Source organism: Liolophura sinensis, chromosome 12 (genome assembly GCF_032854445.1).
Source record: "Liolophura sinensis isolate JHLJ2023 chromosome 12, CUHK_Ljap_v2, whole genome shotgun sequence".
In the NCBI taxonomy this organism is placed as follows: Eukaryota; Metazoa; Mollusca; class Polyplacophora; order Chitonida; family Chitonidae; genus Liolophura; species Liolophura sinensis.
This window is the reverse complement of record NC_088306.1, coordinates 12,884,308-12,999,969: the sequence shown is the minus strand read 5'-3', so window position 1 is coordinate 12,999,969 and position 115,662 is coordinate 12,884,308. Positions and strand designations below refer to the sequence as shown.

Genomic DNA, 115,662 nt, shown 5'->3' with positions numbered 1-115,662 from the left:
TGTTTTTTGAAGTCCGGTTGGTGGGGATATTTTTTTTTTTTTATTTTTTTTTATTTGTTGAACGTAATTCCCGTCCCACGTAATCAGAATGCAAATTGAATTATCGCGGGTCCAATTGTCGTCACCTGCTTCAGGGCATACATTTCCGATTTTAAACGCTGAGAGGGGCTGGATTAGGCCCAGTATATACAACATATACAGCTGTGTGAATCCACGCAGTTCATGGAGGATGTGCCAATGGTGGAGTGGTTTATTTTGACAGTCAGGGCATTTGCCAGATATCTCTGAACGCCAGGTTCCTGGGATTAGCAATCTATATTACATTTCAGAATTAACCCTTCAGCCAGGTAGATCTGGATCAGGGTGGTGGTGTAAACATTAGCTTTATCCATCCGTGAACTAGACAGTTTTGAACACAGAGCAGAACACGAGAAAAAAAAACCAAATGAATCTAATGCCACAATTAGACAGTGCCGTTAAATTTTGCTAATGCGCATGCCTGGTTGCACGTCATGCAAACATGCATAGGCATGCAGGTACAAACCCTACACATATAAATTTCTTTTTGTCACGAAAATGTGACTCGCTTAAAAAATAAAGAACTTTCTTAAATTCAGCTTACGTAAATTTGCTACATGGTTATGTTCCGCATATTTTGTCTAGATTCATTGACAATACTTATTGACATTATTTCTTCAAATTACTCTTCTATATATTTATTTATTTGATAAATGTTTAACGCCGTAGTCAAGAATATTTCACTAATGCGACGGTGAGTGAGTGCTTGGGGTTTAACGTAGTGCTCAATAATTTTTTAGTCATATGACGACGACTAATTCGACGGTGTCGCACACATTAGGCATTATGTAATGGTAGCCTAATATATGCTGTTTCTGGCGTCATCCACGGTTAATTCTGCCTCTGTGATGGGGATGTTCATAAACTGCTTAGACAGTGATTGACATACAATTTTGCCTATACTCAATAAGTTAATCTTAATTTTAACAGAAATTCAGCTGTCTGTCTGATGCTTGAATGTTTTCTGCTATTGCAGCAGCCTGTGCTGTTAAATATAACACACATATTCTATTAATTCATCATAAAGATTCTATTAGACTGACAGGATATCATGTTGAATATGACGACAGAATACTATGGTATAACAATACATTCTAGCATCACTCAGTCAACAGACTTTCTGTCAAAATTAACATACTAATCTTTTGAGTGTAAGGACATTATTCAACCTTCGATAAGAACTAAAACACAGCACGGCATTGGTAAATCTTTATTGCAATATAAAAACTTCTTTATTGCAATATAAAAATTTATTAATAAAAACTAATCTAAATAAAAACAGCCCTAAGCGTCAGTGGGCCGCAAACCTCACGGCAATGACCGCAGCATACATATGGTTACCTTGGGCACTATGCAATATGTGCAATTAGAAGTCACAAGACAGAATTATATTAAGACGATCATAAAAACCATGAAAGTGCAGATTTGCAAACCAACCCCGAGACCCCCTTCCCTCCCCCATTTTGGAGCATAGAGAAATTATACTATATAGCTGGGTGTGCTAGGCGCGTAAAAAGCAGGTATACGCCTGGCGCAATAGTGGTTGTACAGATGCCAGCCATCAGTTGACCTGGGAATTAGATGTCCATGTAGACCAATTGAATCTGTTTGGTCTACTTTTCCAGCCAATAACAGCGGACTACTTTCAGCCAATAACAAGAGTTGTTGCAAAAGGCCTAACCAATCCCGAGTCATCATTTAAACAGGTTTTATTGAAAGCTTTCCTACTGACTGGGAATATCATGTGCATTCTAAGCCCAACAAGGTATCTTTCCGTGCCACTGAACCGTAACTGAGTATTGTCAATATAAGCTTATCAAAGAAATCACTTATCCGTCATTGAGTAATGTCGGTATAAGCTTATCAAACAGGCACTTGATCCTCAGTTGAGTGTTATCAATATAATCTTATCAAACCAACCTCTGATCCGTAGTTGAGTAATGTCGGTATAAGCTTATCAAACAGACATTTGATCCTCAACTGAGTATTATCAATATAATCCTATCAAACCAGCCTCTGATCCGTAGTTGAGTAATGTCGGTGTAAGCTTATCAAACAGACACTTGATCCTCAACTGAGTATTATCAATATAATCTTATCAAACCAGCCTCTGATCCGTAGTTGAGTAATGTCGGTATAAGCTTATCAAACAGGCACTTGATCCTCAGCTGAGTGTTATCAATATAATCTTATCAAACCAGCCTCTGATCCCTAGTTGAGTTGATGTTCGGTATAAGCTTATCAAACAGACACTTGATCCTCAACTGAGTATTATCAATATAATCTTATCAAACCAGCCTCTGATCCCTAGTTGAGTAATGTCGGTATAAGCTTATCAAACAGACACTTGATCCTCAACTGAGTATTATCAATATAATCTTATCAAACCAGCCTCTGATCCCTAGTTGAGTAATGTCGGTATAAGCTTATCAAACAGACACTTGATCCTCAACTGAGTATTATCAATATAATCTTATCAAACCAGCCTCTGATCCCTAGTTGAGTAATGTCGGTATAAGCTTATCAAACAGACACTTGATCCTCAGCTGAGTATTATCAATATAATCTTATCAAACCAGCCTCTGATCCCTAGTTGAGTAATGTCGATATAAGCTTATCAAGCAGACACTTGATCCTCAATTGAGTATTATCAAATCAACCTCTGATCCGTAGTTGAGTAATGTCGGTATAAGCTTATCAAACAGACACTTGATCCTCAATTGAGTGTTATCAATATAATCTTTATCAAATCAACCTCTGATCCGTAGTTGAGTAATGTCGGTATAAGCGTATCGAACAAACCTCTAATTCCTACTGAGTATTGTGAATACAAGTCTATCAAACAATCAAAATTGTATTTCCTTTGTACACAGTGAAGACATTTGTGTAAGAACTTCTTCGTTAGGCCCCTTTTGGTGTTTGATCAGCAAGAGTAGATTAAGCACAACCAACGATTCTCCCACGGTGAAATTATTCAAAGATGTTTGAACTTATCATCGATTCCAAGATGTCTTCTTGTCGGCAATCTACATTCCTCGCAAGAGACATGAATTGTCTTTATTTACTTATTTGATTGGTGTTTTTACGCCGTGCTCAAGAATATATCATTTATACGACGGCAGTCAGCATTATGAGGGAGGAAACCAGGCAGAGCCCGGGGGAAACCCACGACCATCCGCACGTACACACCAATTTTAGACTTTTCAGAGTTAGCACGTATGCAAATCACATGCGTTTTTTTTTAAGTTTTACCACATGAAAAATGTACCATTTATACCACCCATACTTATACTTCTTCTTATCTCCTGGATAAGTTCTTGTATATGGATTATTACATATCTTGCTGTGAATATCCATTTCAGCTTCCCTTTGTACACACTTAATGAGTGTTAAATGTGGATTTAGGCACTTTTAGAACATGCACGGCCAAAACACCCATTGCCAACACCCTTTATGGGTGTTCAGCTGTTATGAACGCCAATTCTTGATGTACAAGGTAGATCCAACAATCATTTCTAACTGAGAGAAGTAGCAAATCAGAAGTACTGAACGATAATCCGACAAACAGACAGGCACCACAATTTAATCAGTAATTAATGTGTCCCTAATTCGGTTAACTGTCACAATATCGATCAAATATTTTGCAATTCAATTCTGCAATGACAAAAACAGAGAGCCTAGCGATGCAAGTATTACTACAAGTGTCTATGCAGAGCAAAAAAAGTTAGCCATAAATATGTGAATCTGAAACATGTCAATGAAAGATCTGTAAGATGCGACAATTTAATCCAGCTTTGCGTCATCATCGTTATAATATTCGTCTGGAGAAGCGTATTCATTTGAAAAACAGGGAGTAAGGTATGAGAGATCAGCTCTTTGGTTAGCTGGCTGCGTCCGGCATGGTGACCTGTTGAGGACGGACATTGGAGACGACACGCTCACGCTCGGGATATTCGTGCGGATGTCATCAGTGGTGCTTGGATTCGCGGACGATGATGTCACGGTGCTCCGTGATGTATGGGGCGAATACCCTACAGCGACTTCCGGCAGGCTAGCTCTCCTGTGAACAGGCATGGCGTTTTGCGTTATAATAGAGACATACAGCATTGAGAGTAAGATCAGATCACTCACGACAGTGTGATAGCTGGGAAATGGTCCACACGTAATCGGTGAAATACCGACTGTCAATTTACCTTAGTCAGGCTTTTATTCTAACTGTTCATGTAAGTGTATAAATAGTAGCAATTTACAGCCCCTCTAACACCATGGACCGGCCCCGATAGCACATTTGGTGACTGAGTGAGTGAGTGCTTGGGGTTTAACGTCGTACTCAACAATTTTCAGTCATATGACGACGAAGGAATCCTTAGAGTGCATGTAACGTTCCTCCTTGTTGCAGGTCGGATTTCCACCGCTCTTTTATCTAGTCCTGCTTCACTGAGACGCCTTACCGAAGGCAAGTAAGCCGCCCCGCCCGAGCCATTATACTGATACGTGTCAACCAGTCGTTGCACTATCCCCTTCCTGCTGAACGCCAAGCGAGGAAGTTACAACTTCCACTTTTAAGGTCGACTCAAGTGAAGCAGCACCAGAAATAAGAGCGGCAGAAATCCGTCCAGTAACAAGGAGACACATTACATGCACTCTAAGGACTCCTTCGCAGTCATATGACTGAAAAATTGTGAAGTTGGACGTTAAACCCCAAGCACCCACTCATTCTAGCACCATGGCTTGAGCAGAATTAGGTAAAAAAAATGATATATATGTGTGCAGTGATGATAAATGCAATTTATTAATCGTCACTGGTCTAGAAGTACTCGAAATTGTGTGTTTTCATCACATTTAACGCCGCACATACACCCTCAGCGTCTATCGCTGCACTTTAGAAACCACCTGCTGCGTACATCGTGAATTCATGCTGGTTACCAGGTTGATATCTCTACAACAATAGTCAATACATCTGATGAGACAAATTATTTTAGATTATTACAGGGGTTATGTCTCAGGTGAAAACCAAGTACCCATATACACAGGGCATGACCGGATAATACTTGCTTGTGCATGTGCTATTTTGTTATTGAAGGCAGATATTACTTTAATGAGGACTTACCAGCGTCTGAGGGTAACAATGGCAACAACCAGTACGATAGAGACAACAACAACGACAACACCAGCTGATATCGAAGCCGCTATTATCACAATCTTCCCAGTTTTGTCGCTCGAGTCTGAAGGATAATTATCATAGAAAGAATAAGAAATGATAAAATATTCAGCAAAATCACCACTATACTTGCGACCATTACTTCAATCATATTAAAATGGACTACCCTTCAAACTATGAGGTTAGCAATGTCCCTAGCTCCAATGAATATCATTCATCAAATAGGTGAAGTATTAGAAACACAATGTTTGGAGTATATTTTCTTTACAATTGTTTGGGGTAACGCTCCATGCATATGTAGTTGATATGCAATAAGAAAAGTCTAGATATCAATAGGCTTCGTTGTAACATTAAGACCTATTTCTTAAAACTAGACACGGTTCCAATGTAGGCACGGATGTGGTCACACACGAGCCCTGGAAGACTTTCTTGCTGGCGCTCGCTTAGTCATGGCTTAGTCATAGCTCCTACTGACCCTTGAAAGAACCATCCTAAAAAATTTCGGAAAACAATCGATTGCTAGAATTCTCAGCCTGTTTAGTTATTTCTTTACACAGCTTAGCGTCTCAGGGTAACGGAATGTTAAAATCCCGAGCTGTCGATCCCTGCGAAGGTAAATAGTGCAGCAACTTCTCCGCTCGCTTGAACTTCTCAAAGACGGCCGTCCAAATACATACACCATCCGGGTTCGTGGGAAACACATGCCCATCATTTGCAATCGTGAACAGTCGCCATTTTGGCGACTTGGAACCAGCAGACAAGTTGGACTTGCTGAAATATGCATATTTACCTTTGGAATCATCGACAGCTCGGGATTTTAACAGTCAGGTGCCCTACGACGAAAACATTGTAAAGGAATAACTTGACAGGCCAGGGAGGTTAGTAATCAACTGTTTTCCGAAATTTTAGGACAGTTCCTTCAGGGGGTCAGTGGGAGCTATCTTTGACTATGTGACCGCCCGTAAAAATAGTCATCCAGGGTAAGGTACACACTATGAAAACTTTTATATCAGAGGTATGGATTCAGGACAAGATCGATAATATACGTAACCAGTCGAGATATGGCCAACTCTACCTGTTTTGGGTTCAGGAGAACTAGCTGATAACGCAGGAAGTAAATCTGCAATGTAAGTATAGTAAATGAAAACAAATGGGTCTTATTTCTCGTCATGATACGTGTGATGTCCAGTGCGACATCAGACATTCTTGATGACTGACCTTCGACAAAAGTTCTGCACAGACAACCCTATATTTGATGTATTTGACAGCACCCCTTGCCATGCTCCATTCAGTATTTGAAGGCCGTTGACGGTGCATTCTCACAAAATATAATTGTTCTAAATATATTTCATTTGTTTATATATAATTTTTCAGATGATTACTTATTTTACAAATAAAAATGGTGGTTTTCGAGTTATAACGTAGATTTCGTTCTTTTAAATGGTTTTAAATATGTCCGTCAATTTCAGATTTTAAATGTACATGTAGCATCCAAATCCATTCACACCTTCCTGTTTAAAGCATATTCTCACCAGGGCATGGTGAAATATTGCCGATGGGGTGTCAAGCCATAATCATTTATTCATTTTCGTCCTGTCTGTGTTATAGTGGGTGTAGCGGCATAAGCTTACATATTGTAAACTTAGGTTGGTTATCGATAGTAGGAAACAAGCACGAACTTGAAGTTCTCGGTAGTGAATTCATGATTCTCAAACTGGGAAATTACAAGAAAAGAAAATGACTGCTTCCCCTGGTTTTTATCGGCAAAATATGATCAAGCGCACTTTCGTTTACGGAGTAGGCCAACAACGTAGCATGGTGAAGATCGTGAACAATAATAAGCACTTCAGGATCTATACATGCTCTGCCCGCAAATATTTAAGCAAACAGTAACCTGTAGTTTATATTAAAACAATAACTTATACATGTAGGTAGGCATAGTAAGCGTATAAAGTATTTACTGTAAATAAAGCTAAATGCTAGCTTACCCGTGGAGGATTCTTGAGACAATGCTTTGATCGACCGAGGATTGTCTGACGAATAAATACATGACGAACGTTTTATTAATTATGCTCAGTTAAATATCATCGTTTCACAACCAGTGTATTAATCTGAGGTAACGTGTGAGCCTGGGAGACAACATCAATTTTATTAACCTCAGGTTTACAGGATACAAGAAACGCTTGGTTTTTATTTCTTAATACGGAGTATATGATATGGCCAAACACATAATTTTTTACATCATATAATTTTTTTTCCTCCTGTCCCTTTCTCGTATTTGTATGCTATGGTGGTCCTGCTTAGGTGGATAACTGAGTGCAGTATTGACAAACTTCCGCTTTAATATGCTGACCTCCAATACAAGTCCGGTCATCAGTTTGCAACAGAACACGATCCGTGCACGCGCACGTCCTGCCACTAGGAGTTGGAAGACAGAAAGAGCTACATCCTCCGTTATTCTCGGAGCACATGTTGGTCACTGAAAAGTAAACACCATTACTTCGGCAGAATTAGGTAAAAGGAATGCAGATTAGATGTTACTGGTCTACAATTACTAAAATGCTGTGCTCTTACATTTAATAAACAATCGCCTGACACCAATACAAAGGCATCGGAGAAAAGCGACATTTTATTTGATTGTTACTGGATTGTTATTATTAATTTTCTTTGTAATCGTCAAAAATTATGGTTTATGAAGAGAAAAGATTTCCGCATTCCCCATTTCGTTCTTTCCAAGTAATTTTGTGTACCCTATTTCCTCAACCTTTTTGCATATGACAGCAACTTTCAGTCCCATTTGAGCACATCTGTGATTATGGAGGCAAAGCTACACTAGTTGGGCTAGCCAATTTCAAGGCATCATAAAAAGTATAGTTTTATAAGTCTGACAGAATAATGCCCTCGGAATATGCTTAAATAAATATCTTGCAAACATGCGAAAAGGTTAACGAATTACAGTACCTGTATTTATTGTATTCTTTTTTTACGCCATATTCAACTATGTAAGCTAGACTGGCTTGTGTCTTAAACAATGAAAAATCAGAGATCAAAAGTAAAAAGTTAACTGTTCTGATGTGAAGAACAGGTATGAGAAAGAACAATGGCAACCTTCTCAAAGTTCCACATCGTTGTATTCCAACTGCAGCTTCGAACTACAGCTACAGGGACACTGTAACCTTGATGAGAACGAAAATTGGAATACAACGATGCAGTTGGAATACAACGATGTAGACATCTGAGAGGATTTCTTCTGTTCTTTTCTTATATATCAATAGTAATATTATTATTACGGTCATTACATCTTTTTCTCACCTTTCTCCTGCATATTCGACCAAACAACAACAAAGTCGGAGAGTTCAGCAAATATGGCCGACTCCATCAGATAGCGTCTGTTTCCTCCATCGGCTTTGTCCATGACGATTATTCCGCTGAGAAAAAAGATTATTGAGATTATCAGGCTAGGTCTAATGAAAACAAACTCCGCTGTTTGCGTTTTACACAAATAATTCACTTTCTTAAATGTGAGTATATATCTGGATTTCAAACTGGTATCTCCTTTTGGGTAGGCTTCTTATTCAACACATTTACGTCAAAGTGTTAGGATCTTCACGTTTCTCACTCGCTTATAGAATCCACAGTTGTATTTCTAATGTACAGTTCACGAGTTGTGTGACACTCTGCCCTGTCACAAAAATTACATTCCATTTCAGGATATATATGTATACACTGAGTTATAGCCCAAGAGAACCGGGAATGTTGCCGCCATCTGAGTGTCGTCTACAGCATAGAGAGTAAAACCAGAGCAGCGACGACAGTGCAAATGGTTGCACGTAACCGGTGAAATCCATTCTCTTGTCAGTTTACTAGTTTTTTTTCTCCAAGAGGTCGGCATAGTTATATCTCCGTATTGTTTTTTTTATTACCAGTTGATGGCGGTCGATGGACGATGGACCCGAAGTAATGTAAAGGCACTTGGAAGTAACTGCCAAACTTTCTCACATGCGACGCAAACACTGTCACAGCCACAACGATTTCAATGTGTGTCTTAACAGTCCAAGGCAATTTGTCTCCAATGAACTTCATGTAAAGACCACACCAGGGTTGCTTGGAGGCGGAATGGTATGCCCATGGGCTCCGACTGAATCAACACCTCGACAAATTAAACAAATAAAGACGTGTCAGGGCTTCAAGTCCCTGCGTAAAAGGATAGATGTGGCATTGTGACTTGCGCTAATACAAATCCTATATTTACTGAGTCGACTGCTACAAGTATTTGGGACAAAACAATAAATCATACCACCTGGACGTGGTCGGCTACATATGCTTTGGGTGTATATGTAGCCAAACTGTTGCACCAAACTGACAGGCTGGTTAAAGCTGAGCTAACATTATTGGATGTACCTGTATCAAACTGTTGTCTGTACATGTACATTTTGAGGCAGCTAATCTCAGATGTAACACTGTATTCAGATTAATTACCGTTTATTCCATCCAGTGTAATAAAGCTTGTCTCCGTAGAGAACTATTTGCATTGGCTGAGCAAAGGGGTCATGTAGTAACTTCTGTCTGTCCATGCCGTGGAAGGAACATCGTTCTATCGTGTGCCGAACGCCATCTACCCAAAACAACTGGTTCGCTGTAAAAGGCAGAATAAATGCAATGTACCAAGTGATCCTGGCATGTGAACCTTTTCAAGCCTTGTAAAATACTTGGAACAGGCAACAGGCACATGCTGTTCGAGGACACTGGCTCGACATCAGTTGGATAGGTTTTCCCAACAATGCCGCATTCGAAAGTTACGAAATGGTCTTAACGATTATCATATTTTTACTTCATGGTGTTAGAAACTTACTGTTGGGATGTTAATACCATTGTTTACATCGGTAACGTTAAAGGTTGATGGCAGATACAGGTTTTTTAAAAAACACTTCCGATATTTCCTACAGCTTGAGCCAGGTGTGATTTGAGAATATACTTTTCAAGTCGATCGCAATCCCGTTCGGCTGGGTGATGTCGGTGCTGATGATGGGCACACGCTGAGAGCCGTCCATATTAGCACGCTCAATAACAGGCCTTGGTCCATAGTCAGACCAGAAAATGACGCTGAAAGCAATGAGAACCATTCTAAAGTAACACAGTAGCACTCAAACTCTCCATGCACTCACCATACACATAGAGCTTAATTCACTGTCAGTCGTGATTTCCACTCTTCACTATTACCTGACATTATATTTGTTACGGCGTTCGCGAATTTCCACAGTGCGCTGTGGACAATTCAAATCAGCGCCTTTTTCCTCATGTCTTTTGTCAGCCTTTAACGTCGTATGCTAGGGTTTTGGCGTTATTATCACCAGACTAAAGCATAACCAATTACCCATTAATCTTACTACTACATAAAAACACATCAAATAAAAAAATATTCATTTAATGACACTCTTACCCTTGACCAGGGTGTAAAGCCACAGCTCGTGGGGAGTTCAAGCCAAATACTATCATTCTTCTAGACTGGCCATCGGCTGACACTACAGCAATGTAACTCCTGGTGTGATTCCCCTTTGCTCGGTTAAAGGCTGAATAGAAAATGTTACCGGTGACAGAATCAACGGCGAGACGACCAGCGTGCTCTGGACCTTCAACACAAAACAGCAAAATTAAGGAAAAACGGCAAGACGACCAGCATGCTCTGTACCTTCAACACAAAAACAACAAAGCCAGTGCAGAAGGGCGAGACGACCAGCGTGCTCTCTAACTTCAACACCAAAACAGAAAATCAAGGGAAGAACAGCGAGACGACCAGCAAGCTTTGTACCTTCAACACAAAAATAGCGAAGCGAGGGGAAAACGGCAAGACGACCAGCGCGCTCTGTACCTTCAACACAAAAACAGCAAAGACAGGGAAGAACGGCGAGAGGACCAGCGTGCTCTCTACCTTCAACACAAAAGCAGCAAGGCCAGTGTAGAAGGGCGAGACGACCAGCGTGCTCTCTAACTTTAACACAAAAACAGCAAAGCCAGGGAAGAACAGCTAGACGATCAGCAAGCTTTTTACCTTCAACACAAAAATAGCAAAAACAGCGAGACGACCAGCGCGCTCTGTACCTTCAACACAAAAACAGCAAAGACAGGGAAGAACGGCGAGGGGACCAGCGTGCTCTGTACCTTCAACACAAAAGCAGCAAAGCCAGTGTAGAAGGGCGAGACGGTCAGCATGCTCTCTACCTTCAACACAAAAACAGCAAAGCTAATGCAGAAAGGCGAGACGACCAGTAAGCTTTGTACCTTCAACACAAGAACAGCAAAGTCAGGGAAGAACAGCGAGAAGACCAGCGTTCTCTGTAATTTCAACACAAAAACAGCAATGTTAGGAAAAAACGGAGAGACGATCTGCGTTCTCTGTACTTTTCACACAAAAACAGTAAAAATCAGGGAAAAACAGCGGGATGACCAGCGTGCTTTGTACCTTCAACACAAAAACTGCAAAGCCAGGGAAGAACAGCGAGACGATCAGCATGCTCTATACTTTCAACACAAAAACAGCAAAAACTAGGGAGGAATGGCAAATGACCAGCGTGTCCTGTGCCTTCAACACAAAAACAGCTAAATCATGGAAATAAACAGCGAGAAAACCAGCGTGTTCTCTACCTGAAACCCAAAAACAGCAAAATTTTGGAAGAAGCGGCAAAACGACCAGCGTTCTCTGTACCTTCAACTAAAAAACAACAAAGTAAGGATAGAACAGCGAGAAAACCAGTATGTTCTCTATCTTAACACAAAACAGCAATGCCGGGGAAGAAAAGCGAGACGACCAGCGTACCCTTTGCCCTGAAAAAAAGAAGAACGGCGAGGCAAAAAAAAACAAAAAAAAAAACAATAGGTGTCATACTACCTTGCATTTGCAGAATTTTTTTATGTATGTTACGTCATATAAAGTTCAAAGATACAGAACTGAGAAACAAACGTTTTAGATCATAACAATGTCTTAATAATGTATAAGACAGCAAATTCCGCATTGCAATGGAATTTTAAAAGTTTATTTTCGTTGAGAGAGTGATTGTTCGAGTTTAGAGCTTGACGTTCCACTGGTCTGATTTGTCTGTTTGAACTAAAGATGAACTATGCAACAATGTAAGTGACACGGAAAGCACCTTTCAAAACTTTACCCCAAACCACTGTTCTTTAGTATTTCAGAGGCTTTTCAGAGACCATATATAAGTGCTGTGATATGACATCACTGCCTTCGAAATGATTTCCCTTATCTGTTTACGGGACATTTGGAACGTTATCTTCCGTTAATTATCTCTGATGAACTACATGTACCTTCAGATCATTCTCACACGTTTTCATGAACTATTATTGCTCAAAATAATGTAAAAGTAAGCTTTGGGAAGGATGATCGCAAGAACCCAGGAAACAAACTGCTTTTGCGGAATTCATTTGATAAGAAAAATGGGAAAAAAAACGTTGAAGTATTTCTGGACACTGCTCTCTGCCGCCTTTCAGCTGAGGGACACATTATTTAAGACTGTATGTACCCTTAAACTTCATTTACTTGACCTTCAGTACAATACCTGTGGTAATGAGGGTGGTGGCTTGGCTCCCATTCAGGTAACTCGACCTTATTTCTTTCCGCAGATAATCAGACCAGAAGACTTTCTTATTCTCAGGATCCACGGCGAGGGCTGTTGAAAAAGCATTCGGTCGAAAAGTCCCCCATATTTTTCCAGTGTTTATTTCCACTTGGTAAAACCTCTGTCCGACAAAATCGGTTAGTAGGAAATGGTCCTCTGATAAAAACTCTACAAAATAAATGTGAAATTTCATTTTACGTAAATGATGTAATTACAGTTCGTACATGGCTCTTAAAAGTCTGAAAAGGTAGGAACTTTACCCTATGCCTCACTATCATTCATCGAATTTACATTTTCTCCAGATGTTTAGAAAGTTCATGACATCAAGAACATGCCAGTGCCCGAGATTCCAGCTTCTGTAGAGAGTTTTCTTGGCATAACGAAGTCAGCATCACTTCTTCGGAACGTCCTTCTGACCCTGTTGTGTCATATTTGTGCTACATAGTTGGAACAAGCGTCTAGATTTTAACTGGTGGCACTTTAACTCAACCAGTCATATATCTGCAGCACATTATCAGACAGTGAACAGCAATACTCCTTAATGACCGAGAGGCACTTGCCGTTGTCTGAGCCGGTGAAAAATTTGACATCTATATCTTTGACAACCCATTTAACAGTTGTGACAGACCACAAAACACTTGATACCACAAGCCACAGTCTCAACATCCAGATGGCAGTTACGACCATGCAGTATCAGTTATATACCAGCCAGGAGAGGATAATCCTGTTGATTTTCTCTCAAAGCACCGTCATCAATCCAAGCCAGGAAATAATAAAGACATCGCTGGCCAGTATGTGAACTTCACGGCTGATCATACCATTCTAAAATCTCTTTCTCTCCAGACCTCATCCAAAACGAATTCGGAGATGACAAAACTGATGAAAGCCATTGACGCTGGATTTAAAGGAAACTTCAGACACTTCAGATGGTACATCTCATCGTACTGAGGAAGACCAAAATGTTTTCCTGTAACATCGACTTTACAACAAGAGAGATAGTTTCAGTTTTGACGCTGTAAATTATGCTTATCTGGATAGCAATATACGGAAAGGTCGTGCATATGGCATGTATATATCTCCTGTGTTTTATGTGACGATATCAACGTCAAAAGCCATTACTGCCAAACGCCTTCACTCTAAGTTCTTAAGTTTTACAATGAGTATAATTCTCTTGTATGTAAATATGGACAGAGTGTCCAGAAAGTATTATACCACTTCTTCATGACTGTGTGCAATTCTGCTTAACCCGGGGCTAGTGAATGTATGTACATCGTCTTCAATTAGATCGCCACGTTGAATTTATGAACAGTAGCAATAAAAGCGCAACAGGGATACATATTCAGAGTATCGCCAACTATTAAACTAGCATGGCACAGAATTTGAATACTGCTTACACTAATGTTATTCATTCCAAGCATTTGTCTTGAGGATTTCTTGCTTCCTTCCAACATTATTTAAAACTGCTGTCTGCTTCTCTTTCCATGAATCTGTCTTAATTTCGCAATGTTCTTTTGGGATTTGGCCTTGCGCTTATTGACCCGGAACGTTAATTTTGGTTGACAGTTGTCAACACTTCCGTCACAGAGAACACACATCACATCAGAACTGTAGGTTTACCTGTCACACATGTCCGTCACAGAGAGCACACACCACATCAGAACTGTAGGTTTACCTGTCACACATGTCTGTCACAGAGAACACACATCACATCAGAACTGTAGGTTTACCTGTAACACATGTCCGTCACAGAGAACACACATCACATCAGAACTGTAGGTTTACCTGTCACACATGTCCGTCACAGAGAACACACACCACATCAGAACTGTAGGTTTACCTGTCACACATGTCCGTCACAGAGAACACACACCACATCAGAACTGTAGGTTTACCTGTCACACATGTCCGTCACAGAGAACACACATCACATCAGAACTGTAGGTTTACCTGTCACACATGTCCGTCACAGAGAACACACACATCAGAACTGTAGGTTTACCTGTCACACATGTCCGTCACAGAGAACACACACCACATCAGAACTGTAGGTTTACCTGTCACACATGTCCGTCACAGAGAACACACATCACAACACATCAGAACTGTAGGTTTACCTGTCACACATGTCCGTCACAGAGAACACACACATCAGAACTGTAGGTTTACCTGTCACACATGTCCGTCACAGAGAACACACACCACATCAGAACTGTAGGTTTACCTGTCACACATGTCCGCCCGTCCGAATGTAACTCATACCCCAGTTCACAATGACATTCTCTCGTAGCGCCGCCTGTCGGCAAACAGTAGTGGTCACATCCTCCGTTTTGGAAGCAAACACCTAGACAACATTTTAATAATAAAAGAAAATCAGGAAGTAACACTGTTTAATAATCATACCGGACGATTGCGGAAGTAAGGGAGAAGACATGTTAGAGGCTTTAAGTGCAGCCTTCAGTGTGGAATTTTGGGATCTGTTGAGAATATCGGCACTTGATCGTCGACTGCGTAAATAATTGATATGTGTTTAGAGATAAGTTCTTTCAACACTTTGTACGATCTTTTCTTCTACAAATGAAAGCCCGCAATATATTCAGGTGAAAGTCCAAAATGAGGAAGCAAAGGGTAAAACGGGACAGAACATGACAAAATTTAATATTTAATATAGAAATAAATCTACATTTAAAACTATATTCATCAGCTAATTGCGTTACTCTTCTCATGTGTTTTGCATTTTTTTTTAGCAAAAAAGGCTTTCTTCATGTATGAGATATGTACAGACCAATAAGCAAAATGCATTCCATTCTACCACGGAGACAATGAGCCAGCTTTTCCTGCACAAAGGCAAGACCATTGTTATCTTGTAAAACATAATACGTTACGAAAGGAACAAAATACAGTTTAGACCAGAGGTACTTTAGGAAGTTTAGGTACTTTACTTTTTACGAAATGTTTGAAGAACTATAGGACGAATGGGTAGGGGGATATGGTTTATTTCTTTATCGCTGTCAGGTAATTGCTTAGGATGGAGTCTCGTCCGCTCGACATTTGGCCTTCGACATTTGAGTTAAAAGTGAGAGGCAAAAATACGAAAGTGTGACGTTTGCTAGAAACATGCCCTTTCTTAAACTGCCTTGCCCCATTCCTATACATCTAGAAAGTGTATAAAAAGTGGGTATCTCCATGGATCTGTCGGGTTTCCTATACCACGTACCATAATGTTGAAAACCGTCGTATAAGTGAAATATTTCGAGTACGGCAATGAAATAAATAAATAAATAAATAATTCAATAAACTGTAACTATGGGAGAAAATTTATACCTCTTATGTTCTGTTGCGAAAGACTGCTGACGATGTCCACATCAACAAACGGCGTTGGACTGTCGATGAAAATCCGGCTGTTGAAGACCTGACCAATTATGTACTCCACATTGAGATAATTTCCTGATCTAGATGACGCCCAAAATACCATGCTCTGTAACAATGGAAAACATACCGGCATCTACAGAAGGGGCATGTACTATCTGCAGCATAAAGACGGTTTGCTGTTCTATGTCCCTGGTAGCCCTATGACATTATACACAATCAATGCTTGAAGACCAAGTTGAGAAAGTTGAGTCCTGACTACTCAACACGTCTCAACTTGTTCAATTCAATTCAATGACATTATAGGCCTACACAATCAATGCTTGTTGACTAAGCTGAGTAAGTTGAGCCCAGACGACTCAATACGTCTCAGCTTGTTGACTCAACTTCAAGTTGACTCTTGTTGAATCAACAAAAGTTAAGTGATGTTGGGTAGTCGGGTGACTGCGTCAGTCAGTTGACCGTAACTGTTGACTTTAGATCCTTTCTGATGCGACTGCTCTGATTTGATGGTATGCAGTGAGAGAAAGACCTGAATACACTCTGGTGGCCTAGTACGGCCAATACAAATAAAGGGAGATAATGCACACAATAATGTACACAAATCTGTCAGCTTCTGTTCCCTGTGCAACACACTATGTAGTACTTATATACAACACTGACCATATGTAGACTACATGAATTAACCACATAATTCACCAACAGCTGACTGAGCTAGTCAGTGGACTGTGGCTATTTGTTAACATTTTTCACACCGCAAAACGTTCATGCATTGATTCACTCAGTTTACTCAGTTTATTCTGTGGCTCTTCATCAACATATCTATGACACTCAACGTAATTACCATATCTGTACCGCTCAACGTACAAGTACCGATTAGGTCAGTTTACAATGAGAATGTTCAGTAATTAACGGAAACCGGATTCATCATTGAAATTTCCCGTCGTGGATGAAGCCTCCACCTTCCACTATCATATATTTTATTGTATTTATTTATTTATTTATTTATTTATTTATGAATTTGACAGGTGTTTTACGCTGTACTCAAGAATATTTCACTTATACGACGGCGGCCAGCATTATGACGAAAAGAAACCGGGTTAGTGCCCGGGTTCCCACGACCATTCGCAGGTTGCTACAACACCTTCTCTGTACTGTTGTTTATTGTAGGTTATTTGGGCAAGCACTGGCGTGACATTTACACCCAGGGAAATCACCTTGTAGACAACCAATCCGTGGTTTATGTCTCCAACTCGGCGCAACACAGATTTCCGTCCAGTACCGTTTACGAAGATTCTGTGGATTTGATCCTGATCGCTCCAGATTAACCTGAAAAACATCAATGACTTAACATTACAATTTGGGAGCTTCGAAATCGAATTGTTTTTGTCGCTAAGGTAAAAACCGTCATATGTATAAAAAAATGTTAGACAACTTTCGTTGATATTAAATTACCAATCACCCGTCTCAAAACGTCACCTCCTCGACCCCATCCAAAATGTTAAAACCGTTCCGCCTGTATGTGGGTATATAAATATACGCGTAACAGTTGGGAACTTATGACGCTGAACTGAGTGTAAGACAGACCGGAAACTAACAAGTTATACAACTTTGCTGATACGTTCGTGAGTGCAGAACTTTAGGATTACGTACACTGTTTTCTTAATACATGCAATCCATTCACGTTAACTTACGACTGTTTTTCTGCATCAAAATAGATATCCGAGGGTCTACTAATGTAGGCGGATATTAGAGTTGTCTCCCTTTTGGTGTTATCATATGACGTACTTTTTATGGCATACGGTGACCTGGTGATCCAAAATATTTGCCTGTGAAAATGAAAAGCAGTTTCATTAGAGCTTCAACAACTGCACACAGATAATACTTCAGAATTACTTATCATGGACAGATAAGGCAAAACCAATTTCTTCGAAATTCTCCCCAAGTTTGAAGGGCTTTGAAAACTTTTTACTTGAATCTGGCGTTCGTTAAAAACTGTCTGAAACTTTCTCATCATTGAACCGTTGTGTTGTCAACATTATTTATTGAAATATCAGCATAACCTTATATAGTTCACGCGAGATATCAAAGGAAAAAGACGAACTTCTCCCCGAGTTTGAAGGGCTTTGAAAACCGTTTACTTGAATCTGGCGTTCGTTAAAAACTGTCTGAAACTTTCTCATCGTTGAACCGTTGTGTTGTCAACATTATTTATTGAAATATCAGCATAACGTTATATAGTTCACGCGAGATATCAAAGGAAAAAGACGAACTTCTCCCCGAGTTTGAAGGGCTTTGAAAACCTTTTTCTTGAATCTGGCGTTCGTTAAAAACTGTATCAAATTTTCTGTTCGTTGAACTGTTGTGTTGTCAACATTATTTATTGAAATATCAGCATAACGTTATACAGTTCACGTTATACAGTTCAGATATCAAAGGGAAAAGACGTCACCGCGGACAGAAATCCGGTATAGTTTCTGACCGATTTAAACAGCTGACTAACGTAGATTGAGAAATGGAGCTTTACCCAAAGTGCACACCTCTTGCAAAGCTTTTAGGAATCGAGTTATTTCACCCTGTACCCATAGATATATGGTTAAATAAATTCTTTCTCCACAATTAATTGCGAAATCACGTGAAATGCAAATCACTCTTATAATCCCTGTGTACAATTCTGAACTTTCAAGCCTATCCGTGTAACATATGTGTTTGTAGCATCAGGGCAAGAAAAATTGAGGTAACTGAAATTTAAAATTAAGCAAAATGTAACTTCTATAACAGAAGCCAACCTTGTGAATGGATCAACTGTCACGTGACCCAATGAGTCATTTGTATTCTTGACGGTCGCCATCCGGCGGGTTGTGCCTATGTCATACGACTTGATCTGTTTGACGGAGGAATCCGTCCAGAAAATGGTTCGTCTAATCCAGTCAAAACTTAAACCTGTTTGAAAACAAAAGAGTTTGTATGGATGCTAAATGAAGTGGCGACAATCACAAACAGAGACACACAAATAATATAGAAATCCCCAAAACAGATTCACAACCAAAAAGTCAGGAAAGCAAAGAAAGAAAGAGACAGACCTAGGTACGCACATAAGACTAATCAGACAAAAAACAGACAAATTTAGATATATAAGCCTCAGACAGGGAATTTGTAGATTTCCCCGTTCTGGCTCAACGTTAGTTGAAGACCACTTGTGTTTCACTAATACGGTGTGTACATGTTACGTTTCATGTGGGAAAGTTCGTAACAGTAACTTTCAAAGGCCGGTGGCTCAGTCCGGGCAATTTGTATTCATCCAGCCATAAAACTGACCGAAATCGCACAAGTGAAAAATTCTGGAATATGGCGTTAAGAAACAAATAAATATATAAATATATACAGAAAGAAAGACACAATGACATCAGCCAGAGAGAGGGACCAAGATTTGTAAGCAAAAAGTTTGAAAAAAAATTGCGAGATACATATTGAGAAAGTCCATAAAAATTTACCTTCCACTTGCCCAGCATCTTTTATAACAACACGTGACAATCCATCTACCAGAGAAACTCTGGAAATCCGCCCTCGCCCTCTATCAGCGTAATACAGGTGTCGTCTTCCGGCGTCCGGCACTATGGCGGTGATATCCACCCCATCACTAACTGGGCAATACGGGGGTCCAGTTAATCCTGTCAGCGGGGCTGTGATGTTGACGAAGCACACGTGGGTTTTGTTTGCAAACGACAACAGTCTGGGAGAGTAGACGGTTGAGTCTGAAAATTAAATATTTTAGTTCTCTGTTTAAATATTCACGCACTACACTCAAATTAAAAGGAATAGTTAGCGAAACAAACACCTGTCAAAGGTAAAGAGAAATCAGAATGGCCGTGATTCACTTTGTTCTCGGTCATTTAATGAGTAATAACACATTGTCCTCGATATGGTAACATTTATTAGGGTTTTAGGGTGTATAGACAATCATAACAAATTGGGTATGACTTATTCACCAACATTGGCTGTACATGTATGATAAAGATACAACGTACACAATAGTCGTCCAAAATAAATAACTGTTAGTACTAATCGTCAGCAGATGACACAAAACAGCATCATGACATTTGTCAGTGTTTGGTTCCGTTACTGTTTCTTATTATGTTAAACTTGTAGCATGTTTGTTTGTCTTTCAATCGTTTCCCTGCTACCTAAGGAATTATTACCAGACATGTTGGAAAGAACAGAGAATATCCATGGGAATAAGAAACCAGGCTGACTGAGATTTATTAATTTATTTATTTGCTTGGTGTTTTACGCCGTGCTCAAGAATATTTCACTTATACGATGGCGGCCAGCATTGTGGTGCGGGAAACCGGGCAGAGCCAGCGAGAAACCCACGACCATCCGCGGGCTGCTGCCAGACCTTCCCACGTACGGCCGGAGAGGAAGCCAGCCTGAGCAGAACTTGAACACACAGCGACCGCTTTGGTGAGAGGCTCCTGGGTCATTGAGCCGCGCTGGCACGCCAACCACCTCGGTCACGGAGGCTCTCGAGCCAGATTTAGTCTTGTATAGAGAGCCGATCATAAGTAATTAGTTCCTCATCCATACCCACCTGTACAAGAGCGGTTATCTAAGGATAGGGTAAACCCGTCTTGACAGAGACACCTAGCGGCTGATGTGGAACCCGTCACGCAAAAATGATCACAGCCTTGATTTTCACAGTAGTCTGCAATACAAGAAAAGAGAAACGGTCTTTAGACAATTGTTATGTGAACAACTGCCGTTAGTTTCTAAATTTAGCTCGCCACTGTTTACATATGCTGAGTTCAGGGCCTGCTGCCTGCCTCTGCCTTAGAATGTTCCAGAATATGCTCAGTTCGGGACCCGTTTGTTTACAACAATTGTTCAAGAATTTTCTTATTCTAGAAAATTCCACCAGTCTATATAAGACCTATGAAAGCAGGTCAAATTAGGAGAAAGGAGAATTATTGAGAGTTTTGGATGCTTTCGCTGTGTGTTACTTTAGTAGGCCTTTTGTGCTGAATTTTGGTGTCTTTATAGCCTCTGGCTTTGTTATATCCTATCTCCACGAGCACTTGTTTCAGTCTGAACTTGTATGTTTAATTTGTGCTCTTGTGTACACAGTGCTTATCAGTACACGGACCCTGTCTTTTAAATTTTGTGTATATTTCGTCATACACTCAGTTATACTGTGGATTTTCCCTCTTGTGAATATTGCCTCTGTGCATTTATGCCTGTGTGGTTTTCAGTATTGTAGAATATATGCGTCCGTTTGGACTTGATACCGTTGTACATGTAAGTACTTTAGTATCTGTATAGATATTGCTATCCTTTCTTGTTAAACTTAAGTACTTCAGTATTTGTAAAAGTCTTGTTATCTGTTCTTGTTAAACCTAATAAATTGTTGTAAAATAAAATCTGCTGGTTTTGGTTACTTTTTGTGCGGCTAAACTGTCGTGTATTTCGAATAAGCCATCTCTTTATAATACGGACAGTTTGGGTCGTAACACAATGTAAAAAGGAAAGATTGATTGGTTTATAGGTGGAGGAAACCGGAGTGCAAGGAGTAATGTACCGACTTAAATGGCCAAGACTTGATCAGAAGGGTACATGCAGTATGTACTCGGTGTTATCAATTTGCTTTGTTTAATAAAATTGTCTTACTCATGTTAATGTAGATTTGATTTCAAGTATAAAGTTCCGTGCTGGATGGCTCTACAAGATTTATGTATTTCCTGCAGCGACTAGTTTGAATAAATACGACGAACTCCATTTAGCTTACTAGTTTCACCAAATCTTGACAGTTTTTTGAAACCATTTTAATCAATAAGTGTTACGACAATCACATGCATCTGTATAGGCCTACATACAAGGTGAGAAAGATTACTGTTCAATCGAGTGGCATCAGGTTTTGCCACTTAGCACACAAACTGATAGATTTCATCATTTAAACTTATTATTCATATAGATAGATCTATGAACGTCTTGAAATTGGCTGAATTTATCTCAAAGCGAACTATTACAAGCAAAACTACTTCTGGTCACTGATTTAAATCTGGGTCACTACAGACCACCGTAGAATCTGATGTTTTAAAACCATTTTAATAAAAGTTGGTAAACAATACAAAAAATTAAAACAAACTGCTATCCTGGATAGTGTCTTTCACTTGATACATATTTCATTTCAGAGTTTTCTTTGGCTTTAATTTCGATTGTTCATAAAAAAACACGATGTTTAAATGTTGTGGCTTTCTGAAAGGAAACTGGCCAAATCTAAGATATCCTAAAAGTCACTTGCCTGGAAGCTTGGGCTGCTTTTCCTCAGCGTAGACGGTAATACCGTAGGTTTGTCCATAGGTTGGCTTTATAGAAGCCAATGCTCTTCCAGTGCCGTCTCGTAAAACAATGATCTGTTTATTTTTTTGATCCGTTAGGAACACCAATGTCTGCGGACAAGAGACAATAACGGAATTATTTCGCCGAGGACAATATCCCACGTCGAAAATAACATCCACTGATAGCCAGCTGAACCCAAGAGGACATTTTCACATAGTCAAGTTACCGAGTGCTCACAACTTTTCCCGCAGCACGTGGCTTTTAACTGTAGCATATGACGGGTCTACCATTGTATTTAGGGCATTTAGGGCATCTGCAGCTTACTCCACCTAGCGGCTTCAGCCATGGTACCAGGGTGCGTCTAAGTTACTGCTAATTATGTATTTAGTTGGAAAAAACAAGTTTGAAATATTATTCTAAAATTCGACCCAAAATTGACCATGACAATAACACAGACTGACAAAAAGGACATTTTCATGACGGGTTTGACATGTTTACAGGTCGTTCGACTCAGGGAATTGGTGGATAGGAAAAATAAGGCAGGGTTCGACCTGTTTTTTTTTCTAGTGAAATTGTCCTCGTCGAAATATCTACGAGCGAAGCTGGGCGTCAAGGTAGTAACGGTCGGCTTAGCTTGGGCTACGTTCCATACTGAAGATATGAATACAACATCAACACAGCTATTAACAGAACATGCATGTGCATAAAGGTGTGTGTTGAATACAGGGATATGGCATAAGGCGATGCTCATCCTTACCCCCGGGTAAAACAGTGAGATCTCAAAAGTACAATATGTACCTTGAACTACCGAATGGCATCGCACTGTAAAGGAGCCCAATCTACTGTAATTTTTTTACGGACATGACAGTATGTCATTACATGACAGTACATCTCCGTATGTATTCGTTCAGGATCGCGCTCTTTTGATATACTGTATACACGCCATGGCTGCATGAGAAGCTATCTTAGAGTGTATACATGCTAACGCTGAAGTCTGGACGCCTTACTAACTATATCTTATTGGGTCAGCTCCCTGGTCGCTTTCTTTTAATCAAAAATAAAAGCCGAAGGCAAAATTTAGCTTACGTTTTGACTCGTGATGAGGGCATGCGTGAATACATGCATATCTCAAACATGTTAGAAATACAAGTATCAATTATTCCGTATAAAATATACATTTATACATTGGACAGTCTCGACTTGAATCTTCCACATTTGACATTCGGAAGCCTATTTCACGCATAGGACAGATTTCTTTTGTACAAACCTTATAAAGTGCAACCGAATAGAATCCTGAAATATTTATCCTGCGCAGTATGGCCCTGTGCTGACCATCGCTCTCACAATATTCTATCGACTTTTTGAATTTATCTGCCCAGTAAATTCTGCCGGTTTTCACGTCAGTGGTTATCGTTCTTGGCTTGTAAATTCCGCCAACGGCTATAACTTGAGGCGATTCTCCATCCAGGTAGGCGCGTTTTATCATCACATTATTGCCGCTCTCTATCCAGTACAAAATCCTGGAAAGACAAAAGCATTAAATATCTCAGTGGAAATAAAAATAACTTTTAAAGTCGTCGTTTCCTTGGATTTAACTAAGGTGACTTTACTAAAATCTTACAAGATTTGGCTGGTCACCCAACTGTGATGCTATTGAGTCAGTAACTTACTTTCTTATTGGGTCTACAGCAATTCCAAACGGTTTCTCCCATTCGAACTCGATGAGAACTTTAAAGTCGTAAAGATCATCATTCTGCAATAAATTCCAGACAAACAGACTTACAGAACTGACGTGTGAAAACAAAATAGGTTTTTTCTGGGAAATTAGGTATACATGTATATGCACGTAACCTTGGACTCATTTATACATATAATGCAATACATATAATCAGAAGACCATTACCTAGAAGTATGCAACTTCGCTATAGCTAATCTTCACGGCACTTTACACTTTTCTTCCATCTCTAACACATTATGTGACCTATCTGCGCAGCCATGCATTTTTGATGCATGGTGGGATCCAAACGCCGTTGTGTTGAAATAGACTTTAAAAAATTACGACAACGGAGAGTTTTGTAAAAGGAAAAGAATGTCTTTGATAGTAACTGTTTTAAAGTTGCTTGGAAATATAAAAATAGGCATTGGGTTCATAACTGCATACAAGGAATGATTATAGAAATCGTAGTTTTTTAAATACGGCGTTTCCATTTCAAGGTGTGGCCAGTTCTTGTAGCAGCCGTTTGCAATTATATTTCCCATGATTCAGTTCACAATTTTTACACAAGAGGTTGGCATATTTCTCCACCAGCTGGCCCGAGCTTCTACAGATGACGTAACATGTGTAATGTGTTGTGGAGACTAGCTTTAGGGAAGTTGCAAACTTCTAGTTAATGAGCTTCTGATATAACTAAAGACAGTGAACAAGGACTATGTTCTTCAGTAATACAAATGCATAGCAAAATGCTATACGACGAAAACGACCAACACAAATGACCGCTTATTATCAGAGCTTTACAGCTTTACCATCCAAACAACATCAAAGATCGCCTTGCCGAAATTGCTTTCCTTTAGTAATTTTATTACCGATTTTATTCTTTGCATGTCTTAAATGAATGTAATCTGTGAAAACATCGTTGCTATTGAAAAAGTTAATAGCTGGTTTAGCCCGAACGAGATAGGAAGCATGAAAGCTGACTCGAAAACCAAATCAAAATCATGACCTATCCTCACCATAAGCGATTTTACAGCAATCCACTGGAACAAATGGTCAACCCAGTATAGATTCCTATTGGACCAGTCAACGGCCAGCTGGCGGGATCGACCGAACCCTCGATGTATAGGTACAGACGAAGATGTATTGACGTCCAGCTCAAAGATAGACAGGCTGTTTACTTCCATATAGTACAGCTTTCCAGCGTGAAAATCCGAGGTCAGCGATGGTATCAGAGATTTGCCGGAATCAACCGACAACACCTCGGGTGTTCTCGGCGACCTGAGGACATCTACCGGGTCACCCTTCACATAGACGAGCCCCGGCAACCCAAGTGATTGGTTATTGACACTCCAGATAAGGTTCTTCTCCAGAGACACTGTAAACAAATACGAAAAAAACTAATTATCCGTAAGTTAGTAGTAAGTTACGTCCAAAATACGCCATTTTCAGTGAGGTTTATGGTGCTAACGTGCAATGTGGCTACGTGTTCTAAAGGCCCCAATCACTATCATCCACAATGGCTTTTCGAAATCCACACATTCAAGGCAACTTAACTAATGGCTTTTCGGAATCCGCACATTCCAGGCTCAATTTGGAATCCAGACACTCAAGGCAAAAGAACATCAGCTTAACAAATGACTTTTTGGAATCCGAACATTCCAGGCTCAATTTGGAATCCAGACACTCAAGGTAAAAGAACATCAGCTTAACGAATGACTTTTCGGAATCCGCACATTCCAGGCTCAATTTGGAATCCAGACACTCAAGGCAAAAGAACATCAGCTTAACGAATGACTTTTCGGAATCCGCACATTCCAGGCCCAGTTCGTAATAAGTGTACTAACATTCAGGGCGGAAGGACATTAACTTCCAGAACGGCTTTTCGCAGTCTGCACATTCCAGGCTTAATTCAGAATACTAACATTGAAAGGCGGAGGGACATCAACTTTCAGACTTCATGGTTTTTCGAAATGCGCATATTCAGGGCAAAATTAGGGAATACAAATATTCAAGGACACCAAACTTCCTGAATAACAGTTCGGGATTGATAAAAGGTATGCCGTCATTACTTTAAAAGAAATTATTATGTGATGTGTGTATGCACGAGCAGGTTTCATCATTTTATTTATTATGTGTTTCATTTCCAGGGCAGACCGCTGTGGGAATAACCTGTTAAAATATGGTGCTGTTCTTGGCTACAGTCTATTTATTGTAGAGAATCTCAGCTCTCTGAAAAATCAGTCATACTCGCTACCAGCATTGCCTATCCATCTCTAAAACCATTCTGCCGTGAGATTATATACTACAAGACATAAAATAAAATTCACTTATTAAGGTTGCATTATACTAAAACGTGTTAACAAGTGCAAACATGACAGTGTCAGTCAGAAACAGGGTTTATAATGAAGTCAACAGCAGTTAAGGTAACTGGTTGTTACCTTCCATCAAAACGTATCTGATATCTGCGCATTATCCAGCATGCCAGTGTTGTTTGAATAATTATGACGTCACCCGAGGATATTGATTCATGCCGTCGAAACAGAGCATTCGGATTTTAACACTAGGAAAAGAAAAACTGTTCTAACTGCAATTTCTTTGTAATAATATGGACATCCAATGTATCCAACGTATCTAGAGCTTGGATTGTTACGTGTCACTGACTAAAGGCGATTTTGGTAAAGAGTGTGACTAATTTTACAGACAGCTGAATATAGGCGACTCTCGGGGCTTCCGTGGCTCAGTTGGTTAGCGCGCCAGCGCAGCGTAATGACCCAGGGGTCTCTCACCAATGCGGTCGTTGTGAGTTCAAGTCAAGCTCATGCTGGCTTCCTCTCCGGCCGTATGTGGTAAGGTCTGCCAGTAACCTGCGGATGGTCGTGGGTTTCCCCGGGCTCTGCCCGGTTTCCACCCACAATAATGTTGGCCGCCGTCGTATATGTGAAATATTCTTGAGTACTGCGTAAAACACCAATCAAATAAATAAATAAATAAATAAATAGGCGACTCTTTAAAAGAATAGGCTATACACATGTGAATTGTGCAACATAAATAACCATTATATACTGACAAGGCTAAAGAAAACTAATAAAATGTGAGGAAATGTGCATAAAGACACTAAAACAAATTTAAATCAAGTTTCCCTATCAGCAGTTAATTATAGGCGAACACATTTATACATATATCTAGAGAGAGAGAGACAGACACACACAAACAGACGAATAACTCACTGTTACAAAATCGTACACAGAGGATGTGTAATGAGTGACGGAAAATCTCAAATTTATCAAACGAGAGTAGTAGTTTTCATTTGTTCCGAGCCCCCAGCGAGGAACAAATGAAAATTACTACTCTTGTTTAATAAATTTGATATCGAGGGTCACGAATTTCATATCCTTTTTATCCCATAAATGCCTTATTGTAAATTTATAGCGGAAAAAATCATTACGAGTTAAACTTTTCGGGAACTGCGCCGACGTCTAACCGCGCATATATAGGTGAAGTGAAGCGTAATCAGTAAGTGACAAGTACATGGCAGAGTATAATGTAGTACAGACAAAGTTTATTTACATAACGACTTTTTTTATACCCTAGACATGTCAAAAGTTTGCTTTATACAATATACCGTTCAATACGTTAATATTTATATCAAGAATATTACATTTTACAACAGAAATAATTACTATCTAATAACAGACAAATTTCACGTGCGCTGAGTACACGCTGTGAAACTTTCGAAAAACCACTGACAGTTTAACTTAACGAAGGTTCAACAAGCGAAACAGTCTACAGAGTTGTAACGGCTGATTGGAATTTAGGCATCAGCTAGTGTTCTTGTAAAGATTAGGATGACGATTCAATAACACAAATACGTCGTCGTTTGGGTGCTTCATGATTGTAATGAACATGCACGTGAAAGACACCACCCGATATGGGACAGCAAACTATCGGCGCCATTACTTAGCTTTCGTGGCGATAGCTCAATGTCCTAATCAATGCCGAGGATTTCCACACTGATTCGATTATCTCTTGTCACATTTATAATTCTGGTGCGTCCTCTTTTTGTCAATCCTGGTCTCCTGATCTCCTGGTCAAAAGTCGGCCATATTGACATTTGCAGACGACAAGAAAAAGTTGCAAAAAAAGGTAGTGCTTGCACAGCCGAATTGTAAGTTTTGATTGGTCGATTTGATGAATAAAAAGATACACGGGCAAATCAAAATGTCGGAATTTATATTACACGTTGTGCATATCAAAACGATATATCATACCTTTATTACCCGGAAAAATGTACATTTATGGGATAAAAGCAGGTATCCTTTTAAAACTGTCTGTACTTACACCTGCTATCCAAGGGAGAAAGATTCACCAAAAACAGCACTAATCTCCAGTAAAACGGAAGCATCGCGACCCATCCACTCCATGCAGAATCACTCAGCGAGGTTGACGGGTAGGATTTGAAATGGGTAGGATTTGACCACTCTGGAGATTGTTTCTGAAAGAAAGATATTTACAGCATCGGTGCTACGAATTACAGGATTCCATCCATAGATAAAGTATTGGAAAGTTTGGCATTTTTGTTTTCTCTGTTGGTTTATTGACTACAACACAGGCTTCTCAGTTGATTGATGGGTTGTTTGATTTATTGACTAACTATTCTGTCATTCTCGACCATTTTGGTATTACATAGCAAGAATTCGATCAAATTTCATATTAGACTCACTTTTGTGCCAGCAAAACGCACATCCGATGACGTTAATGCAACCGATGAGTTTATATATAAACGGGATGTGGCTTGTATTGGCAAAAATCAATGGTTATATGCCACACACCAGTTGTCCCATAACAACTTCTCCTAACAACGTCACTTTTCATTCTATCCGGCATGAAAGTCATTATGAGACATCAAAGAAAAACTGAAAATATGTACTAGGCATCGTGTGGCAGACAATATATGTACACAACGCCTGTAAGCATTTTTCGCTTCACGATGAGAATGTGCCACAGATCAAAATTCATATTCATTTCCAACAGCCGCATTTGCAATCAGTTTAATATTTGTTCAAAGCATACACGATTGTATATCTGTTCTGTAGAAGGATGGTGTTACCTGGTCGCGGGATAACGAAGAGATCTTAGACTTAGTTATTGTATAACAAATTTCAGCTAATGTAAAGGAGAGGAACATACCAAATTTAATGGTTGATGTGTTGACTTAAGTCCAAAATTGTTTGGTGATATGAGTGTGAAAATGTTGACGTGATTCCCTCTTTTTCTTACGTAATGCTTATTGCTTGCAATAAACGTTTTTAGGATGGGTATACAAGAGAAATAATTTCTTTTTACAGTCAATGGGGTGCATGGACGAGGCTGTCATTATAAGACACGGTTTACCCCTACTAAATAATGTTCTTTATTCTCTGTCATCAACGCTCACTCGTAATTTATGTACCGTGATTCTAACTGTGGCACAGAAATGCGATGTTTCACATAAATTGTTTTAGCCCAGAGCATGAATATTTCTAGCTTTTTGTATGTCATTGCGCGGTCGTGCGCGTCATGAATTAAAACTAATGTGTTATAGCCTGAAGTAAAATTAAGACTTTTAAAACAAAAAGGCTGTAAATGTTGGGAAATTCCGTGTCTTTTTTCTTTGCGTATCGTGCAGTTTCCTTGTAAACACAGCCTTCGGCTATACGTACACTTGCGGATACACTCAACCATCTTACAACAGTTTATTTATTATTTATTTATTTGACTGGTGTTTTACGCCGTACGCAAGAATATTTCACTTATACGACGGCGGCCAGCATTATGATGGGCGGAAACCGGGCACAGACCGGGGGAAACGCACGACCATCCGCAGGTTGCTGGCAGACCGTCCCACGTGCGGCCGGAGAGGAAGCCAGCATGAGCTTGACTTGGACTCACAGCGACCGCGTTTGTGAGAGGCTTCTGGGTCATTACAACATGAAGTTTATATCTGCTTAAACATCTTTAGGGCGTAGTATTTAAGCGAACCATTGTTGTCGATGGTGTTGACCAGTTGTACTAATCACAATGAAAAGAAAGCAATCAAGACACGAAAAGCAATGTTTTATGACTGACATACTAAAACAGCTACTGTATACTAGTATTTCCACATATCGGCACTGCTTTATCAACAAAACTGCAGACTGCAGTAACAGAGTTTTCCCCCAAATTAAAACTGTTGTTCATACTAACATTGATTAGATGTTACTTAGCCGTTATAGGAGGGATTGGTCAGTTATACGTTAAACTTTGTTACTTTAAAAGAGATTGACTTGATGATGAAAGTTATGATCGATGTTATAATCGAACATTTTTTTATTTTCACAGAATTCTGGATGACTGTCATTACAATGCACATACCGCATGGGTTCTTGTCTACAAACGTTTACGTGGCCCTGATTTCCTTTTACCGTCTAATCATTTGACTATCGTTGAAGAGATTTACATTCTCCGTACACCACAACATTAAGTGACTATAAAAATTTATATTACAAATGCCTCATGAGTTATTTTCACAAAGAAAACTTCCACAGTGCTGTGTACAGTAAGAGGAAAACACTGTTGCTGTAGGCCTACATTGAGACCTAGTTGTACTTGTATGCTTTTTTGATAGATCGTGACTGTGCGAAGGAACAGTAGTGGGAAGCATATGAAGACGATCCGAGTTAACTAACGGAACTATCTACACTACTGTAGGCCTACATGGTATGAAAGCATCAGGATTAAGAGCTTAACTCTCTACACTACTGTAGGCTTACATGCTATGAAAGCATCAGGATTAAGAGCTTAACTCGTTTGTACCAGTTTATGAACTAACTATAAAGCGACTGTCAGGCGGAATATAAGAAAGTCCGTTCAACGCTTGCCCCGTTAATTTAACACAACGCCATTGTATACACTCATGCCGTGGCTGCAGCATTGACTTCACTTCTTAACCACCACATATTTTAATGGTAATTAGAAGTATAAATCTTATACCTTTTGCCGAGAGAGAAAAAAGAACGTTTTATCAAAGTAACCTTTCATTATATTTACTCCACCAATAGAACAAGTTACCATCATCTGTATATAGTAATTCTGGGCATGTCTTTTTCAACTCATGAGATAAAAAATTGATTATCATTGCTCCACTTTCCCACTGTACTAGGCTGAAACCACTTTACGAACAAACTGTGCCGTATCTACACGCGTTAGTTTTTTCCAGAACGCGTGTGCCGTCACTGCAAGTATAAATTACATTGTGGAGAATTAAGGTTTGCACTTGTAAAAATCTAAACTCGTGATGTGGTTGATAAATAGTCACTGCTTAAAAATGTTACTTACCTTCATAAATCCAGCCATCAAAGTGAGAGACTTCGGATGACTTTTCTAACTTGTCGTCTTCCGCTCAGCGTTTCCCTGTCATCTACATACACTTACCGCAACCTTCATCGATAATACAATACTATTTATCATATCCAAGTTTTAATGCATTAAATTTCTTTAAAACTCCCCCCTCCCTCCCCATCCCCATGCCGGTCTTCATCGCTTCACTCTCTCCACCAATTGCCACACGCGGGGACGATTCTCCGTCCCCATTAGGTGAACGTTGCACATAACACGTTACTAACACGTCGCCTAGGGCATTTCACAAAAATAACATGCCACTCCAAACTCAAGCATCATGACTGCTTTGCTCACCAGTGAATAGACATGCTAGAGTGTTCCGTCACTACATCATAAAAACGAATTTTCTTCGAGACGGCGTTTTACTAGGTACATGCAAAGCGACAAAATTAGATACTTAGCGGCGTGTTACGTGTTGTCAAAGCGCGAGTCCGTTACTGGATTAACTGTTCACAGGCAATATTGTTTTTCAGGCAGTTGATCTGCTATCAAACGTTTTCTATTGTCCACTGACAGGTTCAAGAGCCAAATTAAATGTACCAATCCGTACTCGTGTAAGTCATCTTTTTGATCTGATTGTTGCAAACATTATACTCTCAACAAACGGTGACAGGAGAGCTCGTGGGGTAAATCATACACCGAGCTGTGACCTGTGGCAAATCGCAGGCGAACTTTCCCCTTCACGTGTGTCATACAAATCTGTACATCTTATTGGTGGAAGAAAAGTGGTCTTAAAACAACGAAGATTCGACTGCGCGAATTATGGTTTATGGTGGGTGGAAACCGGGCAGAACCCGGGGGAAACCCACGACCATCCGCAGGTTGCTGGCAGACCTTCCCACTTACTGTTTTATTTTAAGTTTCAAGACTGGATGTGTGTGGGTTAGACGTCATTTAAATATCACCACGGAATTTGTTACCTGGAATAAGCAATTTATATGAATGGGATGACATGAGAAGCTCATACTTTCCAGCATCAGACTGCTCAAATCGCTCAAACCAGCGTCGAACCCTCACAGTGAACTTCACATCCCACTGTAGCTAAAACAGGTTTTGCTCTTTTAACACAAGCATGTATGACAACATCTATTTTGATTGCACACCATGCAACACCATATCCTGGAGGAAAACACCTCGCTTTGTGATTTTCTAAGGTTCCTCAATGTCAACGTAAATAGCAAGTTACATCATACAGGATTTCAGTGTTGGGAGATGAAGGATCTCAACGCAGTGAATTTATTTATTCCATTGCCGTGCTCAAGTACTTTCCCTTAAACGATGAGTGTCATTATGACGAAGCAAAATGAGGCGTCCTGCATGGGTAAATCACCAACCTTTGATAGAAGTTAATAAATGACTTGTGCGGAGTCCAACAAATAGTATTTAAATTAATGATGAACTTTAGATTTAAGTCTAAGTCAGTCTTCTGCACTAAGTCCCAGCTTTAAACAGTAGTAATTAATCTTTGATTTCAAACTATGGATACGTGACTAAACTCTCAAAACTTCAGTTTTTTTTTGTTATTGGCATTTTTGACACTTTAAAGTGCTGCACGTAACACTTACAACTGCTACATGTAACACTTACACCTGTCACATATAACACTTGTACAACTGTTACATATAACACTTGTACAACTGTCACATATAACTTGTACAACTGTTGCACATAACACTTACAACTGTTGCATATAACACTTATACAACTGTTACATGTAACTCTTATACACCTATTAAGCATATAACGTACATGTGTTGCATAGAACACTTTCAAAGTCGGGTCACTCATCACCCTTTAAGGGTTAAACGCAGAGCACTTCAGTTTTAAAAGTCTGCATCAGGGAAAACGCACAAAGACATGGAGAACGTTTATCAGCTGATCGCTGTTCATATGGCCATAATGGCAGTACTTCACAGCGCCGAGCGGTAGATGAGGAGGTGAAACAAAATCTCATATGTGATCGTTTATACATTTCGCTTTATTACAACATTTCAGTTTTTGTTTCCAATGCACATCATAGCAGCTGTAAGACACATATTATACAGACACTGAAGGAAGTGCATGCAAAATATACAATATATACAGAGTAGATCTGAAACGAGACGCTTACTAAATACAAACATACGTACGTAAATAATATACACTAGATGTTTAATACAATGTAGAATGTGAAATAAGCAGAATACACAGTATATGTAGTGTACAAGACGAACTCATTACACCGCGTGATTCACGGTAATGCGAGATAAACTGATGACAAAGTATATGATACAGTAGTATGCAAGATGCACTCAGTACACAGTATAGTGTGGGATAAGCTTCATAGTAACGACACGATGTACAGAACGTTATGATCCTGTGTGCGAAAAAAACCTGATACACAGTGACTGTGAGATACAAATGCTTGGTATCACAGCATGTTATACGGCCAAGAAAACGTATGAAAAGGATTTCACATTATTTAAATGCATATCACGAAATGGTTTCAGCGTTACTTCAGATAACTCCAAATAATACCACTTGACAGAAATGCAATATTTTGCGAGATACTGCCAATGCAAAAGATGATCAAGACGAATACATACGAATAACACAATGCAGAGCGTCATATTCGGAGTAGACAATGTTTTCTGAAATTATGGGAAACCCTGAAAGCGAGTAAGCAGAGTAATCATCACCGAAAGTCCATATAATGGGTACTTTTCACGACAAGGTAAATTTGGACTGAATGGAACTATGGAGTGCTATGAACACTTCCAAAAGTCTAACAATTCACATGACTAGAAATACAGAACAACTTAATGGCACACACTGAAATGTTCCTACTTCCCTCATGTTATTGTTAATTATGGCTCAAAAGGTGTTTTTGTTTAAATGATTGGTGTTTTACGCCGTAGCTCAGGAGACAGCATGGAGACAATGAAAGCGCCAATCATGCATCTACACATGTACAGCTGGATGTCATGACCACCACGTCTAGAATGGAAAGGAATATGGCGCACGGAAGGAGGACGTATAGCTAGCTACACCAGACAAACTATTGGGAAGTTTCTATCCATAGGGTCTACAATATTAGACACTGTACTGAATATTTATCAGCGTGATAGCTGACATACTCTGTAACTAAAGGGTCAGGTTCACAGGCTAAGAAAACCCCCTTGCTGAGGGGCTAGAGGAGAATTAAAGACGCTCTGAAGTTGCTCGTCTTCCAGTAAGGAATTCACTTTGATGTTTTACGTCGTACTCATATTAATACAGTGCAGTTTGTTGCACCAACGAACATACAATAATTATGGTCCATGGTAAATTTTCATCAGATCCAATAATTTAACAAAACTTCGTTTCCGCAGAGCTATGCCATACTTCACCGGGATGGTCAAAATATGAATATCAATAAACTATAGAGGCAGGCAGAATTAACACACTGTTTCTCAGTTGTATAAACGCCCCTTAAAAGCTTTTCAAATATGATATAACATACAACGCATTTGCCCGCGTGGTTTTGGTAAAAATTCTGAGCACATTGTTTGACCACCAGCAGAAAAATCTACAAGCAGGATTCATAGACAAATTAAAGTTATTTTATTCTGAAGAGGTTTCACTGCTTTTAAGAATATTTCACTAACGGTGTTCGGGTTTGTGAATGGAGGAAACCAGGTGAAGGGAGAAAGCAACGAGAATAACTAACGGTGGGGTCGTACACGCCGAGTAATCGCTTTCTCCTTTTTTACGCCCTTGTCTTAGAGAAGTGAAACATTTACGTCGAGAGACTTCAACAGCACACGCCAGAAAATATGGTACATTTTTACCTGTAAGAGCAAGGATAGATTCATATAATAATTGTCAAATATTGTCAGTGTAAGCTTGTTCACAATGATAAACGCTTTGTAAACAAAAAATCTTCGTTCTGAGTTTGAATGACTTCTCTGCGCCGAGGAGGCGCAGACATACCACACGAGGGGATACATCAGGAGTGTAATGAATACGTTCAGTTATTTGAAATACACTTCTGAAAACCCTAAGAGCGACCTAGACATAATCGACAATTTCACTTCACGTATACAGGAACACTATTTCACAGTATGAACCCTACGGCAATTGCGGTACAAAAGTGACCAATGACGTGAGTACTATGAACAGCTAACCACTGCCATGTCTGCTCATCGGCGTCATAAAGGGTTCTATTGAACATATCAGACCAGCGTTTTTAATTTGAAAAAAAAAAACAAAACAAAAAAAAAAGAACATGATTTTCAGTTTGCTTGTCATGTACATAATTCTAAATATGTTTTACATCATGCGTAATCTCAACACACTGTATTACCTAACCTTTACGCCGGAGTAAACAGTTCTAACCGCTAGTGAATATTTGTGTTCAAGTTGACTGCAGAACAGGTAATTTTCAGTGAACAAAGGGCATTGTCTTTAAATGCATATGTGTCAACATGGCATCCGAGCAGTGTACAGTCAAGCCTAAAACAGAATGTTCCAATGAGCCTACGATTTCTGGACGACGGGGAGGACTACTGATATATGGAGAGTCTCAAGGCGGTGTTTTCACAGGAAGGCTGGGTACTCCTTAGAGCACCACATCAGGCATGCACTGCAGGCATAGCATATAAAGCTCTGCAGTACCACCAAGAACGCGAACTGCTTGCATTTTGTTCCACATGAAAAAAGTGCATCCTGTCTTTGAGAACAATGGGGAGATAACCGCGTTCAGCAGGAGCACCCCCCTTCTGGGTCAGATGGTTCTGATAAGGGTACCTTCGGCTGGAGCTCGATTCCGGTAGCTGGACAGAGTTAAGGAAAAGGCTTACTCGACAAGATCCGCCCCACACCGAGCGACCTTCAGTTATAAGTCAACGAACTACATATAGTTTTTATCCAACAATACAAGAGATACATTGGAAATGTTAAACCTAAACACATGTGTATGTGTGTATATCTAAACCCGGTCCTTATAGCCAATATGGATCTTAAGTTATTTTGTGTTGTAAAGGGGCTTAGTGAAACATGTGCAGGCCACTTGTCTGTGGTCGCTTTGAACAAACGACAGCTGGGCCTGTGAACATGTGACCAAGCCTTATAATCCTTACACAGCATGTGCCGTTCTCTACGCTAGCTTTACATCACTGCCACTACTAGACAAACTTGACCTTTGGAGCCACTGAAATGCACATAGGCTTCTTCAGGCTTAACCTCACCACGTGTGTCCTTGCTCCGAGCTATTTAATCAACATTCATCACTCAGATTGTTTTAGGTTTTGGTTAGGACCATGTACATACTTTCGGTAAAGAGAATGCATGTGTATATAAAGTATTATGAAAAACTAAGCTTGGGACGGACTGTTTGTGTTTTCTGACATAACTTGTCACCTTGATCCCAGAGACCTCGGCGGTCTTCAAGATTCCTGTACAAAAGTTACTAGTAAACCAACCGTAAAGATCGACGTATGCCCTGTAAAGAGTATGTTAGAGGCCCAAGGTTAATGCGCGAAAAAGCCAACAGGTTGGTCATCTGTAAATGATTACTGAATGTAACAACAACACGTCATTTTAAGTAATTTTAGACCCATGACGTTGCATTTAACACCACTACAAGTTTTTCTTTGCCTAATTCTACTTAAGTAACGGTTGTTACTTTTTAAACTTTACATAAACCATAAGAATAAAACCTTAACGAAGTAAATTAACAAGAGGCCGAAATTTTCCGGTCACGTGTGACCATCTACCAATTGTTACACAGTCGTCGCTGTTCTTGTTTTATTCTACATGCTGATGTTTGTAAAGTACTTTGCGAAGGTTAGTTTACGCCGGTTTCCCACAAACTTTTGAAAATAAAGGAAAACAGCGTAACATACAAATGCAGTTGACCATCTGTAACTTGTCATGATAAAACCAAATATATGTACAAACAGTTCAATACCACTACCATTTTTGGAAGAAAGGTTCCAAAAGGACAGGACGAAACATCCATACTTTGCAGAAAAGGGTAAACGTGGGATCGAACTTCATGTGCAAATCGTAATTGTCAAGCGGTTAGCTATGTACAGTATACTAAGTTTCAAGTCAACACGATGAACCGTTTGGAAACGAAGTCTGGAAAACTGGTGAAGGACTGGCAGAGGGGTAAACCTGCCTTACTGACATGGGACTAATAAAAGCTGAGCGTGCAATTACAAACAGGTACAGTAATCTGGAAATCTATGTATATAATTAATACAACCAACTACGGAAGCACACACACACACACACAAAAACGCCAACACAAACATTCCGAACAAAAGTGTAACGTAAGCAATAACACAAAAACACGTAATATTGATGATCTGTGTGTGTGTATGTATATATATATATATATATATACACACACACAAATACACACAGACCTTTCATGTAAATAGATTTATGTACAGATAGTCATATTTTTATATAAAATAGTAGCTCTCAATTTAGCGTTACTAAATGCAGTTTACATCGCCGGCGTTTCTAAAACCTTGGACAGCATGGTACAAGGAGTTCAATGGCGTATTGCTGTGATGTAACAAGGAACTCAGCTTGTTCGTTTGACTGAAACACACTATGAACACCAGACAAGCAAGACTGAAGCAGAGTTCGCTGGTGAGTGGCCGACAGAGAGAGATAGCGAGCTAGTTTTAGGGTGGAAGAATAAATGGCAATCGTAAGCCCAATGGTGGAGGGGAAAATTCCAAGGAGTGTGCAACACGAGATCTTTATAAACACTAGTTACACGTCAGTGATGTTTTAACCAAAAAAAAAAAGTTAATCAGATTGACTGCTCATGGCATGAAATGGCGCCACATCTCTAATCTACTAAAACTTTTGCTGCCACTGATTAAGTCAGCTGCTAGATAATACAGTTGTTGTTACCTACTCACAATACACCCACATACACAGGCTAGATACAGTATAAAATACTGTGACTCTCCGATCATATGCTGATGGAGAGGGCGCTAAGTGAAAGCAACTGGGCGGACCCAGTACATGAACAATTCAAAGCGTGACTGTAGTGGGTTTTAGTTGGAGAAGGGGTGTTTATGCAGACAGGTAGCATTTACGTAATAATGCTAAACTGTGGTTAGAAATTTAATGTTACAATTACGGGTAGGAAAATTTTGCTACTCATAGAGTAATAATTATTACGTCACACAATACTGGCATCTACTGGCATGGAGCATAAATATTAGCACCATATGGAAACGCTAGTGAATAAATATACCTTGAAAGGCATATCACTATATGGAAACTGTAGTGAATAAATATACCCTAAAGGGTATAGCACTATTTGAAACCAATGTTTTTATTCTGTAACGATTTGCCAAGGACCCATGTCTGAACATTAAAGTAAGCCAGCTAGCTTTCACTCCGTAACTCTCCAGCAGCATATGAACCAGGAAAGATATAGGACTGTATATACACAGTTAACTATTGATCCCAGCTGGTTATTTTAGGTTAATATGCTCTTATACAGATAAATAAGTTATCAGTAATTATATAATGGACCATCTACGACACTAATAAATAATAACTGTAATGATTAGAATAGGCTGAAAAATAAATGTGTGCACGAGAAGATATATTACAAAGTGTTGTACCTTTACATATTTATTATCACCATATAATTTTGCGAAAGATTGGACGTCTTGCAGAGTTATCCCTTGTTATACAATACACATTATTCTGTTCCCTCAAGTTACATTATCAGCATGTACAGAAACACTAACACCACAGGATATCACTGATGCCATTCAGCCATGAAATTCTGCTTGCTAACGTCACTGCATAGCTTATATTAACAAAAACTACAAGTACAAAATGAAACTAGGTGACCACTCTAAACGTAACATCATGCGACAGTGTGGTGGTAGTGCACCCCTACCCCCCCCCCCTCCCCCCCACTCTCCAGTCCTGCAGAAGTAATGCTAAAGCTGACCGGAATGGTTACAATTCGGCAAAAAATCTTATTCAGCACAAAGCAAAGTTACACAAAATATTTATCTTTACCATAATCAAAATCATTTCTAAAAAAAAAAAACTATATATATATATATATACACACACAGAATGTATGTATTGAGTTTACTTGTATGAGAGTGTACACCTACCACAAAATTTGCATGTGCAAGGCAGTAAGATACTTAACTTGAAAAGTAAGCATCAAAAATCCCATGCACAGAATCCCAGCTCTGTCAATCATCCTAAATATACATAACTATGTAAATTTTCTCAATAGTTCGTCTCTAGTGCAATTCCACAAAGGCAGTTCAGATTATGGTCACTGTTCAGTTCATGTGGATAACAAGCAAAGACTTTTATAGAGTTCTGTTGTCTTCTCTTTCAAACTAATCACATACACACCTACAATGAATTTAATCTTGCACAAATATTCCCTGATTAGGTATTCATGCAGCAGGTGTACAAGGCTATTATAGCTTACATGTTCTGTCAGTCAAATGGGTATATCATAATGCAGAGATAGCCATTAAAGCTGAGTAGCTTAATGTGCAGTTTTAGATTTTGCTTGTTTTAGCTGAAAACAAAATTTTCCTAATATCACCAGGGATGAAAAGGTACTTTGATTTTGCACGACATATATCTTGCATGATAATTATTTTTTCATAGATGTATTCATTCATCCAGCTAACATCTTCTAATATGAATTCATGATCAACAGCACATATGTGTATGGTTGTGCATATCATATATGGCACATCCTAGATGCCCACAAACTGTTAGCAAGTCATGTTTTACCCCATTCCTGAAGGGTGTCCCCAAGCACTCCTTGTTGATCTTTACACCTCACTGACATCAGTGATTGATGATAGGTGCTTAAAATCCAGCACTCCAGATTTTCAGCCATACATACATTATCCGCATTGGATATCAACAACTGAAATCAGAAGCAATCCCAGAAAGTCATTTGATCATCTTTCGTCCCTGTATTATTTCTCCCACAGAAAGCACACATTCCCACAACGGCCATAAGCTATGCTCATGGCACTGACCACTATAAATCAACGTGACAACACTGTATATAAAACTGTCCAATGGCACACATTGTAACATTTAGCATGCGCATCCGCCTTCTTGTGGCTGAGGCTCTGCTGGGGTTTCCTTTAGCTTCACCTCAGTCACTGAGAAACAAAAGTCAAGGAAAACAAAGCAACCAAACAAATAAAAAAAACAACAAACACATAAGTACAACTAGAAAGAACATCAAAACACAATACAACACTAATGTAACTAGTGCAATAAACAAATAAAGATTTTTTGACATTATTAACTCTTGAGAAAATTCAATCCCTTGATGATGCTGAAATTTGGATGTTTGGAGCAAACTGATTAAAAGTGACCTTGTGCTGAAACCGCTTAAGCGATAGGACATGCATTCAGAACAAGCCTGCATACAGTTCTTTAACATGTCACAAGTATCATTCCCTCTATCTTTTAGTAAATGGTATTTTGCTACATGAACATAATTTTTTTTTTTTTGAAATGACAGAAAGTTCTTGGAACATCCAGTAGCAAGATGTTAGTATCCTCTCCCAGTTTCAGAAGCAGTCTACTGAGGGTTCACAGAGACACCTTTAAAGCAAAACCACCACCGTACTCCTAAGGGGAGGTAATTTACAGCAGTTCCATGAGAGTTTCTCCCCCATGGCTTCTCATTAATTTATTTATTTATTTGATTGGTATTTTATGCCATACTCAAGAATATCTCACTTATATGGCGGCAGCCAGCACAATTGTGGAAGGAAACTGGGCAGAGCCCGGGAAAACCCACGACCATAAGCAGATTGTTGCCAGAGGAAAGGAGGTATTTTTTTACATTTACTACTTCCTGTAATGAATACTTAGCATGACAGGATAAACAGCATGCAAAATCAAAATCAAACTTCACAAATCGGGATGCATCAGTCAATCAAACTCCACATGCAGAGGATGGAACATGCAGAGAATGGAAAGATATGAACTGTTTGTCAAACCTAGTTTGCCTTCCATCTCCACATACTCCGTTTAACATGCAGAGGATGGAAAGATATGAACTGTTTGTCAAACCTAGTTTGCTTTTGTGTGACTTTCTTATACTTTTATGAAGAGGCAATTTCTCAACCACCCGGCATCAGCACACATGGAGATGCACCAGTATCAGATTGGTGGATGTCATTTAGAAGGTGTTTTTTGATAAACTTGTACATGTGATAGTGTTATGAAATATTTCGGATAAGCACAGATTCTAGAGCAGAAATGCAGGTTCACCATAAAATGTCTACCAGTGCACAACCTGCCATGACTTCAGTTGGATGAAGAGTCTAACTGGCATATATTGCTGCTGATTAGGTTCTTGGCTGTGATAGCCACTTCAAAACTCACAGCATCCTCTGCTCTAAAATCAGTGCCATAGCCAAGAAGGGTAGTCACAAATACTAGTGTTATTATCCATTAGATCCACTCAATAACTTCACTTAGTAAAGTATGCAGGTCACTCCGAGAAAGGACGGAATAATCACCACTGTTTGCCAACGATGCATTTTAAGTCCTTTCTCTAATACTGTTATTAGTTAATCAGACTTGACCCACAGTACAGCCAGCCATAATCCTGCTTCCCTTAAAAAAAAACACCCAGGAGACCTGCAGTCTACTGAGAGGTTGGAGCAAGGCTGTACTGTACAGAATTAATAACAGAAAGCAGAACTGCATAAATATAGACAGAGTAGGGGACCACTTTTTCAATTTTCAGCATTATCTACTAACCTAGAATTAAATCTGTTGTACAGTACTACATGTAGCTAAATGGTAATCCAACAGCTTAGAAGTCATGTTTTTTAAACATATTCACATGCTATTAAGTTTTTTATCCTCACATTGTACATCCTTCCTCTGTTTTTCTGTCCCTCATTAACAGTAACCCCTCACTCATTCATAAATCAGTCTGATATGGCTGCTGTCATGACTGTAGTGAATCTGACTATACAGCTACATACACAGCCATTCATCAGTAAACAATACATGACCATAATTAAATATATAATTGTAAATTATCTCTGTCAACCTCTGCACGAGCATGATATGCCACTTCAACGCATCCTCTTGATTTATAAGAATCTACAGAACAACTTTAATCACACTAATTCACCCTGAAGAACATGTAAGCATTAACTTGGATAGTGAGTATGACTGTTGACTACATGTATAACCATGTATATATGCAGAAGCATTCATGAAAGGAGGGGAGGGGGCAGGTTACTGGTTATAACAGCTTGATGATTAGTGTGCTGTCCCACCCTGGGCACTTAGACATGTACCAGGCATATACAAGTAGCAGCAACAATGACACAATGACATTTAGTACTACACGCAAGTTAGATTTTCAGTGGTCATGGGGGAAACCTGCTTACGCTCATGCAGTTTACAGAAAAAAAATGGTAAAGCATCATATCAATTATGCAGTTTTGCATAGAATGGTTATTTGAAAGATTAAAAGTAAGTATTTACACAAGTTTATTGAGAAAATCGCAGAAAAAAAGTAACTAGATTAAGCTGTTCCCTGAAACAAATACATGCATGTTAAGAAAGTTTCATCACTATTACAACAACGCCCACAAGCCAAACAGCATGATGCAAATATACACAGGTTCCACTGCCAGGCTTTTGTGTTCTATGGCTGCTGTATCAGGTTTAAAAAGACTTAAGAATGACCAAATAGATGAGTGAGTGAGTGCTTGGGGTTTAATATCATACTTAACAATTTTGCAGTCATATGATGACAAAGGAATCCTTCGAGTGTATGTAATGTGCCTCCTTGTTACAGGACGGATTTCCACCGCTCTTTTATCTAGTGCTGCTTCACTGATATGCATTACCGAAGGCAAGTAAGCCGCCCCGCCCAAGCCATTATACTGATACTAGTCAACCGGTCTTTGCACTATCCCCTTCATGCTGAACGCCAAGCGAGGACGCTACAACTGCCTCTTTAAGGTCTTAGGTGTGACTCAACCCAGGATTGACCCTGGATCTACTGCTCCCAAAGCAGACGCTCTACCAACTGTGCTATCGGGGCCGGTAAATGAACAGATGGGATGAAAGACAAGATGAAAAGGATACTCTGACCCTGTTTGGGTTCTGGAGATTCCATGCCTGGTAATGCCGCCGCTACTCTCCGGAACAACTGTAACAAAGGTCATACAACTGTAACATAGGTCATACAACTGTAATATAGGTCACACAACTGTAACATAGGTCATACAAAACAACATGTAGCTTCTGGGGATTGCACCAACAAGCAACGGCTACTGTACTTTATACTGTGCTGATATGAGAAGTTCCTGAATATTGTTACGACATTGTGGTGATGTTCACTGTAACTTGACGCTGCTTTACATCAAGACAGGGCAAATCACTGCAGTTTATCATGCATGGCTGTACAAAATACTGACAATTATTCACCAAACATGACTTCAATTTCCTAACTCATCATGCAAATGCTCTAAAATTTTTATTGCACGAAAACAAGTCTGATTTATATGGATAATATTAATTCCTGTATATATGTACTCAAAATGCAAAGAACGTCACCATGTTGTCAAAACTCAAAAGCTCCTTATTACAATGTCTTATTCTAAGTTTCCATATAATTTAACTTATTGGGTTTAGTACATGAGTTTAACTTACTCACTTGTTTAACATTATAACCGGCTTTTGCGCTAGTTTCTATAAACATCACATTGAGTTCTTTAGCTTTCCTCTCTCCCTCTTCTGTTGTGACTTGTCTGAAATACAAGGGAAAAAACTCTGATACAAAGATTTGCAGTAGTCCAATTCGTCAGCACCCACACATGTATGTACCCCAACACCCACACATATATGTACCTCAACACCCACACATATATGTACCTCAACACCCACACACATATGTACCTCAACATCCACGCATATATGTACCTTAACACCCATACATATATGTACCTCAACACCCACTTATATATGTACCTCAACACCCACTTATATATGTACTTCAACATCCGCATATATATGTACCTCAACACCCACACATATATGTACCTCAACACCCACACATGTGTACCTCAACATCCATGCATATATGTACCTCAACATCCATATATATATGTACCTCAACATCCACATATATATGTACCTCAACACCCACACATATGTGTACCTCAACATCCATGCATATATGTACCTCAACATCCATATATATATGTACCTCAACATCCACATATATATGTACCTCAACACCCACACACATATGTACCTCAACACCCACACACGTATGTACCTCAACATCCACGCATATATGTACCTCAACACCCACGCATATATGTACCTCAACATCCACATATATATGTACCTCAACATCCGCATATATATGTACCTCAACACCCAAACATATATGTACCTCAACACCCAAACATATATGTACCTCAACACCCACACATATATGTACCTCAACATCCATGCATATATGTACCTCAACATCCACATATATATGTACTTCAACATCTGCATATATATGTACCTCAACGCCCACACATATATGTACCTCAACACCCACACATATATGTACCTCAACACCCACATATATGCATGTACTTCTGTAAGACTATAAACAGGAAATCACAACCATTTGCTGTAATTTGGACAGTTAATGCTACAATCATCATGACCGTGATCATCAGCATCAATACCTTGAATTTAAATGACAAAAGTTACACTTATGACACCTATATACAAATAAAACCTCATACTGAACTACATGTGGAGAGGAATCAGTCTCTTGACTGATTGACTGACTGACTGGTACAGTGATCAATTAATAGTTGGAGGAAACTGAGCCTCAATATGCCGGGACACCAAAAAGCAACTGACAAACCTTTCCACAGATTTTCAGTCAAAAGCCACAGGAGCTCAACATGTTTTTGTACTCCACAGGGCTCCAGTGAAGTTTTCAGCATGCAGTTTTTTTTACTCATGCCTTTAAGGCAATGATGAGTAAAAAAAGGAAACCTGTATGAGTAAAATCTTTTTCGGTTGAATGTTCCTTGTAGTTCCCCAGGATTGAAATTCACAGAACCGAAATTTTGTTCCACCAAGAGAAAAAGTGCAGATTAGTTCAATCCGTTTAATACTAATTTGAGACAGAACGTTTCCCAAAGGTTCCCATGTCAAACAATACAACAAGCCGAGTAGATATTTTTAGTAACTTATTTTTGCACAGCCCATAGTTGCGCAAATGGGTTACTAAAGTATATTAGATATAATCATGGGCAAGTTTTACACTGGACACTCCCAGCCAGTACAGTAAGCACCAGTCATATTCTATTGTGGTCGACAACTGCCGGACTTATGCAGGCATGAGGATTTCAGAATTGCTGAAAAACATTTTTTCAGTTTCGTGTACTTTTGACCTAGGAAACATCTTGCCGGTTACCAACAATTTCTACTACCGGGAACTGATTTATAATATTATGTTCATCATATAAAGCTTGGTGTTTTGTGAAGATTTAATTACCACTGGCTTTTGTATGGTAAAAATTACCATAATCCCTCATCATTTTCGTTTAAGTGTATTTATTTATTTATTTGATTGGTGTTTTATGCCATACTCAAGAATATTTCACTTATATGACGATGGCCAGCATTATGGTGAGAGGAAACTGGGCAGAGCCCGGGGGAAACCCACAACCATCTGCAGGTTGCTGGCTGACCTTCCCACGTACCGTTTAAGTGTATGGATAGTCACTTACTAATTGAGGTGATTGAACACTATGGAAACAGAATAAACCCTGTTATTTCACAAGAAAAGGAGGGGGAGGGGGCACACACTTTATGTCAGTTTGAGTTATCTCCCTGACACTGCAAAAAGTTCAAATTTCACGAAGCCCTTTGCAGCAACAAAATACAAGCAAATTAGTTACATTTCTCTTTTAAATGTTTTAAATGTTTACACGGGAATTCGTAAAACAAGTGGTTTGGATTTGCCGGTTTAAAGCAATCAAAGTGGCGGACATAAAAAGACAGCTGCGCATTGACGCCCTATGCACATGTTTCCTTCCACGGAGGCTCATACGCATGAATGTGACAAGGGCTGTTCCAGCAAGTTGGCATTTTTATAACATGTGCTTCAAAAGATGATATGTAGGAGAATACAGTTCTTTGTGCAGTTAACAAAGATGTATGCATAAGGTAAAATATAGCCTGAGTTTTAAGGTGACATCAACGCATAGTTTACGTAAATACACTATCTGGTGCCCTTGGGCCACTTTGGAGCCCTGGGGGCCACATTCACAAAAATTTGTAAATCACTTTTTCGTAACTTTTCTCGTAAATGACTTGGCACTGGAACCTAGACGACGTCTTTTACGAAAAAAGTTACCAGAGTTGTGACTTACAAAGTTTAGTGAAAGTGGCCCATGGCTCCATACTAGTGGATGGCAAATGATTGCCAATAAACTTCATGTTAGCAACCTAACATGCCTTATAAATCGACCACTGTCACCAAATTACCGAGGACAGTGGACATGATGGAGGAACAGGGCTTAAAGAACACGTTTAACATATGTATCAAGACAAAAATAAAAAAACATACAGGTAGCATAACTAATCAAAACATTAGTCCATGAAATATTTTAAAGAAAAACCTCACCTTTTATCAGAAAGATCTGTTTTGTTGCCTACTAACATTATAATGACATCACTGCCTCGCTCTGTTCTCACATCATCTATCCATTTTGATGTCTGCTGAAAGGAATTGGCATCTGCAAATGGAAATCAAGAATCATATAGCACTAGTACAAATTTGCTTACCAGAACAGCTTCATTTACATGCTGGGAGTTAAAACAAATACACATCATCATAATATACATGTACAAAATGAACTGAAGCATTTATCTGGATTCCTGAACAGCATTCTACACAGTACCTACATGTAATAATTTCTTCTTCACCAAGTCTTCATTCGTGAGACAATTCTACAGCTACCCCCTAGTAAGTTTTACCTGTCCTCTGTTCAGATTACCACTTTGATTTGGGTTAAACATTGCTTTCAACATCACTTCTGTCATACATCACATAGGTGCGTCCTTGCAGCAGGTCAGGTCCAATACTGTTATTTTTATAGTGCATTAAATTGTATAAGAACCGAAAAAATCTATACTCAAAGTGGGATTGGCTTTACACGTAAAACAAACACAAGATAAGCAGGTCTTAAGAAGTCTTACTCGAAATTAATTTGCTTATCGCAATTGAGAGGATACTCATCTGACTACAAAGTGGGAATGGCTCAGCATGTAAAACAGACAGAAGATAAGCAGGTCTTAAGAAACCTTACTCCAATTAAGCCGCTTATCACAGTTTAGAGAAAATTCTGCGTCTGTGACTGTTCAGTCCGCCATGTTTGCTGAACAGGATATTTCTTTCTGTATGTCTAATGGAGTCGGGAAGTCAGTAAGGCGCCAACCAACAGCAAGGTTTGTCTGTTTACCTACCGAGTCAGGGACTCACGTGCTGGCAGACAACAATGCTGACTGACAATGTACAATTCAACAACTTTCCTTGCTTTCATTTTCAAAAGAGCTCTAATGATTCAGCGGCTAACAACAAGAACACAAGAGCTTCTCGTAACATTTATTGAGACCATTAATTTGGACATGCTTCCCAAATGAATCGAAAATTACTAAGGTCACCTGAGGTAAGTATTTTTCTCTCGGCTCAAGCAAGGTCGCCAGTCAGGCTGTGTGTTCTTCTTCTCATAGTGTGTACCGTGATGTCTGTCTTGGTATGCTGGCAGCAAAGTGTTTGCGCATACACAGCGTGCCTTCGCTGAAGTATCGGTATTAATTGCAAGAAAAATTATCCGATATCCTCTTCACTGTGATAAATTTGATATATCAGTGTGTTGAACGGGCATACACCCTCATATTTTGTCTCGAAGAAGAAACACACACAACACGCTGGTATAACTTATAATATAATATTAATATAACAAGTTTGGGGTGTACAAATAAAATAAATGTAACGATGAGAGGCATGGAAAGTGGCTGTTGCTTACTTGTGATGTCATAGACAACTACAGCCACAGAAGAGTCCCGGATGTAGCTGGGGATAAGACTCCTGAAGCGCTCCTGTCCAGCTGTGTCCCACAATTGGAGTCGTATCTGTACACAATACACAATCACGTCATAATCACACTGCTTATATGATGTATATATGTAAGATATGTATAAAAAAAAAAACTATTACAATGGAGGGCTGAAAAATATCATTAATTTGGGCACCTGATGCAGAGTTTATGGTACAGTTTGGCTGAAAAAGAATAAAATTGTATTATAAAGAACTAAATTTTTATTTCAGGAGAAATCACTGAAGTAAAGCGTATAAATATTGCTTATACAAACTGTCTAAAATTGGTCACAAAAAAGTAGAATTTTGGGCTTTGAAAAGCTACAAGGTAACTTGCAAAGTATTTACTTTTTCTACATATTACTTTAAACTTGCACTGCTGGTCTGTGGCGCAATCAACACAGACAACACAAGTACAACTGTATATTGCACATGTACTCAAACCGTGCTTCAACACAATATCATATCAAGTCTACATGTAATATCAATTGTTGTATGCCAGTTTTCACATATTGTAACTTTGGTCCGGTGAACAGTACCAAATTGACATGTTAAAGATTTGAATACCAGGGATTGAGGTTGTTTAAAATAACTGCATGCATACTGTTACATTCACATACACCATAGTGCTGACCCCCATCATACAAGTGAAATTTTCTTGAGTGCAATGCGAAACACCACTCAAATAAGTAAATAATAATATGTGAAGTTAATATTCATAGCCCCGGTCTCTCCTATCCCCTCTAACGAGTTCACCGCTTTAAGACAACATGATCCTTTCCCCCTTGAGGACTACATGTGGTATTGCAGGTGTCAAGGGGAGCAACTCAATACACATGCATATAAATTTTAACGCACATGGGCCAGACCAAGGTTATTTCCCTTGAATACGAAGCGCAAGCGTTAACAAGCACCGACTGAACTTCCACAAGTTTCGGTTTGATGATGGACAGTGCAGAAATCCCAGTCCCGACACAATATTGAATAAGAAGGAAAATGTCTCTGAAAACCAAGTATTCTTACACAGTAGGATGATACTGCTTTGCCAAGGTGGCGACATTATCAGGAAATAATTTCGCACAACTGAAATTATGTTCGCAAAATGTGCAAATGGCCATCGGTAGAACTAGCACAGATGCAATGACCATTTCCCGTCAACAAGCCAACGGGCGATATGAAAGAACTTTTACTTAAAGTGTTTTACTTTTAATCCAGCTTACTGCGGGACTTCTCTTTGCTATACCACTGAATAACCCAGCACCATGTCAGAGGACAATCCCTGAAGAGCCTGGCTGTACAGGTGTAGTTTTGACAGGATGTGGTTTTGGTGACAAGAAGCTACAGTACATCTGTAAACACTGATATATGCTCTCACAGCACTTACCGTTCTATCCTCCAGATACATTGTCTTTGACAGGAAATCTATGCCTATGGTTGCCTAAAAAATAAAGATGATGGAACATTTTAGACACAAAAAAAAAAAAAAAAACAGCACATGTTATTGACGAACATACACGTACAAACACAGCAGGAGAACGAAAGTGGACCTTGTCTTCACAAATGTTCAACTTTGACAACCTGGTCAATGACAGTTCCGAGTATTTTATTATTCATGAATTTGACATGTCTTAAGTGATTTCATGTAAATATGTATGTATATACAAATATATACACATACTCATACATATCGCCTTCCAACTAGCTACAAGTACAGCGCATGAATTTGTATTTGAGAGGCAGCAGAATACGTGTAAGAGGCTTATCAAAGATTTTATAGAGGACATTAACATTTTTCATTTCTTATATGCTGCTTTCTCTCTCTTATGAAGAAACAAAACTTTCTTCCAAGTAAAAAGTTAAATTCTTTGTCTAGATCTTTTCAGGTTTTACGGTCAATCAAACATCTACAAACCAACAACTGAAGAAAGTTCCATCTGAGGCAAGTTTGGAACTACACTGAATCTGTGCAAAACCCAATGCTTTGAAACATGCCAAAATGAGTTCAAAATATTCTGAACTTGTATTGACACACTAGTGCCTTTCAATGTGGATATGGAAACAGTAGAAAGTTATTTATTTACTGGTTTGTTGTTTGAACGTCACACTCAACAATTTCTTACTTATATGATGGCATTCAGTTTTACGGATGAAGGAAACCCGACTGCCTGAGGTAATGTGTGTCGCATGTCAGATTGTTGCCCACATACCAGGCCCCGTAAACCCAACATCTTTAGCTCTTTAAGCATGACAATCAAAGGTTACCATGTACACATTCATACTGCATGTATTTCAATTTGTGCCTGTGTGGGTCAGTTATACCATGATACAGAAGGTGATATTCAAAAAAGTACTCTAACATGATATATACATGTACACTAATGCAAGGTTTCAGTGACAAACTGTACAATTCTTGTTGAAAAAAAATAACGTAAACAACATACAGTAAGGGAGGGAGAAAAATAAAACAAACATAAAAAGATTATTGAAAACACTGTCTCATAAGAACATAATATGACATTACCGTTCCCCTCCACTGCTTCAGCAGACAACCCTGTTTAATCCAAACTAATACAGACTATGTTACAAAATGTATATTTGACATAAAAATATAATCATGCAAAATATGGCCAAACTAATGAAAAAAAAAAAAATGCTGTCAATATTTAACATTAAAAAGGGGAAGTACTTTACCCATGCATAAAAGATTGTGTGTATAACATCGCAAACATACAGTAGCTGTACAGGTGAAACCTTTTCTTTCTCTATCAGGTATCAGCATAAAAAGAAACTTAGCATGATAACCACACATATACTGATACAGGGTACATTGTTTAGACGGCCCTGCAAATTGACAGGAGCTAATGTACATTTATACTCTCAAGAGACAGGATTGTTACGCATGCTATACTGAAATATGCTGGGGGTTTAATGTCATACTTGCTATTCCAAAATATTCTTCTTTGGCACAATTCTGATTCCAAGCCACAGAAGGCACGAATGATTTCCTATCTTTGTTACCAGAGAACCACGGGGTGAGAAGTGAGTAGACGTTTTTTAAGAAGCCTCAGATGACCTAACTGGTCCTTTGAACAAGATATACATAAGGCTAAATGGTCTAAAATTTCGTCCACGACGAAGCTGCTCATTTGTCCGGATTCTGGGAGTTCAATTGATTTTAGAAAGGTGATTTTAGAGGTGTCTGGAAGGTAGGGTGATATCCTTCTGGGAAAATGTAAATTTCAGCGCCAGAAGTAATATCTCATGACATTTATTTGCCTCCCGAAATGCTCGTGGTCGAATTTTTGGGTCATTTAGTGTATGTGCTCATCCATTCATCTGGGCATGCTGTAACTACATGTAGCAGTTGAATTTCAATCTACACTGTAAGTACACACTAAACTGTCACCTGTCTACAGACAACATGCTCTGACTTCGCACTTAACCAAGATCTTATCTGTTCATACAAACGCCTGTGTATTGATTTACAATAGTCTGCATGTACCAGTATGTGTCGTGTACCCAGTTTCATCACAAAGTCCATCAAAACGCACATAAAGTTAATTTGTTACTGTCCAAGAGATCAGAACTATTTTAAACTATATACAAATTCAGCCCATGCTGGCTTCCTCTCCGACAGTAAGTGGGATGATCTGACAGCAACCTGTAGATTGTCATGGGTTTCCTCCCATCATAATGCTGGCTGCCATTGTATAAGTGAAATATTTTTTAGTACTGCGTATAAATAAATAAATAAATTATTGAACTATAAGACAGTTTGATATTTAGTAGGGCAATGAGTTTACTCTTGCTTTAAATTTCTTGAAACATGCTCTGGATTTGGTGCTGTAATGTGGGTATAATATACAATTTAGCACATCATCTAGCCTGTGATATCCATGTATAACGTCATGTGATAGCCATGCACGTCTTTTAGACAAGATTGTCATAGAAATGTGACTAATGTTTGACGTGTGACATACCAGTAGTTTAGCCAGGTTTATAGTGAACTATACTGTAAAGGCTATCCACTGATATTCTGAATCCATTGTGTATCAACCTTATATATATGGCAACTTAAGCATCCACCCATGCACAAGACAAGCAAATGCACAGGACCAAAAAATAATTGGCAGAAATGATAATTTATTAAGTGCCTTACCTGTGCATTGTACCCATATTCCTTTCGGGGCAAGGCAGGAAAAATTAATATTAAAGTCACGCATGTGGCAAATCATTGCGAAGTCAGCGTCAGCCATCATTCAATCCAGTTTTTAAATGTAAAAGTATGGGTAAAACTTGGCAAAATCAAGCAAAACGTAATGAAGTCTAAGAACCCGCATGTTTGTTGGTAATGTAATAATAAAGGAAAACAGAAGAAAAGAAAGTACTGAATGAAAAAATCATAAGAAAATGACACAACCAAAAAAAGAGCATACATGTACATGAAGTATTTGACAAAATATATATACAGGCCTGCTACTGCAAGCAGTTTGTCACTGAAAAATTACATCAGAGATACATGCATATATACGTATGTACATACACATCAATAGACACTATACAGCTAGATAAATTAGGGGTGAAGTATACACAATTAAGAGAGTAACCCCAAACACTGTAAACACAAATATGTGAATCTGAATCAATACATGACAGTGTTACTGTTTATAGGTGGTTTGATCAATGAATGGATTTTTGCTCTTTCTATTTAACAGTATCTCCTCGTGTCTCATGCCTTGTATACCAGACACACTAACACTACAGTTCCATGTATATAAGTACATAACAATTCCAACATGATGAATGCAGCAGAGTGCATGGAATAGACAAGACCTACATGTACAATGACATGTACTGGGTTACCTCCGGCCATTAAACGTTTATCAGAACTGAAAGTAAATGTATGTAATTTTTTTCATTTCCCGTATACAGTGTATGCATGACAGAATAACTTCAATACACATTCATCCTACCAACTACATGTACAGTAGCTCTGTACATATAGATCAGTCCTACCTGATTCTTCATTAGCCTGTCATGAAAACTGTCATATGACCGTTGACTGACCAGTGTTGTGGAGAAAACACGGATATCTACATATACACGTAATAATTCACCTGGCATCCGGTACATGTATATTTATACATGTACAGCATGCAGGTTGCACAAGAAACAGGACTCTTTCTTCCCAGAAGCTGTGCAGTCTACAAAATCCATAACAGTAACAAATCCTTCAAATCGAACCATCAGTATATTCAAGTAGAAAGTAGAATAAGGAACATTACATACAAAGTGCTGAAATTTGAATACTAACCTGATATGTGTTGTCAAAGCTATCGTACATAAACCTGGTAATTAAGGACGTCTTCCCTACTGAAATGACAAAAACAAGAAAAAACTTATAAATACATGGACATACACCATTTTTCAACTCTTATATGTTGTCATGGAAGTTATTCCAGGTGCAACTTGCAATTTGTAAAATGTGAGTGTTATAAAAAATTCCCTGTTTTAGGCTAAGGCAAAGGCTGAAAAAAACAAAAAAAAAATACATGCACCATCGACATGTATAACATTACAATAATGTATGAGTTTCTACTGTAACATCACTGTGTCTTAAAGGTGACAGGCTTATGATGCGCTGGGCAAGGAAAATTTGACATCAATAAAACCGCTTCCTGTTGTCGCGCGATTGACAGGTCACAGATTCCCCATTAGCACTGTGGAGAAACACAACACTGGAAAGCAAACACATTACAGTAGTTGTTGTATGGACTACATTTATGTGCACTGTGCCTTCCAGTTTCACTTGATAGGCAAATACTGAATTGGGAAGAAATGCACAGGTGAACTTGTGCATGTACAGTTGTTCCTCAGGTTGATATATTTGTTTACATTTTATATGGTTGGGGGTTGGGGGAGGAAGATATGGAGGTTGGGGAGTAAGATTTCGAGCAATGCAAGTTTTTAATTTCTTGCCATCACATCAAGACATTCATGTGTATGTGTCCCTCAGGCAAAATATACTTTTAATGCCACATATTTGGCTGTAACAAATCACACTGGAGGAATCCTGGTCAGAATGGTCTATATACTTGTCTCAGCTCACAGTCTGAACAATGCACTAGCCACTTAACCATTAATACTTTATACATGCAGGTATGTACATGTAACAGCAGTATGTACATGTAACAGCAGTATGTACATGTAACAGACCTGGAGGCCAGAGAAAGGTGTGTACATGTACATATGGTTTTGCAGACTCATATAAACATGTTATGTATTGTTCGGAGGGGGTGGGTCTGTTTGGAGGGGGAGGTGTGTCCAGGTGTAAGTTAAGCTTTTTACCCAGAAATAAATATTGTATAAGTGTAGTGTCTCATTTAGTTCTCATATCTGGCTGACACACATGTACATGTAGATTACAAATCAATAATGAACTCAATGCCTCTGTCCAAACAGTACAGGGTTTATACACATATACATCTGCGACAAAATGGGCATTAAAAAAGATACATGTAATATGGTGCGTTAGCAGTGAGACAGAAGCTCAGGTCACATGATGGAAGTACATTAAAACATGCCAATGAAATGACCCTGCTACCACATCGACGGACTAAACTTTAATGCTGTCTTCCCTCCACTTACATGTAACGTCAGGTTTGTGACTGGGGATGCACTAGAGTAGTGGACAAAGTGAGTTTCTGCAGTACTAGGGTTGATCTGTACATTTAAATTATGTACTTTAAAACATAATTTGATAAGTTACATGTATGCAACCATGATATGATCAATTTCATGCATGGCTTTCAACATTTTAATGTTGAAATCTATTTATGGTTTTCTCTATACATAACATAATGCTGGCTTAATAGGCACACCAAATTTTTTTACCAAGCATCAAAATAATGGTATTAGAAAAAAATTCGTTGGATGGTACACATGCACTGCCAAAGAAAAACCTTTTCAGTTTCCCATGGTCAAATATTGAGAGGATCTTCCTTATAGATTAAGCAAATGACATTCCTTAACCATTACGCTGATCAGTTCCTATTAAAGCACTATGCTGTATGTGCATGTACACGTGCCCTAGCATTGTGCTGACCACAAAACAGTGCCCAAGCAATATGCTGACCATAAAACAGTGCCCTATCATTATGATGACCATAAAACAGTGTCCAAGCAATATGCTGACCATAAAACAGTGCCCTAGCATTATGCTGACCATAAAACAGTGCCCAAGCATCATGCTGACCATAAAACAGTGCCCAAGCATTATGCTGACCGCTCTTCCTGTGTTTGGATATGCTGGCATAGAATAAGTATGTATTTATTTATTTGACTGGAGTTTTACGCCATATTCAAGATATTTCACTTATACAATGGCGGCCAGCATTATAGTGTGAGGAAACCATGCATAACCCTGAGAAAACCCATGACCATCCCCAGGGTGGTGACAGACCTTCTCACGGTAATATGGAAAGTGGTCAGTAAGAGTGAGGCTTTAACACTATAATCCTCTTTCAAAATGTAAAGCCAGCTTATTTTTTACAGACAACAAAGATGAAAATGTTGCTCAGTTTGCATGATTCGATCCTGACACCCAGACATAGGTTACAGATTTAATTTATTTATTTATTTTTCTTGTTTGGCGTTTTACGCCGTACTCAAGAATATTTCACTAATACGACGGCAGCCAGCATTATGGTGAGAGGAAACCAGGCAGAGCCCCTGGGGAAACCCTCGACCATCCGCAAGTTGCTACCACACCTTCCCACTTACGTTCCATATATAAAGCAAGATCTATGCATTACGTAATATATCTGCTGTTTTCTCAGATTTCAGCATTTCAAATCTAGCCCAAAGCTAAGGTGGATGTTTCTACCATAATGCCCAGCTTCGCTCATATGGACTATGGAAAAAGACCCGCTTGAACCCTACCTTATCTTTGCTGTCCATCTATTCCCTGACACGAACAAACCATAAACATGTCAAAGCCGGCATTGATAAACCATCTTTCAACAGTAATCCAGCCGTTTAAACTTTTGAATCGGACAAACCAAACTAACGTCCGCCATGTTTGAAAGTTTTTTCTTCAACTTCGGACAGGGTGACGAGTTGTGAAAATTATATCTCACCCAGCATTCTGTGTACAGGGCATGTAATTTGTTTTAAATGCAGTTTACATACTAACATAGCCAAAATATTTTGTGTACGGAGCATTTAGTCTGCAAATAAAGGCGTTGGCAGTGGTGTTACTTAATTTTTTTTTGGTGTCTACCATCAGGGCAGACTGCACCTTAAGTCAGCCGGCCCTCACTGGAAATGGCTTACCATCAGGGCAGGTAATAGCCTTAATCTACCTACTACAGCCAATGTTCGACAAAGCCAAATATTACCAACTAAAATGCCTTTGGCGGAATGGATGACACAATGAAGCACACGCATAACATGTATTATATAAATTGATCATTCTCCTGTCTTGGTCATACTAGTTCAATTAAAAAGCCCGGTAGGTCCATTCTGCAAGGCACTTTCAAGGCACTGGGCATTTAACTCCACTTTGAAACCACTACACACGCCACTTTGCCCAGTCAGTTGATTCTCAAGGATTGTGGATATCGTGTGCACATCTGCTTCGTTATCCATGTTTTCTGCCTGTGGTATTAGATACAATCCTAACTTTGGATGCACCTAATGCATCGCGCGTGCACAACGCGATATTAAAAAGAAACACTTTGTCAGGTTTTCTGCCTATAACTAGTCTGAAATTGATTGAAACTTACAGGAGTGATCGAAAAGACCCATCTCTTCTCAGTCCACACCAGAAATCCTCATGTGCCGCTGTTTTGGAGTGGATTTAATGGCCAATTTCGTTCCACAAAGTGCTTACATTGCGAATTGAGTATCAGAAATTGTTGAAAACAGACCTCAACCTTTAATTTAACTGAACTATGGCCATACAACAGACTGCAATCAGATGATCAGAGAACTGGTAGCTTTATGTTTGTTTGGATTTTTCGAGGCAATATTCGTTAGAAAACGGTGCATACTACAAAATTGCAGCTTTTCGTTAACAATGGATTAGACGCTAAAAATACAAATTCTCCTGTGCCCGGCTTCTCGATCTGGATGTATGCATCGTGGTTACCGTATCGCAAGGAATCGAATCACAGAGAACACAGAAAACTTCCTCACCCATTGGAAGAACTCTTATGTGGCAGAAGCACGTTTGTCGAGTAAAAGGGAGTAAAACAGAAGAGTAAAACATGACATGTGACGTGGTAACGATCGGACATTACGAGTTGAATTTATTTGTAAAGGAGAAAATGGTATCAAGAAGTAGTGGCTGCCCGAATGGGCTGGCTACGCGAGCCTGTAACATGCCTGCAGCGATTTTTGCCTGCATTTGGCATGCGGGCAGGCGTTAAGTTACACCACTGGTTGGGATTCTCCTGTAGGAATTGCATCATGTAAGATGATGGCCAGTAGACACAGTATTAATATACGGGTTCCTCTCCTAGAAAGTGATATCCTACTGGACGTAGAAGTTGAGTGCAAAAGTGGGCAAGTATCTATGGCTGGTACAGTTTTTGAGGTTTCCCTTGGTAACTTGTGCCACTGGTATGTCAAAACTGGGCTGCTTTGACGATTACAGCAGGCATGGCAGGTAAAAGAGAGGTCTATGATATGAAAATCGCAATATACATTGTTGATACCGTACTGGGAGTGGAAGTTGATTCACTGATGCCCAATGATGGTGAATCAAAAACTGGAGCATGTAGTCTAGAAAAGGATATGGAATGGATTTGTTAGTCATTGCGGTCAGTGTAGTGTTGACATTAGAAGTCAAAGGGGTACAGGCTGGACAGCTCATGGTAAAAAATTGTCTCGATTTGTTTTTTTGTAATCCTGGAATCGGAAGATATACACTCATGTATACATTACATGTACAAATGTACCACTGAAGAGAGCAAATGGTAATGACTGGCCGAGCAGCCCCCGGTTAACTTACCACTCTGTTCTCCTAGAAAAACTAGCTTGAATTTCCGCAACGGGTTGCCAAACTCGCCCGAACTCATGGTGGAGACTTTTTGGTACTCTATATCCCTTAGAGAAGACAGTTTTACTACCTTAGTTGATCAGAAACAGGAAATTAGCATAGAGCGATCGTCGATGACTTGCCTCGCCACGTTAGGAGCCTCGCTGTCATTTGATTACACATGCGCATTGCTACCGGAAAATGATGATGTTTGTGGCATCCGATTGGTCTAGTCAAGGTCACATGTGGTCTAGAAAATGTCGACAGTGTCTGTGGAGGAAAGTCGTCTGCTACAATAACCTTAAGCCGAGACGAACGTGAAGGTTGTTATGGCGATAGTTGCCGTTCTATTATGCATGGAAGTTTTGCCTTTTACGAGATGTTGTTTAGGATGCTGAATTGAACATGAACGTTGCATTATGATGCGCATGTTTTGCTCCTGATTTCTCTTGTCACTGTTATTTTTAGAGCCAACTAAAAATTGAAGATTTGTCATGTGCATGCATGTAAACTAGTGCACTGAAACAGGAAAAGTAACAAACAGGACAGTGTGTCGTACAACGAAATGACGTGGTCCTTCGGGAAGGTTTTGTGTTGACAACGTTTCATGTTTACACGTCATGCGGTTTGGCAGAATTTGTTTTATCCTGAAGTAGGGTCGAGTGATCTTGATGATAAGGCAGCAAGTGAATCTTTACTCCATGATCATTCATTTGGATTACTTGTTATACAGTTTTGGTTACTGTACGGAAGGCCCACAAAGCCACACAATCAAAATTGTTTAACGATCACTCAGCTAGCTGGGACACCACATCGTTGCGCTCAGTGCTGGTCACATAAGATCCACGCAGACAATTTCAAAAATTAAGAAATAACAGCTTAGACACTTCATTACATTTGGTATGCACTGACTCGACCAAAGTGTAGTTATGTCACAGCAAACCGAGCATCGGTAAACCATCTATTAACAGTAACCCAGCTGTTTAAACTTCAAATTGAACAGTTTCCTCCAATGTAACTTTTTGTTATGAATTTATTTCTTTTTGACCATTTTTATTGCATTCAAATTTCAGGGAACTATAGAATTTTGATTTCATTGTCAGCAGTTTATCTCACCAACAGCTAGCCAGCAGGTACATGTATCTTGCTGCGGATTTGCAGAAGTTCAGATTCAAAACATGACGGATGTTGGCTCAACTTGTTCGATTCAAAGGTGTAAACGGCTGGATTACTGTTAAAAGATGGTTTACCGCTACTGATTGTGACATAACTAGTCTACAGTTTGGTCGACCCTGGCATTCAGTGCATACCAAATGTAAGGTAGGGTTCAAGCTGCTATTGTTAATGAAATTGTCAACGAGGACGTCCATGTGACCCTCACTGGGTGCTTAGTAATCGTACTTAGTGTCCTAGCTAGCACAGCTATTGAAAGCACACAATTTAAGTGAACGTGATAGGCCTAGACAATTTTGTAGACATTTTCAGGGCTTCATAAAAAGCATAATTTTATCAGCGTACAAAGAAGAATTCCTTCAGAATATGCTTGAATAAACGCCTTGCAAACAAGTGAAATGGTTGTAGAAATACCGCCCTGTACCCAATCCCTGCCCCCGCCCTCCCCCTGAAAGTCACCCACCCACTCCTGTCCAACTGAAACCTGCCTGCATACTGCTACACAGCCTCATTTGGAATTGGACTGAACTGCATTGAACCCAATGTCTGCAGTTTTAGCTCTGTAACTGTGTGTTCATCTGCATATCAATTAGGAGGACTACAGTACTGCCTAGGATGGCGGCTATAGGGTTAAGAATGTAGTTGTAAAAGACAGTGCTCAGTGTAGCAAAATTAAGAGATACAAAAATAGAGTAAATGAAAATTTGTTGGAATTCTGCATATTGTGACTATGAGTCATGGGAGAGATTCTCAGAAAAACCAGGGTGTTGTAAATAGACTACCTATCATTCAACAAGCTATGACATCAGTGACACCCACATGAATAAATGTCAAAAATGTCAATGCATTGTTTCTTGGACTACATGCATTTGCAGAAACCTCATCCAAGTTTAGACTATGGAGCACAAGTTTATATGTAGCACAGCCCCTGCACTTCAAAGTGGTTCCTTGGCTGTAATTGCAGTAGCTTTAATAGTGGTAATGTTCAGCTTAAATGGACACTAAAATACTGAATACATGACTTGAGTATAGGAGAAAATAAGAGGAAATTCCATTACTTCTTTCAGCTGGCTGTATAGAATAATGAGAAACATACTAAAGACTTTAAAAATAGTGTCTTAGGCATGATACTTCAGTGGCTGTAGCTCTTTGGCACCACAAGAAGATGCAAGCACACCTAATGACTTGTCATCATGGCCCAGTTGTTCAAACATGTATTAGCTAATCCTGGTATTAAGTCATATTTTATATTTAAATTTTTAGAAAAACTCTATCTAGTCACTTATCTAGTCACTCTATCTAGCCAATGCAGTTCTCCAAAGTCAAAGTATAGCAGGAGCAGGTTTAGTTCATATTTAATATTATGTTTTACAGCTTTTTTTTTAGACTCAGTACAAAATTGAACACTCAGCTTAAACTTAAATCTGGTATTAAGTCTTGAACCAATTTTGAACAACTGGGCCCATATGAGTGAAAAGTTAATAGGTACAATGTAAAACCTCAAGCGTACCTACATACATATGTAGTGAAAAGCAAAATTTTCAGTCATTCCAAGTTGTTTCTAATTGCCTTTGGTGTTTGGTGCAAAATGTTATATTTCAGAGGAATGTTGCAATTTAGTTACACATTTAGCAAGAATGAAAGTTGATTGGTTTCAAAAAGCTGACACATTTGTTTAAATGATTTTAAAAATACTCGTGCATCTCAATGTACTTTAAGGTTGATTGTTTCTAATAAAACAAACATCTTGAGCTGTAAAATCAGAAAAAAATAATCTTGTTTTTGTCTTTCTAGGTAATCACATCATGTAAGTTGGCAACATATTTGTCTAAAGTTATTGAACAATATTTGTACATTTGTAAACTTCTGAAGTAAACACCTGGCATCACTTGGATATAATGTAATTTCAATGTCAGTGACTAGATAAATACTAAACGGCCTAGTTTAGCATTGTGCAGTTATAAAGAATAAAAACCACAATCTGAATTGGAGCAAACTTTTCAATTCTATGTTGTTGAGACGTGATAGATGCCTCAAATAACAATGATTGGTTCATGTATGGCTGTGTTGTTTAATCTTATCAAATGGCATGACCACATGTTTCACAGCCATCAGTTCGGAATGAACATATTTTCCCATGATAACACACTGCTTTCGATCGAAACCTAAACTGAAAAATCATGAGTATGGTGCATCATCAATTAAATTAATAGCACATTACAGGTTTATGTGTATGCTCAACATTTGTACGCTCAACTTACAAATTGGGAGATGTACATGTAGATTTATGTAAAGACTTGTCATGCACCAGAAAGATGTTGACTGCATGGGTATGCATGTGCAAAAATCAGTTAATTTCAGGCATGGAAATGCACTGGTCAAAAACTTTTAAAATTTAACTCTACAAAATTTTGTGTGGAAGTGACTACATTTGATCAGTAAAGTCCTGTTGGGAACATTTCACCATTTTTTTCAAAGACTCCACTTCCCATGTCTGTTATTAATCTACACTAATTCATTTATTTATTTTTGTTCTTGTATACATGTACATTTTTGGCTCTAAGCCTACATTATTTACCAATGTCTTGAATGCTCTTAACAGGATTGATTAAACTCATGTAAGGGTGTGACATTGACATAAATGAGACAGGATTTAATTTACATAACTGAAACAAGTTTTATAGTTGATCCATGCTTTTTTGTTTTTAAATTCCTCCAATGAATGACCATTATATCTTCTTTATGGTCAGTGTACTTGTATAGGACTGAGTCACAAACACTTACATTTCCCTTTCCTTTGCAGTTGCCATGCAAAACAATGTAGAATTTGTCACCAAACTATCACATGCTGTTTGCACTTTTGTATACAGCATGTGGGTATCTGAATTTCAGCCTTTTTTTAAATACTGTTGCCAATTGTTATGGCCTATCATTTTGTCACCATGGTAACCTCCAAGTGTAGATTGCTTCAATCCTGTTTATAAATCAGTTGATATATTTTAGGTTATTTCTTTTATTTGATTGTTGTTTAACACCATATTCAAGATGCTAGCGGTCAGTTTTATAGGCAGAGGAAAATAGAGTGTTAACCACTGACATATTGCAAGATACTGACACACTTCCTGACGTGGTACGTACAGATGTGCACATCATGATGGTAGAAGACAATGGTCTGCGAGGAATGTTGGAGTGTGCAAACGGGCACACGAGCAGTGAAAATGTGAGACTACAATTTCATGGGTGTCCCATGCTAGTTCTGAACTCATTAGGCCAAGGTTCGCTGATTCATATGGAAATGAATAATAGTGCACTAATTTATCACCAACCTACGATATGTGTTTGTCAGTATTATTTAATCAGTGCGCCGCATTATTACATTTTTCGAATTGGGTATAAAATTTTGAATTACATATACATGTATCCGTAACCTATGTGTCCAATGGCAAGTAACCCATTTATGTTAGCAATACGTGCTGGATTTAGATTTATCTCCCCTTGGCACAAGTCGGACGTGACGGACGAACAGGGGGTGTACATGAAACGATTCAACTCTAGCCGCTGATCATAAGTCGGCCGTAATAGACCAACCGGGGGAGTGAATGAAACTATTCAAATCTAGCCTCTGATGACTGAAGTGGCCTGCATGTGCCTCAATTTAACACGTGAACGAAGGAGCGTAGCTGAAAACTGCACGTCATTATATAGTGTAATGGTGAAATTAAGTAAACTGCTGTTTTCGCCTTACTTAGGCTTAGCCTAGGACTGCTTGCAAGTTCTCTCGTGTAATTGCTCAAACTTAATTCAATGAGCAGATTTCTACAGCATCAGTGGAAAGACCAGTGGACACTATATCCAAACCTTCGTGTATCGGTACCTTTTTTTTTTTTTTCAAATTGTAAGATTTTCTTCCAAAGGGGAGGTACTAGAACTACTGTTTGACATCAATGACATGCAACTTCATCCACATAGCCCATAAAACCCTTTCAGTCGTTTATCAGCATGTTATTCGGTGCATTTTAACAGTTATTTGCTTTCTTTTACTGTAGACATTGACCGTTTTATTCTCGTGCCTTTAGTGCGCATATATAACGTTTATTTGAACATGCATCATAAAGGTGTGTTTCGATACCAAATTTTATTTGGTTGTTGCATAATGCCGAAAGCCTACTTAACAATTTCTAACTGTTAATTTCTATATGCCTGTTAGTTTTATGAGTGCATGGAGGCCAAAAACACCGACGTTTGGCAAGTAACTGGCGAACTTTCTAGTGCGTAACACACAAATACGTGTGGAAGGAAGACAAGTAATCTTCAACGAGTATTAGACAGCGCAAACGGCCAACGGCCCTACAAACACAGCATGGATGTTTTCGGTTAGTCCATGGTACACGCCAAAAATTATTCTGTCTGCTGCCTGAGTGATTGTAGGATGGATTCTGTTGTTAAAACATGAATTCTGTCATAGTCAACAAAATATCCTATCAGTCTAATAGTCTTTGTGTTGAATTAGTATAAGAGTTATATTTAACAGAGCAATCTTCTGCAATAAGAGAGTGCATTCTAGCATCTAACAGACAACAGACTTTCTGTTAAAATTAATAGATCTAGTTTTTGAGTATAGAGAATATGCATGCACGGTTTGTTTACTATCTAAGAATTTTCGACATATTCAGTCATATATGTTCCACCTTGCTGCAAGCTAATTGTATTCTCTCAGTTTCTCACGCAATAAATTAAGGAAAATGGTATTCTCATGTCCAGATACAAAGATAAGATCCCAATGAAGGACTACATGTAAATAATCCAGTTGCATTGCTTAATATGTGGATACTTGTACGTGTAATTATGTGGGATGCACAATGTAGAACAGTTATGGCTGGCGTGGATGAGGTAGTGGCAGCGGCCGTCAACGGTAGAGATGGTAGTCCTGACCACGAGACGCAAGCTCAGATGGAAGCAGACCTTTTCAAAGCTGTTGTCGACAACGACCCCGCCAAACTGGAAGAGCTCATCAAAAATGGTGCCGACGTCGACGTTATATTTGAGGATTGTACCGGCGTCAGTACGAAGTCCCTTCTCCACGTCTCCTGCGAGAAAGATCGAATAGAATGTGCTCGGGTTTTGTTACATCACGGCGCCTTGGTGAACATGCGAGACAACTGGGGACAATCTCCTCTCATGTGCTGCATGATAACTCAGGTTCATGACATAGCCGAGCTGTTGCTGTCCAGAGATCCAACCATAGTGGATCACCAAGACCGCTTCGGCAAGACGGCTCTGCACTGTGCGGTAGAGTCCGATTCCATCGAGGCTGTGGAACTCCTGCTGAAGTACAACGCTGACGTCTGTCTACACACGTCTGACGGGATCACCGCTGTGATGACGGCGGTGACGCTGACCTCAGAGGCTCAAAACCGACACCGAATGATACAGATGATGATAGATGCAGGCTATGATTTGGAGATGAAGGATTTCAGGGGCAAGAGAACCGCACTTCAGGTAGGTTTGTATGTTGTAGAAATAGACCGACACAGTGGTATAAGCGTTCGCCTTGATGGCTGAAGATCCGGGATTACACTCGGGTCGGCCAAACGAAAGACGTTAACAATGGTACTAGCTCATGTTGTTGGCGTCTCGCTCGGCGCTCAGCACTGAGGTGGTGGAGCAAGGAAACAGGAGTGGTTGGCAGGATGAGTAAACTGTGACTGGGTGGGGTGTCATGTCTAGTGTCTTCGGCATGACTTGACCTGCAAAAAAAATAAAAAATATAAAAAAACCCAGTGTTTGTACACACACCTAATTACTCCTCGTCATATGACTGAAAAATTGCTAATTACGAGGTTAAACGTCAGGCATACATTCATTCATTCATTCATAAAACCGCTCAGACAACATTTATCACGGGCTCTATGCAGACGAGCGATTCGATATTTTTTTTTCCTTTTCTAAACCAGAGGATATTATTTTATTTAAACCTTTAAACAGTTTTTATAACAAATAAAATGTCTTGTACATGTATCTCTGTTAAAAATAAATAAATAAATAATATAGAAAGAAAACAGGCAAGACACGAATTTTTGAGCTGTACTCCCTTCTGAGCTATAAGTAAATAGCGTCAGTTGCTACTTTTTATGCATTTACATGAGTAGTTTGAATAAAACCCTCACTTAAATTGACAAAAGTTCAGATTTCACCGATGGCGTGTGGCCATTTGCCAACTATCACACTGTCTTAGCTGCTCTGTGTGGTTTCTTTTACACTTCATGTTGATTTTCTCTCAGATGGCTGTTTTCGCCAAGGACATCATTGCCGTGGAATTGTTGTTAGCAGCCGGGGCAGATGTGAACACGATGGACTCGGGATGGCGGACACCTCTCACCACGGCTATATTCCGGTTCGCTCGTAAACCACCCGACTGTACCTCGTGTGTCGTCGATCCAGAGGGGGAGGCCATTATAAAGATGCTGACGGAGAGTAAAGCAGATCTTAACCTGACGCTGGTGGAGTTTTGTAACCCTCTGATCGCCTGTGCTATTGTGGATTGTGGCGAACTGGCTCAGTACTTTCTGGAGAAGGGCTCTGATGTGGATGTCCAGTGTAAGGCACATAATTGTTATCCCTTACAATTACAAAGTGTGGTTTAAGGTCTTTAAGGGCATGTGGATCTGATGATCGTAACCTTTAGTCATGCATGATTGGCAAGAATGGGTTGCACACGAGTTGCGGGTTGAAACCCAGGCTTCGACAGTGAATTGGTAAATTCTACACTCTGCCAGTCACATGCTTGAATGTTTGTCGGTAAGTTGGCACGTAAAAGTCAATAGTTTACCCTAAAGTCTCACGAACTGTGTAATCCATCCTTAAAACTGCACGCCATCATTTATAGGTATAAACTTGTCGATTTTGGCGCTAAACAACATTCAGTGTAATTAATTCATTAGTCTAGGCCTTTTTTTTAATGAATAATCTACGCTTTTGTTATAATTGTGGGATTGCAACATATGCTTATAGGTTGGTGATATGACGGCAACACGTTCTGTCAAAGTACAATACCAACAAGGAGATCCCCACACCCTCCACCTCAACCCCCAAAATCTTCTGGCGTCAGAATCCCAGATCGTGTTTTAATTGAATAAAAATGTTTAGTAAATATCCTGAATTTGTATATGTCGGCATGTGAAGCCGGCCCTATAAAGGCTCAAGATCAAACTAAATTTTTCACACATTGATAAAGGTGTGAATAAAATTCCAAAGCTATGTGGATCCAGTTTCGTATAGGTGAGAACACCAGTGGTATAGCTTTCGCAGCTTAAATTTTTAATTACACCAGGGCTATCAAGAAGTTAAAAAAAACACATTACAAAACCATTTAGTTTTTCAGTGTAACATTCAGCTTGCTATTCTTTAGGATGGTTTACAGTTCGAAGTACGTTTGGATTTTTTGATAAATAACATGTACATCTATGTGACATTCAGGTATCGCAACACATTAAAATATGTCGCAGTGAACGACAAAGTTTATTTGTTCACGTACAAACCTTAGTATATGCAGAGATTATTCTTTAAATTTACACTGTATACAAATGACCTTATTTGGACGCTTTCGATGTTTCCGGGTTAAAAACAATCACTGCTCAAAGAATATTTAAGAACGACCAGGTTTGTCTTTCCGATGATGAAAAGAAAAGTGATTTTATCCTCCACATTTCATCTATCCATTTAAGGATAGCACTCTCCATGAGGCCTTATCTTTATCATATTTGGAAGGCCCAGAAAAATGATGTGTTTAACTTACGGCATAAAACATTGTTAGGGAAACTTACAAGTCAGTTATCATCAATGGCCATCATTCACAACTTCTAAACTTTGGGCAAGACTATTTATCACCCATTATTTTGTAATCTACAATCATGATGGATAGTCTTAACGAATTTTAAGATAGTCTTAATCAAATTTTTAAAATAATAAATAACATCAAGGGTGCGTGAAGCAATTCGTGATGTCATTGTTGGTTTGTTAGCAGGTATTGGGTTATAGGATCTAACTTAATAGATTAAGTATTGACTCTGTATGGTCTTGTGGATTGGTCAAAGTATTTTGACGCTCTTAGATGGGTGTTACATGCATTGTATTTCTGACCACTTGAAAACTATTTACTACTGTTTTTGTCAAACTGAATGTCAAACATATTTGGTTTCAGCCACATTGTGGTGTTAGTTATTCTGTTGAAACATCCTTGTCTTGGAAGTTGGACTGTGATTCATGCTGGTTGTCTGTAAGATCTTAAATTGCAAATTAAAATCTACTTCTTAATTAATTTTCATAATCTGTTTTGACATCTGTTTCTCTTGTAAAGCGAAACTTATATTTTCTCTAATTTTTGCAGTTAAATCTACCGGATCAACACCACTGATTCTAGCCACAACCAAAAACAACCTGGACGTTTTTCGGGTATTCCTCAAATGGAATTGTAATCTCTCTCCGAAAGGACGCATCCAAAGGCGGCGGCAAGATTATTGTCTCGACGCCTTCGAGATATCAGTGTTTCTCGGTCACTTAGAAATGACGCGGACTCTGGTAATGACAGGTTATGGACTTCAAAGGATTGGTTATCTGAAAAACGTCTGGTGCACAGAGAACCTACCGGTGTCGTTACAGGAGAATCCAGATCTGTTAGACTGGCTGCGGACAGTGGCAAACAATCCTAGATCTTTGTCTGAGGAATGTGCCTTCTGCATCAGACGAGTTCTTGGGAAGGATGTCGAACAGAGAGTGTCTACATTGCCGCTGCCATCAAAATCCAAAGACTTGATAACCCTGTCGGATGTTTTAAGCCCAAATTCAAACGGTCGTTTGGATAATGCCTAAAGTGTAGCCTGTTAGTCAATCCTTTTTGATGAAATTTCAGTGACGTCAGATGGGAATATTATCTCCAGGGTTTGATATGTCCCCCCCCAAAATACACTACGTCTAGACATAATTTCGTAGCTCACTTGGTCAATGAGCCTTGCAAAGGACACCTGCCCGACAGGTAAAACGTTGTACAATAAGTGTAGATATTTTGGATTTCTCTGCTTTTGGTAGATGCCAATCACTTTCATAGAAAGCAAGAGGTGACTGTTGAGTCTGTTGATATATTACGAAACTGTGGCTATACAGAATTAATTTCGTATTGGGTGCACAACTTTCTTCTCATTGTCTTTACAGACAATAAATTAACAACGGCGATAATCAACCAATTCAATTCAAACCAAAGACACTTTTTGAGATTCAGAACCTAGCATGCACTTAGGCCTAAAGTTGTAAGAAGATTATTAATGATTTTGAGACATTTGAAGCAGCAGATGAAGTAACATTGTCCGTTTACCCCTCGAAAGTCTCTCGAAATCGCTATTATTTTGGAGATATTGTGATTTACAATGCTTTGCTTTCCATTTTGTTTAACTAATATGCGGCGTATGTAGGCATAGGTAAAGACAAAGTCAAACACATAGTGAGACGTTTTGAAAAAGTATTCTTGTGTTTGTAGGACGGATGACTTCAATGACTCTCTCGGTTTCGGAACACCGGATATGTTTCATAGCTCATGTGTATGAAGTCTTAATTTGTCTGCCACATGTTGGTGAAAGGATCTAGCTGTTTGCGGGGAAAATAGATGACCTTCCACAAGAGCAAGTAAACGGGAGTTTGACAATAAATCGGTTATCGCATTTGCTTCAGAACGATATGTGCAATATCAAACATAGTATACCATGAAATATCCTGGTCTCAAGTATTGAAGGTGTGTTTTGAAGGTGTAATCTATTTTTTCACGTAATTAAAACAATGGCTGCGCGTAAGGATGCAGGCGACAGTGAAGGTGATGCTGGAGGCTCCAGGGCCCGTCGCAACCCGAGTGTGGATGATATCGACATTGGAGGAAAGTCCATTGGTGATCGACTACTGAGAGAACGTCTCCGTAATATGATGATCAAAAATGAAGAACTTACAAGTTTTGCTTCTCAGAAAGGCCCAAATGTGGATGATGTTGAGGCAGAAAACAGGAAAGGTTTGAGGGACGGGCGCCTTAAGGAGAGGTTGCGAAGTAGCTTTGGAACGAAGGAGGAATCGGGGGGCAGAGCCGCGAAGGTTGATGGCAAGAGTAGAAGGGAGCAGAGGGCCGCGAAACGTGATCAGATGGACGTCGAGGTGTTCAATGCTGTGAAGAATGGGGATCCTCAAAAGCTGAGAGAACTGATGGATGATGGTGCTAATATGAATACGGTTTACAGAGACTACTCCAACATCAGTACCAAGTCTCTGCTGCACGTGTGCTGTGAAAAGGGACAGTTGTTATGTGCAAAGATCCTTGTTGAGAATGGAGCCTTTCTCAACATTCGAGACAAATGGGGACAGACTCCGCTGATGTACTGTATGATAACACAGTACCATGAAATTGGTGAGATGCTTCTGGATCGGCAGCCAAATCTGGTTGACGATAAGGATCACTTCGGGAAATCCGCTCTCCACTGCGCCGCGGAGTCCGGGTCATTGGAGTCGGTGAGGCTGCTGCTGAAGTATGGAGCTGACGTGTGTGGTCACGACTGTTACGGCGTCACCCCGGTCATGTCCGCCGTGTCTCAGAAGGAAGGCTGCTCAGATTATAGCGGAGTCATACAGATGATGGTCGATGCTGGCTATAAACTTGAACTCAAAGATTTCCGGAGCAAGAGAACAGCACTACAGGTAAGAGGAACCACAGTTGTAGGGAATGGTTTCCCTCCCTAAACAGAGCAAACTGCAATTTCTATACTCACATATATTACGGTTCCAAAGAATAGGCCACAAGGCGCAAAACTCTATGTAGAACGTTGACAACTAAGTAGGCCACAGACGCACAAAGCGCTATGTAGAACGTTGACGACAGAATAGGCCACAGACGGACAAACTCTATGTAGATCATTGACAACAAAATATGCCATAGGTGCGCAAAACATTCTGTAGAAAGTTTACAACAGAATAGGTTAAAGACGGGCAAACCTATCTTCTGTGAATGTTGTATGATACATGGTATTGAACATGTACTGTATCGTGCAATGTTGCTTCCGTGTTACTTTTTTCCGACTGTTCACGTTTTGGTCCTATGGACGTGCTCACTACGACAATTTAATAATAACCCTGATAGGCACAAACTCATGGGCATGTTAAAATGGCAAAGGGACATACATTGAGGTTACATGAAACTAGTGACCAATCATTACACTATCCTCTCTGCCTCGCGTTAATTCATTTTGCTATATGTTTGTGGGTTTTAGTGCATGTTTTTCTCTTCCACGTTTCTTTGGTAGATGGCCGTCTTGGCGGGAAATATCGCGGCAGTGGAAATTCTGCTTACGGCAGGAGCTGATGTCAATACAATAGATGGCGGGTTGAGAACGCCACTGACGAATGCCATCTATCGGTTTGCCCGAAAAACCACGGCGGGTGGACCGTGTGTAGTGGAGCCCGACGGTATGGTGATCATCGTCATGCTGACTCAGTATCAAAGCAACCTCAACATGTCCCAAGATCAATGTAACCCACTGGTTGGCTGTGCCTCTGTGGATAACGCAGAACTGGCCCAATATTTTCTTGATAATGGGGCAAATCCCAACATAAGATGTAAGTATATACGCATACGCCTTAGTTAAACTGTTTCTTCTCTGTACAGTATGTCTAATAACCTGTATGTTGTAACTTGTTTGTATATAAACATATGCAGAAGAAGGGATCTCAAGCAAAAGGACCGTTTGTGCAGAGTTATTTGTCAGATAAAGGGTGAGCACAATGTGCGTGTTCTTTCAGGGTTATTCAAATCTCCGTTACCTGTAATCATGGCTGCTGTGTAAGTAAAATAATCTTAAACTATGCCAAACAAAAATCATGTCATTTTGGTTGAAATGTTCAATTGTCAGCGAATTAGAGCTAACATTTATCCAAAATCCACATAACTGTCAGCTTTTTTCGTCACCTTATGAGCTGTGAGCGTCATCCTAGCACACCAAATTTGTAGCATGGTTTATTTCATTTATCTGTTTATTTATTTCCCGGAACGTGGTGTATTATGGCACAGGTCTACTAATGACTATTTCGCTCATAACAACAGCTGTCAACGGGACGGTTTCGAATATGCCACCTACAGACCTTTATAATCTGCCGCAGTACTAGAGCCTTTACGACCTGCTACTGTACTTGAGCCTTTACGACCTGCTGCTGTACTTGAGCCTTTACGACCTGCTGCTGTACCAGAGCCTTTACGACCTGCGGCTGTACTAGAGCCTTTACGACCTGCAGCTGTACTTAAGCCTTTACGACCCGCGGTTTTACTTGAGCCTTTACGACCTGCTGTTGTACTTGAGCCTTTACGTCCTGCCGCTGTACTTCACTCTTTATGATCTCCTGTCGTATGTGAGCCTTTATGATCTGCAGTTACAGTTGAGCCTTGACGATCTTCTGTTGTAGTTGAGGCTTTATGATATCTGCTGTTGTATTTGAGTCACTATGATCTGCCGTTACAATTGAGCCTTTATGATCTGCTGTTGTAGTTGAACCGTCTGGGGCTACACCTCTGATCATCGCCACAGGCAAGAACAGCGTCTCTGTGGTAAGAGTCTTGCTAGAGTGGCCCTGCCAGACGAATCAGATGAGTATCGTTCATCGCTGTGATGTGGACTATACCATGGACGCTCTACAGTTGGCCTTACTTCTGGGACATATGGAGATTGCAAGGCTTCTTGTCTTGTCTGGATGCAGTCTGCAGTCTGTGAGGTACCTAAAGCGGTTTATTGTTGGAGAGGAAATCCCGTTTTCGTTGCAGCGTAATCCGGAGTTCTTCGAGTGGCTACAAGACTTGGCAAGCAACCCCGTGCCCTTGTTAGAGGCGTGCGTGCGATGTGTCAGAAAGGTTCTTGTCGGTTCCTTACAAAGTAAGGTGGAGTGTCTGCCCGTTCCTAACCAGATAAAGGATATGATAACAGTCGCAAACAGCCTGGATTGCTCTGACACGTTCTCATTTGTTAAGTGATATCTGGATATCGGCTTAGTAATGTTGGAGAGTGATAATGCTTTCCATTAATGTGAATTGGTGGTTGCTCGATGCTCCCTCAAAAACATCAGTATAATACTATATCTCTATGTTAACTTTATTGCATATGTTCTCCGAGCTTGTAATCAGGTAAAACTTGCTGAGACAAACATTTACATATTTGTCTTGATTTGACCGGGACTGAGGAAACTTATTTCGAAAAATGTCAAGCGGGACTGGTCACTTTCTGGAAATGTTCATAACTGTCAAACCGCCCAGTTAACATTTTTGTGCACGCAATCTGTGATGAATTAAAAGAAAATAGTTTTCCACATTTGTTTGGCGATACATTTTATTATTAATCGTTGTGGCATATAGAACCGTGTAAAAATAGACAGTCTTCATTTTTTCTCCTGCTTTGCCTTGTACATTTCAAATATATCATTTTAAATATAGGCTACATTTGTGTATATGGTTAGTCTCACGATCTACACACCTGTGGATTTCCATTGATTTAGATTTTTAAAAAAAGGAACCAGACTCAGGATTTTTCTCTTTCTACTGCAGAAAAATTAAACATTTCTCATTTTCTTTTATTTATTTTGACCTGGTCTTCATTGGCTGTCGTCGGTCTGCAAAAGCTTGTGATCGGCTTCGAAGCAAACGACTGGCCTACACATTCATCCCCTAATTGTCTCCTTATAAACTTAATACTGTCTATGTAAGCTTTCTTGGCCTTTCTTGTTCTCTTGCCGTCTTACTGTCATGCGTTCTTGCTCTCACGCTATCTTGCTCATTAAGGTAAACATCCTCATATACATAGAGCAATAAGACAATAATAATTCAGTAACATTTAAGTGTTGTTGTAGTTAAGGTCTTCGGCAGTTTGGCTGACAAACAAAAGATGTAACAAAAGGCAGACGAGCTCTACCAGACCAAACCAGCAGATTTACTAGATCGGCTCGATTCAAATAAAGCACACTGGGGATATATGCTCCATTTCACCTGGGTGTTAAACGTATACGAGAATTATAGGTTTGGTTAAAATTCCAGAGGCGATTGATTGTTTGAGACTTTATAGGCCGGACTGAAAAATATTTCCCTATACGACGACGATAGCGTACGAGGGATAGGCCTCCTGAGATAATGCGGCAGCCCAGGGGAGGGAAACTGAATTCGACTTCACGACTTCTGCTTCCCGGTGATAGTGATCTTCTGGTAGAACCGATCACACATGAACCGCCTCATCAACGAGAACCCCTGCACGCATCCCATCACAGAGGTATTTAATACTTACGTCACTTAATGCGGTCGCTTTGAGTTCAAATTTAGCTCATGATAGCCGAAAGGTGTGCGTTATCTTCGGGCTCTGACCGATTTCTTCTAACCATAATGCTGGCCGCCGTCGTGTAAGTGAAATACTCCTAAGGACAGCGTAAAACACCAATCAAATAAATAGATCCCCCTTAATCTTATTCTAAATTTAAAAAGTCATCGATTTTTGATTTTTGACCATGTGAATCTGATTTACAGTATAAGACATATAACTTGACAAGATTTTTCTCCAACTGGTGAACCTTTTCTACTGTATAGTTTTAACAGTAGGGCAACAAAATGGTACAAAATTCCGTGATTTACTGTAGCTCTGTTTGATGATGATAATCTCAGCGGCTTATACTGGTAAAGTTATGTCTTGTCAGTACAAGCTGTTGTATTTGTATGGACAACCAATAAACCTTTACTTTATGGCTACCGTGTTGCCGTGTTAGTCTGGGTTAGGTATCGGTATGTCAATACCGTTATAAGATTAATCATTGCACATTAATCGATACGTAACAGCGGCATACATTAAACCTTAAGTTCCAACGTACACACTTAATAAAAATGAATCATTGGAGAATGATGTCAAACAAGCAGTGGGGATGTTTGGTTAGTTTTCGTGTATTTGTAACCACCAGCTGTAGTTTTCATCGCTGACGTGTCGACATCTGTCTGATAAATCACTCCGCCAAATGAAACCTGGAGTCCAGTTGGTATTAAAATATTTACTTTCCAACGAGAAAATTACGTTATAGTGCCTTGTGGAACCAAACACTCTTTAAAGAACATTGTATCGACTTCATTACACATAAACATCACTAATGACAACAGTTGCTAATACACTATACCCAACTAGTAACCGTACGGCCTCAGCACTCCTTCAAACTCTCAACAATTTTATGTAAAATGTAATTATTCTAATGATTCCCTTTCGCATGCTTGATGAGAATTTCATGAATTTGCTATACATGTAGATACTCTGACAGATTAACATATACAGCCCTATTTAAATTCTGTGGCGTTTCTGCCCTCCAGTGGGCTTTTCTTCAACTTGACAAAGATGATCCCAGCAAGACAGACCTCGTTTTGGTAACAAAAACATCTGATTCAATGTTATGCAAGTACATGCCATTGTGATTGTACAGTATTTGTGATTTTGGAAGGAATCTTTTGGTTGGCAAATACGTTGACGAGTTTTACTGGCGATTATGTGTCTGACTATAATATCACTGGTTCAAAACGAGAAAATTTACTGCTCTCAATTCCGAGCAACTCCAAATACGTCGATTTCTCGTTAAAATCGTTTACGGATCAAAGCTTACACTACCTAACCAGGGCCGTATTTTGGGCTGTATTTCCTTGGCATGTGTATAAGGGTGGTGCAGATTGTTACCGGATGGACATACGACTGTCGTGGATCAGACGGCCTATGAATGACAAATTTTGTTCAACGGGTGACCTTATCTCTGATCGGTCCGTAAGGGCGTTGTTAGAGGCAATCTAAGAAAGCCACTTCAATTCAGCATACCTGAGGTGTACAGGAGCTGTCGTCAGGTGAGAGTGTGAGGCTTTAATCCTACATTAACCTTTTGCTCCTTCCCCCACCCGTCAGCGGGGTGACAGGGAAGGGGCGACTGTGTTTTCCATTGTTTACCCATTGCTAGGAACGCTGTCCCCATTTATGCGAAGATTGACTAAAGGTTCGATTTGGATACTGGAATTTTGTCCGCTTCGCAAGCGACTCAGGCGCATGACAAGGTTTAAGACGTTAAGCTGCTACAGCAGCTTGTATATGCCATGACCCTCTTCGGTGTCATGAAACTTTTTAGAGATTGTAGTACTTCCATCAAGTCAAGGTGTCAAGATTTTGGAAGATAGAAAACAGCTTTTTACTTCGTTTATCTTCTTTTTCGGTGGCTAAGTGACTAATGGGAAGGAAAACTTTAGTCATTCCATAGTGTACATTTATCTGAAACTGTTAGATCACTTAGGAAACAAGGTTTGGCTGAATTTACTCCTTCTTTCATCTCCCGAGTGTGTGAGACTACTGGACCGATGAGGATAACAGGTGTCAGTTTCTATACACGAAGGCAATTTGAACAGCTGAACTAACTGCAAAAGACGAGAGAAATCCATTGGCTTTCCGGAGGTGATTCCCGTCATTATTGTGTACTTGTTCTACATATATTTTAAGGTATCTTCCCATCAATGTGATTTCGTGCTCTTCAAAACAAATTCAAAACGGTACATTGAAGTGAGCTTCAGAGATAATGTTTCTCTCAGTCGAAAATCTCGGAAAGCTTGGTAATGGCATCATATTCATTCATTCATTTATTCTACAGTGAGCAATTTCCGCTACCAGCGGTGTTGAGTTTCTTGTATATTTAGGAAACCTGGAAGCCCCTGAGCACTTAAGACAATCCAATGTCTACCATCACATCTGAACACAATATTATCATAGCATCCTCAGTTCTCACACGCAGCTGCATCGGTATCATATGATACCGACAACAACCATTCTTCACACTTCTTCTCAACCTTCACCGTCAATGGGGACCTTGTGTAGCCGTCGAGGACGGCAAGCCGAGCCAACCGCTGAGTTTTATCCTGACAAAGTTGTCAAGTTTGCAGTGATTGCCCCGGTCCTGTTGATCGCACTGATCGCACTGATTGTCTTGTACGGAGGTAGGTCGTTTTGAGTCCATTCCTGTCCTAATCTTACATTCTCTGTGTCGATTCCTGTCCCAGCCGTAATTATCTGTGTCCGTCCCTGCCCCAATTGTACATGTAATGATTGTCTGTGTCCATTCTTGACCCAGTCGTACGTGTAATGATTATCTGTGTCCATTCCTGTCCCAGCCATAAATGTAATGATTGTCTTTGTTCATACCTGTCCCAATCGTACATGCAATGAATGTCTGTGTTCATTCCTGTCCCAATCGTACATGCAATGCTTGTCTGTGTTCATTCCTGCCCCAGTCCTACATGTAATAATTCTCTGTGTTCATTCCTGTCCCACTCGAAGATGAGGTGATTGTCTATGTCCATTCCTGTACCAATCGTACATTTGGTGGTTCTCTCTTTTCATTCCCGTCGTAATCATACGTGTAATGATTGTCTGTTTTCATTCCTGTCTAACTGTACATGTAGTGATTGTCCGTGTCGATTCCTGTCCCAATCGTACATGTAATGATTATCTATGTCCATTCCTGTCTCAATCGTTCATGTAATGATTGTCTGTGTCCATTCCTGACCCAATCGTAAATGTAATGATTGTCTTTGTTCATTCCTGTCCCAATCGTATATGTAATGATCGTCTGTGTCCATCCCTGTCTCAATAGTAAATGTAATAATTGTCATTGCCCATTCCTGTCCAAATTATACGTGTAATGATTGTTTGTGTTCATTCCTGTCCTAATCATACGTGTAATGATTGTCTGATCCATTCCCGTCTCAATCGTTCATGTAACGATTGTCTGTGTTCATTCCTGACCCAAGCATAAATGTAATGATTGCCTGTGTCCATCCCTACCCCAACCGTACATGTAATGATAGTCTGTGTCCATTCCTGACCCAATCGTAAATGTAATGATTGTCTTTGTTCATTCCTGTCCCAATCGTATATGTAATGATCGTCTGTGTCCATCCCTGCCTCAATCGTAAATGTAATGATTGACTGTGTTCATTCCTGTCCTAATTATACGTGTAACGATTGTCTGTGTTCATTCCTGACCCAAGCATAAATGTAATGATTGTCTGATCCATTCCTGTCTCAATCGTTCATGTAATGATTGTCTGTGTCCATTCCTGACCCAATCGTAAATGTAATGATTGTCTTTGTTCATTCCTGTCCCAATCGTATATGTAATGATCGTCTGTGTCCATCCCTGCCTCAATCGTAAATGTAATGATTGTCATTGCCCATTCCTGTCCTAATTATACGTGTAATGATTGTCTGTGTTCATTCCTGTCCTAATCATACGTGTAATGATTGTATGATCCATTCCCGTCTCAATCGTTCATGTAACGATTGTCTGTGTTCATTCCTGACCCAAGCATAAATGTAATGATTGCCTGTGTCCATCCCTACCCCAACCGTACATGTAATGATAGTCTGTGTCCATTCCTGACCCAATCGTAAATGTAATGATTGTCTTTCTTTATTCCTGTCCCAATCGTACATGTAATGATTGTGTGTGTCCATTCCTGTCTCAGTCGTAGGCCTACATATAATGATTCTCTCTGTTCGTTCCTGTCTCAGTCGTACATATAATGATTGTCTGTGTCAAATCCTCTCCCAATCGTACGTGTAATGATTCTCTGTGTCCATCCCTGCCCCAATCGTAAATCTAATGATTGGCTCTGTCCATTCCTGTCCTAATCATACGTGTAATGATTGTCTGTGTCCATTCCTGTACCAGTCATACATGTACACGGATTATTCTCGCTGTGTTTAGGATTTCGTGAAATCCGGTGTCCCCCACCCACAAACCTGACAGCCGTCGTATCAATGAAAATTTCATGACCACGTCGTTAAACATCAATCAGTCAATCTAATAACAAACTGTGTTAAGAGTACAAGCGCTAAAAATACCCACGTGTTAAGTGCTTTTGTTTCTGATTTCATGTTCCCAGTTGACAAAGTGAAATGTTCTTCGAGGGATCAGCCGAATTATGGTAACACGCTGTCAGAAGTGAACGACTACTGTTGGAACAATCCTCGTCCGGCCAACTTGGACACCAGATTGAACTACACTCTAGTGAATGGCACTGCATACTTCACCAATCCTCCCGCTAATGGCACCAAGGTCACATATAACGTCTGGGTGGAAGGAGCACCTCTTCACAGACACAAAATCTTCCCAATATTACTTATTTGCCAGTGCACTTGCCTCGCGATCCCATTGCTCATCTGGCATTGGTGTTTGGCAAGTGAAATGCGATCACACACAAAGGCCATCATAGAGCACGGCAACATCCTCACCACTGCATATCACAAGTACGACAGATCCCAGCTCAGGTCTGACGAAGCTTCCGTTCATCGCCAGCTTGATAATTATTTGGAATACCTGAGCTACCTCTTGACGTGCAAAGCTCGTCGTCTGTATACAATGCACCTTATCAAATGGATCGCCATGTTGGTCATCACTGTAGCATGGTTAGGAGGCAATCTCGGGATGTTCTCGCCCGACTTCGTGATCTTCCGAGACCGTTTCACTTGCCTCTATGACAGCCGAAATCAGATTACATATAACTGCTACTTTCCTACCTCGATTTTTCTACGGGTGGTCTGGTACATCAACATAATCATCCTCGCCATTTTGATCGTTTTAATTCTGTTTCATATCATCGTGGATCTGTGTTTGCCTCGACGATATCAGGACACATATCTTCACAGAAGTATACCTGGCGCCATGGACTATCGTTTGGCTCACTGCATTCAGAGAAACTACAACTCCAGATACTACTGGATGCTTTCAAAACTCTGCGATGAAAACGAACACCTTTGCAACGACCCAGGGTTGTCAAAGTCGCTGGCTAGGAAGTACGGCACCCATGCTGGAGGGCACGGTGGATACGGCGACAAGTCTGCCGTCTTCGCGCTTGGAGGGGGCGAAAAGCGAGCGTTTGTCAAACAAACGCAAGTGGATCGTTTTCTGAAAGCCGCGGACAACCCAGATAAATCCTCTCCGATCTGTGGTGGCTGCTGTGGCGGGGGTTGTCTCGGGGCAGGGTCGCCAGAAGACGGACAAGGTGCGCCGAAAGCAAGGAGAAACAGCAAGATCACTGATGCTGGACTCTCCAGAACCGGTCCTCCAGAGTCAGGCATGGATGACGAACTTTTGGACTATTATATGGCCCAGAAACTGGGACGTGCAAACGGTGAACTGGCATCGGAGAAACGCCGTCGAGACAGCATCTCTAGTCGCCCCAAAGATTACACACCCGACCATCTCTACTTCCGTGAGTTGGTCCGCTACAACCATCCTGACGGCTTGAATCCTGAATTTCCTGTAGACCATCATGCATCGGCAGATCAAAACAACCGCCAAGTAGTTCCCTATCGGTCATATAAATGGAGAGCCTCGCCTAGAAAGGTCGTCTTCCGAGTACCGCGGCGACCAAAGCTCAGGAACAATAGGAGGCAGCGACGTCAAAGCACCGCTTCCAGACATTCTGACGTCATTATTTTGGAGGATCTCGAGGAGTACCCCAACTCATCACCGAATGACTCCGAGAAGCAGATCTACGGTGGAGACTACGGGAAGCATTACAGCCAACCATACGGAGGGGCACTTTCCAGTCGTGTTCTAATGCCATACTACGACACACAATCCGGGACGTATAAAGATCTTAACCCTTTGGCCTTTAAAATCCGACAAAAAGTCCGTAAAACAATGTCAAGAAACATGAAAATCTGGAAACCGTAGTCTGGATTCGACAATGTAGGCTACAGGTACATCTTTCAAAGCAAATGTTGAAGACTGTTGCCAAAGTCACGCCATTCCACATTTTTCGAATATCTTAAAAAGCCCTCGTGACATAATAGATATGGTCCAAGTAGCAGATAGCAGATATTATTTTTTTAATGTTTGACTCTAGAGAAAATGATGCTTTGAGTTAGGACGACTCATTTTACAAAAACGGCTTTGAAAAAGCACGTCCTGTGATATTCACCCTTGGTCCTGTACGGGTGTGCTCCTGCGTTCTTTTACACCCCACATTATCCGTGAAATATGCAAATATCTCCTATTCACACCTCAAATCTATAATTTTCAGTCCAGTGTGTACGTCCGATGTGGGGATTGTTTTGATTGAGGATTCATGTGCAACGGAATCCCTACTGGCCATTATTATAGAACCTCTTTCAACTGGTAACAACTGCCGACATCAAGGGTTTCAAATTTGAATGTAGAACTCTTTTACACAATTTGTTCTAGATGATATACATATATACATGATATGCATATTGGTTATATGTGGAAGAAGAGTCAACCATGAAACCAAAGCTATTTTACAAAAAAAGAAAAAAAAAGAAAAAGAGAACTGTTAGTGCTATATCTGTGAAAAATGGAATAGCTATTATTCTCGGCCGTTTTGGTCTGTTAGTGAATGGCTTATTGTCTGTGATATATTGCAGGTAGTTTTTACTGTTTTTAATATTTATTTCTATGACATTTACATATTTAAGCTTATATCATTGGCTTGCCAACCTGTCTTAGTTATTGTTATGCAAACATAAAATGTGATATGGATTTGTTAATTGATGTGTATAGATTATAAATGGCAGTAATATAAAGTATTTATCATATAGGTTACTCATGGTTAAGATACAGAACCGATCTGTGATGAATATTACCGACGGCTATTTGTAAGCATTGATTTACATTACCGATGGCTGAGATACAGAACCGTCCTGTGATGAATATTATCGACGGCTATTTGTAAACATTGATTTACATTACGGATGGCTGAGATACAGAACCGTCCAGTGATGAGTATTACCGACGGCTATTGTAAGCATTGATTTACATTACGGATGGCTGAGATACAGAACCGTCCTGTGATGAATATTACCGACGGCTATTGTAAGCATTGATTTACATTACGGATAGCTCAGATACAGAACCGTGCTGTGATGAATATTACCGACGGCTATTTGTAAGCATTGATTTACATTACGGATAGCTCAGGTGCAGAATCGTCCTGTGATGAATATTACTGAGGGCTATTGTAAGCATTGATTTACATTACGGATGGCTGAGATACAGAACCGCCCTGTGATGAATATTACCCACGGCTATTTGTAACCATTGATTTACATAACGAATAGCTCAGATACAGAACCGTCCTGTGATGAATATTAGCGACGGCTATTTGTAAGCATTGATTTACATTACGGATAGCTCAGGTGCAGAACCGTCCTGTGATGAATATTACTGAGGGCTATTGTAAGCATTGATTTACATTTCGGATAGCTCAGGTGCAGAACCGTCCTGTGATGAATATTACCCACGGCTATTGTAAGCATTGATTTACATTACGGATGGCTGAGATACAGAACCGTCCAGTGATAAATATTACCGACGGCTATTTGTAAGCATTGATTTACATTACGGATAGCTCAGGTGCAGAACCGTCCTGTGATGAATATTACCCACGGCTATTGTAAGCATTGATTTACATTACGGATGGCTGAGATACAGAACCGTCCAGTGATAAATATTACCGACGGCTATTTGTAAGCATTGATTTACATTACGGATAGCTCAGATACAGAACCGTCCTGTGATGAATATTACCGACGGCTATTTGTAAGCATTGATTTACATTACGGATAGCTCAGGTGCAGAACCGTCCTGTGATGAATATAACCGACGGCTATTTGTAAGCATTGATTTACATTACGGATACCTCATATGCAGAACCGTCCTGTGATGAATATTACCGGTGGCTATTTGTAAGCATTGATTTACATTACGGGTGGCTCAGATGCAGAACTGTCCTGTGATGAATATTACCGACGGCTATTTGTAAGCATTGATTTACATTACGGATAGCTCAGATACAGAACCGTCCTGTGATGAATATTACCGACGGCTATTTGTAAGCATTGATTTACATTACGGATAGCTCAGGTGCAGAACCGTCCTGTGATGAATATTACTGAGGGCTATTGTAAGCATTGATTTACATTACGGATGGCTGAGATACAGAACCGTCCTGTGATGAATATTACCCACGGCTATTTGTAACCATTGATTTACATAACGAATAGCTCAGATACAGAACCGTCCAGTGATGAATATTAGCGACGGCTATTTGTAAGCATTGATTTACATTACGGATAGCTCAGGTGCAGAACCGTCCTGTGATGAATATTACTGAGGGCTATTGTAAGCATTGATTTACATTTCGGATAGCTCAGGTGCAGAACCGTCCTGTGATGAATATTACCCACGGCTATTGTAAGCATTGATTTACATTACGGATGGCTGAGATACAGAACCGTCCAGTGATAAATATTACCGACGGCTATTTGTAAGCATTGATTTACATTACGGATAGCTCAGATACAGAACCGTCCTGTGATGAATATTACCGACGGCTATTTGTAAGCATTGATTTACATTACGGATAGTTCAGGTGCAGAACCGTCCTGTGATGAATATAACCGACGGCTATTTGTAAGCATTGATTTACATTACGGATACCTCATATGCAGAACCGTCCTGTGATGAATATTACCGGTGGCTATTTGTAAGCATTGATTTACATTACGTGTGGCTCAGATGCAGAACCATCCTGTGATGAATATTACCGACGGCTATTTGTAAGCATTGATTTACATTTCGGATAGCTCAGATACAGAACCGTCCTGTGATGAATATTACCGACAGCAAATGTAAGCATTGATTTACATTACGGATAGCTGATATGCAGAACTATTTTGTGACGTAGATTACGGATGAATATGATAGCAAACTGCATTGTATTCTATGACGTAGATTATGTACGAATGACTGATATACAGAACTATTCTGTGATGTAGTTTACGGAAAACTGTGATATACAGAACTATTCTCTGATCTAATTTACGGATGACTATTATATAGAACTATTCTGTGATGACATGGATGGCTGTGATACAGAGCTTTTCTGTCGAGCATATTATGCACGTAATCTATGTATTACTTGACGTTCACATATCATGGCTTCTCTTCAATGGGTTTCACTAAAATAACTATGTCGGAATTTTGTGATACTAAATATATCAACAAGAAAAGATTATGTCAGCGTGTTTTATAAAGCAAACTTCTTGACGAATTTATAATATGTAGATTTAAGAAAAGTCCGTGTGTCTTTATTTTTGGCTGTTTAAGGTGATTAGCAATTTCACATATGGTTTGGAAAAAGCGTCCGCCCACGTCCAACAGAGAGCTATAGTCCTGTGTATTGACCGAACCTGAGACAAATCACATGTACATTGTGCAAGAATAAAATTGACGATTTCTGATGACCACTTATTTAAGGAGGTGGTTTGTTGTTTTGAATGTTTCTTTCAAAAATGATTTATTAAGATCCTTCTCCCGAGTAAAACATACGGCGGAATATACTCAAAACCCTCGGTCTTAAGTCACAGGGTTTACAAGGACATGGACGGACGGACGCGAAAAATAGGACAAGGTCGCTGAAAATCCACAGGGTTCTGCCTGATGACGCAGTGTAAGTGTGATATAGGTCTGGTGAATTTAAGCTCAACTGGTAAAGTTATAGAGTGTTTATTGGGAAATGTTTGGCCATGGAACATTGAAATTTTATTTGATTGGTGTATTACGCCGTGCTCTAGAATATTTGGTCAGGTAGGTTTACATGTTATGTACATTTGTGTTTAGTAAATAGTGGTTAAGAATTTCATGAGATACCTTGTTAACAAGATTGTCACAAAAACACTTGACAAAAATAAGCCGGTCGCCGAAAATCAGCAGGGTTTATCCTTCTGACAAAGTGTAACTGTGGGACAAGTTTGGTGAAGTTGGAATAAACTGTTCAGGAGACGCCGTGTTAACAAATATTTCATAAAATCGGTGGGGCTCCTCATGATAAGGTGGTGTACGTTTGGTGAACTTATGGTACACCGTTCACGAGATATCACCTTCTACGACAATACCCCTAGTTCAATACTGGCATAAACTTAAATTTACATATTGCATATTTTAGGGAAGAAATAGCCAGTATGTATGTTTGCATCCAATTCTGTCTGGTTGACTGGGTGCTAATTTCCTTGGTAGAGTGATGGGTTAACTAAGTCTGTTATGTGGCAGCAATCACGTGGTTTGCATACGCAACGGCAGGGACAGCGGGTATTTGTTATCAGCAATATGAAACTATGACATGGGTTATCACAAATGAAAAATCAAAAATAAATAGATCAATAAATACATGAATAAATAAACGTTGTTTTTATTGGCGGCTCACAAGACTCATTGGCGGTTCACAGCACTTATTCGACTATGTATGATTTTATTCAGCAAGTTCCGGCCATTCATCCACGTTTAGTGCACGTTATCTCGCTTCCGTGAGGGGAGGTCCTACACACAAATTATGCTCTCATTTGATAGCACAGGCCTATATATTTATATGCTGTTAGCTACAAGCCTTTTGGTGATATATTTTAGGTTTGTTTGTTCACTGCGGAATGTCATGGTCTCCAGGATTGACAAAACACTGCTATGTTTGAGTGTTGACGTTGTAATAGCGTTTTAATTGAAAGTCCCTTTTAGCATAGCTCCGTCGACCAGACAGTAAGTCAATTCATATGCATATTATGAAGCTAATGCTACAAATAATCACCGACTGTTTGTAACAGCGTGAAAATGAGTTAAACACGTCTCAAGTCCGCTCAGCCACTTAACCAATACAACTATTCAAATACAGTTACAGAGTCTGTCAATTGAGTGAGTGAGTGCTTGGGGTTTAACGTCGTACTCAACAATTTCTGTCAATTGAAGGCAAGTTTGGTGAGACAGAAAGTAAGTGATTAAACCTGGGCACTAACAGACGAACTCCGGACGGACCGAAGAAATGGACACAGAAGAAGTGGTAACAGCAGAAGTGGGTACTGGTAATGAAAGGAGCACTAGGTGGCGACAAAAGAACTGAGTGGTTACAGAAGAGCTAGATAGTGACAGTAAAACTGGCTAGTTACAAAGTGATGACGGAAGAAGTACATACTGTAGTGACATAAAAACTGGGTAGGCACAAAAAGCTTGAGGGCGTTGGAAGAACTACGTGTAGACAGTGACAGAAAAATGGGCAGTGACAATGGGTACAATTCAGAAGCCTTGGGTACACCCTACACATTACCACGTACAAGACTTCTAAACACTAAGTATGAGCACACACCACACCTTTTCACGTACCATACTTCTATGCACTTTGCTGGGTAACACCACAGAAGCATAACCTACACATTATCACGTAGGCCTACCAGACTTCTAAACACTAAGCACTAAGCAGGGGTACAATACAGATTTTTTGTTTGATTTGATTCGTGGTTTACGCCGCAATCAAGAACATTTCACTTATATACTAAGCTGATCGTACAACACAAGACAATACAGACTTCTTAACACTAAGCTAAGTTACAACAGAGAAGCCGAGGGTACAACACAGAACCCTTGGGCACACTCCACACATTATCATGTACCAAACTTCTAAACACTATACTGGGATACAACACAGCAGCCTTGCACATCATCATGTATCAGACTTCTAAACACTAAAGCAGAGGGTACAACACAGAGGCCTTGGACACACCCTATACCTTATCACGGACGAGACTTCTAAACATGAAAGCCGAGGGTACAACACAGAGGCCTTGGACACACCCTATACACCTTATCATGTACCAGATTTCTAAACACTAAAGCCGAGGGTACAACACAGAGGCCTTGGGCACACCCTACACCTTATCATGTACCAGACTTCTAAACACTAAAGCCGAGGGTACAACACAGAGGACTTGGGCACACCCTATCATATACCAGACTTTTAAACTAAAGTCGAGGGTACAACACAGAACCCTTGGGCACACTCCATACATCATCATGTACCAGACTTCTAAACACTAAAGCCAAGGGTACAACACAGAGGCCTTCGGCACACTCTATACACCTTATCATGTACCAGACTTCTAAACACTAAAGCCCAGGGTACAACACAGAGGCCTTCGGCACACCCTACACCTTTATCATGAACCAAACTTCTAAACACTGTGATGGGGTACAACACAATAGCTTTGAGCACAGCCTACATCTCATCACGTACCAGATTTCTAAACACAAAAGCAGAGGGTACAACACAGAGGCCGTGAGCACACCCTACACCTTTATAATGAACCAAATTTCTAAACACTGTGATGGGGTACAACGCAGCAGCTTTGAGCACAGTCTACACCTTATCACGTACCAGACTTCTAAACACTAAAACACAGAGGCCTTCGGCACACCCTAAACCTTTATCATGAACCAAACTTCTAAACACTGTGATGGGGTACAACACAGTAGCTTTGAGCACAGCCTACACCTTATCTTGCACCAGACTTCTAAACACTACACTCAGGGTATCACACAAACGCCTTGGGCACAGCCTAGACCTTGTTATGTACCAGACTCAAGCTGGGGTACAAAGCAGAATTTTTTATTTTCTTTGACCGGCATTTTATGCTGTACTCAAGAATATGCCGAAAAACACAGGCTTCATTTTGACTCAATATTACAACATTTTATTGTGCCATCATGCGGGGCAATATAAAATGGGCAGCAATGACATATATATAGAAATAGGGCTAGGAAGTCTAGACCACATCTAAATACACATTTATCAGTAAAATCACGACCTATCCTACACCTTACCAGACTTCTAAACACTATATATTTGATTGGTGTTTTACGCCGTACTCTTGAATATTTTACTTATATGACGGCGACCAGCATTACGGTAGGAGAAAAATCCCGTCCTAAACACTAAGTTGATCGTACAACACAGAACCTTTGGGTACACCATACACCTTATCACGTACCAGACTTCTAAACATCAGATGTCTAAACACTAAGCTGATCGTACAACACACAACCCTTCGGTACACCCTACACTACAGGATGTATCGGACTTCTAAACACTATGCTGGGGTACAACATAGAATCCTTGGGCACACCCTGCACCTTGCCATGTATCAGATGTCTAAACACTAAGCTGAGAGCACAACACAGAACCCTTCAGTACACCCTACACTACAGGATGTACCGGACTTCTAAATACTGGTCTAGAAACAGATCTGAACAGCCCATATACAGTAGACTTGATAACATGAACTTCTGTCTGTCAAACAGTTACATGTATGCCTGTGCACTGAATGGAGATATAGTTAGGTATTCTTAATGTATTAGACTTAGTTTGCCACCAAGAAAAATATTCTCATGTCTAACGCCATCAAAGTGTAAATTCATGCTCTAAGTAAACACTTCTTGTTCTACTAAGACATTTCTAAACATGTAGACAAAAAAAAAAGGTCAATTAGAAATAAATTGTCAACACCTTAATTTCACTGCAACACATTTATTTCCTTAATGTGACTGAATTCACCTCTATCAGAAAAAAACAAAAGAAAAAGAAATATCAACAAACAAGGATAGTGAACACGGCAGAGTACTTGCACATTATTATTATTCCCACAATCCTCAAATCTGTACTGAGACAACACAGTTACAGTTATTTCGTTTTTACTCCTTCAAACTCCTCTCGATGATGACACAATGACATTAATTAACACCATACTCTAGCTTTCATTATAAATCAATGTTTAACACAAACTATAGTTATTCAAATACCTGCTCACTTTTTCATTCTTTATTTTATAGCACTTGTTCACATACGTTTTTCTTCAATCATTGATGACTATAAAGAACCCCCGAGAAAATGGCCCACATTTGGCCCAAATAAGTGCATGCTTAAAGTTACAAAATATACTTTTGCTGTTAAAACTTACATTTATCCAGCAGGATATCATCAATTTGTTTCTATTTAAAGATCAACTGAACTCTATGAATTCCCAAAATGAGTAACACTCCATAAACTTAGACACCCTTTGCTCACATGCAATACTATTTTTTTTATTTGATTTGTGTTTTATCCTGTACTCTAAAAACATTTCACTTATACATAGGTATCCGCTATAATGATCGGAGGAAACCAAGAAGAGCCCAGGGGACACCCCACAATCACCTGTAATTTCTGGCTGACCTTCCCTCCTACGAAAGGACAGGAAATATTCTGTAATAACATTCATTTCTGTGGTTAGGTACACGATATTCTTAGTGACAGGATATTCACCGTGTACTTGTGTGACTGGGGCCTCCGTGGCTCAGTTGGTTAGCACGCTAGCGCAGTGTGATGACCCAGCCATCTCTCACCAGTGCGGTCGCTGAGACCACCAATCAAATAAATCAAACAAATACAGGCGGACTAGGCAGACATTTGGTCACTCTGCAATATGATCTAGTAAGACATTCTTCATCTGTGTAGCCCAGAAATCAGTCTGCGATAATGCTGTTTGCTATTCATATGCTAAGCATATTTATCTTCACATAAAGTAATCCTTGGCCATTGAAATACAACTTCAAGGTTTATTTTTGGGCTTTTGTATCTAAAATATTGACCACCTAACTAATGTCATTTAATAAAACAACTGTATGTAAATTTTAACTTCCATTGCCAAAAAAAAACAGTGCTTTTGTTTTTTTGTGAAAAGGTTTTTAATTTTGACTTAATTCAGAAATGTCTTGGTACCACCAGCCCTTGCCTCTTCATCAAACTGCTTTAACTGTGGTGAATTTGCCTCTACACCAATAACAATAGCCATTACATGTTGTTACCTGTAGATTATGGTTGAGGGCTTGAGAAGACTTTGCTTGTGTTTTATACGCAGTTGTCTCCCAGTCACCCCAGCAGGGTGACAACATTATTCTCAGGGTTGTCAGGATATCTCGTGGGCACTCAGGGGCTGGGTGCTGTTTCCTATCTCCAGCCTATACATGTATGACAACCTCTCAGTGGCTTCTTCACTATATTACACGTAAATATCAGAAAGAAAGGTATTTCCATCTGCAGAAATTGTTTCAAAGTATAAAATGTTACCGATACTTTAAAACGTTGCTGTTGTACAAGCTGTAGATAGCAGGTTCACACTTCAATTTCAAAGGCAACTTGGTGACACTCTGACCACAGCTACTCTCTAGTGGTGCATGTTGTAGATTGCACCTTGAATAACTTATTCAAGAATGTTGACCTGTGCATGGAAGGTGGATACAACACACATCCTCTAGTCAGTTATCTCCCTATGATGCTACCTCTTCAGTTCACTGTCAAAGACTGTATTAATTTTTCAATAGTTGGTGCTTCACCCAGCATGTCTGAAATAAAAAGGTACTGTTTTGAGATATGTGTATATAAATGTAATTTTACTCTATTTTTTTCCCTTTTATTCAGTGAAGGAAAACAATAAATTAGTAATCTGCCTCCCTCAGGCAAATAACAGATCAACTTCCCCACACACAGACATACTGAATTTCCAAATGGTGCAACAAACTATTTTGCTGCAGAGGATGTCAGGTACATTTACTGACACCTATTAGCCTTTGAGTAAACCTCCTGCAATGATACCATGTAATAAATTAGATGGAAGGAGAGCGATCTCCAATTAAGAACACCCTTATAACATCCCTTCAAGGGGCTGCTAACCACTTACAATAATGAAGACTACGAAAACAGTGTTACAACATGACACCTATTAAACTAAGTTATAAACTAATGAAGGCCTCACCCTGAACCAGTAGTGTTGGGTGCTTTCCTCCTCCATGTGACAACATCTTAATCCTGTACTGCTCACCCATTTCCCTGGAAAATACAACATCAAGAAGAATTTATGCACAAAAATATTCCAAATTGATAAACAAATCCTACGACATGTGAGTACAGCAATTACATTGATACAAATAACTTTAGGTAAAGGGCAAATCATAATGGGATTAAGAATTGACGTACACATTATTGAAAATATATCTGACAATCATCATTCTTTTCTTTACATGTAATTTAGCATTTATTGTAAATAAGAACATCCAAACATTCAAAATTTAACGTAACAAACTTCATACTGTTCAAATGTGACCCATGTCAAAAAATACTGAAAATTCATGGAATGTGTAAGAGTCTCATGATTTATACAGGGAGACAAAATTCTTTAATTTTATTTCTAAAGCCTTATCCTTTGAACATTCTCAGCTGACAAGTACATCAGATAATGTTACCTTTGAACATTCTCAGCTGACAAATACATCAGATAATGTTACCTTTGAACATTCTCCGCTGACAAGTACATCAGATAATGTTACCTTTGAACATTCTCTGCTGACAAATACATCAGATAATGTTACCTTTGAACATTCTCAGCTGACAAGTACATCAGATAATGTTACCTTTGAACATTCTCCGCTGACAAGTACATCAGATAATGTTAGCTTTGAACATTCTCAGCTGACAAGTACATCAGATAATGTTACCTTTGAACATTCTCCGCTGACAAGTACATCAGACAATGTCACCTTTGAACATTCTCAGCTGACAAGTACATCAGACAATGTTACCTTTGAACATTCTCCGCTGACAAGTACATCAGACAATGTTACCTTTAATGTAAGTATTTGTAAATCTTCAGTCACATTGCACAACAAGTTACAAGTGTAAACAAGCCTCAGTACAAATCTATAATACATATACAAAATACATATACAAAATACATATACAACTGGCTGTATCAATGGTTCCCAATCACTGTGACCTGTGAGTTTTGTGACCTGTGAGTTCTGTGACCTGTGAGTTCTGTGACCAGTGAGTTCTGTGACCTGTGAGTTTTGTGACCTGTGAGTTTTGTGACCAGTGAGTTATGTGACCTGTGAGTTCTGTGACCTGTGAGTTTTGTGACCTGTGAGTTTTGTGACCAGTGTTCTGTGACCTGTGAGTTTTGTGACCTGTGAGTTCTGTGACCTGTGAGTTTTGTGGCCTGTGAGTTTTGTGACCTGTGAGTTCTGTGACCTGCGAGTTTTGTGGCCTGCGAGTTTTGTGGCCTGCGAGTTTTGTGACATGTGAGTTCTGTGACCTGTGAGTTTTGTGGCCTGTGAGTTTTGTGACCTAGGAGTTCTGTGACCTGTGAGTTTTGTGGCCTGTGAGTTCTGTGACCTGCGAGTTTTGTGGCCTGTGAGTTCTGTGACCTGTGAGTTCTGTGACCTGTGAGTTCTGTGACCTGTGAGTTTTGTGGCCTGTGAGTTTTGTGACCTGTGAGTTTTGTGACTTGTGAGTTCTGTGACCTGTGAGTTCTGTGACCTGTGAGTTCTGTGACCTGTGAGTTTTGTGGCCTGTGAGTTTTGTGACCTGTGAGTTTTGTGACCTGCGAGTTTTGTGACCTGTGAGTTTTGTGACCTGTGAGTTTTGTGACCATGCTGTTAATGGTTTACAAATTTAAGCAAAATTATGGTAGGACATATTTTGACCAAGCTGATGCACACATCGACAGACATCCATGTGACACACCAAAAATAGGCACCAACCACAAGTTTCTTAAATACTCAATGTAACCTGTAAGTTTCAGGATTCTCCTCCTGATTTACAAGGTAGGAACAAATTACAGAATCTGCGACCTAGGCAGACCAACAGATGCACAGATGGATGGACACTGATTTGACAGACCAAGTATATGCACCAACCAACGGCATCAACCGAATTAATGACTCTAACAAGCCTTCATGTTACATACATGTATATCAGCAAATTATGCAAAACATGAACCATGGATGCTTCTTGAGGGAATAACAAACGGCAATAAATAAACACACCTGTTGAACGGATCCTGTTTGAAGCATTTCTGCCAAATACTTGCGGCCACAGCTCCTGAGAGTAAATAGGCATAGTACTTGGCTCCATAACCAACCAAGTGTCCAAACCTCAAGTGCCAAGCCTATGGAATACAGAAATAAAACAGGTCTGCTTTCACTTTGGATATCCAAAAAGGCTATAATCTATACATGCAGCTTTTTATATGTAAATTATGGATCAAAATACAATTTTGTTCCTTGTTTCCTGTCTAGCGAAAGAAGACAATTAATTCTTTGAATTTTATAATTTACTTCATCTGGATGCAGAATGTCATATAATTCAAAATGGAACAGTAATATGTACTCATTTTAGAATAAAAAATTAATTGTGATTAAGCGATGAAATTACAATGTTTGTGAAACTACAGTATTTGATTTATTTATATGACTGATGTTTTACACCGTACTCAAGAATATTTCACTTATACGACGGCGGCCAGCATTATGGTGGGTGGAAACCGAACAGAGCCTGGGGGAAACCTACGACCATCCGCAGGTTGCTGGCAGAACTTGTAGTCCCTGTGATACACCTGGCTTACAGTAAACTTACCGTGTCTGGTATATAAGGTATCCTGTAGTACTGCCTCTGTACCTCCTCCATCAGTTCTGTGCTTGTTTTACCTGAGCCAGGATAGTCCCTGTGATACACCTGGCTTACAGTAAACTTACCGTGTCTGGTATATAAGGTATCCTGTAGTACTGCCTCTGTACCTCCTCCATCAGTTCTGTGCTTGTTTTACCTGAGCCAGGATAGTCCCTGTGATACACCTGGCTTACAGTAAACTTACTGTGTCTGGTATATAAGGTATCCTGTAGTACTGCCTCTGTACCTCCTCCATCAGTTCTGTGCTTGTTTTACCTGAGCCGGGACAGTCCCTGTGATACACCTGGCTTACAGTAAACTTACCGTGTCTGGTATATAAGGTATCCTGTAGTACTGCCTCTGTACCTCCTCCATCAGTTCTGTGCTGGTTTTACCTGAGCCAGGATAGTCTTTGTGATACACCTGGTCCAGCACAGCATAAAACACTTGAAGCTGAGTGTCCTGCACACAAAAGGCATTTATGTATGGAATGACACACCTGGTTTGTTCATTACATGAGAAAGTGAATTATATTTTTTGTGACCAGAAAAAGAAAAGAACAGTAACAATTACACCTGAATGGAAAATATATGTGCATAAAATAGGGACAACATTTACAATACCCAAAACTTGATTCTATGTCTTAGTAATTTGTGGGATTATATCAGTGTGTTGTTGCAGATAGGCCTGAGCTGTCCGTTGTCCCGGGACAACCAAATGGGTAGGCTCAAGTACCAAAAGCAGAAAAACTTAACTGGACAAGGAATAAGACATTTACCCAGACATGGCCATCTACACACAGCTCTCCAGATATACACAGACTTCTTTTTTCAAAACCTGATTTTGGCTACAAGGTTTCTATCGAAATAGTCGGATGGCAAAACATTCCATAAATTGAACTATTTTAATGACAGTAATGTAGCCCAATCAGTGACAGTAATGTAGCCCAATCAGCGACAGTAATGTAGCCCAATCAGCGACAGTAGCAACAATAATGTAGCCCAATCAGCGACAGTAATGTAGCCCAATCAGCGACAGTAATGTAGCCCAATCAGCGACAGTAGCAATCAGTGACAGTAGCGACAGTAATGTAGCCCAATCAGCGACAGTAGCAATCAGCGACAGTAGCAATCAGCGACAGTAGCGACAGTAATGTAGCTCAATCAGTGACAGTAGCAATCAGCGACAGTAGCAACAATAATGTAGCCCAATCAGCGACAGTAATGTAGCCCAATCAGCGACAGCAGCAATCAGCGACAGTAGCGACAGTAATGTAGCCCAATCAGCGACAGTAGCAATCAGCGACAGTAGCAACAGTAATGTAGCTCAATCAGTGACAGTAGCAATCAGCGACAGTAGCGACAGTAATGTAGCCCAATCAGCAACAGTAATGTAGCCCAATCAATGACAGTAGCGACAGTAATGTAGCCCAATCAGCGAAAGTAGCGACAGTAATGTAGCCTAATCAGCGACAGTAATGTAGCCCAATCAGCGACAGTAATGTAGCCCAATCAGCGACAGTAATGCAGCCCAATCAGCGAAAGTAGGGACAGTAATGTAACCTAATCAGCGACAGTAGCGACAGTAATGTAGCCCAATCAGCGATAGTAGCGACAGTAATGTAGCCCAATCAGCGACAGTAATGTAACCCAATCAGTGACAGTAGCGACAGTAATGTAGCCCAATCAGCGACAGTAATGTAACCCAATCAGTGACAGTAGCGACAGTAATGTAGCCCAATCAGCGACAGTAATGTAACCCAATCAGTGACAGTAGCGACAGTAATGTAGCCCAATCAGCGACAGTAATGTAGCCCAATCAGCAACAGTAATGTAGCCCAATCAGTGATAGTAATGTAGCCCAATCAGTGACAGTAATGTAGCCCAATCAGTGACAGTAGCGACAGTAATGTAGCCAGTGCAAGCTCACTTTATGCTCTAATGCCCAGTCCTTTCCAGGTCCTCACACTCGTATAAACACTCTACACCTAAATTTTATTTTGCAGCTATCAGTGTAAGGAAAAAGTTATTTTAAGTAGTTTGTGTACCTGTACTACTATTAAGTATTTAAGTTTTGCTAACAAGATTATGCATGCATTTTTAGCCCTTTTTTCACATTCACTTGGGATTTAAGCTATTTCTATTTATGTTTTTGTCAGTATATTTAAATTAATAAAATGGAAATTTATACCAGTCTTGCACTTTCTATTAATATTGAGAAAAGAGAGGTAGTACTGAATTAAATTATGAATAAATTCAATTCACGAATTACCGAAGCAGCAAACAGCTTCCTGGAATTGAACAGATTATCCACAAGATCTTTCGGGATCATATCACCAGTTTTATAATGGCGGGCAAACGACAGCACAACCTGCAGAGAAAAACCAAAAACATGGCATTTAGAAAGTTGCAGACTTAATTTCTTCAGCATCCTGATGTGACAATGAGGGATGTCTTCAGCCATGTGATAAGGCTGCTTGGACACATGGGGTGTGGGTTCAACTCTGTGGATACCACCCACCTTCTCATGATGACAATATGTGGGCAATGATGCTTGGTTGGCTTGGTTGGCTTGGTTGGCTTGGTTGGAAAGATTAACATTTGTTGTAATCTATCAATATGACATACAGGTATATATCTGTCTGTTACACATGAGACAGTTCATCCCTAACTAAATACACATACGAAAAGTTGATAGTTTACCCCAGCTTCACTGGTTTTCCTCTACAAATAAGATTGGCCACTAGCTTATATACATGTAAATTGAAAATTCTTGAGCATGGCATTTAAACAAATCAGTAAATAAGTAAGTAAACTGCACTCTGGTAAACGCATCTTGTAAACCAGGACACAAGATTCTGAAACTACTTGTGGCAATAAACTTTTATCATAGTAAACAAATTCTCCACAACTGGCTTCAAAAACATGTATCTTTTCTCACCCTTGGATCTGATGCAAAGTACTCCATGAGTACAGAAGGCACTTCTGCAAAATCCGTGGAACATCGAGTTCCTGAAAACAACAAGATACATGAGAACAAAAATAACCTACATGCACAAAACAAAGGATGGAAGTTCAACAATAATCTTCTCCTTTATAGCCAATCACGCCATGTAAATCTTCTCCTTTATAGTCAATCACGCCATGTAAATCTTCTCCTTTATAGCCAAACACGCCACGTAAATCTTCTCCTTTATAGCCAATCACGCCATGTAATAAAGATCTGACAAAGAAATTATTCAGTATCTAACAATGAAAGATCATGGTATATTTATACCTTGACAAATATAAACACTGAAATAAGATTTTAATTCAATTCTGTAAACTTAATTCTGCAAACCTGTAACATGTTGATATTTGGTCCGTCCCAGCATGCTGTGCATGGCATGTCCAAACTCGTGGAAGAGATTGTGTAGCATGCCTGGTGTGAGGAGGGAAGGAACGCTAGACTGTGGGGTGGGAAAGTTCAACATCAGCACCACCAGGGGGAGCTGGTAACTACCATCCTCACGCTCTCTGCCCCCTTGTATGGTGAAGTGACAGTCCTGGTGACAACAATGTATGGGCTGACAACAAACTTTCAAAAGAACAGTATAGTAACAATAGCATTAGACACTGTTGCGTTGCTTGATCTATCGAAGGCATTCAACCCGTAAATCACAACATCTTATTCTACAAACTGAAGCATTATGGATTCCTTGGAATATGCAAGAAATGGCTTGAAAGTTATTTATCTAATCGTTATCAATTTGTACCCCATGATAATGTCTTATCATACTCTAACAGTGTTTGTACGAAATTCAAGGAGTTTTCAAGGAGTTTTCCAGGAGTTTTTTGTCATTTTCAAGGTTAGTTTAAACATACCATGGTGCAAATTATAGACTGTATTTTAAGTCTGAATTATAGATGCTTTAATTTGCATGCATGTATATTGAATAGTACGCTTGCTTTTGCAAGAAATATCTGCCCTTCACCTCTGTAATGATGTGACACATTCTTTGAAGCATTAAAAATAGGTTTATTGGATGGAAACCTGACTTATTTCAAATTGTCTCCGTAAGGGTTTGATTCTATTTTTGGGAATTTTTTTGTAAACTCAATCAGGTACAATTATTTTGTTACAGGGGCCATACATTAAAACAATACATGAGATTGACCATGGAAGGCAGATTTAATCAAGGAATTAACTGGCATGACTGGTGCAAAAATTTTGTTTATTTATATATTTGATTGGAGTTTTATGCCACGCTCTATAATATTTCACTTTAAAGGAAAAAGACCCCTAATCGAAGTAAGCATCACTAAGTAGTCCACTTAAAACTATGCATAAATATGCTTTCATTCATTTTTTTTTTTGGATTTTTCTGAAAAGAGTAAAAGACGCTCAGACATTTGACTTCTAAGGTGGGCTTTATGACCAGACTATCAGAGGTCAGGAACTCTGACATCACAGGAAGTTTATCCAGCATTAATCACCACCCTAAATGTTCGAATAATTCTTTTTACCCATGAGTGAAAGATTACTGAAACAATGTTCCCAAAAGTTCCTTCCTTCTGGTGAATATTAGGAAAACAGGTGATGTGACGTCAGAGTTCCAAGATACCGTCAGTATGGCTCATACACCACAGATTTCGAATATCTGAATGCCTTTCAGCAAAAATGTGAAAAAATTAATGAAAGTATTTTTACGCATAGTTTTCTTTATGATGACCTTACTTCATATTTTAGCTTTGTTTTACTTTAATATACATCTATAACAGTGGCCAGCATTACCGTGGGAGGAAACTGAGTGGAGCCCGTGAGAAGCCCACGACCATCCCCATGCACGACTATAGAGGGTGCTAGCGGAATTTGAACTCACAGCGATCCGCTCAGGCAAGAGGCTCCTGGGTCATTGGGCCGGCCTGCCACGCTAACCACCTCAGCCAAGGAGGACCCATACATGTATATTATATATAAATATGTTCAATGGGAAAATAAGGTAACGGCAAAGTCCACGGCTATGTGTACATATCCTACCTGGTTAGGTTTACCAGCTCTCTCAAAAAAGTCACAGTAAATGTACCCCAGGACTCCCTCTTTCTCGTGGACCACTGCCTACAACAACAACAACAACAACAACAACAACAACATCATAGGGTTTATTAGGCAAACACTGCAGTGTAAAATGCACAACACTAAAACCCATGTTCTAACCTATTTCCACCTGTTTATGACAAGCGCTCACTTGCATCATCAGCAAAAGACATAAAATCAAAGCAAGTCTACAAGACTTCAGGTTGAAGTGAAGAGATACTTGTAGAGGTTTTCCTACCATGATCTTTGTCATCATTCATGATAACAAAAGCAGGGAGGTCATAACACCCTACCATGATCTTTATCATCATTCATGATAACAAAAGCAGGGAGGTCATAACACCCTGCCATGATCTTTGTCATCATTCATGATAACAAAAGCAGGGAGGTCATAACACCCTGCCATGATCTTTGTCATCATTCATGATAACAAAAGCAGGGAGGTCATAACACCCTGCCATGATATTTGTCATCATTCATGATAACAAAAGCAGGGAGGTCATAACACCCTGCCAGGCCTGGCACCGCGAGAACACATCAGTTTAGACAAGATGTCAGTTTATGGAGATTCTATGTGCAACAACAACAGTTACTTTGTCTTATAAGGAGCAGCACTAAAACATATATACATATACATATTTAACGTTTCTAAACATTATTTTTCACCCGGGGAATTTGTTCCATTAAAACGGCTTCCGATATCTCGACCTGTAGTTCATTGAAATTGTATTGGAAAGCTCTGTGTCAGTTTCAGGAAAGTCTAGTAAGACTGAATAAGTTCAACTTTATCGGTAGAACATTTTCACACAATGTCTCTTACTCTTAGCAGGTCGGTCAGCCATCGTTAATTCAAATAAAACATGAGAAACAAAGTGACAGAAAGAGACCATACTGCATTATTTGATATCCTGAATTGGTCAAAATGATCTCAGCTAATGATTAACACCAAGATGTCTACCAACCAAACTCAAGTCTACAAGAATGTCTCCATTAATTAGGCTAGGATGATTATCTCCCTTCTCTGACCTCTCCATTAACCAGCAGTCATTAAGGGATTGGCGGGCCAGCAGCATGCTGTGTTGGAGTACACAAGGCCAATTGACATGCTCAAGATACAATGGGGATTGAAATGGGTATTGACAATGGGGACTGAAAATGGGGATTGACCATGGGGACTCAAAATGGGGACTTAAAATGGGGATTGACAATGGGGACTGAACATGGGGATTGACAATGGGGACCGAAAATGGGGATTAACAATGGGAACTGAAACGGAGGGTGTTTATTAGATGAGTGTCTGTGTCTTGAATAAAAATAACAAATGTAGATAAATGGAGATAAAAGCTGACCAATCGGCATGGTTGGTATTCACAAGATGTCAGTAATTGAGAGGTGGCGTTGTTGCCAAGTTTTACTGTATTTCTTATAAAATCGTGAATCACCTACCAACTTGTGAACATCAAAAGACCATAGTTCTCCAGGTTCTGTTTCCACTGGCTGGAGTGACACTCCAAACAAACTGCGGAATATGTTATTGAGACCTTCCATACAACAGCCTAAAGACAAGTATGGAATAACCTCCTGTACATCTATGCTGTACCTGTTAACATAAAATACACAATATGTAACTCTTGAGACCTTCCATACAACAGCCTAAAGACAAGTATGGAATAACCTCCTGTACATCTATGCTGTACCTGTTAACATAAAATACACAATGTGTAACTCTTGAAACCTTCCATACAACAGCCTAAAGACAAGTATGGAAAACCTCCTGTACATCTATGCTGTACCTGTTAACATAAAATACACAATATGTAACTCTTGAAACCTTCCATACAACAGCCTAAAGACAAGTATGGAATAACCTCCTGTACACCTATGCTGTACCTGTTAACATAAAATACACAATATGTAACTCTTGAAACCTTCCATACAACAGCCTAAAGACAAGTATGGAATAACCTCCTGTACATCTATGCTGTACCTGTTAACATAAAATACACAATATGTAACTCTTGAAACCTTCCATACAACAGCCTAAAGACAAGTATGGAATAACCTCCTGGACATCTACGGTGTATCTGTTAACATAAACACACAATATGTAACGGTTGAGACCTTCCACACAGCAGTCTAAAGACAAGTATGGAACAGCCTCCTGTACATGCATGATGTAAAATACAAAGTATGCTAATATTACAATCTTGCCTGTACATGTAACAGTCATAAACAACAACGACACTGTCATCTACTTATCACACTTCATCTAATGAGGCAAACAGGTTATTTGTACAAAACTAATCATTTGATTTGACTTGATTTGTTGTTTAAGGCCAGACTCAAGAACGTTTCACTTCAACAATGGCGGTCAGTTTTACTGGCAGAGGAAACTTGAGAGTCCGGGGTAAACCACCAATCTTTGGCGAGATACTCACCAACTTTTCCACACGACATACAGTTATGCACACTATGCTAGTGGAAGAGAGGTAATGCTCGCCGAATGTAAGACGCAAACAGTCACAAGAGCCGTAGACTGCTTATTGTCGCCAAGGCCCAATAAGCAGAGAAGAGTCCACGACTGGTTCTGAACCTGCACCAAGTGACAATCATCACCATGGAATGGAGCTTTCTACTGTCAGCCAACAAACTTCAATGGTTTCCATCATGTTTGCTTAACGACTGCTCACAGGCTTTTTCTTTACAAACACATCTTAGAAGCACAACATTATACATCAGTAATTCTTGTTTCTTATTGGTCAACATGGTCAATACACTGTCACATGATACTCCGCAAAACCTGATGAGCAATGAGAGCAGGCTTAAGCAGAGTAATATCCCCCATTCTTGAGGCAATAGCTCATGATCTTGAGCTTTTATTCTTTTGCAATTATTAGGAAATGTCACCTTAGGGGAAGTGATATTTAGTGGCCGAAGATCACCAGTTAACATGTCAAGCTGAAGAGATCTCATCCCACTGCATCTGCACTATCTGTGTAATACTGTACAGAGAAGAGAGCACTCAGGTAATCAGCTTAAAGGCACGTGAAGTATATGTCAGAGGAAAGACCATTAAATACTGTCCAGCAAACAAGTTTGATTTTTGTTTTTTTTTTTTATTTTTTCCAACTGATAAAATTCTATAGCGGTCTGTTGTGACCCAGAGGGTATCAGTGATGCAACATCCATAAATTTTTTCGTGAAATATTTTGTGTCACAGTCCATACAGCGAATGCATTCATTGATCTACATGTACAGTATATACATTTAGAATGAGGAAATTTATTTGATTTATTTATTTAATTGGTGTTTTACGCCACACTCAAGAATATTTCACTTATACGATGGCGGCCAGCATTATGGTGGGAGGAAACCGGGCAGAGCCCGGGGGAAACCCACGACCATCTGCAGGTTGCTGGCAGACCTTCCCTTGTACGGCTGGAGAGGAAGCCAGCATGAGCTGGACCTGAATTCACAGCGACCGCATAAGTGAGAGACTCCTGGGTCATCACGCTGCGCTAGCACGATAACCAACTGAGCCACGGAGGCCTCCTAGAATGATGAAATCAAGCGATGTATGTATGTTAAGTGATAAACATATGATGTGAGGTCGCTGGTCCCAATATGGTCTTTTATATACAAAGAATCCAAAGTTCAAAAAAGCAATTTTCTGGGTTAACAAAATTACTAAAAAAACAAATCAAACTATTTGTATGGACAGATTTTAATGGGCTTTCATCTGACATGTGTACTTCATTTGTAGTTTTCTTTGCTTTTAAGACTGAGCTGTAAATGATGTAATTTCTGAACCTCTACACATGTTTGCAAGCATATTGTTATGTATGCAGACATTATTCTGTGTAGGACGATAAAAATTATATTTTTTGTGAAGCTCTGAAAATGGCCAACTTAACCAGTGTAGTTTTAATGTGTCTCAAGAGTCAAATTAAAAACATGCATACTTGTACATTGTACTGAAACTTGATCTTTCATGTTCAAAATGAGGATGAAGTAGGGTATAAACAGGCTCTGCTTAGCCTTTCCTATGGACTTACCTGTGCTGTCTTATCTGTGCACTGTAGTAAGGCTGATCCCATGGCTTTAAACCCTGAAGAAAAACCCAGCAAAATCTATAGGTTCAACATATAACATTCATGTACACAGGCGCCAAAGTGAAGGGTTGTGTCCAGTGTCATTCAATAAGTATTCCACATATTACTAGGCAAACACAACGGGAATAATTAAAAACACAAACTGAATGCAACCACTGTGAAAAACACAAATGCATGTATATATGGTATTAGATCATCATGATTCTCATCTCAGCAAAATGACCCAGGCGCATCTCACCAATGTGACTGCTATGAGTTCAATGCTGACTTCCTATTTATTCAGATATGGGAAGGTTTGCCAGCAATCTGCAGCTGGTCATGGGTTTTTCCCTGGCTCTGTTCGTTTTCCTTCCACCATAATGCTGGCTGTCGTTGTATAAGTGAAATATTCTTGAGTATGGTGTAAAACTCCAATCGAATAAAAATAAAAAATGGAATAAAATGAAATAAATGAATAGATGTACATGTACCTCACTGGCTCTGCCCTCTAAAGATTTGGCAGCTAAAATTTCAGCGTAATCTCTGTCGGCTGATTCTCTGATGGCTTCTGAAAGTTTATCCAGGAAAAGTCTAGCATTATCTGCAAGAAAAAGAAAATAAAAATATTCCCTTGAAACGGCAGGGGTTATCTGACTTGACTCCTCTGAAGCCATCCGATGACAAAGGTGAGCATCAAGTGAGTGATGCTGACATGGAGGAGCTTATTCCAGGCAGTGTGGAAATCCTTTCACAACCTCTAACATGGCATGTTATTAGTGTATAAATACAAGCGCTCAAAGTACAAGGTCATGATCCAACGAAGCATGTTAAACTCTGCACATACTGTTTAATATAAGATGCAGACACACTATCCATAACCAAAGCAATTGTATTCCTTTTTCTTCACATTTACAGATTTGTGTACAGTATTACTGAATTTATTTTTTTATTTATTTGATTGGTGTTTTATGTCGTACTCAAGAATATTTCACTTATACGACGGCTGCCAGCATTATGGTGGGAAGAAACCAGGCAGAGCCCGGGGAAAAGCCACGACCATCCACAAGTTACTGACAGACCTTCCCGCGTACGGCAGTATTACTGAAGGACACTGGTTAGATATACCTGTGAGCTGTTACATGGCTATAAATAGGAATATTCTGTGATCCAAAAACTTTTCTTTAATTAACATGTAGATAATTCATGACCAAATAGACTGAAAGCATGAGCTAATTTTAGTCATGTGTTGTTGTTGAATTGGGGTGATTTAGCTGGTGACTATTCACACATTACTGGTTATCAGAAGATGCTTTTAATTAACCTCTGAAGTTTGGTGTGTAAACATAGAAGATAGACTTTTAGAAGAACTTGGCTGACATTAAAATAACACTTTTGATGCTAACATCTATTTTGATGGATTTCTGAAGCGAATTGTCATGACTGTAATAGTTAGATGTACATAAGCCCTTAACCACACGTACTTCATGTATCATGACAGGGTTTGAGGGAATCCATAACTTCACAGAAAACACTAAAGAGGCACAACAAGGTGGATGAATAATACAGAATAAAGCAATGAGTGTATCAATGAAAAATGCTAAACTTCAAGCAAAATACAGTAATTCAATATTTATAGCAATATGCTACTACCATGGAAATCTCTTTAAGAGAAATCGGGAAAACTGATTGAGTGAAGGCCTATCACTATTAACACACTAGATTCACATGTACACTTTGATCAATGCATTATTTATTTATTTACTTGCTTTAACGATTATCTACCAAAGCATTTCTACTTAAAACTTCACTGGCTACTTTTGAACACAAATATTGTATCATATATCATATAATAAACTTTTTTTTTTTTAAACAGTACACTCATGTTAAACCAAGAAATCTACAGGGTAAAATGACTAGCACTAGTAGCAGGTCATTGCTTCAGCATACATTCTTGACAAAGAATTACATTAATGAACATGCATTTATAAAGATATCGATACAAGCTCCACAGAGCACACGTTAGGTTTCTGAAGCCACGGGACTCATGTTTGCAAATGACCCATGCTTTCTTAATGATAATCTTAACTGTTGCTCAACACCACCCTGTTTTGCAGTCATTTCAATCTGTCACAGCCAGAAATTTGATTTGTCTCATGGGATTTTCATTTACGTCATGCTTTGGATCAAAAGACAGTTTAATGTGACCCATTTCCTGTCAAGCCAAAACAGACTGAAAACAACGGACTGATCCTCAGGTTATAAAATGACTGGCCTTTCCTCAATCTTGCAACTTCTTGCAAAATTCTGAGGCTCTTGTGAAATTTCTGCAGAAGTCAAACACCGTTTCCACAACTTCACATGTTCCCTCAACCGTTTGCGTTTCACACACCTGGATTTTCCAGCATTGTCCCTTTGAGCTCCCGGTGGGCATAGGTTGGGTAGCCCACCAGCTGCGCCATCTGGTGGCGGGCAAGCAGTAATGCATCTAACAGCTCTATCTGGTGGGGATCGGGGTACAGATAAATGCGGTAAGCAGCTTCTCGAACCTTTAGTAAAATCAGATATACAAGTAACATTATTAATAAATGCATATGTGTCTGTATGTAATACATATATGTATACTGTGTCAGCCTGAAGAGGCTTTTGGTATAATTTAGGCCACAATAAATGTTCTTTCATTATCTCAGCGCAAACCTATCTTAATTTCAGACTTAATACATACGCTGTGAACATTGGTAGATAGATAGATAAACAAAAATATTGAACAGATCTGAAGACATGTAGAACAGACGTAAATAACTGACACACAGACAAAAAAGAGACAGAACAGACACACAGAACTGACAGTCTGACACAAATTACACAAAGACAGACAGAACTGACACACAGACAGACAGAACTGACACAGAACAGACACATAGAATTGACAGTCTGACACAAATGACACACAGACAGACAGAACAGACGCACATATAGACAAAACTGACACACAGACTAACAGAACAGACAGACAGAACTGACACATGGACTGACAACTGCTACAGACAGACAGAACTGACACACAGACGGACAGAACTGACACACAGTCAGACACAAATGACACACACACCAACAGAACTGACACACAGACAGACAGAACTGACACACAGACAGACAGAACTGACACACAGACATACAGAACTGACACACAGACATACAGAACTGACACACAGTTAGTCGGACCTAACACAAGTGACAGACAGAACATACACAGACAGATATAAAATGAGTATTCACTTGCCAGGTCACTTAAAATGTTCAGAGAAGAGACCAGTCACTGTGATGTTTTCCCCTTCCTGACTGAACCTACGAGAGGAAAAATACAACTTTTGGTTATCAGCAAGTACATGTGTATATCATATACATACATGCATTTATTAGTGTAACTGGGGTTTTATTAGTGTAACTGGGGTTTTATTAGTGTAACTGAGGGCTATTTCTGCCACACTACAATAATCTGGGCCAGTTTCAAGAAGTATTGCCCTTGGAAAGTTGCCCTTGACACACACGCTACATGTAAGTGCCCTTCATATACCAAAACCAAACCGTGACATCTTACATGAAGTACATGTGGTTAAGGACGTATGTACATCTAACTATTACAGTCATGTATGCTTCATACATCCAGGCCAGGCTTGTAGATGGAGTATTAAAGGAGCCTGGAGAAAACCACCACATCTTGGCACATATGACTACTTGACAAAATTTTCTGACATAAGGCAGCATCTGATTGGGTGACCAGAGCCAATCAATCAAATACACGTTGACCCTCACCATATCTTTGCACTCTAATTGCTTCTAGACTGTTTAAATACAGAAACCAACACGAAGAGACCTGAAGATGCATTAGCTAGATTTGATTGATTGATTGGTGAGAGGAGGCTGGGGTGCCTGGGGGTAAACCACACACATTTGCCAGGTACCTCATGAAACTCATAAGCCTATAGCCAGAGCTGGATTCAAACATGCGAGCTTTAGAAACTGATCAAGGCGTTGACAGTCCTGACACATGATCATGAAGATCTCTTAGACTTTAAGTCAGGCTTAGATGTAAGTCTTAACTTCAAAACAGTTTACTGTGCTTAAACTGTGACTTCCTTAGCCTTATCAGTGTTTATAGTAAGGATTTTTATCACTGTCTGACTGTGTGTCAGTTGTGTCTATCTGTGTGACAATTCTGTTTGTCAGTGCAAGTTCTGTCTGACTGTGTGTCTGTTCTGTCTGTCTGTGCATCAGTTCTGTCTGTCAGTGTGTCAGTTCTATTGTCTGTGTATCAGTTCTGTCTGATTGTGTGTCAGTTTCTGTCCATCTGTGTGTCAGTTCTGTCTGTCTGTGTGTCAGTTCTGTCTGTCTGCATGTCAGTTCAGTCTGTCTGTGTGTCAGTTCTCCGTCTGTCTACGCCAAGATTTTTGTTCTGCGAACAGACTGGTGGATGTGCTGTAAGGAGTATGAACATGAGCTGGTGCGGGAGTGTTCGTACGGCACTCACACAGATCTGAGATTCTCTGGAAGCTTGGATTTGTGAACAGAACAAGGTTTCTGTGAGCCATGCTGGAAGTAGTGACCCAACAGCAGGATGTTCTCCTTCAATGTTACAAATTCTTCCTCTGAAACAACATCATGGAACACATGATTTACATGTACTTTATTACTTACGTATGGCAATCATGACAATCATGACAATCCAGGCAATCATGACAATCATGATGATCGTGACATTCAAGGCAATCATGATGATCGTGACATTCAAGGCAATCATGACAATCATGACGATCGTGACAATCAAGGCAATCATGACAATCATGACGATCGTGACATTCAAGGCAATCATGACAATCATGACGATCGTGACAATCAAAGCAATCATGACAATCATGACGATACCTTAGTCAAGTGTGCATCACGCATCTGTTTTAAAACTTGGTGAGCACTCATCTGTATTAAAGGTTGGTGAGCACACATCTGTACTAAAGATTGGTGAGCACTCATTTGTATTAAAGTTTGGTGAGCACTTTTATGTATTAGAGGTTGGTGAGCACACATCTGTATTAAAGGTTGGTGAGCACAACTCTGTATTAAAGGTTGGTGAGTACACATCTGTATTAAAGGTTGGAGAGCACTCATTTGTTTTGAAGTTTGGTGAGCACTCTTATGTATTAGAGGTTGGTGAGCACACATCTGTATTAAAGGTTGGTGAGCACACATCTATATTAAAGGTTGGTGAGCACACATCTGTATTAAAGGTTGGTGAGCACTCATTTGTATTGAAGTTTGGTGAGCACTGTTATGTATTAGAGGTTGGTGAGCACACATCTGTATTAAAGGTTGGTGAGCACACATCTGTATTAAAGGTTGGTGAGCACTCATCTGTATTACAGGATGGTGAGCATTCACTTGTATCATCTAATCACTCTACAGTTTAAAAGCAAAAAGCCTCTGAATAAAGTTCCAATCATCTAAAATTTTTTCAGCAATTATTTATTTGCAGATATCAGGCTTGATTCAGCCCAATATTTCCTCATGTTAGCTTTATATCTACTGCATATCTGCACTTTGCTCTAATGGTAAAAGTACAGGCAACAGTCCACAAGGTCTTCGGTTCAAACCCTACCAAGATTGACTTGTCAATATTGGTGATGTAAGCAGAGTTGGTGAGGTATCTTACATACTCTGTAGCAGGCTTTGAACAAGGGCAGAGCACCACACCACAAACATTCTGCAGATCATCTAAGGCTCCACTTAAAGGATTAGCATCAAGACTTATCATTCATTCATCATTAGCCACCCATGTTTATACTGATAAAATGAGTGTAAAAAATATTCAAAAACACTCGGTTATCTCTGTCGAGTAAGTCCAACATTCAATTTACAAGCTGTCAGAGCTTCGCTATTTAGTTCAGTGTTACAAAAAGGTGCAAGAGTGACAACAAGCATATTCAAATTTTTCCACGAAACGGTTTGATGTTCTGCATACAGTTGTAAAAACAGGGCATTGAAGAGTTAGTTTTTTTCAAGCTTGTAGACAATTTGGCCCTAAGGAAGGTGTAGATTGACGACACAAGACGAAAGGATTTTGTACACTCCTAAAACAGTCGCATCAGCTCTTCCCATTTTACAGCTGATAGCTACGAGGGGAATACAGCTGAACTTCAACAATGGCACCTGCACACAGTAAATAATATTAACTGAACTAAAAACTGATCATAAAATTAGAACACTACTGTATTTCTATTATTCATGACTATAAGTGGAGCCCCATGAGAATATACTATTCGGAATGCCGACAATAACATATACCTGTCATGTTGGTAGTTGTACACTCATCGCATACAGGTTCCAATTTAGAATCCCTCAAGGAATAAAATATTTATTGTCAAGCAGACAGAGGGAAAGAATAGTATATTAAATCTTAAATCTTAACATAAACACCTGAAATGTACAGTGTAATATAGGATAAAGCTATAGCTTATCAATCCATATTGCCAGAGCGGTTAGAAATGCTATCAGAACTTCAATGTTGTCCGCTATGGGTTCAAACTCATACAACAGTATATTTGCTTCTGTGTAGCTAAAATCTATCTCGAAAGTAAGGTTGTTTTGAAACAAATTCCCAGGTTATTTACAGGCCATAGGCCGGTTTCATGAAGTGTACTTAGTGTTAAGTATCCTTTAGCTAAGTGCATTTTTATATCTCTACAACATATGTTGCCATGGTAGTTAAGGGCTTACTTAACTAAGTGAGCTTCATGAAACCGGCCCCAGCCAGACCACCTATGACATCTGTATGAGGGCACACTTTTGAAGTTAAGCTAAGGCAGTAAATCTGTTGTTTTTTTATTTCAAGTGATTATTATGTTTTTCAGAAGCCATCCCGGTAACATATTGTCTTAATGAGTTATACTCATTATAATTACCACCAATAGCTAAATCTGGACACAAAATTCCTTTGATTTATTCATTTATTTATCTGATTGGTGTGTTAGGCCGTACTCAAGAATATTTCATTTATAAGACGGCAGCCAGCATTATGGTGGGAGGAAACCGGGCAAAGCCCGGGGGAAACCCACAACCATTTGCAGGTTGCTGGCAGACCTTCCCACGTATGGCCGAAGAGGAAGCATGAGCAACTCACAGCGACCGCATTGGTGAGAGACTCCTGGGTCATTACGCTGCGCTAGCGCGCTAACCAACTGAGCCACGGAAGCCCCTCAAAATTCCTTTGAGTCATCCCCACTCATCCTGCTCACAGTGCCAATTGTGACTGACTGAGGATCTGACATGGTGATCTCTTGATTTTCCGTCCGCACTTCTGGCGCTGGATGAAAGGGAAATTCCCTCCAGTCCAGATGTAGGTAGTGCTTGTATTCCACTCTGTTACACCAAGGAGCTTGGTCTGCTCACTGCACTTAGGCTTCACATATCCCAGCAATGTAGGAACCCCTCCCCAGTTAATGTTGTGAAAATGGCAAATTCCCCGAGGCTATATCCACAGATTTGAGAAGAACTTAACTTACGACCACACAAATGTTATACGACCCTGTTATACTGAACTTCTGCCCACTATGAGAGCTGTCAGAAAAATAGGTATAGTTAGCAGGAACGTATGAATTTGGTAAAACAAACATTGCCAAGCACAAACGAATTGTTCAGGTGCGATGACAAAAACAGGGGACGAAAACATAGAAATTATGCCAAAGTCAGACAAAAGAGTCTGAAACCTTATTTCCAAATTTGGATTTTTTCTTTCAGGAGGAAAGATTATTTGAAAATACTTTTGTATGGTGGGTAATTGTGACCAAAATTTGGTATGTATCATCTTTGCTTAATAACATTCTAAATAAGGATGAGATGGATAGCTAATAAATTTATCTGAATGTAAATGTGTTGCTTATATCCAAACCCATCCCTTTAATCTGAATTATAATAATATTTATTATTATACTAAAAAAATATAACGATGATCAAAATCCAGGTTGAACAAATCTGTTACATGTAGCTGAGAAACCAAATTCTAGTGCAAATATATTTATTAAACATATGCTACATCCTCATTTATAACATTATTAAACAAAGACAATATATACCAAGAGGTGGTCCCAAATACCCACCATACAAAAACTATTTTTAAGTGATTTTTTCTTTTTAAAGAAAAATTGAAAAAAATACTGACAACCATATTTACACCTAACTATTCGCACTGTTTCATTCAAACTTTTGTTTTTATGCAATTTTGATGTTTTCTCCAGTTTTAAAGTCTGCATACAGATATATACAGTACCTAGCCCTGGATGATAATGAACTCTGACTAGACACAAACATCAGTAAACTGAAACAAAAATGGGTACACAGGCCATTTAGCTGACCCAGTTTACAGAATTAAAGTGCATACAATGTCCTATATGTGACCATGTTTTGGAAAACTACACTGGTACCTTGCTTTCTTCCAGATGGATACCACTTTGTTCAAAGTCAAACAAGAACAATTTAGTCACTCTGTTGTCTACGTCATCTGTAGGAACCTTGTCGCCATTTTCTATCACAGACTTCAGAGAAGTGTACAGCTCAGTGTTTGTGTTCAGCCTGAAGAAGGGAAAAACAGAATTTCTAAACACCGATTACACCAGTGATGAAATGCATTATACAAATTCTTGTACTGGATAATCATTCATTCATAGTGACGTAAAATGTCATTTTCACAAGTTTTTCACTCATATGCTGAAGGTCAGTGTAAACATAACGAACACTCAAAATCAGATGACAATACATAATGGACGCGAAGCATAGTTTTGTATTAACTCTCATGTTATTTAGATAATGTTTTCACCACTATCGGTGAATGAGTAAACATGTTTGTGCGAGTAAAATGACAAATGCCCGGATGTCCGCGGTCTCAAATATTTATTTATTTATTTGATTGGTGTTTTACGCCGTACTCAAGAATATTTCACTTATACGACGGCGGCCAGCATTATGGTGGGAGGAAAATGGGCAGAGCCCGGGGGAAACCCACGATCATCCGCAGATTGCTAGCAGACCTTCCCACGTACGGCCAGAGAGGAAGCCAGCATGAGCTGGACTTGAACTCCCAGCGACCCGCGGTCTCAGATAGATGTATTCACAGGAGGTCAGGTTATTCCTAGTTGAGTGTGCTCACTGTGGTTTTATCAGTTTATAGCTTTCACCCCTCTCAGACTACTCACACTGGGTGGCCCATGCAGTCATAACCAGCTGGGCATAAAAAATAACTCATTTTAACTCATTTGTATTATTGTTATCACTTACACGCGAGTACCTGTATCTGAAATTTTGCGAGATTTGTTTTTCTTCTCATCTTAAAATCACTCACCTTCGAATATGTAGGGGAGAGATTTTTCACTCTTGTGAACACTCACCATGGGAGTTTTAGGTGCACTATTTTTAGCTCTATTATAACTTATAAAAAGACATGGACTGCATGTAGCATGGAATATGTGGTATAAAATGAGAGTGGTTGAAACATGGTCATTTGCTGAAACTGTACTGTGTGGAAGTGTGTAGGAAAACTGCACCGGGTGGAGTGTGGAAATGTGTAGGAAAACTGCACTGTGTGGAGTGTGGAAATGTGTAGGAAAACCGCACTGTGTGAAGTGTGGAAGTGTATAGAAAAACTGCACTGTGTGGAGTGTGGAAATGTGCAGGAAAACTGCACTGTGTGGACTGTGGAAGTGTGAAGGAAAACTGCACTGTGTGGAGTGTGGAAGTGTGTAGGAAAACTGCACTGTGTGGAGTGTGGAAGTGTGTAGGAAAACTGCATTGTGTGGAGTGTGGAAGTGTGTTGGAAAACTGCATTGTGTGAAGTGTGGATGTGTGTTGGAAAACTGCACTGTATGAAACGTGGGTACAGTGTGTACTGCACTGTAAGGAGTACGTAACTGTGAAAATTGTAGTTGGTGAAACGTGGAAAACAAAAAGAAAAGATAAAACAAAAAAAGTTGGAAAAAATTCAAAGCAGAGCATCCCCACATGTGCATGGATATGTACTTCCATCCATTCTATATTTTTCTGAACTTCCTACCTGGCAACTGTGATGACCTGAATACTTCCCCATCTGACCTAGTAAATCTATAAATTTCAAACAATTCAGATTTTAATAACTATGTGCAACTTCCCATCTTTATTGGCCAGTGAACTAAAAAAGAGTTCTTACTTTTCCACCAGTCTGGAGAGGCTGACACAGGCTTCCTCAGCAGCGTACCTATAGCTCTCCTCTGGATGAGTGGTTCGCACAAAGTCAGACTGAAACAGTGCATGGACAACATCAACAACGCACTTTACTTACTTGTTTACTGGTACATGTATCAAGGTTTCCATTATGTTTAATTCAAATTATTTATTTATTTGAACTGTGTCACACTCGAGAACATTTTACTCACATGGCCCTGATCAGTTCTATAGGAGGTGAAAACTTGCTTGGATGCTTGGAGTGTATGGATTAAACCACAGGCTTTTGGCAAGTAACTGGCCAACTTTCCCACAAGAGATGTACAGATATATGCCAGTCATAGGTGGAAGGAAAGTGTGTCCAACAAACATCAATGACGCAGTTCCATCCATGGATTTATTTATTCATTTGATTGTTGTTTTATGCCCTACTCAAAAATATTTCACTTACACCACAATGGCCGCATTAAGGTGGGAGGAAACTAGGCAGAGCTCGGGGTAAACCCACGACCATCTGCAGGTTGCTGACAGACCTTCCCACATAAGGCTGGAGATGAAGCCAGCATGAGCTGCATAACTCACAGAGACTGCATTGGTGAGAAGCTCCAGGGTCACTGCACCACGCTGGCACCCTTATCACCTCGGTCCGGCCATGGACACCCAGTGTGTCTTAATTGATATGTTGAAAGATACGCATTTCAGCCACATGGCAACAACCCAGTCTCTATTATTCATTAGATCTATCAGTTTCAAATAAAAGTAAAACCATTAGTATAAATTAATTATTTAATTGATTTTTTTCATTTGTATGTTGTGCTTGCACGTCAAAATTTTGTACCATATACATGTATGTATTTACCATATCTGCTACACGGCACAAGGCATCAGACAGCTGATCAAACACTTGTACTATTTTGCGCTGTCTGTTTGGTGACACAGCCTCCTTGACCAGGTAATCCACTTCATTCTGAGCCTTCTGATTGAGGCTGTAAAAGCCTGTGTGGTCCAGTAGCTCTGGTATCCCAAATAAACCCTTCACAAAGAGAACAACAGAGATCATACACTGTAAATGTCGTACTCAAGTATATTTCAGCCTGAGTGAAACCTACAGCCATCCATAGGTAACTGGCAGACCTTCCCAGGTACAACAGGAAAGGAAGCTAGCATGAGCTGGACTTGGTAAAAGGATAAGTAATTATGTATCACTATCAATCGCTAACCAATATTGATCCAAGACTATTACACTATACTCACTGTCATGGGAGAAGGAAATAGACATGTTCTTTCCAGTAAATCCTACCCTTTGGTCAGTTGCATTTATTTATTTATTTATTTATTTGATTGGAGTTTTATGCCTTACTCCAGAATACCAGGGGCCTCTGTGGCTTAGTTGGTTAGCACGCTAGCGCAGCGTAATGATCCAGGAGTCTCTCACCAATGTGGTCGCTGAGTTCAAGTCCAGCTCATGCTGGCTTCCTCACGGGTCGTATGTGGTCTGACAGCAACCTGCGGATGGCTGTGGATTTCCCCCAGAAACACTTGCCAAAGGTCAGTGGTTCATTTTGCTTTCCTTCACCCATAAAACTGAGCACCATCATGTACGTGGAATATTCTTGAGTATGCTTTAAACAACAACCAAATAATTATAAATTAATATATCTGACATTATTGAGTAAGATGATCAAACTGAAGATCTCACACTGAAGGTCAACAAGGCCCCATGGGTGGGGGAATCTCCAATTCTCTGACCAAGCAGTTGAAAGGCTAGTACCTCTAACCACTAGATCACAGTTTGCTCCTTTATGACTGGATGAACATATGAGAATGAACCAGATGATCTCCTGTGGGGTTCAGACCCACACCAACCACCAACATACCACTTTGTTCTTTAGTATTCTCAGGCCTAGCCTGCTGGAACGCTTTGTGTTGAAGGCTGTTGCCAATGACGACCATGTGGAAACTTCTCTGTACTTCTGATCAATGCCATGGCGTAACCATGGGAAACAAAAACATCTCCTCAATGGGACAAGCTTCATGCCGTGGTCCAAAAGTTTAAAGTTCGATGTGGTAAAGATTCTCTGTGTGCATCATGGGTCCACCATCATGACATCAATGGACAAGCTTTCTGCAAAGCAAGAGTTTTAGACATGAACACATCAGAGGGAAAACTGCAAACCAGTTTGCTATGGCATGTGCAAGATCTATGTGTGATGACGTTTTCCTCGGTATTTAAAGAGTGTGGGCTGGCTGCCTCAGGAAACTTAAGGAGTAAATTAGGGAAGGAAAACAGTTAGCTAGCTGGAGTACATCATTATCGAAGGGATTTATTAAGCAAGCTTAGAATTAAAAACTTCATGACCTGTCACAAGGAGCAAGGAGAGAAACACAGCATGACAAGCAGTGAGTTTTACAACTTTTCAACACTGTTTCATACTGTGATGAGGCTTACAGCACATTAGCATATTGTGAGCATGCAAGCCTGACTCCAAGCCACAAAATGGAAGTTCTGTGTAACTGCAGTTATTGACAAATTCATAAAACTGTCTTTTTGTTTTGTTTTTTTAAGTAAAATAAGCAGCCAATACACATAATCTTGGCTTCCTCAAATGTACATTGCAATTCAGCAAGATAAAACGTCTTTCCTCCTTTAATCTGTAAATTATTTTTACGAGACTTTTAAGAGGATGTTTGGCCAATGAATGCTTTTAGCTCCTAGTCGCCCTTTCACACTTACTGTAC

The 115,662-nt window shown here is 39.6% G+C and overlaps 6 protein-coding genes across 9 annotated transcripts; 3 read left to right on the top strand and 3 right to left on the bottom strand.

The window, feature by feature from the left end:
• Nucleotides 1–3,684: 3,684 nt before the first annotated feature.
• On the bottom strand, nucleotides 3,685–13,297 carry LOC135479712 (low-density lipoprotein receptor-related protein 5-like). The gene is made up of 10 exons (XM_064759615.1): nucleotides 13,285–13,297; nucleotides 12,808–13,035; nucleotides 10,680–10,869; nucleotides 10,215–10,342; nucleotides 9,719–9,875; nucleotides 8,552–8,667; nucleotides 7,593–7,718; nucleotides 6,315–6,359; nucleotides 5,189–5,303; nucleotides 3,685–4,138 (listed from the first exon to the last, which is right to left on the bottom strand). Exons 1-10 carry the CDS (start codon nucleotides 13,295–13,297, stop codon nucleotides 3,862–3,864), a joined length of 1,395 nt encoding a protein of 464 aa, XP_064615685.1. The 3' UTR covers nucleotides 3,685–3,861.
• A 20,364-nt stretch (nucleotides 13,298–33,661) lies between these two features.
• On the bottom strand, nucleotides 33,662–59,061 carry LOC135478980 (ras-related protein Rab6). 2 transcript variants are annotated; one of them, XM_064758668.1, is made up of 8 exons: nucleotides 58,882–59,061; nucleotides 54,181–54,239; nucleotides 50,251–50,304; nucleotides 48,796–48,901; nucleotides 47,391–47,502; nucleotides 44,400–44,493; nucleotides 43,829–43,892; nucleotides 33,662–36,492 (listed from the first exon to the last, which is right to left on the bottom strand). In XM_064758668.1, exons 1-8 carry the CDS (start codon nucleotides 58,946–58,948, stop codon nucleotides 36,419–36,421), a joined length of 630 nt encoding a protein of 209 aa, XP_064614738.1. In that variant the 5' UTR covers nucleotides 58,949–59,061; the 3' UTR covers nucleotides 33,662–36,418. The 2 variants fall into 2 exon arrangements, with proteins under 2 accessions (XP_064614738.1, XP_064614740.1); XM_064758670.1 differs by lacking the exon at nucleotides 33,662–36,492 and adding an exon at nucleotides 39,808–40,857.
• A 106-nt stretch (nucleotides 59,062–59,167) lies between these two features.
• LOC135478979 (poly [ADP-ribose] polymerase tankyrase-2-like) lies at nucleotides 59,168–69,916 on the top strand. Of its 3 annotated transcripts, none has more exons than XM_064758667.1 (4): nucleotides 59,168–59,231; nucleotides 64,947–65,580; nucleotides 66,363–66,678; nucleotides 68,468–69,019. In XM_064758667.1, exons 2-4 carry the CDS (start codon nucleotides 64,954–64,956, stop codon nucleotides 68,947–68,949), a joined length of 1,425 nt encoding a protein of 474 aa, XP_064614737.1. In that variant the 5' UTR covers nucleotides 59,168–59,231; nucleotides 64,947–64,953; the 3' UTR covers nucleotides 68,950–69,019. The 3 variants fall into 3 exon arrangements, with proteins under 3 accessions (XP_064614737.1, XP_064614736.1, XP_064614735.1); XM_064758666.1 differs by lacking the exon at nucleotides 59,168–59,231 and adding an exon at nucleotides 69,611–69,916 and having other exon boundaries at nucleotides 64,613–65,580; nucleotides 68,468–68,959; XM_064758665.1 differs by lacking the exon at nucleotides 59,168–59,231 and having other exon boundaries at nucleotides 64,613–65,580.
• On the top strand, nucleotides 69,907–73,602 carry LOC135479711 (ankyrin repeat, PH and SEC7 domain containing protein secG-like). Its single transcript, XM_064759613.1, has 3 exons — nucleotides 69,907–70,806; nucleotides 71,409–71,721; nucleotides 72,645–73,602. The coding sequence occupies exons 1-3, from the start codon at nucleotides 69,907–69,909 to the stop codon at nucleotides 73,121–73,123; spliced, it is 1,692 nt and encodes a 563-aa protein (XP_064615683.1). The 3' UTR covers nucleotides 73,124–73,602.
• Nucleotides 73,603–76,188: 2,586 nt separating this feature from the next.
• Nucleotides 76,189–82,017, top strand: LOC135479533 (uncharacterized). Its single transcript, XM_064759408.1, has 2 exons — nucleotides 76,189–77,128; nucleotides 79,079–82,017. The coding sequence occupies exons 1-2, from the start codon at nucleotides 76,942–76,944 to the stop codon at nucleotides 80,872–80,874; spliced, it is 1,983 nt and encodes a 660-aa protein (XP_064615478.1). The 5' UTR covers nucleotides 76,189–76,941; the 3' UTR covers nucleotides 80,875–82,017.
• Nucleotides 82,018–89,440: 7,423 nt separating this feature from the next.
• Nucleotides 89,441–115,044, bottom strand: LOC135479710 (mitochondrial intermediate peptidase-like). Its single transcript, XM_064759612.1, has 19 exons — nucleotides 114,801–115,044; nucleotides 113,783–113,956; nucleotides 112,910–112,998; nucleotides 111,156–111,303; nucleotides 107,213–107,328; nucleotides 105,973–106,029; nucleotides 105,568–105,583; nucleotides 105,074–105,230; nucleotides 103,176–103,285; nucleotides 102,649–102,701; nucleotides 100,040–100,193; nucleotides 98,537–98,614; nucleotides 96,857–97,061; nucleotides 96,458–96,528; nucleotides 95,789–95,887; nucleotides 93,842–93,979; nucleotides 92,896–93,017; nucleotides 90,828–90,901; nucleotides 89,441–90,417 (listed from the first exon to the last, which is right to left on the bottom strand). Exons 1-19 carry the CDS (start codon nucleotides 114,957–114,959, stop codon nucleotides 90,359–90,361), a joined length of 2,079 nt encoding a protein of 692 aa, XP_064615682.1. The 5' UTR covers nucleotides 114,960–115,044; the 3' UTR covers nucleotides 89,441–90,358.
• Nucleotides 115,045–115,662: the final 618 nt, after the last annotated feature.

Coding starts and splice junctions, on each gene's coding strand:
- LOC135478980 (XM_064758668.1), bottom strand. CDS start 58,948: ATGAGTTCGGGCGAGTTTGGCAACCCGTTGCGGAAATTCAAGCTAGTT. Junction 54,240..58,881: donor TTTTCTAGGAGAACAGAGTG/GTAAGTTAACCG, acceptor TTGTCATTTCAG/TAGGGAAGACGTCCTTAATT. Junction 36,493..43,828: donor AGAACCCAAACAGGGTCAGA/GTATCCTTTTCA, acceptor AACTCTGTCCAG/CTACCGGAATCGAGCTCCAG.
- LOC135479712 (XM_064759615.1), bottom strand. Junction 10,870..12,807: donor CACCACCCTCATTACCACAG/GTATTGTACTGA, acceptor TTTGTGTTGAAG/GTCCAGAGCACGCTGGTCGT. Junction 6,360..7,592: donor TGACCGGACTTGTATTGGAG/GTCAGCATATTA, acceptor CTTACATTGCAG/ATTTACTTCCTGCGTTATCA.
- LOC135479711 (XM_064759613.1), top strand. CDS start 69,907: ATGGCTGCGCGTAAGGATGCAGGCGACAGTGAAGGTGATGCTGGAGGC. Junction 70,807..71,408: donor GCAAGAGAACAGCACTACAG/GTAAGAGGAACC, acceptor TTTCTTTGGTAG/ATGGCCGTCTTGGCGGGAAA. Junction 71,722..72,644: donor GGCAAATCCCAACATAAGAT/GTAAGTATATAC, acceptor CTGCTGTTGTAG/TTGAACCGTCTGGGGCTACA.
- LOC135479533 (XM_064759408.1), top strand. CDS start 76,942: ATGATACCGACAACAACCATTCTTCACACTTCTTCTCAACCTTCACCG. Junction 77,129..79,078: donor ACTGATTGTCTTGTACGGAG/GTAGGTCGTTTT, acceptor TCATGTTCCCAG/TTGACAAAGTGAAATGTTCT.
- LOC135479710 (XM_064759612.1), bottom strand. CDS start 114,959: ATGAAGCTTGTCCCATTGAGGAGATGTTTTTGTTTCCCATGGTTACGC. Junction 113,957..114,800: donor GAATACTAAAGAACAAAGTG/GTATGTTGGTGG, acceptor CTCTTTGTGAAG/GGTTTATTTGGGATACCAGA. Junction 93,018..93,841: donor TACCTTATATACCAGACACG/GTAAGTTTACTG, acceptor TGTATTCCATAG/GCTTGGCACTTGAGGTTTGG.
- LOC135478979 (XM_064758666.1), top strand. CDS start 64,903: ATGTGGATACTTGTACGTGTAATTATGTGGGATGCACAATGTAGAACA. Junction 65,581..66,362: donor GCAAGAGAACCGCACTTCAG/GTAGGTTTGTAT, acceptor ATTTTCTCTCAG/ATGGCTGTTTTCGCCAAGGA. Junction 66,679..68,467: donor CTCTGATGTGGATGTCCAGT/GTAAGGCACATA, acceptor TAATTTTTGCAG/TTAAATCTACCGGATCAACA.